Source organism: Colius striatus, chromosome 6, assembly GCF_028858725.1.
Source record: "Colius striatus isolate bColStr4 chromosome 6, bColStr4.1.hap1, whole genome shotgun sequence".
NCBI lineage: Eukaryota > Metazoa > Chordata > Aves > Coliiformes > Coliidae > Colius > Colius striatus.
Window position 1 is genome coordinate 5,718,130 of NC_084764.1, and position 102,763 is coordinate 5,820,892.

Genomic DNA, 102,763 nt, shown 5'->3' on the forward strand with positions numbered 1-102,763 from the left:
GCAAGGTGAGGAGCAGTTTATGTGTGCAAGAGCTTGCAAAATGGAGTGTGTGGAGATTTGGCCAAAGGCTGTGTGGTGGCTGAAGTGTGTGTTACCATCAGATTATAAAAAGCACGTTCCTCCCTTCTTGCACCTCTCAAATGAAGCACAGCTGAGGCTCTACGCAAACAGGTCCGGGAGCTCCTCTTTCAGGAGAGTCCAAATTAACATGGATGATTCACAACCAAAAGCCAGGCAGAGTGGTTAAGAAAAGCTAAATTTATATTAAATTATCATCAACCCCTAAAATACTGAACACAGTGGTTAAATAACTCCAGAAAGTCCAATGTCTCCAGTGAGTAACGTTAAAACCATTACACAGGAACACAGGGAAATCACTGACGCTAGCTCGGGACACAGAGGAGAGAGGTTTGCTTTTTCCATTGTAACTCAGTGCTCAAGAGATCATCCTCCAGTGGCCTTTCCACATTCTTAACATCCTAAGTGCAACGAGGGTCTTCTCTTCCCCAGGATGGGCCACCACGATGCACCCTGTTTGGCAGCATCTCACCGGGGCCGTCTCCAGGAAAAAGAAACTCATTTCTGCCCACCTCAGTGCTAGAGGAGAGGCTGTGGGACGTTGTGTTGCTCCTTTTCACCACGACCATTTGAGGAGGAGAGCAGTTGTGAAGGGTTGTTAGGCTGGAGCGTGCAGGGTCCCTCCTAAGGAGCTGCAGAGACTGGTCTCAGGATGGAGATCACAAGCACTGTGAGTTGTTGCAAAGACATGACTGGGTTTTCCTTTCCCTTCTGTACTTGGGATTCAGACTGATTATTTTGACAGGCTGACTGAACCTCAAGTGACAGCTCTGAGAGGATGGTTCCCTTTACCTCGTCCCACCTTTGGATTTCGGTGCACACTCACATAAGCTCTTGGGGAAAACAAAACCCCAAAATTACTGAAAACCCAAAGAAACTCGACTCTCAGAAGTCAGAGCTTTCCTCCCCCATCCACCCACCCCCTCCCAGCTCTGACACCTCTGCCCCTACACGTGGTTTCTGTTCAAAGCAGTTGTTTAGCCTATGCTTGAGCCCTCTGGTGTTATCCCTGCATGAGGCAGCTTAGACACGCAAGGCCCACGTCAGTGATACTCACTTCCTCAGTTCCCAGCCCAGTCCACGCCTCAATCCAAAAGTGCCTCTGGCCCAACAAAAAAAGCTTCCCAGGCAGGAGTCAAACAAATAAATAATTAAATACAAATCTACCCTTTTTTAAAAAGAACAAAAGAAGAAGAAGCAGCCAAGCCATCCCTCTGGGAGCAGGGCAGAGTCCCACGTGAACACCGGGAAACTTCCCAGCCTCACAGCTCCAGTTTGTTTTTCACAGGAACATAAACCAGTCAGCCTGATGGTGCACTTAAAGAGTTTTCAAGCCACCTAGCCAAGCCAGAGCTGCCACCTTCCCCTTTCTGCAAAGAACCATAGAATGGTTGGGGTTGGAAGGGAGCTTTAGAGATCATCCAGTCCAACCCCCCTGCAGAAGCAGGTCCCACCTAGATCAGGTTGCACAGGAACGTGTCCAAGTGGGTCTTGAAGACCTCCAAGGAAGGAGCCTCCACACCCTCCCCGGGCAGCCTGTGTCAGGGCTACCTCCTGTTCCAAAGCTACCTCTGCTGTAAGAACTACAGCCAACCTGCTGGCAACTGTCATGTTTTTCAGGTGTGGCCAGACTGTTAGTGTATGAGCACTGGTACAGCTTGATTTTGTTATTGTTGTTGTTGGTGGTTTGGTTTTTGTTACCAGATGGAAAAAACTCTCACACAGGAGATGCACCATCCCCACAACCTCTAAGCCATACCCCCAGTGTATGCTTTGCTCTCTTTACACCATGGCTGGGAATGTACTTCACCTTTTTCTTGGAGATAAAGAGGTCACAGAGTTTGCCATGAGAAATTCCTTCACTGGAACATTTTGCTTCCAAGTATCTGGCTTAGGGATATTTTACCCTGGTACCGTGTGACTTGAGGGGTTCCCATAAATATCAGTTTTTAAAGAAGCATCAAGAGGTGTTTTCTCTGTATTTTTTTTCCCCTCTGAACAAACAAAAGTCAACAGAATTTGAAAAGGTGGCCACAGTCCTTGGGAGCATGAGAGGCCCAGCTCCAGGTGCTGCTGAGGTGTAAAGGCAAGGGTAGGATTACATCCCCCTGAGGGTAAAGGCCTTGGAGGCCAGAGAACAACTGAAGCTCGTGCAGCTGATGGGAAAGGACTTTGCAAGGAGAGCTGTTTAGTGGTAACAGAAGAGCTTAAAGTGCAATTCTATCTGATATACAACTACTTAAAATGTCCCTCACAGCTCTCTGATTATTGTCTCCTATTCTAGGTCAAATGGGCTCAGTCTAGTAACAAAGCAGTTCCTGACTGTCAGCACTGAGCGTTCCCCTGGGAAAGAACCAACCTAGGAAATATCCCTTTTCCCTCATTATGGTAATCAAAGGTCCTAAAGGCCAAGAGAATTGGGACCTTCCAGAACTGGGACTGGAGGGGACTTAGCAAATTTCCTTTTTTTACATATCATTTATGCAAGGACAAGGTAGAATTTAGGCCTTGCTGAGATCCATTTCCTCCCATTAGCTCTGTAGAGCTAAGAACAATACCAATCCTTTCCTCAGGTTCAGCACTCTTGACTCCAGTACCCACGGGGAGCACTTCTGAAAGGGCCAACTGCTGACTCGTGTTTTTCCAGAGTAGAAACATGTTTTAACAGGAAAGGGAGAACAAGAGCAGTGTCTACTGCCAGCAACAGACACAGTGCTCCACTCTGAGCATTCCTTAAGGTTTTTACCAGCAGATGGGAAGGTAATCAGTGATACTGTCATCAGACAAGTCATGGCAACCGTGGTGTACCCTCTTTATGCCTTTAAAAGGTGACCTGATGCTGTGTCAGTGTCCCCTTGAGCCCCGAAGTATATCCCACTGATTCCAAGACCTCTCTCAAGTCAGAGACCTCTCAACACAAAGCCTCAAAGAGTGCTGCTAGGGCTGGAATGACACAGGGAACTTCTGTGACCAGGAGCTAGCAATGAGGCAGCTCTGCTCTCTTCATGGGCATTGACTGTGAGCTGGATGGCACGGGGCTTGCAGGTTGCCAGAGAACACAGAACCTGAGCCAGATTCAGGCCAGAGGAGTCACGACAAAAGTTAACGTGGCAGCTTCCAGGAAAAGGGAACATATAAATAAACCACAGACAGTGAAAACGAGCCAAAAGGGTCTCTGGGTTCCAACCCACCCATCCTCCCTCTCCAACCACAACAGCACAGCTGCCCAAGCTCCTTGCTGAAAGGCAGTCACAGTCTCTGGGCCCCTTGCATGAGGGGCTGGTCTCCGTGCCCCTCCTTGCCTAGCAGGCAGTGTACTGTCCTTGTGCAGAGCAGAGGCCAGGGAGGGTAGAAGCATTCCCAAAGTCACGTGTACTTTAGACCTCGCTCTCCGTGGAGGGCTTGCGCTGGTGCTTCCAGCCTGTGTCTGGGAGCGAGCCACGCCGCTCAGGAGTGGCTGCTGCTGTGTTAACGCTGCTGCATTCTGACTGTTCTTCCTGTAGCAGCTGCTCAGTTTCAGTGTCATCCAGTGAACCAGAACTAGCCTGGATGGAGACCGTGTCTGTCTTCATGCAGACGTGGTCCCGCAGGATTCCTCGGGAGCTCCGGATCTGCTTCAGGTCATCCCACTCGGAATCGTCACTGGACAAAAGGCATATTCCCTCCACAATCTTGATCTTCTCCTTGGTGTAGCTGTGGTCAGGACCAGTCTAGGGAGCAGACGAGTGAGTTAGAAAAAAACACCTCAACCCAACACATCTATGGAAAAATACAGCAAAGAGCAAAGCAGAGCTGGAGTGTAGGCAGAGAAGCAGACAAACGGCTGGACCTCCAGGTAAACTGCCACTGCCTTTGACTGTCACAATGGCAGAACCCCTTCTAAGTCTCCCTGCAGTTCTTCACCACCCCAAGATGAATCCTCCCTGCAAGATCTTTCATTCCAAGCTCCAGGAGCCTTCAAATCACGTAAAGGAGAATGAGGATGAGCTGGCCTTACTAATTGAACTATATATATTCCTTGACAGCAGGGAGTAAGAACAACATTGAGCCTAAAAAGGAAAAGACCAAAACCAAAATGGGAAGCAGGAACAGCCAGAAGACTGTTGGTAAAAGTAGGCAGGGGATTGATTCCAAGTCTGCAATGTCTTTGTATCTGAGTAACTCTAGATTTGCCTCTCAGGAAAGCACAGCTGGAATACCACTGTGGAGTCTGAATCTCTCAGTGATACAGGGAGAGGAGATTACAGGGAAACAAGGGATATGATCAGAAGCTAAAGGGACCACACTGAGATTTAAGTAGTGAAATCTGTCTGACTTGGCTCACTGACAAATAAGCAGCATTAAGAACATCTCATCTGTCCCTGAGAAGAAAGTGGAGGGGGCAGGGAAATAAACACTTGGGTATGTCTATGAGCAGCAGAATGAAAAGTGGAAAGGATTTAGATTCCCAGATAAATAAACCTGTCTTCAGTAGATAAGGCTAAAATGGCAGGAAAGTTTGGGAAGTCTATTGAAAAACAAACCCAGGGAAAACTCTCCTCTGTTACGTGGAGCAATTCCTCTGCTGGAGGAACTGAGTGATCTAACAGATTCCTCTGTAATTCCTCTGTGCTACTCCCACAGAAATGATCTTTTAAAAAATACATACTGAGTACAAGAAGCCAAAGCCCAGACCAAAGGATCTGCCACAGAAAATTATCTACACTTTCTTGACAGACAGCAGGGCTGGTTTAAGGACACAAAAGCAGGGGAAAAAACAAGAAAGAGCAATTAGTATGGGACAGTGCTTGAGCCACACAACAGAGCTTGAGTGAGGGAGGCAGGTTCAAACACACAGAGTAGTGATACCTGACATGAGGATGTGGATGGAAATCAGAAGAGGGAAGATGAGAAGCTATCTGAGTGATAAGAAAGCTTCTGAGGAGAAAACAGAGGAGAAACTTAGTGCTGCAAGAGATTATATTAAACCCTCTCCATCCTGTGGCACACAGACTGGACCTCTGCAAGGCCTTTTAAGTCTCCACTGCATAAGGGCTCCAGTTCTCTCCCTACCCCTCCCCTTCCAGGCAGTGCAATAGCCAGGAGCCACGTTCTTGTTACCAAATCCCTCCTGGCTGCCTGGTTCCCCTGGTGATTGTTCAAAGCAACCTTGGTGCAGCAGTCAGTAGCCACAATCGTGTCCAAGGAAGACAATTCCATTTGGCTCCTGTTACTTTGAGGGCCAGCACCCAATGTAAATGAAAGACACTGTGCAGTGAGGAAGAAGCAGAGAGCTAAAGACAGGTCTGACTGACTACAGCTCATTGGGAAAGAAGTGCTACTGGCTGATTTCCATTAGAGTCTGAGCAATTCCCTGCAGCTCTCCTAGAAGTAAATGCTGATCAGTTGCAACATTCTCACATGCTAAGGCCTGTAACACTCAACAGCAGCTTGAGCTGGCTTCCCATGTCCTTAGTAGCAGCTCTTACCTCTTTTTTATAGCACAACTGGTTGTACATAGTTGGTTTGGGAGCAGCTTCAATCTTCACCTCCTGGGTAGATGTCCGGTATGAGGGATTACTGTAGGTCAGGGTCCCCAAGCCAGGGTCTGTGAACTTGGATTTATTATGCCTACAAGGAGAGAGCTGTCAGAAAAGACACAGGGCTCTACTGTTCCCTAGTGCTCAGTTTTGTGGAAAGCTCCATCAGTCTTCATTGTCCATCAAAAAGAGAAATCTGGCATCACCCGGCTCTTCACCTACCAGTGCTGATGTAGGTGGGACCTGCTTCAGCAGGGGGGTTGGACTGGATGATCTCTAAAGGTCCCTTCCAACCCCTACCATTCTATGACTCTGTGATTCACTAGCCACCAGTACAGCAAGGCACTGCCATGTAACCAGAAAAGCTATCCTGGCAGTAATTGGTGAAGCCATCTGGCAGAAAGCACGAGAGTTCACACATGTACTGAGAGATGATGTCTCACACCCCTGTCCATAACTTGTGAGCTTTCTGCAGGAAATTCAGGCTTCAAATGACAGAGTTCCATGCCCAACACTGCAAGGGCACAGGATGCAAACCTTGCAAAGAAAATCATCAAACATTGCCTCCAATGGAGAACAAAGGGATTAAATGACAACAAAGAAAGATGAAGCGCTTTCAGGAGCTTTCTTCCCCTACAACCCCAGATCTTACTGCTGGCCAGGATAAGAGGGAAAAAGATCACTCACCTATATATAATTAAAGCAGCAATAAGCAGCAAAATAAACAAGATGCTGAGAAGGCCTCCAATGATGTAGCTGACATGCAGTCCTTCTCCTGAAAGTGAAGAGCAAGGGGAGTTTATGCATTGTCCTTAACTCCCCCTGGGCAACACTGACCTCGGTGTAACCCCTAACACAGAGGCTTTACACCCTACAGACCTGAGTAAACCAAACCATCAGCACAGCAGGTTTTAGCAGAGGGGTTTGTTTGGCTTCATATGAAACCAAAGGTAGGATAACCCTTCCTCCCACCCAGGCCTCAGCGAACCAAGCAGCATCAAGATCTTTATAATGGGATTGGGTATGGATGGGTGTCGTGGTTTCAGCTGAAACTTCCCATCCCACCTCACACCTCCCATAGGATGAGTGGAAAGGAGGAGGGAAGAAGTAAAATCAAGACTTGGCAATTCAGGTAAGAACAGTAGTAACAGTAAGAATGAAATAGAATAATAGTTATTAAGAAAAATAACCCAAACAAAGACCAGGTGATGTGGAACACAATTGCTCAGCACCTGCCCACCTGTGCCCAAGCCGTGATGGGCTCCTCTCAGCCAACTCCCCCCAGCTGATACACTGGGAATGACATTCTGTGGTAGGGAATAGCCCTTTGGCTAGTTCAGGTCAGCTGTCCTGGCCATGCTTCCTCCCAGCTGCTTGTGCACACACTGACCTCCCCTCCCCTCTCCCCTCAGAGTCCACTGGTGGTGAGCAGAGGGAAAAGCAGAAAGGGCCTTGTTGTTGTGCCAGCACTATAACCAAAACATCCCTCTGATATCAACATTCTCTTCAGTGCAAACACAAAACATAGTCCCATAGCAGCTACTAAGAGGAAAATTAACTCTGCCCCAGCCAAAACCTGGCCAACGAGTTAAGAGCCCCTTGCTCACTGGCTCCTCCTGCAGTGGGAAACAATTACCCTACCCAACCATCCTCAACTAAACACAAGGGGATGGTGAAAAAGGGTGCTGCTAGGAAGAGCCCAAAGGATGAGGGATGGGAAGAAAGAAAACAGAACTAGTCTTCAGACCAAAGTGTTATTTGGAGAAGTCCCCATATGGGCTAACAAATGTGTATGACTGATGTTCACCCTTAGACACCCTTGGCTCTGCTCAGAAGGCCTTTTGAGTCATTCATGCCTGAGTTTCAGACATTTAAGTTTCAAACATGATGGATGTCCTTGGCACACCTGGAGGAACAACTGTGGTGGAGAGGGTTAAAAGGAACTCACCCATGGTTGCCAACACTGCCTCGTTGGCATGGGTACACAAGCCTCGAAGAGCATCTTTGTCAGAGCAGCTGAGTGGAGAGAAGGACAGTTAGTTACTGAAAGTACTGTCAACACTATCAAAGGTATTAAGGGATAGGATGGGACAGGCTAACACTGATACCCCTTCCATTTCAACAAGAGCTTTCCTTTCTCTTCTGCAGCACCCTTCTGTATCCCAAGGAGAGAGGATATATATATATATCTGTGTGTGTCTCAATTATAGGCCTGCAATATTTGCATCTGTATATATATATTTGTATGTATCTGCACCACCCCACATTCACCTCTCAGGTACATAGGTGCATACATATATTTAGCTCCCAGAACATCAGCATCAGTGTTGGAGCAAAGAATCACAACATCCCCAAGGCAGCACAAAGACCTTTCTGTCCAGTACAGCATGCTCAACAAAGTGGAAGCTTTGCCTTGTAAACAACCCAGCCATATACTTTATTGCCAGGCAGTAAGGACAGCAGGCTGTAGTGAATTAGAAGAGAAAAGTCTCTTAACTACCTGCATTGTAACTTCAATGTCAGAGCTGCAAAGGTGTTTTCTGCCCAAAACAGGCTCTCTCTTTGTGGCACCACTTTCTCAGATGTCTGGGTCAGGTATAAGATGTCTCAGTGAACTGAAGTAACAGACTCCCCTGTTCTCCTCTCAGAAATCAGTTCTCAAAATTAGGAGTTCAAAAATCAATCAAATGAATGACACAGTCTCAGGAGAATTTTAACACCAGACACACATTTCAATAGAAGAGACAGGAAGATCTCTGCACCTCCTTCTTGCCAGTTCAATAGTGCTCTGCACTCTTTGTCAAGGGGTTTTCCACATCATGAATGTAAAGTCTGGTGCTAGGAAAGGTACATTTGGAGACTGACAACCAGCTTGCCTGTTGCACCTTACACAAGCTGTGACTTTCACATCTCCAATTGCAAAAGAACAAGAGCACTTACTTTCCTTCCACTGCTTCCAGAGATGTGAGAGGTTTGGTTGTTGAGGTATCTGCTCTGCCAGGTGGTGTCTGACTTCTCCCCCTCATGCTGGTGGGTTCAGGACCAGGGGGCACCACACCAGGAACTAGAACAACAGAGAAAAATTATCAGGACCCCAACTCTGAGGAATGGATGAATAAATCTGGTAAGCTAGATGTCATGGGTTTGTGTGGAGCTGTTTCTGGTAAGGGGGAAGGGGCTGTCATTGTGGCTCCTGGAAGAAGTTGCTCAAAACTTTCCCTGGCTCTGAGTCAGACCCATCTCTGGGGCTGAGCCAGCTAGGTGCCTCTGGCATCATTTTATAAGCAGCAGCAGCTGGAGTGGAGGGTGTTCTTTCTTTCTGGGAGGTACTGAAAGGAGTTGAAAGAGAGAGAAGCAACCAGGGGGATGCCATAGCCAGTGAGGGAAGAGAGGAGGAGGTGTGCTGGGGCAAAGAGCCCCTTGCATCCCGTGGTGAGATTGTCTCCTGTGGAGAGGAGTGGTGAAGCAGAGGTTTGTTGGCAGTTCACAGAGGACCCCACACCAGGGTGACTGTGCCCAGAGGGGCTGTGAATTTGTGGGAGGGTGATGTTGCAGCAGAAGGTGCCCAGAATGCTGCTGCCACAGGGGAGTCCCACACTGGAGGAGATTAAAGCAGAAGCTGCAGCCCTTGGGAAGGACTCACAGCAGAGAGGTTTGTCAGGGACTGTATCCCATGGGAAGGACCCTGTGTTGGAGCAGGGGAAGAATGTGAGGAGTCCTCCTCCTCTAAGAAGCAGCAAAGGCCATCTGTGAGGGACTGACCACATCCCCCATTCCCTGTCCCTCTGTGCTGCTGAGAGGGGACGAGGCAGAGGTATCAGGAGCAGGGAGCTGAGCCCAGGAAGAAAGGAGGGATGGGGGAAGGAGATGCCTGTTTCACTGTCCTCTAGCTTAGGAATTTTCTCATCCTCTCAAGTTATTCTTGGAGATAGTCAAGTCAGGCTGGTCTGTAATGGCCTTCACCCCTAGGAAACAGCATGACCTTCAGCTTGCATCTTTTCACTGGGGAGAGTGCCCTGCTACAATCCCAAGGAGGATGGGGGTGTGGGAGGGTGAGCAAGAGGCTGTGTGGTGCTTCACTGCTGCCTGGGCCTGAACCACAACACTAGAGAGTCTGAAATGGCCTATATGAGCAGCCTTCTCATGTCAAACCCAGCCTGGTAGGAGAAAGGAAAGAGAGGGCTCTATTGCTCACAGCTGCCTTACTTCCAGTATACAACACTGCCTAACTGGAGAGCTTCAGATGCTCTGGTTGCCACTGTATCAGTAGTGACAGTGGCTGACTTATGGAAGCTACCACCCAGGTGACATGCAGTAAACTCACTGGTAGAGCAAGGCCGCCCGTCTGGTTCGTCCGGACACGCACAGACAAAGTCAGAAGCCCTGGCAAAGCAGAGGTGAGTGCAGCCTCCATTGTTCACTCCACAAGCATTAGTACCTGGAAGGAACAAGCAATTTTCTAAGTAAGTTGGAGCACAGAACCACCACCTTTTTTCCTGCTCAGAGATACCTCCTGGAAATGCAGTAAGTTGCTGTGCTCTGGCACACACCCTTCATCTGACTGCTAAGTGGTGACAGTAGCCAGACACTGACAGGATCAGGGACAGTCTCAAAAGGCAGGCACTGGAAAGCATTAGGCAAGAGCCCAGTCAAAACAGCTGCACAGGTTAAAACCCAAAAAGCTCACGTTTTCTGTTTCAGCACAATGTCAGGTAACAACACAGAAAGTGCCATTTGCTCATCAAAGCTGTGACACAACACCATTAAGCTGTAACTGACTGGAATGTCACAGGCACAGTTTGAGTACAAGAAAGGATGCCAACCTCACATGGCATCTACAGCAGCACAGTGGCTCCAGAGCTCTTTTTGTCTAGAGTTAGCCTTTTTCTTGAATCAGTTTACCTGTCTGCCTCTGAGGAGAAACCACAATGATATCCATCAGTCCCTCAACGTTGGCTAGGACTGTCTCTTTGTTCCGCCCAGAGTACTTGTCCACTCTCTGGATAGATTTGGTTTGCCAGTCAGTCCAGTATATCCACCTATCCTGCTGCTCAGGGAGAAAAGTCACAGCCATTAGCATGTTTAGACACAGCATACCCATAAAATACACATCCCAGTGGCAGAAGGCCCTTAACAAAAGCCTTTTTGACCCCTTCACCTCTTATAAAGAAGATTACTGTCCACATCCCAGAGGAGTTACAGAGAAATTACAAGAATTACTCATTGCAGTTAGAGAGACATGGTGGGACAGTTCCCATGACTGCAGAACAGCCATCAACAGCTATGTGATTTAGGAAAGACAGGCCAATGAGGTGAGGAGGTGGAATTGGTCTCTATGTGAGAGAACAATTAGAGTGCATTGAGCTCTGCCTTGGGGGAACGAGGGGTGGGTTGAATGCTTGTGGGTGAGATTTAAGGTGCAGGGTAGTGTGGGTGATACTGTTGTGGGAGTTTACTACAGGCCAGCTGATCAGGAAGAAGCAGCAGATGAAGCCTTCTATATATCACTGAGAGCTCCCTCACAATCATAATCCCTGGTCCTCATGGGGTACTTCAGCCTCCCTGAGATTTGCTGGCAAAGCCACTCAGCCAAGTGCACACAGTCCAGGAGGTTCCTACAGAATGCTGATGACAACTTCCTGACACAAGGGCTGAAGTGCAGAGTCCTGCACCTGGGAAGGAGCAACCCCCTGCAGCAGGACAGGCTGGGGGTGACCTGCTGGAGAGCAGCTCCAGGAGAGGGACCTGGGAGTGCTGGGTGATAACAAACCATGAGCCAGCAACGTGCCCTCGTGGGCAAGAAGCCAATGGCAGCCTGGGGGCATCAAGGAGAGTGTGGGCAGCAGGTGGAGGGAGGTTCTGGTCCCCCTCTCCTCTGCCCTGCTGAGGCCTCATCTGGAGTCCTGTGTCCAGTTCTGGGCTCCCCAGCTCAAGACAGTCAGGGAACTGCTGGAAAAAGCCCAGCACAGGGCTACCAAGATGATGAGGGGAATGGAGCATCTCTCCTATGAGGAAAGGCTGCAGGACCTGGGGCTGATCAGCCTGGAGAAGAGGAGACTGAGGGGGGACCTCATTAACACTTACAAATATTTAAAGGATGGGTGTCAAGAGAATAGGGTGACACTTTTTTCCCGTAATGTCCAGTGAGAGGACTGAGGGTAATGGACATAAACTGGAACACAAAATGTTCCACTTAGGGAAAAGCTTGTTTGGTGCTGAGGTGAGGGAGCCCTGGCCCAGGCTGCCTAGGGAGGGTGTGGAGGCTCCTTCTCTGGAGGTTCCCAAACCCACCTGGACACGTTCCTGTGTGACCTGATGGAGGGGAACCTGCTTTAGCCTGGCTGAGCTCTAGAGCTCCCTTCCAACCCCCACCACTCTGTGACTCTGTGAAGCTTCCTTTGTTAGCTTCACAGAAGAGTTCAGCACTATACCCTCAGCTATCATTGTTTCCCCACACTGTAACACTTCCCTGTCTCCAAGCCTCACTATCCAAACACATCAACCCACCAGGGGAAACAATAGCAGCAGGACAATCTTCTTACCTGAGTCAGAGCAAAGGGATGTGACACGTGGCTGACCAGCACTTGCCTTAGTTTCCCATTGAGATCACAACTCTCTATGCGATCAAGATGTGCATCCACCCAGTAAATCCTGGAGGAACAGGGCAAGAGCTGAGCTTCCATCTTTACTTTCTAGTCATTCACTAGCCAAGATGGAACAGACTGAAAAAACCACGCCAAACCCACGACACTACTCCAAGAAACTAAGGTAAGAAGGCTAAAAAGGATCCATTACATCTCTTAATGCTATGCAAGTGTAAGAAACTCTTTCACTGACCTCCTGGTGTCATAATCCAAAGTCAATCCATTGGGCCATCCCAGGTCGGTGTTAATGAGGATTTTACGCTCGGAGCCATCCAAGTTTGCCCGTTCAATTTTAGCAATGTGACCCCAGTCTGTCCAGAAGAGGTACCTGAAGAGGTGGAAGGCAAGTTTAAGAAGAAAAGAACATTTCATTTAGTCTAATGAAAGTTTTAGTTATCAATTAAACTGCCAGATTCTTCAAGTTCAAGACAAGACCATGTTGTCTGTAGCTTGCTTTTCCCTGCTGTTTGCCCCAACTTTGAGTTCACTGTCTGCCTGGTTATATCTCTCACTCAGAGTCAGCCTGCAGATTCTAGTAGACACTGGCACCTGCAGATTCACATGGCACACAACCTCCTCTTCCAACCTGCTTCTGCCCCACCGATACCCAGTACCTACCCCTTCTTGGGAAAGACAGCAATGGCTCGGGGCTCATCCAGGCTGTTATTGATCAGTACTTTCCTAGAGCTTCCATCCAGCCTAGCCACTTCTATGGTATTACGTCCTGTGTCTGTCCAGTAGAGGTTCCTGGCAACCCAGTCCACTGCCAGGCCATCAGTAGTCTTCAGACCCTGACCAATAACAGTTTCCATGTTGCTGCCGTTCAGATCAGACCGCCTGGATGGAAACCAATGACAAACAGCAGTGAGGAATAGGTACCTCCCAGAAAGCCTTCCAGCCTTCCATGTGTGATCCCCATCAACCACAGGGTCACTTCACACTGCTGTCTCCCCAGTGCCTTCTTCCCCATTGTCTCCATCAGGTTAAATACACCTACAGCACTTGGTTCAATGCACATGATGCCATGTATCAACCAGCACAAAGAGCTGGGTTATCTGGGCACTGGCCAAGCAGACGACTGGCACTCACCTGATGACATCCAGAAATACATCTGTGTAGTAAATCTTGCCATCCACACTGTCATAGTCTAGAGAAATGACATTGTTCAGCTCAGGGACAGGTATGTGCACATCTGTGTGGTCACTGGTGTCCAGCGAGATGCGACGGATGGAAGCACGGCTAGAGAAGAGTAAGTAGGTCTCTGGAGAAGAGTCACATGTCTGCTCATCTCTCTTCAGCTGGATGCCAGTAGGGCAGGCACAGGAGAAGCCAGTGGGGTGAGGCAAGCAAAGATGGGAGCAGCCACCATTACGAACTCCACATTTATTGAAGCCTTTAGAAATAGGGAAAGCATAGTTTAAGGATCGGTGTGGTCCCATAGATCAAAGCTTTTCTAAAGGGTACATGTGGGCCCAACTTGCTAGCAGATGAGCTCATCCTTACCATCCCAGCCTTACTGGGCATCTACAGCCCTTCACACAGAGACTGCCTCCCTCCCCTCCAAGACTCATGGTGGGTATGGGCATGGTTGGGCAAGAACAAGAAGGCACAGAAGAAGGGAGAGCATTAGGAGCAAAACCTTGACCTGCATTTCTTGCTAATCATAGTTTTCCCATGGAAAAAAAAAGACCATCCAAATGCTGAAAGATTCACACAACTGCAGTTTAGCTTGAGTAGCAAAACTCAAATGGTGAGGCCGACAGCAAGATCCGACCCCGTGGGGAAGCAGCGTGACAATGCACCAGAGGCCAGGCTGACAAAGAAGCTTCTGTCTCAACTTAGCTACACACAGTGGCAAGTAAACAAAGGCATCAGAGAAGCCTGCTGAAAGTGCCTGACATATTAGGGTCATATCATTTTTTAATTGAAAAGAAAAACCCCAAATCAAACCAGCACACATTTACTAGAAGGGGATAAGCCCAGAAAAGAGATGCAGGGAGCAGGAAGGAGACAACAGGGATAAGATGTTTACACTGTTGGTTAGCTTTAAGTTATATTGTGAAGTTACACTGTGAAAAGTGATGTTCTGCTGTTAGTAGCCACAGGAGAAGCAGCACAGAGGGTTAGTAGCCACAGGAGAAGCAGCACAGAGGTTTTGTGTAGAAGTATGTATCGGGGGAACTCCACCAAAACAAAGGCACAGCACAAAGCAACAACTCCCACCGAAGAGCAAAGAGGCAAGATAAGGCTGTATGGGATCCCCAAAGAGTAATGTAAGGAATCTGAACAGCTAGAGAGCATGATATATTAAGAGCAACTAAAGAAGCAGATTATTTGTAGAGCAAAGTGGCAGACAGGGAAGATGAAGCCTTTAATGGTTGAGAAAAATGTGTCTAGACTTTGAAATATGGTTTCAGCAAGGAGCTTAACAGGAATTAGTGCTTTCTGGAGTTAAAGGAAAAGTGTCCAATGCCAGTAAACTCTGCTGAGGCCTAACAGTGCAGGACTCATTCAGTCCTCCTAAGAAAAGGGCTCTGCTGTGTTACAAAATGAGGTTGTCATTGCAATTCAGTTAAGGGAATGGGATGAAGGGAGTGTAGGATGAGGAGGGTCAAAAGGCATGGAGTTAGAAACAGACACCAGACCCGTGGAGCTGAGTAAGCAAGGATAAGTGCAAAAATAGTTCAAAGAGCAGGAGGAAGAAAAGAAAAGATGGTTTTTTAGAAGCTACTCTGCTACTCATGCCTTACACCAAGGACTCTCCTTCACTGACAGCTCTGAAAGACTCCCCAGTGACCACAGACAGACACCCGCTGATTTGGGAGCAGCCTAACAACTCACCCAGGGGCCGTGCCCTATCGATGGCTTGAATGTCCATGAGGCCAGGCAGGTTGGCCCTCACCAAGATGACATTGGCACCAGTGTCCTTGTCAGCCCTGTGAATGCTGCGTGTCTGCCAGTCAGTCCAGTAGATGTACGAGTCCAGCAGAGTGAGGCCGTAGGGATGCTGCACCGGAGACAGCAGCGTGCGGCGGTTGGCACCGTTGAGATCCGCGGCCTCGATCCGCTGCGGGAGGAAGCAAAACATCAGCCTCATACCCCAAACAGGGATCCTCTTGCTAGCAATTGCTGTGTCAAGTGAGAAACAAAGCCTAAGCAAGTGATGGGATTCTGGGGCTCTTGAGCTTGGAGGAGACTGAGGGGTGAGCTCATTAATGTTTACAGATACACAAAGGGTAGGTGTCAGGAGGATGGAGCCAGGCTGTGCTCAGTGATGGCCAATGACAGGACAAGTGGCAATGGGTACAAGCTGGAACAGAAGAGGTTCCAAAGAAACACAAGGGAAAACTTCCCTGTTGAGGTGAGGGAGCACTGGAAGGGGCTGCCCAGATGGACTGTGGAGTCTCCTTCTCTGGAGACATTCAAACCCCCCTGGATGAGTCCTGTGTGATCTGCTCTAGGTGGTGCTGCTCTGGCAGGGGGGTTGCACTGGTTGAACTTTCGAGGTCCTTTCCAGCCCTTAAGATTCTGTGATTCTGAGATTCTGTGATGTTATTCAAGCTCCCCCTCCCCATGACCCATACTCTCAGAGAAGCTTGTGCTCCTGCTGCTCCTGATAGCTTGCTCGAGAGCTTTGGAACAGCCTCTAGCCTATCAAAGACCTAAAGGCAAGCAGTGCTGAAGAACAGAATCAGACCTCAGTGTGAGCATCAGCCCAGAGCAGCTGGGATCCTGCTTTATCCACTGCCAGTCCATTAGGCCAGCCCAGATTGTTGCTGATCAACACTGCACGTCCAGAGCCGTCCATCCCAGAGCGTTCCAGTTTGGCATTCTCCCCCCAGTCTGTCCAGTACATATACCTGGGGAAAAGCCAGCAAGTATTATGGAAATGGAGGTCAGAAGTCCTGTTCTAACTCACAGATAGCCTCCTGCCAACACTAACCCCATCTCATGGTACAAAGCTATTGCCCGGGGGCTGTCCAGGTTCTGCCAGACCAAGACTTTCCTCATGGAGCCATCGAGGTTGCCCACTTCAATCCGGTTTGTTCCTGTATCAGTCCAATATATCTTCCTGCCAATAGCATCCACAGCCAGCCCATCTGTAGTCAACAGACCTAAGAAAACACAAAGGGGTATTGGTCACTGCTCATCCTCCCAGCTTAGTCAGGAACTTCTGGTGTTCTCCTTGGGCACTTCAGTCTTTGCTTGCCTTTCCACTGAAAATGTAACCATTATTCTGCCAAAGTATCAGAGAATCTCTCTTTTCACACTGTGTGGAGGCAAGAGGCTCCCAAGCCAAAGTCTCTCTTACCTGTAGTGATGATGTCCTCAAACTGTGAGCCATCAAGGGCAGCCCGGCTGATTTTCCGCAGTGTGCTGTCTGACCAGTAAATCTTTCCTGAGGGGAAGAAGGAAGAGAAGTTTTTAAAAAGCCCACAGCAAAACCAACCCAAAGCCCAACAACCAAACAGAAAAACCCAGAAAAAACAGATCCAGGTCTCTGACTACCAGCCACATCGTTCAAAACAGATCTGACTGCACAGGAACAACAGCAGCACAAGACTGTTAGGCTGGAGTGATAAAACAGCACAAACAGTTTTGGCACAATCCTCCTCAAAATATGCAGAAGCACTGTCACTCTGACCCTTACAAAAGGCCAGAGAATTCTGTACTTTAGCAGTACAGAGTTCCACATCTGATTTCTCACAATGTTCCAGAGAAGAGCAATCAGATCATCATACTGTACAACAGTGGGTTTAAATCCAGCACAGCATCAGATGTTTAGCACACACATATATAGAGTCTCAGCTCTACTGCTGTGAAAGGCTTCAGCAGGAAGAGAGTTTTCTAAAGCCCAAAATGCCCAGGAACCTCATTCAATATAGCAGGCAGCTTTTTCCACATAGTCAAGGTTCTGTTTTCCTCTAAGGACATTCCTTTCCTGATTGGAGATGAATAGTTGCAGAGCATACTAGAAGAATAACTACTCAAATTCACAGCCTGCAGTGAGATCTGCACCTGAATCTCTACTCAAACATGAGGTCACTTGTTGCCTTTCAGACAGTCAGATACAATAAGAAGCTCAGACCTTCACGAGGGTCCACTCCAATGGCAATGGTGTTCTTCATGGTGACATTGACTGAGACAACAACATCTGCAAAGTAGGGAATATCCAGAGAGACCATCCGGATGTCTGTCCTTCTGGCAAAGATCAGAAAGCTGGTCATTCCTGTAGAGAGTTGAAAATGGACAGGTATCAGCAAGGAACAAGTTCAGTCAACTGTGGGCATTGTTTACTGAACATTCTGGAGGTGATATTCACTGCAGTGGAAAAGTCTCAGGCAGATCTCAGTTTATGGGGAGTCAGGGTACAAAAGCTTTACTGCACATTACTGAATGCTTCTTTACATCCAAGGTGCAAAAGAGTGCACTCATCTAAGAGTTACCTCTGCTAACACGTGTGGGAAATTGGAATTAGGAGTATTTGCTTTTTCTTCTAAAGAGAAAAAGCAGATGTACCATGGCCTGAAGCCAGGTGCCTTCCACAATCCTCAAAAAGAAGGTCCATGGCAGGAGCGTGTTCAGCCATATTAAAGAATACAGCCCCTTGCAGTGAAAAACCAATCCACCTCAAAATTAGGGCAAAAGTATGGCTGAAAAATGTGACATCAGGTTCAGCTGCCCAACATGATTTCAAGAAAAAATTCTTCTGCATCAATCCAGTTACCAGTAAGTCTCTTCACAGTAAGTCCCACTCAAGTACAAACATCAAAGGGTATTTTCAAGGGGTCAAGCAGATGAACATGTAAAAGTGAATTCTGTTCTCCAGTAAGGCAGGAGTAAACTGTAGCTGTGATATAAAACTGCAATGAGGATCCTACAGAGAGCTCTCACCAGGGGAGCAGGTCTTGCCATCAGACTGCAGGTTGATCCCAGTAGGGCAGGTACAGCTGTAGCCTTTTGGAAGAGGTGCCAAAAGGCACAGGTGACTGCAGCCTCCGTTGCCAACTTCACATGCTGTACGTACTACAGGAGAAAGGATGGGAAATCCATGAGCCAGTAGCACAGGCACAAAAAGGGATGCACAGCTACAGGATGCTCTTAAATACTAAGCAGAGAGTTGTTCTCATGCTCTCTCCTTAAGGCATTGAGGACTGAGGGACAGCTTAGCTCCTTGCAGGAGAGCTGTGCCATGCTCTCAGCTCAGCGTGGCTTGGGGTGAGCTCTGTACCTGGCGGCCTGTGCCGGTGGAAAACGTGAATGTCCATAAGATTCTCCAGGTTGTCCTGCAGTGTTTCCCGAGCCTGCCCAGTCCTCCTGTCTGCACTCTGGATGCTTTTGGCCTGCCAGTCTGTCCAGTAGATTCTCTCGCCATAAAGAGTAAGTCCAAAGGGATGAGGCAGATTGCTCCCAATCAGCACCTGGTCAGATTACCCCCAGCGCCCCCAAAAACATTACTAAGAAGTCACTAAGGGGAACAAGCTTCCCTTGCCCCCCTCCAAGATCATAATGTATAGTCACAGCAAAAGGAGAGTGATGAGGGCACGTTAGCCCTCAGAAGGAGGTTCCCTCACATACAGTTTGAAAGGGAGCTCTTCTCTCCCAGTGAAAGCAGCTCACCACGGAGATTTCACTTTCAACTGGAAAGAGAGGCAGGGGCCAGCAGCACTCTGGGACTTACACTTCAGGTTCCCAGACTCCCTCCTCAAAGATTCCTTCCTTACCTTCCTGTTGCTTCCATCCAGACTGGCATACTCGATGGTCTTCATGCCTGCGTCTGCCCAGTACAAGCGCTGCGAGTCGTAGTCAACGGCCAGACCGTTGGGCCACGTCAGGTTGGAGGAAATGATCACCAGGCGGTTTGAGGCATCCATGCCAGCACGCTCAATCTTGGGGCTGGCTCCCCAGTCAGTCCAGTACATGAACCTGAACACAAGCCCAGACATAAGTGATTGCCTGCACTCAAGCAGGGTTACAGAGGAAGCAAGAGAGCCTGGGGCCTTCAGGCCCCAGCAGGAAACAGCATTAGACTAATATTGTACTCATGTCCAGCCTTGGGTTCTCGTAGTGTAACTAAGATCATACTCAAATTTACATACTGTCTACAACCCATGGGTTGGCCTGGTGACAGCATGGAGGAAAAAGTTCAAGATAATGGTTCAAGGCCCAAAAATTAAGCAATTATTTACCAGTCTCCACCATTGTCCCTTTATAGTCTTGCTGCATTGGTCTTTCAGTAAACCACTCAAGGAAAGAATCACACACTTTTATTCAAGCCCCTCAGTGCTTCTAAAGCAATGGCTGGCAAGCCTCTTCCTATCCACCCTATCCCCAGCTGCACCAAGTCTTACAATTCAGAAACAAAACCTGTTATTGAAACCATCTGTTTCTATTACTCTACCCAGCCTTGCTTTCTATGGCACAGTTGATCCCTCAATACTGTGACACAACACTTTGGAGCCAAGAGGTGCTGCAGTTTGCTTGAGATGAGCAGGGATTTACCTGAGGAGATCCTTCTGGCTGAACTTTGGTTTGGAATACTAATTCAACATAGATGTGAAACAAAGAAAGTATCTAGGTGACCTCACTCTCAATATTTTTAATATCACATCTTTATTCCCAAGATAAACAAATGAAAACACCAGCCAGCTCCTGCAAACTCTCCAGCACAACAGGCAATTATCCCTCCTTACCTTGTCCCACTAGCATCCAAAATCAGGTCTGTAATTTCAGTGTTTGGTAGGACACAAAACAATGGCACCAGAAAGACAACTGCGCAAACCCCAAAGAACTTGAACATCTTTAGACATGCAAGAACTGCCATGTCATCCCAGAAGAAAGAATGTCTCACCCTCCAACGGGGTCCACCACAATATCTCTAGGTCTGTCAAGGTTCTCCCAGATTAGAACAGTTCTCATGGTCCCATCAGTGTTGGAGACCTCTATCCGGTCTGTTCCTACAAAAGTCAAGAGAGAATGAAAGACCTCTGGAATCATGACAGGTAAGGCAAAAAACATCATAACAATGCATTCCACTCCTCTGCCCACCTCTGCTCACAGCTGGAAGGTAAGAAAGAAACGTGACTCAGAGTGTCACTTTCCATTAGATCTCTCAAGTCACCTCTATGGCTGTCACTGATCCTGTATGAATGTAAACCAGCTCTTTCCTAAGCCCCCAAGGTAGATATCTCGACCTAAGAGATACTCAGGCATAAGTGAACAGCTAGAAAATAACAGTCTCCCTTTATCTCTCTGAACTATGACTCTCCAAGTAGGGAACATCCTCCAAATGCTACCTGCTGCACCCCAAGATACACTGTACATAAACACAGTCACAAGCTCTGCAGCAAAACAACAGCAGTGATTGACTTCTACCAAAAACCCTTCTACAGAGTTAATACTGGGATTACTGCAAAGAGAATTAAACTAAGGATTCCACCTCAACTCCCACTTTGGTAGAAGCACATGAGAGGAAAGATTTGCTAGACAGAAACAAATTTGGAATGAGCCACATAGACCCATCCAACTGTTTCTCAGTTTGCATGACTAATAAGGTAGCCAGAAGACTAGGTAAAGCAGAGGATCTCAATACCTGCATCAGTCCAGTACAGCTTGTTAGTGACCCAGTCAATTGCCAGTCCAGCTGGACTTTCCAGGCTGGTGTCCACCACAACCTAAAGAAAAACAAAAGGAAAACATTCCTAGTGTGATTATACCTTCAGGAGAAAGCACTTGCCTGATGCACTGTCTATTCACAAGCAACGTTAACTGCCAAAAAGCAGAAGCCCTAGCAGAGCAATGCCACACAAGAGAGAATATTAAAGGTTTAGAAGTTCAGATAAGTCTTACATTTAGAGAAATGTCTGGGTTTTTTTTCCACATCTGTTCAAACTGCAACTCCAAACTTTGAACTCCACTCCCCTCATTTCTGGCAACATTAACCTAAGGGCTCATGCAAAAGGTGTTGCCAAGGAGCACGGCTCCTATCCCAAATGTAGTGCATAACAGAGTGTTTAATACTTCTGTCAGGTTTTAGGGCTTCCACAAAGCAGTCGACCCCAGCTTACAAACCAGTGTGCTTGTGTCCCAGTTCAAGGCCTTCCACTCAAGCAGGAGTGTACACCAAACCCTGAGCATGAAACATTCCGTGATCTCAAAGCTCTTCTAGGCCAACTAATGAACAATGAATCCAGCAGAAACTGCAGCTCCTTAGAAGCAAGTGCATCCCAACGCCTTTGAATGTGATGTCTCCTGCCTAGAGGACCTCCACATGTAGTCAACACCGTACCTCCTGGCTTGATCCATCCCATTTTGCTCGGCTGATTGAGTCGGTGCTAACATCAGTCCAGTAGACATAGTCATCCTTTGAGTCCCAGTCGAGAGCCACAGCGCTGCGAACGTCAGCGAGGGGGATGACATCATCTGACAGGTCATCTGTGTCAAAGCTGATCCGACGGATGTCCATCCTTCGGGCAAAAAGCAGGAACTTGTCAAGACCTGATCAAAGGTCGAAAGGTCTCCTTTTAATTTCTCTAAGTTCAACAACATTGTGATAGAAACAGACAATTCCCTACTATAGCCAACCTTAATCACTTACAGTGTCTCTTACGGGCAGGTCACAGCCCAGGATTTTACTGGTAGCAAAACATCACCAGGGGTGATGGGTGGGCAGGGGGAGAACAGAATAGTAGGGAGCTGTCTCCTGGGGATAACCTATACTGAGGAAACAAAGTCAACCATACTCTTCAAAGAAGAGCATAGACCTCCCTCCAAATCAAACAGCTCTTTTGAGAATGGCTCTTGAGAACCTAGGAGACAGTCGGCCTAATTCTTCCACATGGTTGCAAACCAAGAGAAACTGTGGCAAACAAAAGGACTCTATTTTTTTGTTTAGGATTGACACAGCTCCTGTGGAAGTTTCAGGGGAAACAATCAGCTCTTACAGCCCTGAAATAAGGGCCTGAGCATAGAGCTTCTCTGTATCCCCACCCATCAAGCCTAGTGAGGAACTCAGAACGTGGGAACGCATCAAAAACTGTGAAGCATCCTCTGGCCAAGGGCCTTAACACTCCTAACTCAGTGTATCCAGCTGCATGTCCTTGGAAGGAACCGCTCCTGCTTCCTCCCAGCGCCACCCCTGTGCCACCCGCCGGCCGCGTGAGCAGGCAGGCTGCGCTCCCACCCCACTTACTCTGGGCACACGCGTGGCTGCTGGTCTTGCGGAAGCCCGTGGGGCAGGCGCAGGTGTAATCCTTGCTGCTGGGCAGGCACAGGTGAGTACAGCCCCCGTTGTTGGCCCCGCAACGGTTTCTCCCTGCTCAAGTAGCCAAAGACAAAAACCACCACGGGGTAAAGCAACGAGTAAAGAAAAGGCAAAAGACAGCGGCTGAGGTGTCAAGACACACGTGTGTGACATGACTTGTCTTACCCACATGTTAACTGAGGCTAGGGAAACAAACTAAAGCACTAAGTCCATCTGTAGGGATCAAAGCACTTAACTCAATCCACTTCCTAAGCAGAGTATGGCAATTAAAGAGGAATCAGGGAGGTGTCAGTCTCTCTTAGTGCTCACTTAGGGTTTTTTATCCCCTCCCAAAACAAATCTTGCATAAACAAGCCCCAAATATTTCTTACTGAAAAGCCTCCATTCCCATGTATCAGCAGGGGGAGCTGTGGGAACAGCTAACACCACGTTACAGAGGCTGAGGGACCTCAACTGAACTGCCAGGAGGTAGGGAATGTGTGATGCTCTCTGGGTTAAGGCTTGCCTCCTCCCTGCTTTACAGGGTGCTGAAAATGGGTCTGAAATGCGTCTCTACCCTCTCTGAGTGACCTCAACCGAACTTCCAGGTGGTAGGGAATGTGTGGTGCCCTCTGGGTTCAGGCTTGCCTCCTCCCTGCTTTACAGGGTGCTGAAAATGGGTCTGAAATGGGTCTCTATCCTCTCTGAAGGACCTCAACCGAACTGCCAGGAGGTAGGGAATGTGTGATGCCCTCTGGGTTCAGGCTTGCCTCCTCCCTGCTTTACAGGGTGCTGAAAATGGGTCTGAAATGGGTCTCTATCCTCTCTGAAGGACCTCAACCGAACTGCCAGGAGGTAGGGAATGTGTGATGCCCTCTGGGTTCAGGCTTGCCTCCTCCCTGCTTTACAGGGTGCTGAAAATGGGTCTGAAATGGGTCTCTATCCTCTCTGAAGGACCTCAACCGAACTGCCAGGAGGTAGAGAATGTGTGATGCTCTCTGGGTTCAGGCTTGCCTCCTCCCAGCTTTACAGGGTGCTGAAAATGGGTCTGAAATGGGTCTCTATCCTCTCTGAAGGACCTCAACCGAACTGCCAGGAGGTAGAGAATGTGTGATGCTCTCTGGGTTCAGGCTTGCCTCCTCCCAGCTTCACAGGGTGGTGAAAATGGGTCTCTACCCTCTCTGCAGTTACCTGCTGGCTGGCGCTGAGGATGCAGCGTGTGGATGTCCATAGGGAAGTGCAGTTTGTTGCGGATGATCTCCTGGTTCTTGCCTGTAAACTTGTTGGCGCTGTTGATGCTCTTGGTGTGCCAGTCTGTCCAGTACAAACTGTCCTCAAACACGGTGATAGCAAACGGGTGTGGGAGGCCTGTAATGGACATCCAGTACAGGGATACACTCAGCCCAATCAGGCTAGAAGGGAGACAAGGGAAAGCTCTTCCCACTGCCCCTTGGGCCTTGCCACAGTCAACCTGCTCAAATCCACCTTACATCATGTAATGGACAATTTTTCTCTCTGGTTAAAGACTGGGTAGCAAACCCCATCCCCTTGGCAGGGGCTGAATTCATCCCACAGCGAAACAAAAGGAGACAGGCACAGAAGGAAGAGCCAGTGGCTCTAAAACTGTCTACTGCAGAGAGCCTTCCCCCGTTTGGTAGCCCCGTTCCTCACCTTGGCTAATAACAGCCTTCCTGTTCCTCCCATCGAGGTCAGCCCTCTCGATGACATGGTGCTTGGCATCCACCCAGTACATGCGGTGCCCGGCGTAGTCGATGGTCAGCCCGTTGGGCCAGAAGAGGTGTGTGTCCGCAATGATGCGCCGGTTGGAGCCGTCCATGTTGGAGTATTCAATGCGGGGAGTGTTGCCCCAGTCGGTCCAGTAGATAGTGCTGGGGGAGGCAGGGAGAGACAGGCTAGGAAACTCACGTCCCACATACTGCACCCAGCATCATTCCTTGTCAGGGCAAAACACTATCAGTCCTGTGACGTCGAGCGTGAGGCTGGACCACAGCCATGAGGGAGTGACTGTCAACAAGGAAACACCCATCACTTTCAGGCTGCCTGACACCTGAAGGGCCTAGGATTAAGGCCCTCAGCATTACCAAGTTCACCAAACCTGCAGTACCACGTGAAGGTTTGAGCCCAGAGGCAGCCTTTGCAGCCATGGACAGGGTATTTTCGATGTTCATTTCTACGTTCACCTGGAAGCACCTGTATGGAGGGCTCACTGAGGCCCTGTGTTTTCACTCACCCCTCCATAGGATGCAGGGCAATTGCTCGGGGCTTCTCCAGGTTCTGCCACAAGAGCACTTTCCTGTGAGTGCCATCCAGGTTTGCTACTTCAATTCGAGACGTCCCAGAGTCTGTCCAGTATAATTTGTCATGGATCCAGTCAATAGCGAGTCCACCTATCTCCAGGGGAGAATTAAGCACAGAATGAAACCAGGAGCAGGATCTGCTCAGAAAAAGAAGTTCCCTTTCCCCCTCAGCCTCAGTAGAAGGCCAGTTCAGTCTTTATGTCTCTTCCCCCATCACCCAAGGTTAACTCCAGAGGGACACAGATCTCACAACTGTTCTATCCAATCCATCCCCTGAGTCAGGGGGTTGCACTCCATCTTGAATGCTGGGTACTGACTTTCCCCCACTCACCCTCCCTTTTCCTCACACCATGGACATATTCCCCAGGCTTGTGCCTTTTGTGTGGTGACGCACCTGGGCTCTCCAGCCCCGTGGAAACAACCTCTTCCACATTGCTACCATTCAGATTGGCCCTCATGATGCGATCGAGAGTGACATCAGACCAAAACACCAGCTCCTTGCTGTGGTGGAAGTCCAGGGCAATGGCGTTTTCCAGGTTGTTCAGGAGCAGGGTATACTCTGAGCGGTGAGGCAACACTTGGCGGATATCAATTCGATTGGCAAAGAGCAGCACTGGCTCTGGTCCTGAGAAGATTTGGGAAGGCAGCATTAGACTCATCTGATAGGGTCCTGCCCACCATTCCCTCTGCACTGAGGCCCAGAACACAGCTTTGCAGTATTGGCAGCAAGAAATCAACTCCCAACTGTGAAATGCTTCAGAGAGCTCTTTTTTTTCCTATGCTACACTTTGTGTCCTAACCCAAAAGATGAGCAGTTTGAACCTTGTGGCAAACGTTCACTCAGCAAGAAGTGATCATACCAGGGAGCACTGGCTGATTCCCCAGAGGCTGTGCTGCCATTCAGCTGGATCTCAACTGGCTTGAGAGTTGGGCAGAGAGGAACCTCATGAGGTTCAACAAGGGCAAGGGTAGAGTCCTGCACCTGGGGAGGAACAACCCCCTGCAGCAGGACAGGCTGGGGGTGACCTGCTGGAGAGCAGCTCTGCAGAGAGAGACCTGGGAGTGCTGGTTGATAATAAACTAAACATGAGCCAGCAATGTGCTCTCATGGCCAAGAAAGCCAAAGGCATCCTGGGATGCATCAAGGAGAGTGTGGGCAGCAGGTCAAGGGAGGTTCTTCTCCCACTCTACTCTGCCCTGCTGAGGCCTCATCTGGAGTCCTGTGTCCAGTTCTGGGCTCCCCAGCTCAAGAGGGACAGGGAAGTGCTGGAGAGAGGCCAGCACAGGGCCGCCAAGATGATCAGGAGACTGGAACATCTTTCATATGAGGAAAGGCTGCAGGAACTGGGGCTGTTTAGTCTGGAGAAGAGGAGACTGAGGGGGGATCTCATTAACATTTATAAATATCTAAAGGGTCGGCTGAGGAATAAAGTTAAACAAGTGTTCAGATGCAGATGTCCACACAGCAGCCACTCACAGCACTCAGGACTGGTGACCAGCATTGAGGGTCAAACCACAAGAAGATATGATACAGCCTCACTGACTGGAAAGCTCAACACACTTCCTGAACAGACACAGAAGGCTTTTTTTTGGTCCCAAGATCTGAGTCACCAGGAATGACAAGGGACTAGGAAAAGAAGGCAAGAGCTGTTCTGCTGGGCTAAAGTATCTCACCATTGTCAAAGCCATGTAGCATTCACTAACAACCCGAGCATATCAGACACAAACCCAGGTACTTCCTCACACGTTGGCTTGGTGAACAGCATAATGCTGCCAACAGACAAAATTGTGAGAACTAGACCAAGACATACACCAGAATAAGGCCAAACTCCTCTTTACCTAGAGCTTTGCAGCTACGCTTGTCGGGTCGCAGCTCGTAGCCTTGCTCACACCAGCACTGGAAGCCTCCTTCACTGTTGGTACAGCCTTGGCTGCAGTACCCTTCCTCAGCACATTCATTCACATCTGCATGTTACAGCCAAAGGGAGAAAGGTACCATGAGATCATCAATGAGCCAGGTAATCTCACTGATAACTTGCTTCTGCTTTCATGCTCTGATCTGCATCCCATCATGGGCATTAACTCCAAGCACATCAAAGCAGCAGGGAGGAGGCTACTGCTCCAAAAACCCACCTTGGCACGACCGGCCATCTTCCAGGAGCCTGTAACCTGTGTGGCAGGTGCACTGCACCATCCCTCGGACCATCTGGCACTTCTGAGCACAGCCACCATTGTTGACATTGCAGTTCTCCTCCCCTGTTCGTGGACCTGCAAAAGGAACACATGAAGATAATGGAGCTGAAACTACACGGCACCTGCCTGTGTCCTCAGCTGTTAGACAGCAGTAGCCCTCCAGAACAGGCTCAGCAAGAAGGGGAGGACACAGGCTGTGCTGCAAGCTGCCTCTTCACAGTCAGAACTCTCTCCTGCAGGCCACGACTAAAAGCAATAATGAAGCTCAGGATAACGTGCTTTTAGGATTTACTATCTCTGCAGACAAACTTAGATACATGTGAAAGCATCATCTTAGAATCATAGAATGGAAGAGACCTTTAAGCTCATGGAGTGCAGCCTTTGTCCCAGCCCTATCAGCCACGAGACCACTTCCCCAAGTTCAACATCCACACATCTCTGAAACCCCTCCAGGGACAGTGACTCCAGCAGCTCCCTGGGCAGCTGTTCCAATGCCTGACAACCCTGGCAGCGAAGAAATTCCTCCTCACATCCAGCCTCAACCTCCCCTGGTGCAACCTGAGGCTGTTTCCTCTTGTCCTATTGCTTGTCACTAGGGAGAACAGACTGATCCTTCTCCTTGCTATAACTTCCTTTCAGGCAGTTGTAGAGAGTGAGAAGGTCTCCTCCAAGCCTTCTGTTATCTGGACTGAACAGCCCCAGATCCCTCAGCTCTTCCTCATCTGAGACATGCTCCAAATCCTTTCCTAGCTTGGTAACCCATCTCTGGATCCTCTCCAGCACCTCAATGTCCTTCTTGTAGAGAGGGGTCCAAAACTGGACACAGTATTTGAGGTGTGGCCTCACCAAAGCCAAGTCCAGGGGAATCATCACCTCCCTGCTCCTGTTCATAACACTGTTCCTAATATAGGCCAGGATACAATAGGCCTTGTTGGGCACCTGGGCACATGGCTGGCTCATGTTCAGCTCCTGTCAACCAACACTCCCAAGATCCATCTTCTTCCCATTATCCCTTATCTGCAGCACGTAACTGGCAAAACCACCAAGGTCTTTTTCCTCAGTCTTCATTTCTCTCCCATTATCACAGCCCTGACTTGCTTTTTTCCTTACACACATCCTCCAGCCACACCAGCTAGAGTCCCACGCCTCGCAGTGCCTCCATTCACGTTTGACGCTGATCCCGTGGGACTTACGGCAGTTTTGCTGCGGGCTCTCATCGCTGCCATCTCCACAATCATTTGCCCCATTGCACAGCTTCCTCTGGCCAATGCAACGCCCGTTCCCACACAGGAACTGGTCTGGGGCACACTGAGGGGTCCCTGCAACAGAAGAAGGGGAAGGTAAGCACAGCACAGCTTACTAAGTACAACATTTAAGGTGAAAAAAAGGCTATAAAACGTTTTCTTTGTTACAAACTCTACATATTAGCACAAATCCATGACTTCCTCTTTCCTTGAACTCAGCTCAGCTTGCACCCCTTATGCTGATATCCTTATGCTGACTTGGAAGCCTGTGAACTCCCCTCCAGGCTGAGTCCAATGTTACTTTACCAGGAAGGTCAGCTATTACATTTCTCTCAGTACACAACTGGTCCTGGCTTAGCTCCTTTTGCATCCAGATTCCACAACCCTACTCAGCATGTGCAAGAGAGGAGTCAGTTCCTCATTTTAATCATCTGATATGTCACCCCAGCATAGCTATGGCTCTTAAACCTGCCTAGGAATTAGTGTCTTGTCCAGCTCTAACTGCCCTGTGATAGACCTGGAATGAGATTTACATGCATCCTTGGTATCTGAGCTCAGGCAACAGGATTTCACACAAGCTACACGCTTCAACTTCTGCTCTTGGCAGGGAGACACTACAGAATTCTTGTAAGTAAAGTAATACTGTTTGTAGGGACTTTGCCAATATGATTGTTTCTTCAGCAATAACTGCACTGTCCCCTTATCTTGTACCTCTCAAGCTGAATTGGGTTAGTGGTTGCAAATCATAACCCTCTGATAATCCTAGAAAAGGAACAGTACAACACAGTTATCATGAAAACAACAATTAGATTGGCAAACTGCCTGCAAGCAGCATGCAAAAGGGTAGCTGGGAGATTAATGAAAAGTACAAAGAAGAACTAACAGACACAACAACTGGGAACATAAAACCAAAGCACATGCAGATTCACTTTTCAGAGCAGAGGAATGCTTTATATGAAGGATCCTGGAACTTGGACTGCATTTGTCACAGTCAAAAAAGACCCTGACATCAGCTGATCTCCTACTATTCCAGAAATCTCTCCATGGCCAATAAAACCAGAATTCTGCTTGAAATCCAAGAGATGACAGGATTTCTAACTCTTGCTACAGATACTGGGACAGCACACTGTTTCACTTTGATGTGCCAGTACACATTCTGCTTAGAAGCCCTGAGTTAATTTTACCTGCTGACTACCTCTATGGATCTAATGCAGAACTGCACAACTAACCTCACAGTAACCCCAGCTGTAGTCAAACACTTTGGGTTCGGTTTGAGATGGAAGGGCTGAATTTCAGTGGCTTGGGAAGTCTGACTTGGTCTCTGGGTGACAACTGTTCAATAACCACTAAATACCTTTGTTATCAGGATGAGGAAACGGGGTTACCATCTTGTCTTTTAACTACAGTTGCTTTTCCCAGGGTAACCACCATCTCCTGCACACTGGTGCTCATGACAGCTGACCCATCTAGAGCAGCTGCCCTCAAATGGCTACCAAGTGTGCCTCTCCAGGTCCTCCAAGCTCAGCTGTCCTTGTAGAACTCCCACTCTCCCCTCCTCAGCAGGCCCAAACAAGGGGTACAGTTTCACAAATCGCTTTTGTCTGTTTAAAACACACTGATCCAGAAGGGTCGGTATGCACAGCTGGGCTCCTCTCACTGGGATGAATTCATCAACCAGTACATGCTATTCCTCCACAAGGCCTACAGACATCCTGAGGGATTTAAGGAAAATAGAAGATTCTAGGTATTCCTTGAATCCTATCATAACACTGGGGTCTGTTGAAACCTTCCTCTTCTCCATGAACACTATTGTAGGAAAGAATGGCTATTATGTGAATGGGTTACTAAAAACAAGGGGACTCCTTAGCAAATATATAAGGGGACAGTGGACACCACCTCTGAAACAAAGCTTTTATCCTTGACTTCCACAAAATACCCTTTTTGAGTCCACTGCCTGCTAGAATTGCTTGGCAGTTTCACAAGGCAACATGAAAGCTATCCAGAACTATCTAGAAGGCAGGAGTTAGACACAGTCCATTTGATAAAGGGAGCAACTATGCACACTATTAATTGTTTCTAAGTCTGAATGGAATAGTCTCAGAGCTCCATGGTAATTCACAATGTAGGGACAGGATAGGAAGATACAGGGATCTGATATCTGACCAGAAAACATAGCACTTAAGTTTGTTTAAGCACACAGACTTGCACCTGTTTGCACGCAATATAGCTTGTAGATCCCATTTTCGGGGAAGGGTGGAAACCCCAGGCCGAATTTAGTGGAGCAATCCAAAAGAGACTTCAATCCTCATCACCTCCAGGATAGAAAACATAAGCTATAAGCAGCAAGGCAGGAGGTCAAACCTGTGTTCTCACAGTTCTCCTCATCACTGTTGTCAGAGCAGTCGTCCTCCCCATCACAACGCCAGGACAGACGGACGCAGCGCCCCGATTTACAGCGGAACTGGTCAGCTGTGCACATAGATGTAGCTGAGGGACCAGAAGCAGAATATTAGACAAGCAAAAAGGATCAGAAGAGAACCAACTGCAAAGCTAGCAGTCCCAAACACCCCTTTGCATCTGCAGAAACTGAACACTTCCCCCAGTTCCCAGCACTCACTGCAGTTCCTCTCATCGGACTGGTCGTCGCAGTCGAAGTCTCCATCGCACCGCCAGCCAGCGTTAATGCACAAGCCACTGTTGCACATGAACTCTCCAGAGCGACAAGGCTGGTGAGATGCTGCAGAGATGAGAAAGAATATAAAGAGCAAACTCAAACCACTGTAACAGAGGGTTGTTAAGCATTGGAACGGGCTGCCCAGGGATGTGGTGCAGTCACCATCCCTAGAAATATGCTGAAGATGCATAGCTGAGGGGCTGAGAGACATGAGTTAATTTAGTGATGGGCCTGGCAGGGACAGATTAGTGGTTGGACTTGATGATCTTAAAGGTCTTTTCCAACTGGAATGATTCTGTGATCCCCCAAGCCCTTCAGCACCACCCTTACACTCCCACTATGGTGGAACTTGGTCCTGAATAGACTTCTGGACACTGCTTTAACTGTGGTATGCAGAAGTGTGCTGACTATACAGTTCTCATCACTACTCTTGCTTTCCCAAGTTAGAAAAAAAGATAACAAGACAGTCAGCTCATGTATGGATAATTAAGTTGCTGCCTACACTGCAGCCCCACTCCAGCCAATGCAAAACCCATTTAAATTTGCAACTCAGATGCTTGGACCAATATATCACCCTGCACTAACTTACAGCAGTCAGATTCATCAGACCAGTCCCCACAGTCGTCGTCACCATCACAGTGGTAGATGTCCAAGATGCAGCGTCCATATGCACACTGGAACTCCTCCAAGCTGCAGGTGGCAGCTGGAACATCTGATGCTAACAAAGGGATCAAAAGAAAAATGTTTGAGGTGACAAGGGACAATCCAGTTTAGATGCAGCCTTCCTGCTAATGGACTAGCAAGTATTCAGTGGAAAGGTGCTGGAAATTTCTAGCCATGGCTGCATATCTCTGCGTGACTTAATATCACTATGTCTTAGTGTCTTCCAAGAAGTGTTTAAATTATTACACCTGAAAAGAGTAGATATAAAACCAGATGGAAAAAATAAAGACACCTTTTAGGGTAGTTCTATACTGGTTGAGGCATGTCAGAATGCAAGGTTGGAATATGGAGTGAGTCCTTGGAAATTTTAACCAAAATAAGCACTTGAAAACCAAAAGAAACAAGCAAGCACAGCAAGGTGACCAGGTCTGTACCAGACCTTTGAGGATTTCCCCCCTCCCTTTCCTCTCAAGCTGTTGATAAAACAAATCATGCCTTATGAGTAAGGAGCACTGCCAGACAGATGACCCTGGGCAAGGCACAACAAACCTACAATCAAGGATTTGCCCACTGTTCTGCTCAACAGTACACTATGGGAGAAGGGATTTTGAGTCTCACACAAAACAATCTGACACCTCTTGTCATACTCTCCAGAGAATGAATTGGATGTTAAGAGTTTTTCAACTGAGGAGCTCTGAAAATAAATCCATTAAACAAAAGGGTAAAGAAAGATTGACAACTCTAGGAAGTGAACTACACCTGCCTCTCCAATTCAAAGAGGTGGGCACAGCCTGCAGGCTTGCAGGAAGAACTTCAGTGAGTATCCAGTGGCTGGATGCTAAAATATGTGTTAAAATGTGCCTCACCAAAGGAGTCTGAAAGGAGTGTTTGGGTCTCCTTGAGGAGAAAATCAAGTCAGTGAGTTAAACTCTCATGTACTGTTATTCAACTGTAGCATCCTCCCTCCTCTAAAAAAAGAAACACATACAAAAAAAACCCAGACACACATAAAAAAGAATAGTGCAGCCCAACCTTGTCCTAGATGAATGACGAACAGGACTGAAGGAAAAGATGATAACCACGTGGAGAAAGATAAGAGAAAGTCTGGTAACCAAACTGAGCTTCTTAATGTGTTACTTACAATGCCTCATGGAGACAGCTGCCAGCCAGGACTGGAGAAGCATTCCAGCTCAGAGAAGCAGGGGTACCAATTCTGGATGCCCCTTTGACTCTCACAGGAATCAAGGTTAAAACATCTCCCCTCCCTTCCCAAAGGCCTATTCATGGTCTGTGGGGAAGTGACAGGCAAGGGAAGGCAAAAAGGAGAGGGGGTAACGGAGAGGGAGAGAGGTTGGCTTCCTTTTAGAGCCCTTTCCTGGCTTAGAAACGTTTGCAGCCTCTGGCTCACTGCCAACTCTCATTATCTGGAGAGATAAAAGACAACTCCCCCATGCATCCACTCCCCCTTGCCCTTCAGGAGCTGGCGGCCCTGATCTGCCTCCCAGAGCCTTTTGAAGTTTCCTGCTATCTAGAACAAATTCTGTAAAATGCCTTTGAGAGCAGGGTGGGGGAAGGGGACCACTTGCAACATCCACAGACACCAACAGTGCTCACAGACAGAGGAGAGAGGCAGTGGGGGTTAGAAAGAAACATCACAGACTCCTGTCCCACTTGCTACATGCCTGTGAAGATGGAAAACAACTGCTGTGGGCCCTCATGGCCTCCCTTCCCCATTAGTCACTGTATCCAGCCCCTGCAGTGTGCCAGCTGGGGACTTACAGGCCCTGAGGATGCTGCCAGTGGGCTGAGCCGCCCACATCCACCTCCCCAAATTTCAGGCAGCAATCAGACAAGAGGAAAAAGAAAGGAATCATTTCCTCCTCCCCTTCCCCTCTGCCTCCTAGGGTTGTACATAGAGTTGTATGCAGCAAAGCATAAGCCTCCTGCTCTGACTCGAGGTCACACAGCTGTTGGGAAGGAAGAGAGAAGTGCAGCCAGGCACAGATGAAGTATGCCTGTGAGGTAACACAAGAGATACACCATTCTCTTGTGCCCTCTGGGGTAGGCAACAGAAGGCAGTGTAGCTGCCAGTATGGGCAGCACTAACTTGGTTTTGATCTCTGCTGCAGAAAACATGCCAAACCCCAAGACAGGAGCAGGTCCAAAGGGCTATTTCCTGTGGTTACAAAGCAAGGAGAGCACTTACGGCAGTTCTCTTCATCCGAGCCATCCTTGCAGTCCGTGTCACCATCACAGAACCAGTGCTCAGCTATGCAGCTGCCATCACTGCAACGAAACTCCTTCTCTGAGCACTTTCTCATATCTGCAGAGACAGCAATGCAGACAAAGCCTTGGCTTTTCTCAGAGTACCTGAGAAACAGCCGCAGCCTGCTCCTAAAGCTTCCAGGGCACTCACAAACCAGACTGCTCATTAAACCATATATACCCATGTCATGCAGTGCCTGAGCAAAACCATCATTGTTCACTGAACTGAGTGCTGGATTCAAAAGAAATCCACAGGACTGCACAGTGGCTTTTCAAGGAATAGCAGCCTCAAGTGATTTTTGCCTGGCAGGTACGCCACACAGCCTGAGATCCCATGCAGACAGCCCTAGGAAGGGAATATCCCTCAAGCCCAGCCTAGACAAGCCATGCTCAGGGGATCCTAGACCTGCACAGGTTGGAGTGTGTAACTCCTTGGTATTTGTAGGGCCCCATTACTCACCACACTGCTCATCGCTGTTGTCACCACAGTCATTGTCACCATCACAGTGCCACAGGCTGCGGATGCAGTATCCATTCTGACATGAGAACTCATCTTCTTCACACTCCCTTGGAGCTGCAGGGACACAATGGACAAGGTGAAGGTAGGGCAAGAAGATTTGCCTTGCAGGACAATAAAGCTGTGACACGTTACAAATTGAGCAACTTTATCCTCAAAGGAATGTTGGAGAGCTGATTTCCCTTCCCCTAACAATACCAGGTGGGCCACTGTGAGATTTCTTGAGTGTCTCTCTTCCACTCCCAGTTTCAAGTACAGCAGGCTCTATAACCTGAGAACATGGGTTGGAGAAAGGACCTGGAACAGACAGATGGAGCCACCCACTCTGCTGATATTTTGGTACAGCCTCAAGCCAGGCTCACAAAATGCTTGCCCAGAAAAAAGGCAATCCAGGTCTTCTTTTAAAAGGAATTAATAGGCCCAATGGTTATCTAACAAATAATTGCTGGCAGAATTGTATCTCCACCTTATTTTCACAACAATGCCAAAGTTATCTTCAAAGGAAAGGAAACGTTCATTGAAAAGGGAGAGAGAAAAGTTAAAACTCCCTCTTCTGAAAGCCTCAGTATTTGCAGCCTCATTCCACCCTCCTTGCCTGTACTCTAAGGAAGCTTGTGGGCAGACCAGTGAGGAAAGGGACTGCAAAATTAGTACTGGAGAACCTCAGTCTAACAGAAATCCTCCTATGGTCACATGCTAGTCTGGATACACCCCTTGCCCAGGAGTCTCTTATTCACAGATCTTTGCCTTCCTCCTTTTCATTCGTCTCCAAAGCACCCTTGTCCACTGTTGTCTTAGAGGAACATTCCAACTTCTCCTGAGAAATGTAAGACCAAACAGACCTAGACCTACATATCTTTTCTTTCATGAAAATCTTTGAACAGGCTGCATCTTGCTTCCTAGCCCCTTTGTCTAAAGGGCAGGCAAAGATCGAGGCATACTGATCAAAAAGTGAATTCATTTCCATGTAAGTGTTGGGACACAAAACACCTTACAGCCTAGAGCTTTATTTTTGCATTTCTTGAGATGTGGTTCCTTCATCAGAATCTCTGTGGAGCACCACACACACAACTTTTGTAGAATTCAAGGGCTGTAGAGCAATCCTTATTAAGTGTCTGCGACTTTCTCAACTAGATAGCAAAACAGTTCTGCCTCTAATTGTAGGCTGATGCCAGCCCTAGCAACCAGCAGAGCTTCAGAGAGGCTGAAGCTCCAGGGCCACATAACACACTGCTTCTCTGGCACATGCTGCCAAGCACAGACCTGATGATTTGTTGTGGAGAAGAACCTTTGTAACCTTGAACTCTTTTTGCTAGCCAATCACGAGTGATAAAGGTGAAAGGAAGGGGCCAAACTCTGAAGAGTCAGGCAAACATCCCTCCATCTTACTAAGGCAGAAGCACAAGGGCAGTGCTCAGAGCAGCAGGCTGCCATGGCAGCTCGTTTGGAGATGGCACCTCACATGGTAGCAGAGGTTCAGGATAACCACTCTCTGCGTGGGCAGCACCCTGACAGCACCTCTCTCTCCTCAGTGAGCTCTGTTTGAAGGATGCTGGGGACAGCTCGGCACAGCAGCAAAGTCAGACAGCGGAACCTGAGGCCACAGGAAGTCAGCCAGACAGGCAGTTCAGGAGGATTTGGCAGGGGTTAGGTGTTTCCACGAACAGGGGAGGACATGAAGAGCTCAGCTCAGGGAAGTGCTTCACGGGACATTAACTAGCAAGGCTGCAGGGTATAAACGGTTCTCCAGCTGGATGGAGAGGCATCCCCTCCCCCAGGACATGCAGCTGAACAGCAAGCCAGGTGCCAAGGCATCAGGGCCTACAGACATCAGGTACACAGCTCTGTCAGAGGCAGGATGTACCTTATCACAAGCCAAAGGTCTGATTCAGTGGATAAACTCTTTAACATTCCTGCAATGAAAAGGGTCAGCTTTCCCAGGCCGTGGCAGGTGGGCACTGCACCCACCCTCTCCCCTCAGAGAGGTGACTTACGGCAGTCCTGCTCGTCAGAATCATCCTCACAGTCGTTGTCTCCATCGCAGACCCACGACCGGCGGATACACTTCCCGTTGTCACAGTGGAAGTCCAAGGGCGAGCAAGTGGGCAGCACTGCAACAGCAAAGACACACCTCATGGAGCTGCAGCTAGCTTCCTTCCTGAAAGCCAAGCTCCTTCCCTCCTGAGGGAGGAGGGCTGTGCCTCTTTGAACCAAAAGACATAACACCAAGTCATGAGGAAGAGCAGTTCCTCAGAGAGGGACCAGGGTTGGTGTGTGGCTTGGCAGTCTCTCCTCCCCAGAGAAACTGTGACCTTTCCACAATAAAGTAGCTGCCACAATTCCCCCACTGAGTTCCATCTTTCATCCCTGAGCCTGCCATAGTCCTGTAACTGCACTTGTTTTATAACAAGCAAAATGACATTCTCAACATCTTTCCTGCACACCTCCCAGAGCAGTCATCCTGTTTCTATTACACAGCAAGCTCTTTAGAGAGAGAACTACGATAAGCAATGTGTTTGGGAACAAGATTCTGTAGGGTACATGCTACAGTGTCTGTTCCAGCACACACAGAGGGACTCTGTCAGCAGTTTTGTCTTACAAACCTGCAAGGAAAAGCTTAGAGGCAGGAATCCACTGCTGGGGATAATTCACTGTACCTCAGGTGTGGGCAACAGAATCTAAACCAAGTCTCCAGAAGGAACACAGGAAGAGGGCAGGCAGGGGATGATACTTGCCTACACAGGAGTCTGCTGGCAATGGAGTGGAACCACAAATTCACCGTCTTTGAAGAGGCCTGGAGCCACAAAGCTGGAATTCAAGGCCCTGTCCTTCCCCCCCCCACCACGGATGAGAGGAACACTCAGCCCCAGGAGATTCATGCTTTTAAGTGCTGCCAGCTGTGGTAAGGAAGGGGCTGCACAAGGCTGTTCCTGACAGGTGTGCTCTCCAAAAAACAACATTCACTCAGCGATGGGAAGGGGCAGGGGCTAGTGCCTGAAACCCTTTCATCCCAGCCCAGCTTGCCGACAGCATCTCCCATCTGTCACCAGGCGGGCCAGCCCTCTCCTGCTATGCTGCTGCCCCTGCCAATGCTCTCCTGGAGGTGGGAGCGCGAGGGGAGGGAGGCGGGTAAAAGAAGGTGGTGAAGACAGCAGCCACACACACAAGGAGGAGGATTTAATAAGGAGAATAAACAGTCACATTTTCAGCTTTTACAGCTTCCTGCCCTCTTCACTTCCCCTTGGCTCATGACTGCTGCCAATGTCCTGTGAAAGCAGCAGGGATTATGCTACACAGAATCATTCACTGCTCTCTATAGCAAGTTCTCCAACATTTCTCACCAAGGGCCTGTCCTAAATGCCTCCCACCCTAGGAATAACTAGTGCTGTTAAATTCAGACTTGCTCTAACATATCTTTTCCTAACCACAAATTCAGATCATGTTCTCAGCCCTTCCTGCACTATGGCATCTCTGTATCTGAGAGGACATCCCTGCAGACATCGCTGCTCTCTGTATCTGAGAGGACATCCCTGCAGACATAGCTGCTCTCTGCATCTGAGAGGACATACTTGCAGACATTGCTGCTCTCTGTATCTGAGAGGACATCCCTGCAGACATAGCTGCTCTCTGTATCTGAGAGGACATCCTTGCAGACATTGTTGCTCTCTGTATCTGAGAGGACATCCCTGCAGACATAGCTGCTCTCTGTATCTGAGAGGACATACTTGCAGACATAGCTGCTCTCAACACTGAACCTTGCACTAGGCAACAAAATATACAAACTGGCACTGGTCCTTTGGAGAAGGTTACTCCCATCATGATTAGGATGCAGATATATATGTCCAGGTCAAATCCAGCTGCCTCCAGGCTCGAGAGAGGCATGAAGGAGAGGGAAGCATACAAGTCTATGTTTTCATCCCACAGCTTTGACAGCATCCTGGTCTTCCAATGGCTGACTCGTTCCCTTACATTGCACTTTCTCTGAACACCTCTGTGCTGTTGCATTAATATGGCAGGCAGAGGGAAAAACACTCCAGTTCCCAAACTCTGCTTCCAAACAAAACCAAGACAGACTTTTGCATTCAGAGGCTCAGTCCCACAGATCAGCTCTCTCTCCCCCAAGCACAACTTTCATAGGTTGCACGCTGAACAAACCTTCCCTGGCCTCAGCTGCAGTTTCAGTGCTAAGACCATCCCCCAAGCATATGCTTTTCTGTCTGCTCTCCCCAGTCCCAGCGTGACTAATCACCAAAGGACTGCACAGGAGCCACCTGGAAGGGAATTTGCATGCTGCCTCTCCAGGGGAGAATTCTTCAGGCTCCCAGAGGGTTAGGCCATTAGCACTGGTTCAGATACCATTATCCCACTGCCACGAGGTAACGACACAAAATGAAATTCCACCCCTATAGGGAGCAGTTCAGCCAATTTCATACTCCCCCTAAATATAAAAACTGAACTTCAAGCACAGGGGAGGAGGAGAAGGGGGAAGAGCGCAAAACACAAATGATCAAATACAAAGGAGGACCTAATTTCCACCCCTAGCAAATGTGTGCCAGCCCAGACAACACCAGGGGAGACAGAAATCCCCCTCTACAGAAGCTCTCATTTAAAGAAGGAAAAAACCCCATAAGCCTACTTAAGACAAAAAAAACCCCTAATGAATGAAGGATGATGTCTCACAGAGCAGAGGAACTGCCAATGGGACCAGGGCAGGGATACATGTAACTGAATCTAATAATGGTCAGAAACAGATGCTTCAAAGGAAGATGCAAGAGATTCTGGAAGCAGCTTTCACATGGGGGCAGTCTCTTCCAAACCCTCTCTTCCCAGCTCTGCCCTCCCAATCCACCATCTCCCCATTAAAAAGCAAACTGCCTACACAGAAACATCCCTGTGTTTCCTTGTATTCCTTCTAAACACAAGCAGCCTCAGTTGCATTGAAGAGCCCTTTGCCTCTAGGGTTGTTATTGTTCAGCCCTTTGGTTGGTCATTTATTACTCAATATTTTTATGAGTTTTATTCCTACATAGTTTTTAAAGCTGAGGGCATACCACTAGCCCAGAGTTAACGTTTAGTACTACTGTAAATAAACCCAAAACGTTTGGAAACTTGAAGTTAGGAGGAAATTCAAAAGTTAAGAGGTCACACTTAGGACATTCAAACAACCTCCACTATATTTTGTCCTGACATCAAGGAGCAGCTATACAATTTCAAAGTGTATTGCTTGAACTCATTTAATAAACCACACTTCCATGGTCAAAAGAGTACATGGCAACAGAAATAAAGCAGCAGGAACTCTTTTCACTGCCAGAGATGCAGCAAGACCTCTCTGGACAAGCTGGATTAGCATTTAGAAGGCTGGAAACAGAACCCCTATATTCTCTTCTCAGCTTGATATTGGTGCTTGCACACCATGGGACAGTTCTGTTCAGCCTCCCCAACCTGTACAACGAAGGGTATTTATTTACTTCCTAAGAAAGCTGCAAGTCCACTGCTTCCACTGATGAGAATGTAATCACATAGTGTGCTAATATGCTTTCACCACTGCTCAGAGCAGGATAAAAGCAATGCAACAGTAAAGAGTTAAACCTCATCCTCCCTTCCCTGCTCAATTCTAGTTTGATCTCTCCATGTCTGTGCAAAGAAATAGTATTTTCATAAAAGAGATAAGAAAAGGCAAGTTCTAGGATGGAGATGAAGACAGACAAATGCCCAGACAGACAGGGACTAACTGGGCTCCCCAGGCAGAGCAGAGAGGCAGGATGGAGACCAAGCCCAAGGAAGGGGAGCCAGAGGGAAGAGCCAAGCTGGGCAGCGACAGCCCAAGAGAGCACATCTTTCAACAGACAGTGAGCAACACAAAAAGGCCTTTGAACTTCCAACCATTTCCCTGAGCTCATCCCTCTGCATGGTCACACTGGACATCATCCAAGGATTCAGCAAAGCTAGGTCTATCATAAGCCTGCCATTCCTCCCCCTCTCCCAACTCCTATTACACAGGGCAGTCTTTTATGGCTGAGCAGAAGGAGAAGGGGGAGGGTGGGGGAAAAGGGAAGTTTATAAGGTGAAACGCAGACTGGATCACGTCCCACTGTCCTTTGAACATTTTATCCCTGTTGCCTGTGGTGAGCAGGTTGCTTTGTACCCAAGGACAGCAAGCAATTGGTATTGAGAGCTCTGGAGCACACCTCTGTGAGCAGTGCTGCTTGTTTAACAAGACAAACTCTAGGTGAGGCGAAGAATGAGAAGTTAGTTACAAAAATAAACACAAAGAACTCTCATGCTAACTACATGAGAGACAACAGCAGCCTGACACCCACCCCCAGCAATGTCCACACTCATGCACACAGACAGAGCTGTTTGCTGAGATCTGTAGCACTGACGGGCAATAAGGCCAGAAACAAGGATGAAGGACATCAGCCCACTCTCAGGAAGAAATAGAAGACATTGCATTTTACTAAGTACAATTTGGAAAAATCTAGTTCTAGAATAACGTAAAGTGTTTCCAACTCTGTTGATGAATTGTATTTTGTGGATGTAGCTGGTCTAAAGAGAGAAATAAAAAGACAGAAATGTTAAAGTGTATCAGCACCCAATCTTACACAGCCCTTTGATCACAAGTGCTCTGCCCTAGGGGGCATTGCATCAATTCTGATGGCTTTTAAAGGAAACACACACATACTCCAAGCCCAATAAAATGACAGAAGCGTGGTTGCAGAGATGAAGCTGATGTCTTTCAAGAAAAACTTGAACTCTTGTTGTCAAAGAGTTCTCAATTAGTAAAATGTAACATTTAGAAGCAAAGCTTCACCTGAGCTCTTGCATCTGAGCTCAAGACTGGTTATTATGTGAAAGGCAGGGGGAAGATGATTCTTTCAAAGTTTCCATCAACTTTAATCAAAGACCTGTGGAACTTTTATCCTCACATCAACTCAAAACTTTTGTCATGGGACTGGTAAGCAGGCTATACTGATAGCCCTGTTGCTGGCAAGGAAGAGACCCTCTTCCTGGGCTTGAATGAGTTGTGGCTCAACAGCAACTGCCTACATTTCCCAAAGACACGGGAACAACAGACAACTTGCAGTAAGATTTAAGGTGAAATCAGTGAATTCTTCTTCAGTCTCTTTAAATGAAAACACATTGTACAACAGCACATGGAGCTAAGCGAGCAAGCCTGCATCCCATGGAGCTACACATTAACAAGCTGATTAGGTATAACACAGATCCAAAACTCAGAGTAAGAAGGCTCTACCACGGGACAGTTATGAGGTGCTTTGTCATATCTTGGGAGAAAGAGAACTATTTATCAATCCTCAGGCCAAGTTTACTCAGTTGTCCTTTCATCCTTGCCACAGGAAGTAAGACTCATTCACACCACGCTGGAGTTCAAAGAGCACACAGGAGGGCGGAATGAAAACCATTCCCCTGCTTGCATGTGGCCTTCCTTAGGGCCAGTCCAAAGTAGTCTCTGTTGGCACAAGGAAGGCAGGCAGCTGAGCTGCTCTTTGCATATGTAGCAAGGGCTTCCAAGCCAGACACTGTCAGCAAGCCAGAGAAAGTCTATGAAGCTGGCATGACAGCTGGGAGGTAACTTATTATTACTACAGCACTCTGGCTTGTAAACATGATCCAGGGCAGGAAGCAAACATGTCACAGAATAATTGGCTCCCATCACAGCAGGGCTTCAGATTTGCAAGAAATACAGTTCCTGTCCCAGTCAGGTAAGCAGAGGCAGGGCCATCAAAAAAAACAAAGACATGGGGAGACACCTGTGAGAAACAGCCATTTCTAGGGACAGCAATAAAGTGGGAAATGTCTGGGGTGTGCAAAAAAGCTGAGGCAAAACTTGGCTCAACTGACTCAAAGTGGGAATTTGTGTTATAGTTTGTAACAAAACATTAAGAAAACAAATCCAAACCCACACTACACTAGGGATTTCTCTCAGTTCCCTGTGTCTGCACTTGTTTTGCATAGATGCAACTCCTCTCACTGCCAAGTACCTTGCCTTTTTTCTTTTTCTCTCTTTTTTTCCCCCACACAGTCCATTTCAAGCTATCTGTCATTCTTTAACTGAAATGACAGAATACCAGCTCAAGGCTAGAAAATGGCATTAATAGAGAATTTAGTCAACTACTCAAGGACATGCAGTGCTGTGTAGACACGGATGCAAGACTCAACTTTGACTTGCTACAAGTAATTTTCACCTTTCACCCCACACTGTGTTTCACAATTTTGCTTTCTTAGGAGTCCAGTAGTCCCAATGTCTTCCCATTCTCCTCTCCCTTTCCCAAGGAAGCAGACAGAACTCTCTCAGGAACTCTTTCTTCTTGATTTATCATCTTATGGTATACATACGAGCTGATACACTGAAGGAGAAGCAGACTTGAATGGTTGCAGCTTTATTTCTATGGAAACTTAGGACATCCACAGGAGAAAGGAGAAAATTCTATCACTCTAAAACTAACTTGCAGTAGCCTAGTGGAAATGTAGGATTCCTTGCAATCGCTTCTCTTTGCTCTTCTACACATCTCTTTGATGATATTCTAATTCTTGTCTTCAAAACTCAGAGCTGTACTTCCATACATCACTGGGAAAGAATCTCATCAGCTTCAGCATCTCAGAAGAGTCCATATAAATGGTTGCACAGACTTAGGTTCATGAGTCAGAACAAACCACTGGGCTGAACTCAGCATGAAGACTAGACTCATGGTTTTTGAGGAATCTTACTAGCTCTTTAACTAGGCCTTTAATATATCTGGGGTTAGTGTGTTGAATTCATCAGGACAAATCCAAATTCACAGCTCAGTATTTGTATTTTTAAAAAACTCACCAATTTCGCACCTAATCAAGTTCAAAACAAGAGAAATTGTCCAAAACTTCACTCCACCAGAATATTGTATGTGCAGTCGCAGACAGATGGCCAGGGAAGGAAAGAATGTCTGTGAACTGACTCATGCACTACATGCAAGCATCAATGCTGATTTGTGAGAAGCTTAAACTGATTGAAAGTTCAAGTTGCTGTTCCAAGGGGCTCACACGTCACCCCTGCTGCCTTCCTTATGCTTGGTGCAGTGAGCATATGGATCAAATGGAAAGTTAACCTTACCAATGGGTACAACTTCACAAGGCTCCTGTACGCCAAGCAAAAGAGGGATTTAGCAAGCAATCAATCCCAGCAAAAGTTTCAATGGTATTAATAACTAAACACAATAGGAAATAGCACAACTACCACTAGAGCTGCTCTAGTTCTTACAAGCTAATAATAATATCATGTACCTGAACTCATAATAAGCAGCTACTCGGGAGCAAGACTCAGCAGGCTTAATGGATTAAGCGTTCCTAGGGCAGCTCCACTGCAAGCTCATGTGTGTGCTGAAGCCATGCACTTAACGTTGCCAACAGAGTCCTTCATGTTTAGTTTTGCTTTCTTCTTTCTACTAAGTTGCACTCACAGTACTTCTGTCTGACAGCTGAAAAAGTTCTCCTCTTTGTATGTATTCTACTGCAATGTGATATTTAAAAAGATTTAAAATAGTTCATATTCTAGTCCTTCCCCTTGAGTCACTTCTGCTCTGTATAAATGCAGCTCTTTACCCTCCCCTCTTGTCAATTCTCCTGTCTTTCTCTGCACATGCTAGCTTACTTCTCTCACTAAATAGCAGACCTACAGCACAAGTCATATTCTGAATGAGATGTTTAATCATTCCCATCTCACACATGCCATTTCCTAGACAGCTCCCTTTGCTTTAGTCTTATTCCTCCCTTTGCCTTGTTAGAAACTGTAGAATATAGAAGTCAAATCCAGTTCCTACATTCTCTGCCTTGCTTGGTTGTCTGCCTCCCCTTTATACACTTCCCAGCCTCTAGTGCCTGAGAGTATCAGCAGACTGATCACAGTTCACTGTTTGCACAGCTTCCATTCGAATTTACATGGGCCAGATTTCCTTAATACATTAGGGATACACCATAACCACAGCTTCACTGTGCAAGACTAAAAGGTTCCTCTTGCCCAGGCCACAGAGAGAGACAAGAAGCAGCAGCAGATGTCAGAACACAGCATGCAGGTAAACATTCTTCCTCAAAAGACAAAATCTGCCTCTACTTGTGATACAAAGACCTCCCAAACGAGAGATGGCATCTTCATCCTTAACAGCCCTCAGTGGGTTTTATACCCATAAACTTGTCAGATTGCTTTCTGAGAACGTTTGAAATTTCTGAATCAATGTTCTATGGAGGAGATCCACAGATTACAGATATGTTGTATGAATGAGCAACTTTTGTCAGCTTTGAACCATCTCTTGCTAATTCCTACGGAAGATCTTATCCCTCCTGCCCCCTAATCCTACCACAATTGCTTAGCTTAAAAATCTTTGGTGCTGGATTTTGTTGAAGTAAAAAGTAGATCTTATCAACAAGTATCTCTTGTCTAAATCCTTACTGACTCTTTCATGGCATTTCAATAGATTTGTGAATCATGGTTTCCCCTTACAAACATCACCACCACCCTCTCCCAAAGACCAAACCAATGCTTCCCCCCCCCAACCAGAACAACACACACCTTCCCCAAAAAAACCCAACCGAAAACCAACAACGAAAAAATCCTCTGGCTCAATCAGAAGCCAGCAAAACCAGTTTAGTTCCCAAGCTCCTTGTTCCTGCTCAACTTCTTTTTCAGCCTGTGCAGTTGAACACTGCCTCCTTGCTCCTGCTCTTTTGAGATTTTAATACTATTTCTTCAGTTCCCAGATCCCCATCTCCTTTCTTGAGGATGGCAAATTCTCCAATTTGCACCTTTCTTCACTGAATGCAAATATGTAGGTTTTCCTTCAACCTTCTTTCCAGTTAAAGTCACTTCCTTGCTCAATAACCCGTTCACTAATCACACTGAAACCAAACACTGATCATCTCAGCATGCAGGTAACCTATATTTCAAAACCCCATTTTCCACCTGAGGTCTTCCATGTTGCTCACTATTTGCAAAATTATACAAAACAAGAAGTGAGAAGGAAACAAAAGTTTCACAACGTTGGGTTGAGATTTCCCACACTTAAGAAAGAACAGATTCTCCAAAACAATATTTCAAAGATGAGGAAAGCTCCTTTCCTTTTAGTAGTCAAAAGTGGAAAGCAAGGAAGGCAAGAGAAATATTCAGCAGAGGAAGATAAGCTCCTCAATCATGTTTACTGACAGGAGCCTTAATTCTTCAGCTCCAGGGAGACTTTCAGGAAAGGAGTTCCATAAAATTGGGCTTTTTTTTTCCCCTCACACTTCAATTCTACATGGCCTGTGGAAAAGAGATGAGGTAAGAAACCAACTTACTCGTGGCTCCAGGGAAAAGGTTTTTCTGTATTCATGTGTGTCACAGCTAAACTCACTAGGAATGACACTTTTCATCAGTTCTCACCTAGCTGGGCTCAGCTACACAGATGCTGACACTATACAGATACACAGTAGCTGCAAGGCAGCTTCTCTCAGCAGATCCCGAGACCAATGAATGTTGATCACAGGGCTTACCTTTCCTTCCCTCCATAGGGCAGACAGGACAGAAATTACAATGTTACTTACGGCAAACACCCTCAATACACTTCTTCATACCACTTATTTATTTGCCATTAATATTTATAGCAAAGCCATATAACTTAGTTCACAGACAGTGCTTTTGCAAGGCCGAAAAAAACACAGAGGTACTTCTCTCTGTCCCTCCTCTCCCTCTAAAACCTTCATTATCCAACAGCCATCTAAAACCAGCTGCAAAAGGCAGAGTTGGGCCTTCACTATGCTTTGTATCAGTGGGCACAGAGTCTATCTGTTAGACTCTGAGTACTGAAGTCAGTCGAAAACATGCCACTCACATCTTAAACAGTCATCATACAAAAACTGGGATGTGCCACAACGAGAGAGAAGCATTCGTGGAGGGAAAGTTGAGACATTCAGTTTTCATAAACAGAAAGCAAAAATGGTATTCTTACTGCAGCCATCTTCATCACTGTGGTCCCCACAGTCGTTGTCTCCATCGCACTGCCACTGAGCAGGGATGCACGTGCATTCACCGAAAGCACTGACAGCGCACGTGAAATGGTTCCGTCCACAGGAGCATTCTGTGCTACCTGTAATGCCTGTAAGAGAACAAACACAAAAGGTATCTTGAAGAAATCAGTCTACTTTAGGGTAAATGTATTAAAGTGATATGACAATGCTTTGCCACGCACATGCCATCATGTATGAGCACATAATCTACTGCACAGGGAAAAAGCATCACCTCCCCCTCTCACTGTTGAAATAGGAGATGGAGTATTATGCAGTTTTCCTGGAATGAGGCTATTTGAAGGCAACAGCAAATAGAAACCTGCCAAAAAAAGAGACTTGGGAATCAGATCACTGAAAAAATGTCCCAGCACTAGGTCACAGTTACATTTAAGAAAGCCCAGGTATCAGAACACTCTTGGCATTCTACAAACTCAATCTTCTCCTAGAGCACGGTGCTGCCGCTGGGGCACTTCTACCAGAACAGAAGGGATAGCAAAGGTGCTACTTCAGAATGTTATCTGGGCTCTTCTCCAGACCTTGAACTTTTAGATGCAAACATTTTACATGTCACTGCTTTATTCATTTCAGACTCCAATGAAAGAAAAAGACCAAACATCCTCTTTATTTATTTGTAGAGATTAAACTGTGACATTATCCTGTGAATAACTGACACTCATAAAAGCAAGAGAAGATGATTTTCAACTCTACAAACTGACCAAAAGGAAATGCAGTCCAATGTCAATATATAATCTGATAAGAACACTTTTTTTCCCCAGCCTTAAAGTTAGCTTAAGGAGTTCCCAATCATTTCTCCTCTCTCCCAGCTACAGAACAATACTCTGCACAACTCTGACTCTCACCCCTGTGCAAATGCAACTATTTATGTTATCCCACACAGTCTCTTAATAAATCTCTGATTTGAGAGAGAACAGGCTACAGCCCACCTCTGAAAAGGGAAAGGTCATGCCTGAATTTCTGTCTGGCGTTATCTAAACAGTTGGTATAATCAATATCACTGTTAAACAAATGATTCTTCTATCAATCAACAATCCTCTCAGGTTAGTCTGTGACTGGATTCTTATTGCATGGTTCCTTCTTTCTGCAATTCAAACAAACCTAAAGCTCTCAGCATAAACAATAGATCATAAATTAAGTAGTACAGAGGGATACTTGCCCCAATTGGTAGTTATGTACATCCCGAACTATTTTGATCTCATCTGTCTTTTTGATCTCATCTGTTACACCTAGTCTATCTGGGATGAACCATGAGCAGACTAACCAGAAAATCCTAAGCAGATAAAATCCCTCATAATTTCCATTCCATTTGAGAAAAGCAGTTTCTGCAAGATGTTATGTGACTGTTCTGCAAGCTCTCTCAACAGCAGAATTCTCCCCATTGAGGATATCAACTTGTGCGAGTTAAGATTTGAGCTTAGAAGGGACACACTTCTCCCTTGAAAAACAGTTCTGTGGTTTCTTCTGCAACAAAACTGGCTGAGGAGGTTTTTGGCAGCCTCTGCTGCCTGCTGCCATTACTACACTGCAAGTTGCAAGACCTTGCTACAAACTATTTATCAAGCACATGCAGGAGCTGCTGAATTAAAACAACCAAACTGGTTGCCCTATCTCAGGCTGCTGTGGGTGCAATGAGCTTTTTATCTTATCCCTTGAAAGGTTTAGAGAAAAGTACATCTCAAGACATTACTGTAGATGCTACAGAATGCAGCCAGTATGTGGGTTAACAAGGGATACAGGCAGGAAGAAGACACAGTGAATAAGGAACGGAAAGAAGGAAAGGCAAATGAAAGGGAGCAGAGTGGTCAGCCTCAAAGGCTGACTCAAAGAGACAGCAAGTGGGTGACGTAGAGTCAGAAGGCAAAAGCAAAGCAGCAGGCATCCCTAAGGAAAAGCAATGCATCATCTGTGCAACCAATGTGACTATTATAAATAAACACAAGGAAATTCAAAAGAACCATAAATCTCCCAAAAAAATCAAACAGATTCCTTCAAACTGGCAGCACAGGAAATTCAGGACAAACCAGCTTCTGCTGTTGCCTACCACTGTTTAGGAAGGCAGAACTAGCTGTACATTGCACACAAGGTGTTGCTGCTTAAATCCCATTTTCCAAAGCAGTTCTTCTACCATTTTCCCTCAACAGTACCCCAAAGCACTTATCTTCTTTCAGTTCCAATATCCCTATCTGTTGAGTGTACACCGAGATAATCATCATCCTCATTACCCCTAGAAACACGTAAATATGAGAGTACTAGTGATTGACTGTATCTTGCTCAGGCTCCACCTTGTCTTTAAAGTAGTTTCACCAAGAGGAAAGGATCAAACATCAAGGCAACCCATTCTTAAACTAGATGAATATATTAAATAACTTGTTTCTGGGTAAGCACAGATGAGAGAGTCAGTGAAAAAAAAGCAAAGTGATTTTAGATCCTCAAAAGCAGCATGGAGATACAGCTCTGCAACAGCAAGTTAGTGCCACTGTCCCAATCTGCAAACTGCAACTCAATCTGATGTGTTGTCAAACACACAGTTACCCTCAAAAGTTGGTACAAATACCAAGTTATATATACATACACACAGAGACATGTATTAAACCTGTTCTTCCCACCTCATTAAAGTTGCTGTGTTCAGCCATGTCTGGCTTGTGTTCTTACCATGGCATAGAAAGTGCTGGAAGCTGAGGGATGACCCAGATACCAATTCACTCTCACATGTGCTACCCTACATCTGTAGTACTGTTACACAATCATACTTTGCTTAACTAGTCTAAACTATTACCTTTGTGAGTCTAATCCTTTGTGGCTTGTGAACTTTAGGGTATCTAACCTTCCAATCATTATAACAATGCATTTTCTATACACCATGATTTAGCCTAATCTTACACTTGGACACATAAAGCACATTACTGTCCAGAGTGCATACTAATTCCAATCTATAAACAGTAATAGAACCACCAGTCCTGGAACCAATGAACCAATCTGGAGTCCTCAGAACAGGAGGGACTGTGTCCAGAGGAGGCCATAAAAATGATCAGAGGGCTGGAGCTCTTCTCCTGTGAGAAAAGGCTGCAAGAGTTGGGGTTGTTCAGCCTGGAGAAGAAAAGGCTCCAGGAAGACCTTAGAGCAGACTTTTTATACTTGAAGGAGGGTTTATCAAAGATGAGGACAAACTTTTTAGCAAGGCTTGTTGTCATAGGCCAAGGGGTAATGGTTTTAAACTAGAAAAGAGTAGATTTCGACTAGATACAAGGAGGAAATTTTTAACAATAAGGGTGGTGAAACACTGGTACAGGTTGCTGACAGGATTTAAGTGTCTCATCTCTGGAAATATTCAAGGTCAGGTTGGACTGGGCTCTAAGCAACCTGATCTAGTTGAAGATGTTCCTGCTCATGGCAGGGGTTTGGACTAGATGACCTTTAAAGGTCCCTTCCAACTTAAACTATTCTATGATTCTACGAATAGTCTTTATCCTATAAAAATAATAGATTGAATGAAACCCGGGATCTCCTGCAGACAGCAGGAATTTCCTCAACTACTTCAACGTGGGTAGTATTTCACTCTTGGAGTCCCATGATTATTTCCTAGTTCTCAGAGTTCCAGTGACATTACCTTGTAACTAACTATCTGTAGCAGCAGAGGGCCAGGAAGGATAAAGATGAGAAGCGTGTTTTCCCCAATTCCTTCAAAGAAGTAGTGCATTTGGTGCAAGAAGTTTCAATGGAAGACTTTCTCTTTAATGCTGAGCTCTCATTAAACACAGGGAGCGTGAGACAGAAGAGCAAGCAAGCATGGATTAGGGTGGAACATGAACCTCCAGTGTCACGTTTCAAACCCAGTTAGTCAGCAGCCCAAGAACAGGATGGAAGTCAGCACTTGCCATTCAGGCAACCGGACGAACAATCAAAGCAGATGTATCTACTTACACTTCAGCACATTCTTGTGGAGCAGCAACAACGAGGGGTACCTCTGGGCTCAGCCATAACTAACGTTTCTCATACAACTTTGCATCACACTGCAGGCTAGTCCATCTTACCAACCTTCCATATTCTAACATCCTTCACTTATGTAAGAGGCAAAAACATGACGTGTTTTAACAATGCAGCACATACAAAACAATACACAAGAGCCAAACAGAGGCACTGGAAGGTGCTGACATCCCTGGACTCCCTCAATATCTCAAGTGACCACCACTGACATTTCCAACTTTCAGTTGCCCATGCCTACAAGCAACCAAAAAGTTATCTTCACTTTCTCTAACTTGGTTCTCTCTAGATGCAATAGCAGCAGGATCCACTAACCAAACAGTTTTCATAGCAAAGTATTATACAAACAGCCTCCAGATTTTAAAAACAGGAGGTCAGTCTAAACACAAGCCTCACACTTAACATCTGCCATCACCTTCAATTTAGCATGGTGTGCTCAGTTTCTTCAGATTCCTTCTGAATACTCTCCCCATTTTCATGTTTATCTGAAAAAATGAACCATCTCCTGAGGGAGGGTGGAGTTCCTCCCTCACCCTAAAAAAGACAGTTAGTGTCTTTGTAATTTTAAGTTGGCAAAACAGTTATGTCATCTCTGGCTGAAAAGCAAGTCAATTGTTATTTCTGAAGATCTTAGGGGGAGGGGGGGAAGGGGGAGGGTTGCTTAAAGAAATTGTTCCTCTGCCCATCCACCCCAAGTCTTTTATTAGGTCAAGTGATACAGCTCATAAAGAAAAATCTAACATACAAAGCTTTATTTTGCTGGTGAGGTCACTTGCAACCTTCAGAGCTATTACATAACAGGCCTGGATTTGACACAGATTCACAGAAACACTGACACTGCAAAGGAAGCTTAGGAAGGCAGAATCATTACTAAACTGAAGTCTGTAGCCCTTATTTTGTCAGGGACAGCAGATTTCTAGGAGAGAGTGAAAACACTGCTTCTTTAAGTCCTGATGGCACACTCTTTTCCAAAAGGAGCTGAGCAGTAGGATGTCAGAGATGGCATACTGCAGCTCAGGACCTTCTGTGGCCTTTGTACCAGGAATCTGTGAAAGTGAAAATGCTCCCACTATCTAATGTTTTTTAACACATTTGTAGAGAGACTGGCAGAACCATCATCTTGAATTGTGGCCTTTCAAAGGACTTTAAGCCTTTCAAAAGATGTCTCTTTCTTTTGACACTAGACATGACACCTAGAGCACGCTGACACAAGACTGACACGGTGCTTGGCTTTGATGGCTGCAGCCACTGGCAGACATGCTGGGCTATAGAGCAAAACCTGCATTTTCTTATTCCTCTGACAGGTGCAAATGTTTGAGGGATCCCTGTAGTTAAAGACAGGAGGACATTTTCAATTTAATGGCAAATAAATACACAAAAAGCATCATGGTACAGTCACGTTTCAGCCAAAAGATCTGGGAACTGGAGCCAAGATATTTTACCAGGTTCTTACAGGGTAGTTTTGGTGTTACCAGTAAAGAGCTTCACAGAAATCTGCTGGAGAGAAGGCTAGGGGGAACAGTCTCTCAGATACGACTCTCTTCTATCTGGCCTTGCCTGATAGAATGCCTCAGTTTCTTGGAAATAGTAGTTGTCCACCTGATACTTCTCTCCTGCCTTTGGATGAGAGCTTAGGGCTGAGACTTTGATCTGTTTAACATGTTTTTGTGGTTGAAAAGTTCCTGTTTTCATACTGGGACTTGGAAGACTTGTCCACCATGAGCTATTTCCATAGGAAACAACAAACTATAAAAGTCCTATTTAGGGGAAAAAAAGGGCATAAAATTGATAGGCACTGTCTTTTTTTCTGATTTCAAGAGCTAAGTAGAAAGCAAGGGCGGGGTGGGGGGGGAAGGCCATATTGGTTCAGGCTTCAAACACAATCTGTTTGAAGTCTTGAGGGAGCAGTGTGCCATAAAACACCTTTGATAAACATTTTGTTGCTGTGGTTATGTGTTGTTCAGTTTCCATAGATCAGCTTCAGTGTGGAACTCAATCTTTTACTCTGGTTCTGCATAGAAAGTTTATTCCTCTGTGATGTGACACTTAGGCATTCACACTAAAGCAGCTTTATTTGGCTGCCATAACGTGTCATAACATAGACCAAGGACTAGCTTGTCTTTTATTACTGCTCCTCGATTTCTCCAGGCACTGCTGCATCTCAGATCTTTCTTTTTGTTCGAGTATCTGTTTCAAATTATTTTCCACCAGATGCACTAGCTTCAAAAAAGTATTTTTAAGAAGATTGAGTCTTAATTTCCTGCCCATAACTCTAATCTTCTACTATATTATTTGTTTTTCCTCTGTGGTGTGTGTAGAGGAATATTTCCTATTTTGGTATCATTTTCAAGCCCCTTTAACATAATACTTTTTCTCTCTTCCAGATCATTAATGAAATTATTTAATGGGTCTGGATCTAATGCTGCTCCCTATGATACCTACTAGCCATCTCCATCCCCTGCAGCTTGGCTTGCTGCCATTTCTCATTATCTATTGTTTATGGTCCTTCAGCTGAGTTTTGGATCTGTGTGTGCTGGTAGCTCAGCCAATCTGAATTACCTTCAGACACAGCAGTATCCCTGCTTCTAGAGGGGGAGATGTAATTTTGTCAAATGCTGTAGAAGATACAGACAGAGTTACTACGAATACCTACAGACCTTGGTTATAGTCACATCATTTATTGCAAGGTGTTAAGTTTATGACTCCAAGGTTTTGGAAGAAGGAGCTGTAACAATTGCTTCTTGATCCTTGAGTCTTTATGTTCAACTCAATGATTCTTTAGTATTTCTTTTTCAATAGCTGTTCCTAGAAATGCCTTCCTATCACTGTGTGCAGGATGAGCTTTTCAGTGGTGTTGATAATCTTCTGTGGGATCAGATTTTGGTCTCACTCAAACATGTTTTTAAAGGCCTTGTATGTCTTGACCCATGCAGTGTTTCTCAAAATGAAGGCTTCTGTCCCAGTCTCACTCTACCTCATGCATACACCCAATGCACCAAGCACTAACTCAGTTTGCACTTTCATTCCATCCCTTGTTTTCTTCAGATCCTAAGTAGCTGATACCCTGTGGAATTTCTCTTCTTGTGAATCCTGTTCCTTGTGGCTGTACCAAGTGTTAACATTTTTGAGATCTAAACTGCATAATCGTGCAGTTCAACATAAGAATTGCAGAGTGGTTGTGCTTGACTCTGTGTGTGTGTCCCCAGAATTTTGTTCAGCCCTGTGTTTAACTGCAAAACAGCTGGTTCAGGACTGAACTATCCTTGTTTTTGCAAACTGGGTAGGGAACTTCTAAGCCTGGGAAATTTTCATCCTCACTTGGAGACTGACAAAGTAGGCACAATACTCATCTACCAAAAAGCTGTAATGTCTTCAGCCTCTCTTCTCTGCTGGCATGGACTTGTTGGCTTTGGAGTTTTTTGTTGGTTTGGGTTGTGTTTTTGTGGTGTTGTTTTTTACCTTCCCACTACCACAGTCTTCTTAAAACAAAACTCAAACAGTTGTTCAAAACTTTGAAAACTTTTGGGTTGGTTTTCCTAGTGAAGCTTATTTTACTCTAGGCAGGCATGAAATACTTGGAGCTCAATTGGGTACCCAGTCAGAACTGCTTCAGATTTTTCTATGCTGGAAGGAATAAAAAACAGAGGTAATTGTTGGCTTTTATCAGTGAATGATGCCCCTTCTGACATCAGACTGTTGTGCTGTAATGTTGCCTTGGCTGTGTCTGCCAGCAGAGCTCTGGGCTTAAACAATGGTCAGCAAATCCTCTTCTAAAGCTGGATTAACTGTACTTTCCTTCAGTGGAAAATGCTATTTGGGTGAGAAGAATCCAAAATCTTCATTTTCCATCAAGATAGGCAAGCAAAGAAAGCTGAGCTGCTTTGCTATAGAATCATTCAGGGAACTGCTGGATGATGTATCAGCTGAACTATGTTGAAGGCCATCTGAAGTGTCCAAGGTCAAGGTGTGTATGTGATTGGAATGCAAAAATGAGCTCTGTCTGGAAGCGGGGAAAGCACATGGTATCTGACACAGGCCATCTAACAACAGGTGTGCACAGCTTTAAAGAGGCTATTAAAGGCTGTACCACAGAATTCATAAATTTTAACCTTGAGTAAACAATCAGATACTTATGGGCTCTGAAAGTACAGAAATAAGAAATGTTGAAGCCAGGGCAAAATATTATGATGCTCAGTCCAAGTTTATTAAAAAGTGCATCTAGTGATATCCTCCCTCTCTTCCTCTGAGGAAAAAAATATCACAGTCTTATACTGGCCCCTGTTAGGACAGATTTCTCTCATATTCCCTTTAATTCCATTATTCATATTCCAGTTTTTCTACATAGTCCTGGATTTTCTTCCTCTTTGTCACCATAACTGTCAAATATTTGTACTGCATTTTCACACCCATCCAATAGCTACTTACACCTCCTGTCCTCTGTCAGGGATTGTTTTTATATGATAGGATTAAGATTATAACAGTTCATACTGTCACAGGATAAAATGGTTTAGGCTGGAAAAAAATGGTTTAGGTTGGAAAAAACCTTTAAGATCATCAAAGAACATGATAATCTTGACATTAGAAAGATTTTTTTTTTACAGTAAGAACACCACTCATTCTCTGGAACTACATCCCCAGGAGCATAGTAGAATCCACATGGCTGGAGGGTTTCAAGATACAACTGGAGAGGGTGCTAAGTAATCTCATCTAGGCCACCTTTCTCACAAAACGTTGGACCAGGTGATCTTTCAAGGTCCATTTCAGCCTGGGCTGGGTGCTCTTCCAGCTCCATGTTGAAGTAACAGCCTGCAGAAGGTTGAATTGCTACAAAATCATGGTAAGGGATGCCATCTGTCATTCTTTTTACTGAAAACAGAAACAACATCTCTCCTTTTGGTTCTTTTCCAGAAGAGACTCAGCCTCCTAAATCCTTTTAAACCACGTGTTTACATTTTCTCTGTCTACTACTCTATTTTTCCTACATATAAACTTGGATTCCCGTGTGACTTGACCTAGGTGGACCTGCTACAGCAGGAGAGCTGGACTAGATGATCTCTAAAGGCCCCTTGCAACTCCTTCCATTCTATGATTCTATGATTCCAAGGAGCAAGAGCATTATGCTTCCTACCTTGTGAAATTTTCCCCCTGTTACCATTAAAAGCATCCCTTCAGCCTTGGCATTTCATTATCTGTAGATTTGCTCTCTTAAGCAGAGAGCATTTCATCTATACTGTATTATGAAGTGCAAAGTGATAACCTGAAGGATGCCATGAAGAAACATGCTTTGCTGATTTTAGCCTCAAGTGGCATTTCCTGATGTTGCTGAAAGCTCCTGTGCAGCTGCATGTCAGTAGAGAGCTACAATGAAGAATCCAAGGGACAGATATGAAGTTCTCACAGCACAAAATTACTTGTCATGCAGAACCAACACCACTCAAGTACATGTAACAAAAATGAAATGTCACTCAGAAATGGAGAGAATGACAAAAGGTTGCTGCTGTTTAACATGCAGAAATATCATCATCTGCTCTAGACTGGTGTGGAAACGTTTAGCTGGACCACCGGGGCCTGGCAGACAGAACTACGTGACTCAAACCCTTTCAGAATACACACACACACACTAGACAAACACTTTAAAATATTACCTTAAGCCTACATCATGCTTTGCAAGAATTAGTCACCTCAGCAACGTGAGACACATAACTTTCCATTTCTTTCACTGTATATTTTTAAAACCACACACTAACAACCTCTATCCTTTTCTGTCCCAGAAGGGTCGTGAACAATTTACTGCTCATTTATCATGAATCATACAGTACAGAAGACACTCACATTTAGAAACTAATGGCACAACAGCAGAAATGTTACAAGGAGACCTTCACAATACAGGACAATTGCTAAGTGCCAGCTAGAGAAGGATCTTGCTGTTCTGAAGAGATAATCCATAAGAAAAAGGTACTTCTGACGTGTGCCACCTACTTTCATCGCCAAGGAGTTTCACTAGCATGACAGCTCTTGAGAACAAAGCCCACAGAGCAGTTAGAAATCCTCCTACTATATTAAGTTCATGGAGATAAGCTCCAGACATTGATGTGGACTGGTGAAATATGGGAGTTTGTTTTCCCAGTTACAGGACAGAAAACATTGGTATTCTAAGTTCCATAAGCTTTCCTTTAACTTTTCCATTACTTCATAGATATAGACAGAAATAAAGGGAAAGAGGCACAGAGGCATAAGAGCACTACTGGCATTTGTTGGAGAACACAAGGAATGGTCCAAAAAGGAAAACCCTAAGCAGCTTTGATTCATATGTGTCTTGGGGTATATTTCTGTGATAGCTGTTGATGTATAAATTTGGGGCAGCTAAGAAATCTATAGCCATGTTTTTAAAGTGCAGCTACTCCCCTAGAGGTAAAGCATCATTTTAATCAAATGCTGCTACTTACAGCCTTCAGAAGGAAGGAAGAATTTGTGCAAAGCAGGTTCTCACCAAGTACTAGGAACCATTTCCTGCTCTTGCTGCTACAGACAGTGTTCTGTGAAAGCTTTGCTTTAGTCACTGCTGTCCCTCCAGCATACCATAGATTTACCCATTATAGCTTCAAAGTAGCTAACTTGGGGTTTGGTGGCAGTAGATCACAAAAGCATAGAGCTGCCATCCACCTGCAAAAGTCAGCAAAAGCAGCAAGGTTAAGTATGTGAAGCAATTATTCTAGAGTGAGCCTTCCACTACCTCAGCTCAGGAGCACCCAAGGTCTGCTTCAGCCACAGCAAAGATATGCTCAAGGAAATGATCTGGAAGAATGAGAACTGAAATTCTAAAGCTTTGCAATCCTCTCCTTTCACTGAATGGGGATGAATGAAAGCAGCCTACAACAGCTAATGAAGAACACCTTGGCATCTGTCACTCATAACAGCAGTATGGGAAACCAAAGGTTTAATTTGCATCCATGCATTCCTCCCTCTTCTGCCTCGCTGCCCTGAGTTTAATCAACTCCAGTATTAACTTCTAAAGCAAACTAACTTTCGGTACCTTTCCAACATTCATTCTTTTTCTGCTCCCATCCCTGCCATGTCCTCTTCCAAGCTGTGAGCATTTCTGAGCTTTCACTCAATCTCTTGCTTAAGAGCTGAGAACGACATAGTTGTCATCTCCCTGTCCATGGACTAACTCAACCTGACTTGAGTTAAAAAACAAGCAAAACCCACTCAGTTTTCAGTTTTATATAGGATAGCTACACATCTTCCTGTCTGCATATGCTCTTGAATAGCAATGGCCTCCAACTCCAGCAGAAGCTACAGAAGAACCAGTTGGAGGTCACAGCATTAAGGAAAAACTGAAATTAATGTAGATTCATTTAAATCTATTGTCTATGAAGTGCACTTATTTCATTGCAGCTTCACAGGTAGCTAAGCTGTCTCAGAGTGAGGGGAAAGGAAAACGGAGCAGTCAAGAGAGAACAGCTAAAGAGAAGGAAGCACTACCACCATCTTTGCTTGAAAAGTAGCTCTCAGAAGTTTTAGGGAAACAAGAAAAACTAAAAGCTGTAAATTTTTTATCTGGTTTTCAAGGATTAAAGCCTCGTAAATGTACTCAGGAAAATGAAGAACACAAAGGACCCTATCCAGCCACCTCCTTACCAGAGATTCTGTAAGAAATTGACTGCTTTCTCCTTAGAAGCTTCTTGAGCTTTTGGTTTCCTTTCCCACACCACTCATTATCTTTGTTAATCACTGCATCAGTGCTTGTTCCGTGGTCTGTCAATTTACAAAGCTTGTGGCTCACACCACATTTTGACCCAGCCTTCACAGCCTCACCTTGCATTGGCTCTCTGAAATACACTAAGTTTGTCCCACAGGAAACAAGCATTGAGTCTCTTTTATCTTTCAGATGCTCCAGGCACTGACAGGACTACCTGTCAGGACATTCTGCCTCTCAGAACATATATCCAGTTTTCCTCCAAAACTAGAACCCAGAACATTATTTTGCTTGGTTAACCTATTCAAGACAAAAGCCAAGTTCCTCTGTCTTAAGAACAAATCAACACGGATATTCACGCACCTCTTTTCCAGAGATAAAAATGCAAGTGTTGTAAAGTCCTCTTTTCCAGAGAACCTAATGTTCTAGCTGGACCACAGTTGTCCAGGCACATAGTGCAAGCAGATGAGTTTGCCTCAAAAAAAACCCCCAATTTGGCTTTTATGGGCTGCAGCCAGATTCTTCCCATCATTATGGCACGATACAGAAAAGGTCAGGTTCCTAGACAAGACAGTTCTCTTACAGGGTCATTTTAAGGAGTTTATTTTAGTCTTCTATAAAGAGGCCATCACGTTAGTGGTGGAGCATCTGAGCTTTGTAGCTTTCCAGCTCTCTGCCACACGAGAGACTGGGAAGCCAACCACAACAGCTCTGCTTAGCAGAGGAGTTCTCCAGGGAAGGCGTAGGATGCACAGCGTGGTTTTGTGGCACGAAGGAGGCAGAAGCTCGTTTTTCTAATCCCACAGGCAGGAGGACTTCAAAAGCACAAACCACAAGACAAACTAAGCTATCTTGGGACAAAGAGAGTTGTCCTGTATGTTGTTTTCTAAAAAATAACCCCACACATGATATTATGTTACCCTCAGAGGACGAGCAGCAAAGGGGCAATTATTAACTGGCCAGGCTGAGCTGGAAGAACAGGGTTGGGCCTAGCAAAGAGAGAACCACACAACCACAGGGACATCACAGTCACTGTGCTGCCTACCAGAGAACTGGATTAGCTTTAAAAAGTAAGAAAGACACCTTTACCAGTAACATGTTCTTCACATATACACACACATACACGTGCACTCAAAACACAAGCTTAACGCAAACATGTTTTATGGGCTCAGATGGGACAAGTTCTTTCCAACAGAACTGCCAACAGGAAAAACAGGAAGGCAGAGTCGAGGTTACTGCAGGGCAGCTATGCTGTACATCAGCCCCTACTCAGCCCACCCATATTTGTTTGCTTTCAAGGCAGATCACCAAGCACCAACCTACACCTCCCACAGCACCTGGACTTCAGACTCCCCTGCAACACTTACGAGAGTGGTTACAAAACTCTTCCTCTGCTTCAACTGAAAGCCCCAGGTGCTGCCTCTATGAAGCTGCAAACTCCACAACTCGCTCATAGTCGCAGGTCAGAAAAATGAACCACAACAGTGAAGAGCACCAGAGGATCCCTTACAGTCAGTTTCATACTCTTCACATTGGGTTCCACTTTCACCTTGAAATAATAGTAACAGCACTGACGCCAGGGTAGCAAGATGCACAAAAACTAAAACGGCCTCATTATGGAACCACATCTTTGTAGGAATGTGTGTGGCCTCCACTGCTACAGCATCAGAGTGGCTTTTTCTACTAATGAACAACTTCAACACCTCCTAAAAGCTAGGAAGTCTTATCTTCAACTCAGAAGCAGAAAATGCACACAGCACAGCACACATTTGTGAGTATCTGAGTACCTAAGGCATTTAAAATTGGTGGAAAATTAAGACATTTAACTATCATTACACATCTGGCCACAGAGATTTAGACCTGCCTCTCAGTATTACAAAGTACTCGTACCTCCCACTGCAGGCACTCTTCATGCTTGGAAACCTGAGCCCTAAGTGACTTCCCAAAGAGCTTGTGGCCAAACTGAGGAATTAATGCAGATCCTACCTGGTCCCAGTCCACTTCGTAACCAGGGCACAATTTGCCCTGCCCTACCGAGGTCCTTACCCCAGAGAGCTCGTTAAAACAAACTTGCAGGAAATCAAAGTCACTACTGCACAAACGTGGAAGGATTTACACATGCTGCTTGGGAAGTCAAACTAACACCTCCTGCTTCACTTCACCAGTCTGCTCTCCTATGCTCCCTGACCCAAATTAAGTCAGATCCAAGTCTTGCTTCCCAAAAAAAAGGTCAGAGCCCAGCTCCTGAGACCCTCCTGGGGAGTTCCCAAGTTCCTGTATTAGGCTTACAATTATTAAAAGGCCAACATTAAAGGAAGTCCAGCCCCGAGGCCACTGTTGATCTAATAAACACTGGAATTAGATTTCTTCGCAGTGAAGACGCTGCCCGGCTGATGGCACAAAGCCAACATTTAAATGCTACTGTTGCTCAGAGCCCTAAATTAGTTTTGGATCTGGGGAGTTTGCCTTGAGCTACAGCCAAAAGAAACATAGGAACCGGAGGGAAATTTGTTAAACGTTAACAGAGCTGCAGGAAAGGACTACAGCAGGGCTAGTAGGTGGCAGGGAGGAAGAAGGGGAAGCCAGAAACAAATGTAAGAAAGATACACAAGAAGCAAGACATGGGAAGTGAGCAACAAGTAAGATTTTTGTGCAGAATTGGCTTCCCTGTGCAACTCCTAATTTAGTTGCATGAATAGGAGAGTATTTAGGTCCCACTTGCTCACAGGTTTATTTTGCAGTGATTCTCATCTACCTTCTCTCTGCATTCACAATGCAGAATAACAATCTGAGGAAAGTCTTTCAGACCTGACTCCTTGGCTATGTCAATGTTGAGTTAGCATGAAACTCAACTCCCATCCTAGATCAGCTGAGACCAGATGGATATTTCCAGCATTCCCAGCTGGGATCTCAACAGGTCTCACGTTCATAGAGCAGGCTCTCTTTCCATGAGAAGGGATTACAGTTTGTTCGTGCTGTTCTCCACTTTACTGATTCAGACAAATACTCAATCCAATACAAATGCCTATGTAGGGAGAGTTTAAAGATACTCCCATTTTGACTTTTTTTCCTCTCCTCTTCCTCATAGGAAGGAGTCAAGCATGAAGAATTTCCCATTTGATAGCTGATTCTTGTGAAGCCAAGCCAGTGAGGGCACAACCTGCATGGGGAGCTTCTCATATAAGTGACCACCGATGTAGGACAGGAAAGAGGAAGATCAGCAGCTTCCATCTAAGAAAGCTTCTGTGACAAGGCAACCAGCTTGGTGGTTGAGGGAAAGGCTGTAGGTACTGTTTAACTGGACTTTAGTAAAGCCTTTGACAATTTTGTGGTGCTTTAGCCCTGTCTGGGGTGCCAGGTGTCCATCAAGTCTTTCTAAGGCTCCCCCTCCTAAAACTGGACAAGGGAGTGAGAAACACGAGAGGTTCATGAGCCGAGATAAGGACAGGGAGATCACTCAGCAGTTACTGTCATGGGCAAAACAGACTCAAATTGGGGAGAAAAGGTTTGATTTATTAATGAACAATCAAAACAAAGCAGAGAAAATGAGAAATAAAAACTGAATCTTAAAACATATCCCCCACTCCTCTTTCTTCCCAAGACTCTCCTTCCTCCCTCACCCAGCAGCACAGGGAGATGGGGAGAGGGAGTTAACAGTCAGTTCATCAGATGGACTTTGCCACTGCTTCTTCTCAGGGGGAGGCCTGCTCACACTTCCCATAGCCACAGGGTGGGGTCGTTCCCACAGGTGACAGTCCCCACTGAACGGCTCCAATGTGCGTCCTTCCCCTGTGCTGCAGTTCCTAATGAACTGCTCCAGCATGGGGCCTCCCATGAGGGCAGCTCCTCACACCCTGCCCCAATGTGGGGCATCCACAGGGAGAACAGTCTTTCAGGAAGAGGCTGCTGTGGTATGGGTCCCTCACAAGATCACAAGTCCTGACAGCAATCCTGTTGTGGGGTGGGCTCCTCTCTCCACAGACTCGCACATCCTGCCAGGAACTTGCTCCAGCATGGGCCTCCCACTGTCACAACCTCCTTTGGGCATCTATGCCCAAGAACACTGAGGCAAAGAAGGCATCAGGTGCCTTTGCCTATTCCTCATACTTGGTCACTAAGTTTCAGAAATAGTGTGACCAGCAGGGCCAGGGCAGGGATTGTCCCCCTGTACTCAGTGAGGGTGCACCTCAGGTGCTGTGTTCAGTTCTGGGCCCTTCACTCCAGGAAAGACACTGAGGTGCTGGAGCATGTCCAGAGATTGGCAACGAAGCTGGTGAAGGGTCTGGAGCACAAGTCTGATGAGGAGCAGCTGAGAGAACTGGGTGTGTCTTGTCCTGGTTTTATCCAGCTTGTGAACAAAGAGACACAAGGGTGCTTGTTCATTCCTCCCCTTCTAGCAGAATGGGGAGTGGAACTGGAGAAAAGCAAAAAACCCACGTGGGTTTAAATAAGAACAGTTTAATAGAACAACAAAAAGAAACAAGTTAAGGAGAAACAGAATAATGACTGGGGGGATATACAAAGGGGATGGTGTGTGATGCCGTTGTTCACCACCCAGGACTCAGCACAACTGCTCTGGACTGATAACTGAACTGAACTGCAGTTCCCAAGTGCCTGTCCCAGCCAGCTCCCACCTGTATGGACTGGGCATGACAGGATGGCATCAAATATCTGTTGGCTGGCTTGGGTCAGCTGCCCATGTTATACCCCTTCCTAGTTCCTCATGGAAGTTAACTCTATCCTAGCCCAAACCAGGACAAGTCTAGAGAAAAGAGGAGGAGGCTGAGGGGAGACATGATCACTCTCTGCAACTGCCTGACAGGAGGCTGTAGTGAGGTCGGTCTCTTCTCCCAAGTAACAAGTGATAGGACAAGAGGAAGTGGCCTCCAGTTGCCCCAGGAGAGGTTCAGATTGGTATCAGGAACAATTTTGCCATTGAAAGGGTTGTCCTGCTCTGGAACAGGCTGCTCAGGGAAGTGGTAGAGTCCCCATTCCTGAAAAGCTGTGGAGCTGAGGGACATGGGTTAGTGGTGGCCACGACAGTGCTGACTCAACGATCTTAAAGGTCTCTTCCAACCTAAACAATTCTGATTCTATGAATAGGAAGGAACGAGGAGCTTTATATACCAAAAGGCACTTCCTCTGCCATCTTCCCAGGGCCCACAAAGGACCTTTGTTTGCTCCAGCTGTATCTCCACTCTTTCCACCTCTCTACAGAAAAATTTCCAAGCCAGTGGGCACACATGTGCACAGAGTGCTGTAGAAAAGGACAGAATGACTGGAGAGCATACTCATTAGAGATATTACATGCCATCTTTTACTGTGTCACACTTGAGGCTGAACATTGCTGGGGGGCAAGAGTGTTTGGACCCTCCCCTCCATCTCTTCATACTGCAACAGAGACTTCTTTCAAAGCTTGAAGAGTCTATTTGAATAAATCATCTGTGCTTCTCAACAGAAGCAAGCTACAAACATGGTATTAAACAAGTAAGAGAATGAGCAGAGGGCACTCAACCATGTCCAGACACTAAATCAGCTGAGTAAAAAAGAACAGATGTAACAAGATGGATTTTAAAAGAAAAAAACAAAACACACACATTTGAAATTAAACTAATATGTAATAAAAATGAGTTTTCACTCTTTGGAAAAGATCTCTAAGTACCCTGAAATTCCATCCCATCCCCACTGAGATAATGTAAGTTCAAGTTGTCCATCCACTTTCAATCTTCACATCAGTTTCAGAGTTCAGCTCAACTACAGCTTTGTTCTCACACAGGTTACAGCATTATTTTAAATACTTCTCTAGTTTTCTGTAACATCCACCACAGGAGTTTTCACGTTTCTACCAAGTTGGTTTGCAACAATCTGCAAGGAGTGTGTTGAACGTTAAAGGTCTCTTTGAATTTTTCCTGTTGTCCCATTCAGGGCTGAGACACAGATATGGTCAAGGGCTGCTAAATTCAACAAAACTTGTAAAATATTGCCAGCAAATTTTGAGCAAATCCCCATACAACCTCTCCACAAACAAAATATCCCTAGACCTTATTTTCATTCTTCAGGCACATGTCTTTCATGAGATACAGTCTGCTTACAGGTCTCCTGCTGTGCACGCATCTCCCTCCCAAAACAACAGAAGTCCTCTCTCACACAAACATGTAAACACGGACTGAGCAATGCCGACTCTGGTGAGCATCCCCCTCTCCTGTAAGCCATGTAAAGGGTTAAGGCCCAGATATCACACGCTGGTAGCCTGACAGCTTTATGTCTATAACGTCTATGTGTGTTTCAGACTCTCCCTTTAATCGGGTTCCATTGCAATTAATCAGTGGGTTTCTTTATAAGAAAAAATAAATAATAATAAAAAACGGCAAGCACTCTATTCAGCCCAATTCAATCTGTCCAGCCAAATCTCATGACCAGCTGGAATGCCCCTTTCCTAGCCTGCCCAGCAGGATGCCCAAGAATGGCGTGTGAACGTTTCTCTCTGCTCCTGCTCCAGCGTTAAAATGAACAATAGTCCCTGCCAGTGTCATTCTTCAGCAATTCATCTCTTCCTGTCGCCAGACTCTTTCGTTCCTTCTTGCCCCTTCCACCTTTTTTGTACGAAAAACAACAGCAGATCGGCAGCAATATAATAAAATAAAATTGTATTTACTCGGGAGATTTGGGGAATGGGCAAGAAGGGGGCTGGGGAGAGGAACAGCCCCCACCCTCCTCCTGCAATGAAGACACAGGAGGGGAGCGTTCTCAGGCCCCAGCTGACCTGCTCTGCTCCACGCCTGGTTTCCCTGCTGCAAGGAGCATCGAATTTGCTAGGGAGGTTGTAGGGCCCTTTTCTTAGGGAGGATGTTGGAACTGTAATTACAGAGAGGCAGTTTCCGGGGGGAAATTAACATGGATCTCAATTCATGTTCCCTGTGTTTTTCATGTGCGGATCCGTGGCCTTTACTCGACTTTCTCATTCACCAAGGAACGGGTAAAAAGAAGCTGAAAGAGGCTGCAAGTGCAGTGTTATGAGAGAGTTGGATTTCCTCTTCCTGAAAGAGCTGAAAGTGGAAGGAAATGCCAAGGGACAACTCCAGTGAAAAAATATTATGGTATACACACACACACACACGTACACTCCCCAACAGAGCGGGAAATAAGTCAGTGTAAAAACTTAGATGCCATGGAATGGTGCAAGAGGAACTGGTTAACCACAGAGGCAGCGGTAATTGGCACACTGAAAGACACCATGAGTCCCCAACACCAACTCTCTCTCCATTCATGGGAAACAAGGGACCAGGTCTAGTGTTACACAACCTGGAAGGTTCTGTAAATTGACTTTTACAGGTGTGAATTTTAAAGGGCTGCTTCTTGGTATGCAGAACTGAGCAACAGTCTGGCAAAGATACTATCTTATACAGCATGCTTCAGTGGAAAACAAACCCAGCTGCTACTGATTACACAGGACATTTAAAATCTATTATAAGCAAGTTAAACAAAGCTTTAATGAAATCTCAGAATTGAACTCACCTGCACAGCTTTTAACAGGCCTCTTTTGCACTTTATGACACCACACAATCCCCACCTTACTTGCAGCACAAAGCTCTGAACTGAATGTAAACTTATTTTACGGCATTCACCATCCTAACAGTCAAGGATTTCATAAATACAGGTTCATTTGTCTTCACATCCCATTGCTGTTCCATCAGCTCCATTTTATGGCTCTCCTACAGCCAGAGTCCCAAGCGAAAAACCTCTTCTTGGGTGCCCAATCTGAAAAGCCAAGAAGTGGTTTGCAGAAGTGTTGGATGCTTGTAAAACACAACAGAAGGAAAGGAGAACAATACAGGTGCTATAGAAGTAAAACCCTGTGCCAAACAGCTTAGCCACAGACCTCTCAAACTGGCAAGCTCCTTTTTATACAAAAAAGGACAGGTAACAAAAGAACCTGAAAGACATTGTTACTTTGCGGGTGAGCCCCTACAGAGAAGTGAGAGTTGGGAGCAAGAGGTACAGGCCAGAGGTAGGAAGTGTGAGCACAAGGCAGTGTCCCATCTCACACGTACTGCCTAGAACCTGCCTTCCACCTGCCCACTCATCCCTTTTCTTAAACTTCCCTACTTCCATAATGCAATTCTCTTCTGCTACTCTTACCTCCTAAACTTTGCTCTTCCTCCTCCCCTCCTGCCTTTTCTTTTCCCCCAAAAAAAGGGCCCAGAAATTCAAACACAATCCAGATTGGGTGTAGACACAGTCACTTTCTCTCTGTTCCCACTGAGCACATATACCCAAGTTTAAAGAGGTGCAAGATGACTGCAAAAGTACAGCCAAGCGATCCAGACAGAAAAAAGCTAGCAAACAGTTAACCCTTCAGAATTACCTGGAAGAATCTGGACAGGCAGACAGGTTGCATTATTCCATATTTGGCATCACACAGCTGCACTGTTTTTGTGCACCTGCTTTACAGCCTTGTGGGATGACAGACTTGGCTCCACAGGGGATTCCATGTTAACTTCTTGCATTGCAACACGATCCTCAATAGTCCATCGTATCACACAGAAATAGCCTCCTGTAGTAGCCCTCTCCTCCTCCTCCTCCTCCTCACTGCCTGCAGGCCAGCAAAGCAGCACTCAGCTCAAAGGGCAGCCTCACAGATGGAATTATCTAGAGTACAGTTCCTCTGCAGCCCTTCGCTTGGGGAGATAATTGGAGCTGAGCTCCTCTTCAACTCAAGCCTGCCTCTGGACAATCAACGTCCGTTGCAGAGAGGCTCAAAGAGGCTTCTGCTGACAAGCTTTTTAGCTCCTACCCAGCACATACAAGTACAGAGAATCACAGAATGGTAGGGGTTGGAAGGGACCTTTAGAGATCATCCAGTCCAACCCCCCTGCAGAAGCAGGGTCACCTAGATCAGGTCGCATAGGAACATGTCCAGGTGGGTCTTGAAGATCTCCAAGGAAGGAGACTCCACAACCCCTCTGGGCAGCCTGGGCCACTGCTCTGTCATCCTCACAGTGAAATAGCTTTTTTCTTATATTTAAGTGGAACTTTTTTGTGCTTAAGAAACTTTCTCATGCTTTTCTGTACCATGGCAAAATTTAAATCAGGCAACAGGAGAGGTTGCTGCTGAGAAACTCTTCTCTCTACCCTTATTCTCCAAATGTACTGAATCCTTGGCTGAGGATACTAAACTGGGGGAAGTGGCTGACACACAGTGGCTGTGCTGCCGTTCAATGAGACCTGGACAGGCTGGAGAGTTGGGCAGGGAGAAATTTAACAAAGTTCAACATGGGCAAGTGTAGAGTCCTGCATCTGGGAAAGAATAACCCCTTGTACCAGTACAGGTTGGGGAATGAATTCTTAGAGAGTGGTGTAGGGGAAAGGGACCTCAGGATCCTGGTGGGCAGCAGGATGAGCATGAGCCAGGAATGTGCCCTCATGGCCAAGAAAGCCAATGGCATCCTGGGGTGTATTAGAAGGGCCGTGAGCAGTGGGTAGAGAGATATTTTCCTCCCCCTCTACTCTGCCCTCATGAGACTGCATCCGGAATCTTGTGTCCAGTTCTGGGCCCCTCAGTGCAAGAGGGACAGGGAGCTGCTGGAGAGAGTTCAGCACAGGGACATAAAGATGATGGAGTGGAGCATCTCCCATATGATGAAATACTGAGGGAGCTGGGCTTCTTTAGCTTAGAAGAGACTTATGGGTGACCTCATTAATGTTTACAAATACATAAAGGTTGGTTGCCACGAAGGTAGAGCCAGGCTCTTCTCAGTGATGGCCAATGACAGGACAAGGGGCAATGGGTACAAGCTGGAACATAAGAAGTTCCAGAGAAATACAAGGGAAAACTTCTTCCCTGTTCAGGGGAGGGAGCACTGGAACAGGCTGCCCAGATGGGCTGTGGAGGCTCCTTCTCTGGGGACATTGCAAATCCACTTGGACGAGTTCCTGTGTGACCTACTCTAGGTGGTCCTGCTCATGCAGGGGGGTTGGACTGGATGATCTTTTGATGTCCCTTCCAATCCTTAAGATTCTGTGAAGTTTCACAGACCGTTTTAGCAGAAACTCCTGTCCCGCCCTCAAGTTTCAGCCTTAGGCTTCGATTTTAGTTCTCAGGAGAAACTGCCCCCAAAAGCCTGTCAGGTTTTCCAGTTGTATTAGTTGGTCTATCGAAAGTTGTTCTCTCTCCCTACAAATCTTGCCTCACTTGTACTTAGTTGCATGCTCTAATGATGGAAGGCTTCTGCAAATATTATATCATGCATAATACAGACATAAAGGGTAGTTATCAGATACCAGTGAAGGTAAGGATGCTTGAAAAAATCTCCATAAAGACAGTAACATACAACTCAGGTCTGTATTTGGCATATTAATAATTTCTCCCTACAAAAGAGGACTCTTTCTACCCTCATCTCCAAATGACAGGCAAGGATGTCCTTTTTTAAAAAAGCATTAGCTATATCCATGCTAGGAACTTCACTGTGAGCTTTAACATAGCACAGCAGTTTTGCCTTCCCTCACCCTGCACCTTCTCCAACACACCAACAGAGTAAGCTTTTCCTTACTGAATTCTGTCAATCACTTGGATTCAGTTTGGAAATTTTGCTGGGATTTAACCAGCTGGAAATGGAAGATAAGACAGGCATTGGGTAGAGAGTTCAGGAAGTCCAGTCTCTCTATTTGTAGCCCCTAGTTAAGCTCAGCATCAAGCATTTATTGCCTTAGAGTAACAGTACTCTCCACTCTGGGAGAATATTGACCCAGGTAAATACCTCCTGCCTAAAGCTATTATCTGACATGGTACATCTGGAACAAGGATTAGCTTCTGCCACCATTCTTACTATAGCAAAAACAACAGGTCTAAGAAGACATCTGAATCTTTAATACACAGCAAATAATGCATGCAACATGGCTTAGTAAAAATTTAGCCCAAAACTGCGGGCATGCCAAGCTTGCTGCCAGCCCCACAGGGACGGAAAGGAATGTTTGAAGGAGGTGGCCTGGTTACCTTGTCCCTCACAATGTTATGGATAAGTAGGCTTGTATGATCTCTTGACACACTCATGCAGTTTCATGCTGTTTAGATATCTCTACTGCAGCTTGATAAATGGGGCACAGAACTAGCACATAGATATGAGCTTACCTTGCTATCCCAAAACTATAGTAACAAGCTCAAGGAACTCCCAAGGCCAAAACTTATCAGACAGTCAAGTTACAATAGTTTGCTCTAAAGAGTTACCACTTTGCTGATTTCTTCCACATCTGGAGTTGGGATTCAGATCAAATAAACTAGAAACTGAGAGATAACTGACAGATACTGGAGGGAACATGAAATCAGGCATAAAACCAGAAGAGTTAAGCAGAAATAAGCTAGCACAAGAGAAGACCGTGCTCTTAGCCTACACCAACGCTTTCGATAAAACCACCCAGAAGGGGCTTGTCAGCTAACATTTCCTACAAAAAGAGAAACGAAAAGAGGAGACTGGCTGAGTCCAAACCATTATGTGCTGTCTGCCTAAATCTCACTCCTCTCTCAGATCCAACAGTGATGCACCCCAAACCCTCCACAGCTTTAGCGTGGATGCTGAACGCTGACAAAGCCTCCCTTTAGAAGCTTGGACCACAGAACCCAGAGATAAATCCCTCCACCCATCTCTACTTTTGTCTCCCTCTCATATACAAATTTTCTTTCCACGTCTCACCTCTCAAACCCATCTCACCCTCCTCCCCTCAAAAGCAATTAAGGAAAAGCTGTAGAAATATTTGTCCAAAGCTGGAGCCTGTTGCCGGGCCCAGCTGTATTGTTGGTAGGAATACACACAGCAAACTTGCACTGTGAGGAGCCCTGCGGGACTCCGAGCGCTTCGGGGAGGCTTTGTGAGCCCAGCTCTGTATGCACCAGCCAGACTATTGTGAAAAGGAAACAGAAAAACCGTTACAGACCCCAAAGTTCCCCCACTCCTGTCTCCCTCCTCCCCCTTCCACCAGCCACCACCTTCCTCCAGACAAATCGAGAGGGGAGGGGGCCGCTGCTGAAGAGAATAAAAAGGTTTCCCCAGTTAGATTTAAGGCAACAAGTCAGAGCTGCAAGGAGTCCTTTATGCGCCATGGAAGCCTCCCACTGCTCCAGAGCTGGGCCGAGCGGGGATCCTGGGGCCCAGCTTTCTGAAGGCTGCCATTGATTTGTCACTGGTGATAAGTGAGGCCGGGGCCGTTCCCACCATCGCCTGCAGAGGGGATGACTCTCCCACAAGGCCCGGCGGGGGAGATGGGCAGCAAACGAGGAAACGCAGAACCCCACAGTTGAAAAATCCCAAACAGCTCTTTTTCCTCTAACAAGCAGCAACAAAAAGGAGCGACTGTGCCGAGACTGAGGCAGGGGAGGAGAGGCAACGGTGCAGAAGGGCAATACGGTTGCTTGCTGTCCAGCAAGCCTTCCCCGGGCGGGAAAGAGCAGCGGGGAGTTCTTCAGGCCTCGCCTCCAAAGGGCCTCCTAGTGCCAACTCAGTCAAACAATCTTCCTTCAAAAACCCCCCAGTCGCTCCTTTGCCAATAGCGGGAGGTCTTATTTACATAGAGACACTCTTCTCTCTCAAGAACATGCTGCTGGAAACTCGTTCTTCTGCTTTCTGGGAGGGGAAATCTTTTCTCACAGTACTAAATAAATGAGAGAGGCTAATGAAGCACCATGTCTAAAAGGTGAATTCCCAAAGCAACAGGAGATCTTAAAGGAGCACCAGAGCTCCCCCAGGGAACATACAAATAGAGCAGCAGCAGCTGCCTGGGCAAGACCAGATGCAGATGGGTGAACTGAAAGGAAGACAAAAGGTGGGGGGGAAAAGGCAGGAAAAAAAAGAGAAATAAAAGAATCAGTAAGAGAAGTAAAGAGTCTTGGCCTTTCTGATGTAACTAATTAGGAAAGATCATAAGAATTGGTTCAACTTGTCTTATAAAAATATCTTTCTTGTGCTCCAAGATGCTGACAAGGTTTGGGAGCACATAGGACACCTTTCCTTCCTTTCCCTGACCTCAGCAAAACCCCTCAGCAAGCTCCTACTCCAGCCAGTCCAAGGCACACAGACCTTATAACACAGCTCGAAGACCAAGAGATTTGAGTCTTCAGAGGGGAAAGTGCATCATGCCTGCAGCCTCCTTCCAGTTCAATCAGACTAGACGCAGCAATCTGCAGAATCTTATCTGGCAAGATATTACCTCAGGACAGTTGTGCACAGCCCCTGAAGCACCAGCTTATAATCTTGCACGCTAAAATAAATGGAAGTTGCCAGGCTGTGAACTGTGACATTCAGCAATATTTTACCTCAAATTCAGCCATTCAGAAGCACAGGGTAGATCACTGGGAGAAGTCATGATTTCACATATCCTAAGTAAAATTTCTTGCCACACAAGAAAGCACAGCTTCCACAGACTGTGGATGAGCACAATATTATAACCTAACAGAAAAACTCCAGTCTAAAAATGTCATGAGTTTAAACAAAAACCAAACAACCAAAACCCCACTCCAAATCTCGTGTTCATATTTGAACCAGCCAGGAGTCAGTTCAGAACATAAGCTTCACGTGCTTCTTGCTACTCATCGCTTTGCTGCCAAGCAGCTACATCCTAAACCAGCTAAAGCTTTTAAGCAGTCTTAAACCACAACCCAGTTAAGTCCATTCAGGACTTCTAACAAGAGAGGACTAAGTATCTCCCGAGCTTGATGAACTTAGACCACTTAGACCACTGCCACTACTTGGGAACCTTGAAATAGGCTTACAGAAAGACTACAACTTGCACACCTGATTCATCTCAGTAGCTACATAAGAAACAGAACTAACAAAGCTAGTTCCAGATGGATTCATCTCTAATAGTCAATTTTGGTGCATCTGTTGCCAAAGGGATGGAGGGAGGGGATACTCTCATGCCTAACAAAATGTAAACTCACAAGGATCTTCACTCACAGTGAAGTTGCTTCTGTGGTGCCTTCCCTTTACTGTGCTGCCTACCGTCACGAAACTTTTACTCTCTAGGATCAATTTTTTGGAAGAGTAATTGACACTTTAAAATATCATTTTAAACTCTTCTGCCTACAGAGGAAAAGTTTACCCTATAAGCAGGTATTATGCCTTTGCTAGAACCATGATCTCAGGGCCAGAAACCATGAAAAGTGAGCTTGGTATCTTCTGTTCATTCTTACAGATATATTTACTGTAATGACTTGAGAGCCATTTCCTCCTGTTGTTCCACAGTAATTTGAGGGAGTAAGGTGTAACAGATAAATCAAGTTGAATCAAGCTTTTGAGGCAATTTGTGGGCATTGCAAGGAGTGCTGTTATTCAGCCAAGTATAGAGTACTTCCTCTGATGAAAGAATGACCCAAGCCCATGACTGCTATAAATGCCACCCAGAATGACTGGATAGCAGTAAAGATGTGGCAGAACACAGGGCTACTCATCTAGTTACTTCTATTTGTAGCAGAATTTTATCTCCAGTAATTACAATCTACCTTGAGAAGTTCCTGGGAGGTTGTTTTTTTCAGCTAGGCACAAGACTTTTTTTCCACTCCTCAGTGGAAGAGTTATGTAGCAATCCATTTTAATGGTAGTGAAGTAAAATGACTTTTCTCAGTGAGGGAGGAAAAAACAAAGGTATTTCTGTGGTGGAGAAAAAAAACCTTAATGTGCAGTTTGTCTCTTGACTACATTTGCTGAATGTTTCTGGTACCTTATACCGCCATTCCCAGACACAGTAAGAACATAACATTTACTCCTGTGTTCCTGCAGATCATTTCCTAAGAACATCTGGTACATTTAGACCTTCAGCCAACAAGCCTTGATGAGTCAAGATCATATCTACTGAAGTCACTGAACACTGTACAGCTACACACCGTTAGTTATGAGAGCACACATCTCAACCTCAGAAACTGAGCTGTTAGCTTTCCCATTTCTTGCTCCTTTACTCTGAGGTTGAATGGGGTCCATTAATCCCAGATTCCAAGAAGTGTGCTTAGAGGTTTATTCTCCTCTCTCCATTTTTCATTGTACACTATCAAACAGTGTGGAATTACAAACAGTAACAGCATTCTGGAAATCATTCCCATGTTCCTCCTTACAACTGCACAAACACTGGGCAAACTGAGAAAATACATACAAGATGGTTTATGTATCAAGTCCTCAGAAAGGCATGACTGTCTTCCCTGGGGATGAGATAATCTTCTGTCCTTCATGCTATAACCTTAGGTTCTTGATTTCTTTGCCAGACATCCACCCAAAACAAACCCTCTTCTGTGCATGACAAGCAAAGGACAGGATGCAGCCTTTGAGTGCAGCTCGCAGGTCCTCCAGAAACACAGATACTTGCTCAAAATGCAAAAGGAATTGCGAGACTGTGGTTTCATAGTCATCAGCAGTGCTAGCCTAAAGAGCTCCCACCTCTCCTACTTGCAGTCCTATGACTTCCATAAGCTGGCACAGCTTTGTGCAGCCTGGTAAAAAAAAACATCAGGGAAACTGGGCAATAGCAGCGAAAAGATGCAACTTTGAAAGGTCTTCCAAATTCTCCTTAGCCAGCCCAGTTTGATTCTTCCCTTTACTTCACTGCTTGCAGACTCATGGCTTCAGAGGCAAATGGACAGCAGAAGCTGGGGTCATTTCCTGTTTAAGGCTTTACAGACACAGTTATTACAGTGGCTCAAGAGTTATTTTCTTCTTACAGTCTGTTTACCAAGCGTTTGTACATTTAAAAGTAGGATATGCACGCTACTGTGCTGAAAATCCTTATGAAAAGGAAAAAACACAGTGAATTAGACCAGTAAATGTTTAAAAGAACAGCAAATGTTTAAAAATGTAACATTCTAATCCATGAAAAAGCCACTGGCTTCAGTATGCAGAAAAAACAAACAGCTCTTAAGCAACCAGTCACCATGGTTCAATTTTTTATCCTTACAAGAAAAAAATCTGTAGACTCAAAAAGTCAAGTTGTTAACTATCCCTAGAGCAAAAAAAAAACCCACAAAAACCTCTCACCTTAGCATACCCGACCCAACAATCATAAGGGACCTTTATGTCACAGCTTGCAAAGGGGATGCTCCCAAGTTAATTTCTGTACAGACCATTTCCAAAGGTTCTGGGGAAAAAAGCACTTAAGCAATTGAGTAAATGCAGCCACTGAAGCCAATTAAATATTTACAGAATTCTCCCCTGTGATTTAGTTTGCTGCTACAAAGTAGGAAAAATGAATATTCAATCATTATTAAAGTTGATCATAGATCATCCCAAGTCAGAAATCCAGGAGTTAACAAGTCCACGTAATGCTTCTGTTCTTAAATTACTTGACATTTGTGGTTATATGTTTAAATAGTCATTTGTGATCCATCCTGAGAGCAGCTACAGTCAGGACAGGGGAAAGAGTCATAGAGGCAGAAGAGATCTTTGTGAGCTGTGTTCAGATATGATACCCCTCATTAGACTAATGCTAACCACACTGGCAGCTAACAGGAACTATCCCAGACAAAACCATCAACTTGACTCTCTTCGAAGGGCATTAAGTCTGTGAAAAAATTTCACTCTCCCAGTATCAGCCCCTAGACACAACAAATTGTGATTATGTTGCACATAGCATTTTGAGGTGGAGGGGGAAGATTAGAGGAAGGCAGCTTTCACACAAAGATATTTAGGGGATGGATAGAACAGGACAAGGAGTATCAACATAAAGATTAAAAGGTAAAGCATTTAAGTGGAACCTCTATTTATTATGTTAACTGGTATTTCATTGTGAGGTTTTCTCAGTTTCTACATGTAATAAATTGACAGATTTATCAATTAATGGACTCTTCAGTGTAGGGACTGTCCTTATTGTACGCACACACGGCATGTAACACTGCTCTGGTTTCCATCAGAGTGAATCTTTACATGATCCAATTGACAATTCATGTGTGAGATTCAGCCCATGTACATCTTCCCCCTCAGTCTGACACATATTCATTCAGGGAAAACAAGAACGGCTGTTTAGGCAGCTTATGTTTCCAAACAGTCAGCTCTGTCTTCCTTTGACTAACCAGCCACTTAGCATCAGCACTGCCACTTCTGCATAAACTCTGGAGGAGAGTGGGATCCTGCCTCCTTTTGTGTGCACGCTCAGGCCGGGCTTGTCAACCTGAACACACCACTGCATCAGTGCAGAGGGGTGGGGAGAGCAAGCAAAAGTTGGATCCAGATTCTGAAAATAAAGGCCAAAGCCTAACTCTTTGTTCGATGTCAGTCATTTAAAAGGAAAGATTAAGAAAGAAGACTCAAGGCACCAGCAAGGAAATAAAAGCTTTTTATACTTAGATTGACAATTTCTCTGGCAACAACTCAGAACATCAGTCTGTGTTAGCCCAAGTAAAACCAGACTGCAAGCCTTTGCTTCCAGTCTCAATGAGTAGAAGTTTCCACCACAGAAGACATCACCAGTTGATGTACTGCACCAGTTGCAACATCTATAGATGGATCTTTCACCACACTTTGACACTAATACAGCACTGTCACACAAGTACAACACAATAAAGATTCATACAACCTGAATCTTGGGTTTGAATTCTTACATCCTCTTGCTTCCTGGGAAACTCCTTCCAAATTACTGTTAAGGCACAGTAGCAGCAAGATAGTGCAAAAAAACTCCAATCCAGTTAGTCTTGCCTCCCTTCATCCTTCCATCTGGTATACACTGATCAGCTCACTGAAGAGCAGTTCTCTTCAGCTTGCCAATCCCTCACAACCCGTGGTGTCACCGCTTTCACCATTTTGCAGGTCAGTTCTGTGACAGAACAAGCTGAACCAATTCATCCAGGAGACACACACACACACACAGAGCTATCAAAGGGGCAAGACTGCCCTTTTAGGGCAATCCACAGCTACACCAGATCTGGAAGAACCAGATCAGTTTCTTCTCCCCCTTCTCCTTACACTGTTACCCGTTGGGGGAAAAATAAAGTAGTTTTGAGCCTTCATTCTGTTCTGAGAACACAAAAAACCTGATCACAAGAACGTGTTTGATTGGACATCACTCAGGAGTTAACCCCAGCCACCTCCAGTCCCCTAGAATTATCTGAAGTTGACTGAAAGCAAGGGAGTTTAATTTCTGCCAAATTAATTGCAACAGGGAGTGGTGACATTAAACTGGTGTCATGGACAGGATTCTGAGAGAACAGAAAGTGCACAATTAAGGTGTGACCTCCTGAGAGAGAAAAGGCTATTTTAAGGTGTGACCCTCTCAGGACAATACTTCTCCTTTGTGTTAGAAAACATGACTTTCCAGAAGGCAGTCGATGCTCATGATGAGGTCCCTTGGCTGGTCAAAAGGATTGGTAAATTGTATGATTTGTTGATCATTGGTCTGTGATGCTACTTTGGACTTGAAGATCAAAGCTGGTATGCTTTCAGATATGTCCCCTCTTGTAGGCTCTGCGTGCCAGGATCCAGGCCAACGGTCAAGCCAGGTCATTTAACATTCATCTGAATCTGTCAGGAGAAATCCATTCCAGAGCTGCAGCGTCCTGTGTCTGTGGCGTTGCAGACAGCAAACACCAGATTGTGTACCCATCCTCTGTCTGATGGTGATACTGAAATTAAAAACCCAGTGCCCTCAGGCAGAGAAAAAGCAACAGGAAGGTAAGACAGCTCTGTGCCAGGTCTCTCTACGGAAGAGATGAAAGTTCTTTATCAAGTGAGAGAGGAGAACAAATGGAGAGGAGTCTTCATCCAATATTCTCTACTCCATTAAAATGGGACTTCAAAATGCACCTTTTTTAAAGCACAAGACTTCAATGAACTACATGCTGGCTACACATCTCTTTCAGGACAGAGCAGGTCTTAATGAAAGTCTGGATGTTGCAGACTCTCATGGTCTCTTTTGTAAGACAAAGCTTGTTTCACTGGAGCTATGCCGATGATGTCATGACAAGGCTAGAGCAGCACAGAAAAGATCATCAGACACTCAGGTGAAAAGCCAGCCAAAGCTCTCTGACCTGGTGAAAACTACTTGTAAGGAGAGGTTGCCAAAACAACTTGACAGAAAACTGGAGATGGAGGGTAACTGATTCTTCTAAAACCAGACTCAGAACCTCAGTTTAACTTGCTACATGTTCTTCAACAGCACAGAGTGAAAGTGACCTGGAGGAAGTGCTCACATTTTACACACACAAAAACAAGTCAAGTGTTTTCTTAGGAACAAGCTCCACAGGCACAAAACCCAGCAATACCAGTAACCAGTCAGAGAAACAGCCTCAAGGTGAGCATCCTGAAGTGGTGAAAATAATAAAGGTGATCAGCCCAAAAGTTTGGTTACAGATCTGCCTGTATGAACATCAATAGACTATAAACCCAAAGAAGTTAAATCAACCTTAGGTTTGTGCCATCATAGTCGTAGTGGGTAGCACATGGGCTCAACCAGGAAGCACAAAAACGTAGAAGATGTTACAGCCCCAGTATGGTAGCAGCAGAACCACAGCAGCTGGCAGAAAAGCAAGCATCCTGTCAGTATTCCCCACCAAGTCTCAACAGTCTCCTTACACAACAGTTAACAAACCTAGAACTTGGCAAGTGGAGCTATAAGCAGGGGGAATGCAGCTGCCCCACAGAGCCACCAGTCACCACTCAAGAGAAGAATGTCACTGTGGACTTACCAGAACATAAGCATAACTGCTTAGATGGGAGAGGGACCACAGGAGAAGGATGAACCCGTATATACATATGTCTGGGTGAATGATGAAGGATATATGAATGCATTCCCAGATTTTGGTCTCTTACACCTAACCCCAGCCAAGGCAACACTCTAGGCCATGACTGTATTTGTGACCAGAAAGCTGGAGCTTACAACTGTAAATACCGCAATAGAATTCATTGGCCTTGTTGGACAACCACATGGGAAGAACTTTGTTCAGATATATCCTGTTGTGAAAATACCATAAAGGAATCACTATATTGTTGTGTTGAAAGTAACCCATTTGGTTTAGAAGCTACCCCTTATTTTGACCCTTTAACCCATGCAGGACACTGAAGGGGACCATTTGCTAATGGATCAGTGGCCCTTAAGGGAGGCTACTGGATATATGGAAACCATGTGTATAAAGCTCTGCCAGCAAATTGGTCAGGAGTATGTTATGTTGGGATGATTTGTCCTTTGATTTTCTTACTCCCAGAAACAGGCAGAGACTTTTTAGGTGTTCAAATATATGATGATTTAAAAAGGGAAAAACAAGCCGCAGGTATTGATACTTCCCTTACAGATGGGAGCAGTCAATCCTAGGGTAAAGACATACTGGGCCCCCCCAAACATATCATACAATGTCATGGACCCACAACTTGGAACCCCAATGAATGGATTAGTGGTTCTGGAGAACCTATTTACAATCTGAATAGCATCATTCACCTACAAGCTGTATTGTAAGATAATCACTAATCAAACAGCTGAGGCCCTTAAGCTATTGGCAGAGCAGGCAACCCAAATGCAAACTGCAATTTAGCAGCATTGTATGGTTCTCCACTACCTACTAGCTGAAGAAGGCAGAATCTGTAAGAAATTAAATGATTCTAATGTTTAATGTCTAATGATTCTAATTGTTGTTTAAATTCTGTGACAATGGCCAAGTTGTATTATAATAGGTTTGTGGTTAATTGTTATACTGTTGTTGTGTTATTTAGGCAAGCATTTGCTTAAATATTGCATTTTTGTAGTGAAAATAGCAACTGGAATGCTGGAGCCATGTCACTCTGGCAGCTGGGGGGATTCTGCCTGTTAGATTAACTGCTGCCTCAGAACACACATCCCACTGTCCCAGAACATACCACCTTTGCACATGCACCCGGGCCCAGGGTCGGCAGATGACAGTGAACAAGGGATGTGGAATGAGGGGCTCACACCCTTCAGAACTTTCCAGGAGCCTCCAGAGATAGCACTGGGCATGTGCCAGTGAACAACGTGGCTATCAAAGCAGGACCAGTGGAGAGGATGGGAACTCTTCCCCCATCAGACTGGATGGAACACCAAAACTCCTGAACAAGTGGGCTGCCAGGACGCTGTGGCCTCGTGACGGTGACTATTGTAACTTTTCCTCTCTCACTCTCTTCTTTCTTTCCTTCCCCCCTTCTCCTTACATTGTTGTCCACTGTGGGCAAAATAAAGTAGTTAGCACTTGATTCCATTTTGAGATTAATTCTATTCCCAAGAACACACAAAAGCTGATCATGATAACCTGTTTGATTGGACATCACTCAGGAGTTAAACCCAGCTTGCCTCAGCCACGCAGAATTATCTGAGGTCAATTGGAAAGCAAGAGGGTTTAACTTCTGCCAAATTAATTGTAATAGGGAATTATGACAACACCAACTCCTCTCATTCTGATATTCCAATTTAACATTTATTTTCCAAGGCTTTCTATTTTCCTAAAGCTGTATTTTGAAGAAATGTTTCCTATAAAGCAAGATTATACTAAACCCTTCCTTGAATCAGTAATGTGCCTGTGTAAATCACGTGCAGTTACATTCCTAATGTCACCTGAAACAAGCCACTGACTCGTGTTCCAGGCAAGCCACATCTCCACTGTCCAGCCTGTTGTTTAATCATTCTAAATAGTATGTTTAACTTAGAAAGTTTAAATTGGAGGAGAGGACTAAGTTGCCCTTTCGAGACGTGGATCTGCAGGAAGGCTAGTGGGTGATAATTAGGGACAGTTGGAACATTGTTTCCTGCAAGCAAAGGCAGCAGTTCAGACTTCCAAGGATAAATCAAATCTCTTAACCAGATGGAAGACATTTCATTTTCAAACATCGGCATACGACAATGGACCACAGAAAGGAAGGAGACAATTCACAACAACAACACAAAATTACTAGAGATTTGAGAGACGAGCTCTCAGAAAAATCTGCACTTTCAAAGAACCTCATGTTGCATCAGAACTTGCACCACATCCCACCACAGCCAATTCAAAGACACTTTTATTGACAAAACAAGCTCCCCAAGTGTTACCCACATGTAAGAGGCAGCACACTTGAGCTTCTCTCAGAAGCCCATTCAACACATGAAGCCTCCAGAGATTTCAACAGAGAAGGACACATGGCACAGAGTCCAACGGCAGACATTAAAACATTCCAAGCAATAATGCTGTATTTGCAGTAAGGTACATGGGGTTTTTCCCTACTCTAATCTTTAATATTTTACTCACAGGAATAGATTATTTCCTTCTCAGTCTCTCCTTTTACTTCTCCTTTCCAGACATTTACTGTTTGATTTACGGTGTTCTCCCTGTATCCAACTCAAAGTTGCCAGTTCAGGATTTGGTAGGAGTCTGACTTGGTTTTGCACATTTCATTTGGTAGCATCTGCCAGGTTAATAACTTTGTACAATAATTTGTGGCAGCCTAGTTGGCTGGTAGATTTGTATGACTTCTTTTTGTTACAGAAACTTGTGTTCTGGTTTAGATTCAGACTATTTCCTGAAACAGATGAATTTTGGATAAAGTTACATGCTTCATTAGCCTCAAAAGGAGTGCCAAATCCCAGAAACAAGGTTTTTGTAGGAATGGATGGCATTTCCATTTGGTTTCAGTCTATGGTTTTCTAGCACTTTTAGGTAGAGACAGCTTTTACCTCTTTGGCTGAGATAGTACCAAAGTTGCATTTTTAATGCAAAGACTTGTAATAGAAATCCTTCCAGTTCTACTTTGCAGCCATCACTACGTGGAATTCACAGATTTCCTTCTATCATGTCTTTGCACATCTGAAAATAAGACAAGTTAACTTCCCCCTGGTTACAATGTTAAGAGCATACAGAGCTCAGGAGCTCATGCTTTTGGGAGTTATGTGTTTAATTTGCCATCAAATAGTCTAGCAGGAAAATCTTAGCGTTGTATTCAGTTCTCAAGGTTTGAGTAGTTGAAATGTGTCTCACTTGCTAGGGCCACTGCACAGCCAGAACAGTCAAATCAGCATGCAAAGGCTCCTGAGGCTGGTGAGTACAGGGCTATAGAGGTATCTTGCTGTACACCCACCTCAGCCCAGCCCCATCCTGCACGAGTAATTCCCTCCTTATGGCATTGCTGTCATTTCCCGCCTGTGAGACACTCCCCTCCTGCTTGTCTCTAAAGGGTACACAGCCATACAGCACATACCTTAAAGCCTTTGGTATGCAGCCTGCAAGGTCAAAAAAGTTGGCTCCCAAGGCATATCTGGTCTTCTGTGGCATAACTCTGATGGCAACTCTTTCCTCACAACTCTTTCATAGGCAGCTATAGCATTGCCACCACATTTCAGATCTTAACATAAAGGACACAGAGCATGTTATTAGGACATCACTCAAGGAAAAGCCCAAAACAAAACCCAGATATCACTCCACACCTTTCCCAGATGAACCTGCAGGACCAATGCACTGCAATATACTAGCTAGCAAACAGAGGTGTTTTGGCAGCTGTCCCAGTCACTTAAGCAGAAGCCTGAGCTCAGAGGCTGTTTCGCCTGAGCGGGTAAGTCAAGATGTACATGCCAAAGATGTCATCTCTGCCTCACTCCCTTTCCTTGCTCCAAGGCTTCTGTCTGAGAACCATTTATTTTTATCCTGCATGTGATGGATTGTACATAGGTTTAATTTGCTGTGTATCTCCCATTAGGTCTATATTGTACTAGAATTAGATTTGGACTCCTTTACCCCACTAAGCTAAACAAGGGTTTTTCCCAAGCACTCAGAGCAGGCAAGTGCCTGCCACCCCCCTCTTTCCTACCAGTCTGCTCTAAAGCATCTGCAGCACAAAAATTGCTCATGGGTCATTTCTCAGAAAGTAATCATCCAAGCTTCTCTTCTTCCTCCAGCATATATATTACCATCATCACGAGTTTGCTTCTCCAGCACAACCAACCAACAAGTTAGTACAAAGCATCACAGGAATTATCCCACTTTTTAGACATTCCTTTCCAGGTTAAATGTCTACTCCCAGACTTCTGAAGACTTATGGGTGAAGAGCTAATCATAAAAGGCAAAAAAGTAAGCATGAAACAAACAAACAAAATTCTAGGGACAATTGACTGAAAAAAAACCCAAACCTGAAGAATAAGATTATCTTGTTCTAGTCTGGAAGCTGCAATAAGACCAACAGAAGATCACACCCCTTCATCTTCCAGTTCACAGGTGGCAGGTCACAAAATAAGACAAACCTCAGAGAAACAATAGCTCTTGTGAGTGGATGAGTTGCTCCAAACCAAAGAAGTTTGTACTGGAAGGTTGCAGAAGGCAGGGATCAACAAGGTTGTTCCCTGCTTGAGTATTGGTTACACAGAAGTTACTCAATGCAACTGCCAAAGATGTAAAGATGACAAATTTGTCCTTCCAGGGAAGTTGTGACACAGGTAAGGGATTCACCTGCTCCACAGATAAAAGAACTCTGGGAAACAAACAAACAAACCAACCAACCCTAAAAGCCCAAAGGGCATAAAGGCCTTCTGTTGTTTAAAGTAATGCTGGCTGCAGGTCTGAATTCTTCCTTACACTCAAAAAGGCAGTGAATAAAGGCCTACAGAAAGTGTTGATTCATCAGCAGGGGCAGTTCGAACTGGAACCACAGAGGAGGTTACCACTTTGTGGTGAAGACATTGTAACAGCTCAGGAATCAGCTGTTCATGAGTCAACACCCTCTTGCAGCTGCCCTTCACTGGTTAAGGAGAGAAGTCAGATCCAGGGGCAGCATTCCTTAAGGCCTCGCAAAGATTGGAAAGAGCTGAAACCTCACCAACCAGCCTAGTTCACTTCTTCCCTGCCTGCAAGTCAATGCCCAAGAAAAATCCCTCCACTACTTTGACTCTGCATGGATACATCTCTTCAACCCGCTCTTTCCTTCTATTAAACTCAGGTCTATTTGCAGGGCAATCACCTACTCCCACATCGTGCTTTCTAAGATTTAGACACTCAAAAATGCAGATAGTTCACTAGTGTTCCTATTTGCCAATGACTACCCTCTCCTGCTTCCTGGCTATTAAAGCCTCCAAAAAGGCAGCCTCCCATCTATCTCCCTTTGCCATGCTGCAAACTCTTCACTTTTCTCTCACAGCCAGGCCCATTATGTTTTTCTTCACGCTAATAGGGCTGATCAAGGCCCTTTTAAAAAAGCAACACAAATGAGGGGCATACCTTCCAGCTGTAAGAAACTCAACTCAGGCTTTTCAAGAGTAACAGGCTTCAAAAATCACAGTGAGAACACAACCTCTGAGGCATCAAAAACCTCATTTCCTAAATTTGTCAAGCCTGAAGAAGTTGCAGACTTTGAATCACAAAGAAGGGACAGCAGTAAAGCTGGCTTCCTCTTAACAAATGAACTTTTAATTCAGAGAATTATCCCACCTCCTGGCTCATCTTCAGGAGCTCAGAACAGAAGCAGGAAATTACAATCCTGAGACTTCTCTTTTTTTTTCCCCCCTGCCCTCAGAGTTGCAAAGAAAGAATTTGATTATTCAGCAGTTATGGAAATTCAGAACTAAAATTGGGTGGGAGCACACAGAAAAATAAATGAAGGTGTGTCTTTATTTTATTCTAATCCTAGATCCCACGAGACACAGTTCTGCTGCAGTGAATGGCTGCACCTTAGGCAAGAACCTCTCCCAGACACCACCAGCTGTCACCAAGTCAAATGAACTGACAGATCTGGAGACGCAGGCTAAAGGAGCAGAGTGTGGATTTCCTTCTAACCTTCTTTATAGTCACACAATGCTGCTTCTGGGACCTTCAGAGTAGGTGGCTGAGAACATCACAATTACGTTTTAACAGTTCTCACTAGTGACTCACTCCTTCACACAGCAATTCTTAATGGAGAAGAAAAAGAGAAGTAGCCTCCTTTTCCAGGAAAGGTGTTATTTTCTACCACCAGCCTTATTGCTTCTGTACCCTGACTCCTTTCCAAACCCAGAGTAATCTATTCTCACGTCTTTTTCCAGGCAACCATCTCCAACCTCCTACCTTGTCTCCTGCACTCTGCCCTCCCATTTCATAAACTTTTCCAGACAGGACTGTCCTCTAAAACATCTTCCTGGACATCCCACTCAAAAATCCTTCTGGCTGTATGTGTCTGATAGGTCCCATATTCCACTGCTGCAGATGGCTCCATCACCACCTTGATCTCACGCCAATATGAGTCCCTCTTTCCACCTCTGCCTCCATTGCCACCCTCCCAGTATTTCCTCAAACCACCCCACCAGGTCAGAGACTCTCATGTTGAGGGTCTCTAACAAGTTTTCACATCCTCCTTTAAAGCATTCCTAAAATACATATTTCTTTCCATGCCTCAGCGGTTAAACTCTCTCAAAGCTCATCTTCACTTTTAAAACTTCCAACTTTTACACCACCTAATTAACAACTCTTGCTGCCATCAGATCCCATATAATTACTCCACTTGGATCTCCTCGTGCAGCTCTTCTGTTCCTTTGCCAGCTCAAGTCCTTGGCTCTTATTTCCAAAATGCTTCTGTTAACATCTGCACTCCTGTGTCCCATTCCCTTCTTCTCATGGTTTACACTACTTTGCTTCCTCGTCCTTATTTCCAGTTACCAGTTTTCAGCAGCCTTTGATGCCAGCTCCTACCCAAAACCCCTTTCTCTGTCCTTGTTCTAAGAAGTGATTGTAATTAAAAACTTGGAGAAGCTTTTTCCCATTAAATCAAAGCTAAAAGAAATTCAATTAGCAAGCTATGCTTTTTTAATATTGGACCTTATCTATCTCACTAGAATTATCACATCCCTGATCCTCATCAGATGTCAGATATCCAATTTAGACTATAAACGCTCTGAGGCAAATGTAGCCTCTTCCTCCATGTTACACAGAGCCAAAGCACTTAACATTGATCCTTAAGGTAAGAAAAACACCTCAGAAATTCAAAGAGCTCGGTTTTGCCAAGAGTAGTGTCACTCCATACACTGAGACTTGGGAACGACCAGAGAATTTAAAAGTACTCACTCCAAAACTCCAAAAGGCAAGAATAGGGTTCCCTCCCAAAAGAAATCATGTCTGACAGGTCCAAGAAGAAAGGACTTTGGTACAGACTGCACTGAAACAGTTTCTCCATAGTATCTCTAGCCCCTTCCTGCCTCAAGTCTCCAAAGCCATCACTTATCCCCTTGAAAACAGCAGGAGAGTCACTTCTTTTTTCCTTCTCTCTCCAGAAAGAGCACAGCAGAAATAAACCTCGAATGATAAATTATGCACCACATTTGTGTGGCTGCCTCTTGGCCAGACGGGAAATTTTTCTCCCAAAGCCTTTTGTTTCCAGCTTTGATCCCACTGTTGGATCTGCTCTGTTCAGCACTCCCTCAGCATGGAGGTGAAGGGAGAGCTGACACAGGCCAAGTTCGGGCTTACTGCAAGCCACAGTCAGATCTTCCATTAGCCTTCCCCCCCCTCCCCCTTCCCAACTGGAACTCTCCTTGAGTTTGAAAAGATCCTATTAAACATTTTCCAGAGGGCCTTACAGAGGATACATTATTTTGATGGATGCTGGGACTAAAGGAGGAGGATTTCTAAGTACAGTGAAATAATGGAGTTTGTTCTAATGGGTTTAAGAGATGCCCGGGGGCACCAAGTAAGTTCCTTCTCTGCAAATCAAAAACACAGAAGACCAGAAAATGGAGCCGAACAACTAAACGCCAGGAAGCGGGGAAATCGGGCTCTATTTAGCTGCTGCTCTTGGTTACAGCCAACTTCAGGCTGCTTGGAAAAACAGCACACACACACACCACTGGCACAAACTTAACAGGAGAAAACAAAGAGACAACAGGGGTCAAACTGGGGGTGGCAAGTAGGAGAAGGATGCAAGGCTGGGTCCCCACCCCCTACCAGAGAGTCGGATCAATTATCCTTGAATACTAACAAGATTTCTGATTAAAGAACTGCTGCTATGCAATAGAAACAGAAAGCTCCAGCAGCTGGGAGGGGCTGTCAGGCAGTAACAAAGAGACACAGAAGACTATGCCCTGCTAGGGCATATGGAGGAAGTCATCATGCTGGTAGCCAGGAGAGGGGTCTCCCCTGTCTTGAGTAACATCTCACTGCTGGTAAACGTAACTCCAGGAGTAAAACTTCACCTTGACACTACAGAATATGGTGTCTGTTTTCAGGCAAACATCTTCTCTACTGGAAACTTTGCTGGACAACATTTCTTTAAACAACCTCATCACTGGGAGGTGGAATTTATTCTCATCCTAACCCATACAGAGGAAAAACCTGGTGCTTCTGAGCGTTGCAACAACAAAAAGTTGCTATTAACATACAACAGCTTGAGAAACAAGAGCCTGCACTGTCTTGGGCCATACCCTTTTTGACAAAACTGCAAGTTGCAGCACAAACATTGAATATGCATATGCAATACCATCCTTTAACCTTAATGGTTTGTGACTCCCTGGCTGGCAGCTAAATGCAGAAAAACCTAATGACCTAAGAAGAACCTCATGAAAAAACAAAAGCTTCTGTTATTACTTTTCACAACCCAAAGTTGTGCTGACACTAAGCATTTTGCTATAGGCATGTAATCTCATACCACCAGAATCAGGCTCCTGACACTTCAATCCCTTTGTTTTCCTTGTTCTTGTATTTAAACAACAAACATAATTCCATGATATGAAGAGTTTCAATCATCCACAGTTTAGCAAGGCAAAAGTCTACAAACATCAGCTCCCTTTGATGTTAATGAAGGCTTTCTGAAAACTTATTTTCCTGTCCATGCAGAGTGAGTCTCTCTTCATCTAGGCTCACAGCAGCCAAAGAGTTCTGCTCCTCACAGAAACACTGACTGCAGCTCAAGAGTCTCTCCAACTAGATACACAGACTGGAATACTTCAGCATTTAACAGGCAGTTCTACATAACAGCAGCAAAAAATGCCTGAAAAACCTGAACACAAACCCACACACAACAGGATAGCATGCCAAATACTCTCAAGGTAACAGTCCCAGAGAGACCAGATATACAGCAGGAACAAACCACAAGCCTGTGGAATCACAAGCCCTGTATCCATATAGTTACTATCTTCAGTACAGGGCAATGAAACCTACAGGGAAGACTATACAGAAAAAAAGAGATTCAAAAAGCGCCACAGCACTGAGTCTTGATGCAGTAGAGACAAAAAAGTCCCACAAAAGACTAATGCCTAACGTAACATTTGTGGCAAAGAACCACAGGCACTACAGATGCAAGAGCCTAACCATCAAGCATGTAAGATTCACGGATGACAATTTGAACTGGTGTTCTCTGCTGTGATCTGTGTGACACACAGCCAGTCACTAAATACAGTATGCCAATCAATGGAGGGGGTTTGCTGTATGTCCAAGCTCCAGCTCTGGATGTTGCATCAGGTAACACCAGCCATCTTAAAAAACGGTCAGTTTAAGTGTGCATGCATGTGAGGATGTATCACCTTGTTACGTACAACCCTTTGAAATAACATCACAAATAGTGTCCATTTCTCTTACAAGTTCCTTTTTACAAGGGTTTACTTACCAATTCACCCTTTCCAACTGAGAGCCAGTAACATTTCTGCAGTTTTATTAATCTTTCGATTATCGGCAGGAGAAACAGAAACAGTCGCAAGTCACAAGCTGCAGAAGAATTCAACGAAGGTGCAGGACATGCACTTACTTTTTAAACCTATTTTTAAAGCCTTGACTGGTTTTCAAGATAAAATCTCTTTATCAGTTTTTATAAGTCTTATGAAGCATATATTCTATTGTGTTCAACGGTAAGTTGCATTCTAGGGCAAACGCAGTTGGCCTTGGGCAAGACAATTTCTACTTCACTCCCCACATTTACAAAACAAGGATAATATTTGCCTATTTCACAAGAGCACAGGAAGATTCAAGAGGACTATCAGGCTACAGATCACTCTCATAAAACTCATGTTTGAATTATTTTGTTAATGTTAATTTCACCAGTCTGGAGAACTACAGGTTCTTAGGGGTAAAACCAAAATACAAATCACTTTGATTTCTTTTCCTTAGCTAACATACAGCAAGTACCGGTTCTGGTTTGAACAACTGGATAATATTTATATCCAACCACTTTTTCTTCTTCTGTAGCTTCAAAGAACACAATGTAGGTAAACAGCCCCAAGTTCTCTGAAATCCTGTTTTGTAGCCCACATGGACAGAATACCTTTCTTCAGGGCTCACGAGATACTGGAAATGCAAGCACTTTATGTAACTAAGCATCTATTAATCTGGTTGCTGCATACGCTTACACTCCCAGGACACGAGAAGGGATTCTCTACTGCAGAAAACATTGCTAAAGCACACAGCTGAAAGTCTTTGAAAAGAGAATATAAAAGAAAATTGCTTATCTATGCTAAATAAATGGACTATAATGTTAACTTCGTACTAGAAGATTTATGCTTTTCCACTAAAGCCACCATGGTTTTATAGAGAAGGAATGGTTTAAGAAAAGCACCCAAATACAAACAGTGGGGATGTTAATCAGTGCCATCACCGCTCTGACAGAAAGAGTCAAGATAATTCAGGGTGACCATGAGATCAGTGAATATCCTCCTGACTAACAACAAATCCGGGCAGTCTCAGCACAGCCAAGAAGCAGAAAACGTCGGCTCCAAGGTGACAACAGGAAAACAGGCATTTTGCACTTGGCTGAGCATTGTAGAAGCAACAGCAATGCCAAGCACACATAGTGGAGATCATGATCTCTTCTGCAAACTACAGAATCACACGATCATTACAGTTGAAGAAGACCTTTAACATCAAGTCCAACCACTAACCTAACCCTGCCAAGCCCATTGCTAAACTAAACCACATCCTTCAGCACCCCATCTATGTGCCTTTTAAATATCTCTAGGGATGGGGACTCCACTTTTATAGAAGTATCAGGTTCAGGTTTGTGACTCTAAAATGTAGCCAAGATGTTCAGAGAGTGAAGCTCCAATATTAGATGTGCTTTTTTCTGGTAGAGCTCCAGGAGTCAGAATGGCAAGCACGTCACCTAGACAGGTTCTGTGACATTCTGTATTTATACTAACACAGACCATTATAACATCAGGCTTTCTTCATCACCACACAGCAGCACTGCATGCCACTAGCTTTAAATTCTCTCTACATTCCCATTTTTACCTGCAATGCACTTTTCCAAGAGCTCAAGATGCTTGCAGATCTCTTTTTTTTGGCATAGATTTATCCAGTTTAACTGCCACCATCCACTAAATGAAGATCAAAGGTCCAAAGGTCGTTGCTGCAGACTTCTTTGCTATACCTATTCCAGTACTGAAGCACAGTGGTAGACGACCAAGTGCTTCTAGCATTATGCCTGTTTGCTATTGCAAGTTCTGTGGATGTTTTGTGAGAGTTAAAGTGTACACCATTCCTGCAGGTACTTCAAAGGAACAATGATGAAAAATTTCTAGCTGAGGGGAGGAATGCCAACTCATTGCAACCTTTGTCATCTTCTCTGCCACTTCCTCATGTTCTTCTTTGCTTCAACTAGGAATTAAAATGTCTTGGGAATTGTGTTCCTATTGCAGTGTCTATCTTCCCATGAAAGAAAAAGGATACTCACTTCTGGAAGTAGTTGGCACATCCAATCATAAACTCACATTAGTTTGACAAAAGGACATAGGAAAGGGCACTGATAGGAGACCTACTTGAAAGAGAGACAAACTGCCATAACAAGCATCCTGGAGACATCAAGGGCCAAATGAGCGTTTTACAATCAGACATCCCCCACATGGCTGTTAGCAACCAGACACATTAACTAGGAGCACCTGGCTAACAACCAAAATATAAAACACATCCAGATCTGCACCTAGACCAAGATCTATGCTTTAGATCCTTCAGCAAGATCTGAAACCGCAGCTAAGTAGCTCTGTGGCACTTGGGAACTTCAGGGTACTTCTGGTTACTAAAAAGCAGGGTTTCTGACTCGCAGAACTGCAACCCTCTAACTCAGCCTTTCCAAGCTGGTTTAATACCTGCATGCAATTAGGTTTCTTGTTAGAAGAGAAATAATATTACTTGAAATCCAAACTCCATGTGATTGTGCCCCTGAGGCAACACTTGTAGAATGATGCAGGTCAGCAGCACTACTGCAAATGCTTCCTGTAATTTCAGAGTAGCACAGGAGAAAACGGATGGGTGAAATTATACAGCAGCTGCCAAAGCAGTGAAGGCAGAGAAATGAGGGACATATCTTCTCTCCACACCCCTCCCCCAAAAGCCTTCCAACTTTTTATAAACAATTCCACCAAGCGTTTAGATGTTTTCTCCTCCACCGGGCACACTTGTAAAATAAAGCACTACCGCACAAGACGAAGCAACAGCAACTGTTTTTCAGTTGATAGAGCAACCACAAAGATAAGTTTTCACCAGGGAGACTTCATGGAACCGCTTCCCTGCCCGCTCACACCGCAGCCACCCCCTCGCCTGGCCACTATTTTTGGTACCGCTGCTCCTGCCCTGGCCCCGCTCTGCCAGGGCGCTGCGGGAGGACTCCAGTCGCCGCCGAGGCGAAGCAGGTAGCCCGGGGCGCCGCCGCCGAGCCGGGCTGTACCTTTAAGGGGCCCGTCGTGGCGGGTGCGAGGCTGCATTCCTGCTCCGAAGCGGCGGCTGTCCCGACACGCCGGGCACGGCAGCCTCCGAGGCAACCTGCGCGCCCGCCCCGACCCGGCCTGCCGCTCGCACCGCGGGAACAAAGCCCGCGCCCGCCGCCGCCAAACTTCCGCGGGGGGCAGCGGCCGCGTGGGCGGCGGGGACGCTCCGCTGCCGCCCGACCAGGGCAGCGCCGCGCCGGGACCCGCGCCCCGGCCTGCCGGGGGACCCCCGCCGAGCTCCCAGGGCACCCTGGCGGGCGAGAGCCCCGCGTCCGGGCGCGGGACGGGGGGCACGGACAAAGCGCGGCGGCGCGGCGGGGCAGGGCTTCCCCGCCCGGCGGGCGCGGGCAGGTGAGCGGCGCGACAGGGCAGGGCTCGCCGCCCGGGCAAAGGCCGCCCCCCGGCCGCCGAGCCCGGGCCGGCCGGCCGAGCCCCCCGCGGGACAGCGGGCGCCGTGGCAGCCGCTTACCTCTGGCGCGGAGCAGCGCTCCCAGCAGCAGCAGCAGGAGCTGCGGAGGCGCGGGTGAGAGGCAGCCCCCGCCACGCCGCCTCATGGTGGCAGCGCCCGAGCCGCCCGCAGCGACGTCCCGCGCTCCTTCCTCGCGCGCAGCACCCCGGCCCGGCCGCCGCTCGCTCCCTCCGCAGCCGCGGCAGTTCCCGGGGCTGGGGGCTCGCTCCCCGCTCCGCCCGGCGCAGGCCCGGCCCCGGAGGAGGAGCCCCGCTGGGGCAGCCCCCGCCCCGCTCCCCCCCGGCGCCGAAGCACTTCGCAAACTTTCGGCACGGCAGAGGCGGTCCTGGGGCCGCAGCTCAGCAGCACGACACCCCCCCGCTACCCCCCGCCCCCTACCAGCCCTCGGGGCCGCAGCCCGGCACCGCGGCAAGACCCCCGGGCCCGCGCCCTCAGCCCCCCTCCGCCTTTGCCGCGGGTACGGCTCCCTCAGTGCGGGCGGGGAAGCCCTTCCCAAAGCGGGGCTCTCGCCGTCGGTGTTGGCTCTGAGTGACGGGAGCATCGCTCCGGGCTCTCGGCCGCAGCGCTGCTCGGTATCCTCCGGTGGCTGAGCGGTTCTCCTGTGCGTTGCCACCGCTTCCCGGCTTGTGCTAGCTGTTTGCACCCAAGATCGATAGCAGAGCCCTTCTCTCTGCCCCATCCTCGTTTGACAAACATCCTTGCTATCCTAAGAGAAACGGCTGGGGTTTTTTTCCCGCCGTTCATGACAAGTGTGCTGACAATCGGTCTTTTCCTTAGAGCCCGAGTGTCCAGAGACAGAGGATGATGTACATATCTCAGGTACCCTCAACAAAAATAAAGCTAGGCTCATTGTTTGTAGGAGTCGAAATTAACACTTGGACAACTGTCTTATGTGCCTTCTAGTCTCTGTGCTGCATTTAAAAGCAGACAAGCTTTCACGGGACACCATCCTTACAGACAGTTTTATGATCCTCTGTGGCATGACTTGACATTTTAATACATAGGGTTGTCAATGCAAGAAACTCTGGTTAAATAATTAATCTCAGTTGATTTCAAAGTATATGCTTGAATTGAAAGCAGATTCAGATTGTCCAAGCCCTGGACCACAGGGGAAGACGGGAATTTTGTCAAATTGACACCAAAGGGCCAGGGATAGGAATGGTCTTATTTAAAGCCTTTGCATAGATGAATCCTGAGGAAGTTGCAATTAATCCTCTCTCTTAAAGAATCACAAAAGCAAGCAAACAGCACAGCATGTGACTGAGACAATTCTGACACTCCTATTAATTAAGTGTAAAACAGTGAAGACATGGGATATTATTAAAAACGTCAACATAGAATTAAAGCAGGGACCGAGTCTTGACAAATTGAGCTCAATGTAAAGAGAAACTAATAATCCAACACAGAGCTTCACTGAGGAGAACTCCCAAGAGCAGGAAAACCGTAAGAGGCAGTCAGCAGCAAACCATGAAGAAATTTGCAACATATGGCACTCCTTTTTCTTTTAAACGCTGACTTTTTTGCTTTATATGCAGAACCACTGCTTCAAGATAGGAGCAGAGCCACTTTACATAACATAAGTAGATGTCTATGTATCTGACAGGCAACATGTACAAGGCTGCAGAAGATTAACAACAAAAACAGGTAGCCACGAGGGACTGACGGAGGTAGTGAGATGGAAAAAAAAACCTCTCTGTGCTGACTTGGAAGCAGTGGCAGAATGGGGCATGGAAAGAATATACACTTGTTGTAAAGGAATAAACTCCATGAAACCAGAATTTAAGATGACTGAAATGGGGAACAGAGCACTGAAGTTAAGGGAGAGAAAACGTTAATGTTACTGAGAGGTGGCTGGTGGAGGGGCTAGTAAGTAAACTTAATTGCATCTCCCTAAAATACAGGGCAACATAACCAATATTCATTTAAGTTTATATTCTCTACCCTGGTGAGATCCTCAGGCAGTATAAATCAGAAGAGCCCTCCTGACTTCAAGTTCACAAGAAGCCTGTAAGAAGTTGCCAAAGTACTGAACATCATAAAGCCAAGACATAGGGCCCAGAGCTTCCTGGTAATTAGATACTTGGGTGACAGAACAGTGTTCCAACATTTGAGAGGAGTATATTTCTGTGTTTGAAACAAAAGCCTCCTGAAAAATATCACCCTGAACACAAATACATTCACTCCTTAGCCCTTCAGTCCCTCTCCCACAGGGAAACAAATGTTTTTGCCCACTAATGTTTGTTAAAGTGCCTTTACTGGTCGTCTTCATCTTGTGCAAGTATTCTGGTAAATCACTTTCCAAGCTTAACTTTCCTAAAGGATAGCCCTGTCTTAAGGATCATTTTGAAATCCTTTGGTGAAATGTTAGAGCAGCACATAGTATTGTCTTTCACAACAATCTCCTAAACAGGCTGCACTCAAGCAGATGGATATTTACATTCTAAACCTCTCTTTTACCTACCTGTTGATAAAAAGCCACCACTGAATATAGTTCTGGTTCCATGTGAGAGCTTTGAGGAATAATTGTAAAGCAGATTTATGGAGTGTAAAATGGATCTTTTGGGTGAAAAGAAGAAATAGAAGGGTTGCTAAATAATGGTGGTAAAATTTAACCACATGCTTAGGACTTGCCTCAGTCAGACGAAGAATCTTTAAGGAGGATGATGTAAATATCAGAAGGCACTTCAACCCATGCACGAGGGAGGTACTTGCTTTTAACCACAACTATGAAGGAGAAACGTTATTAAGTAACTACTTTATAGATCACTGATAAGTGATATATAACACAAGTATTGTAACACAGATGAGAAAGAAGTAATTAAAATATAATTAACAATTAATTTGTGTGACAACATGCTTAATTATAAGAAAAAACCCCAACAGTCATTCTAAAGGATCGTTATCCTGGTAACCATTTTGGGACATAATTCTCCTCCCCTCCAATGCACACATTAGAAATATAAACCAGTCCAAAGACAGAAAATAACTACTATGAAATAACACTAAAAGTTCACATCATTTGCAGAGTGATTTTAAATAGCAACTGTGTGTCAGGAAAAAGAGAAACAAGGACATGGTGTCATTGGAAAAATAAGAAGGAAAGGAACCAGAACCAAGTAAGATTACTAGGGAAAATACATTTGATCTATTTTGAAACTGCAGAGGCTTTAAGAAGAGAGATGGAGAGAGGGAGGAAGGGAGGAAGGGAGGAAGGGAGGAAGGGAGGAATTGATTTTGCATTTGTACTAAATCATGTTCCCTTTTTTAAAGTAATATCTCACTGGGTAAATAGGTGGCTATGGACATGATGTATATTGTATGGCTTTTGGCACTGTAGCATAAGACACTGTCAGTGAATTTCAAATTCAACTAGTGGAAGGTATGCAGGCATCTGAGAGAGGGAAAACACAGTGGCCATTAGTGGTTATTCATCAAAATGCAAAGGCATCTCAGCAAGACACCTTTCAGGGTCTATCCTATGCTCTATTTTGTTTAGAATGTTCACTGACAACTTAAATGATGCAATATTGATGCTTGTAAAATCTGTGCTAAAAAAACTGATAACCTCAAAACAATGGCAGGGGCTGCAAACACTAGGCAGCATGAGATCAGATACCCAAATGCTACTGACAAAGTGGACAGGTTGTCCAAAAAATCCACAAGGAAAAAAGAACAGTAATGAGAAATATTATTCTTAGAAAAGAGCCATCAATAAACAATGTAAATTCCCCACAGAAATACAGCAAAAGCAAATCTTAGGGTTGTGCAGATAATGAACAACATAAATCACAGTGCAATGCCACTGCCAAAAAATATGGTTTATTCTGGAATGTGTTAACAGGTATGTCAAGAAAATTTGTCTGATTTCTTAACTTTGCATAGTAGTGAAGCCCCAGGTGGCATATGGTGCCTGGTCCTGGCTGAACACCTTAGAAATCTGAAAACAGCTGAAGAGAAAAGAACTTCAAAACCAAAAAGTTTAAAAAACAAACCCTTTGAGAACAAAACTCAAGGAATTAGATTTGCCTAGTCAAGAAAATAACAGCTTCAGGCAAGATGCAGCTTTCCCATACATACAAGCTCATTAGAGAGATGTTGATCAGCTATCCTCCACAGCTCCAGTAGAAAGACATGAAAGAGTCAACTTGAGTTGTGACAAGAAATGCTTAAAAGATTTTGCTGATCAGCATTCCAGCTGAGGATTTTTCAACACTTGGAGCAGACTGTCTAGCGGGACTGTGGAATCTCTTGCACTGGTATTTTTTAAGACCAAAGTTTGATAAGCATGCTGGTGCTTAGCCTTGACAGATTTAGTTGTGATGCAGTGCAGGCTGCAATAGGTGATCTTTTGGGACTCTCCCAAACTTAAGTTTCATAATGAATACAATGCACAAAATTCCAAGTGGAAAGATAATTTCAAACTCTGTGCTCTGGCTGATCAACTTCTGTATTACCAGTGAGCTCCACTCACTACATTGAAAAGTCAGGAAAACAGCAAGTTGTTTGCAACAGAGTTCTAAGTTCAAGATAAAATCATGGGTTCTGTACTATCAGACTACGGGATTTTCCAATGGCCCTTTTAATTCCTGTCATTATTCCACTGATACCTTACCCACATCAGTTCCCTCTTCAGTGTCACCAGTGAAATAAAGAGGTGAGAGGTTGGAATGTCAAGTAAATTAAGTCAAGATTTTACCCTGTAATTTTCCAAAGAGCTGAGGGACCTACAGCTTTGGCAGCTGGTGACCTAGTTTGTTATTATTGTCTCTTTGTTAAATATATTGAATGAAATCTTAGCATTGATTTATATTTTATGTTATCCCTTTTTCCCTTGTTGCCTTCCCTGAAGTTTTCTAAACAGTGGCACTACTACTGTATACTCAGATATGCTCAAAGGTCTCATAAACTTCAAATCCTGTCACCATTGTCCTTTGCAGCATTTCTCAATGCCCTCTTATGCTTGAGGAAACAGTAATCCATGTTTTGTGTTCTGCAGCATTACCACAACTGTTTTCTTTTATAACAAAACAAGATTCAGGTTAAGAAGTCAGAGCTTATGTGTTACTTCATTTTCTTCACCTTTCATTTACCTGCTGCCTTCTCAGCATTCCCATTGCACACTTATTTTGGGAAAGTTTTTGATCATCTTGTGGACTACCATTAATTCTGCAGAACAGCAAAACTAAAGACAACATTACATGGGTACATTCAGAACCAACATACGAAGAAACTTGGGAAATGGTCCTCTGTAATTTAATGACCCATGTGTAGATTCATCTGAACCCCTTTTTGTGTGTGTGCCTGGAAGGTGGGACTGAAGCCAACCTGCTAGGCTGTTCAACCTTCTACTCTGGAAAGATGAAGAAGAAAAGTAAATTCTCTAACTAGAGGGGAAAAACTAAACCCAAATCTTTCTTCATGTTTTCTTTGAGATGGTAGCTCTTTCTGGGTGTCCTGCAAGCTGGTTTTGCTCCTTCTTTTGCCGGTTCCTTTACACCCTCTATGTAAAAACAATGCAAATACACCCTCTCCTATTCTTGATGAGGCTCCTCCCTGCAGTGAAATGGCAATTACTCAGGCCTTGCACAATGTCTGCATTGCAAAGGTAGCCTGTGGCCTACCCTTAGGAACAGCACAGCTTAATACCTTGACTCTGGCACAGAAAAAAAGAAGCAGAAAGAAGAGCATAAAAGGAAAATGTGTTTTTTTAAAGCTAACAGTAGAAGAGTTCAGTCTGAAGACAGAAGCCTAACCACTTTTGTTCTCCAAACACATTCAAACGGATAAGTAGCAAGCTGTGGCTCCTAAAGTAATTTTTGACTCCACAGAGAAGCATTTTCCAAAGAACTGAAGACCTGTGTCTTTCTTTTGATTTTGAGCCGTTATTGCACTTTGTCATCAATAGACTCTGTGTTCAGATTAAAAGTTTGTGGTAGAAATTAATCACAAAATCAGAAAGAAAGGTGATCTTACTCTGCACACCAAGATGTATCTCTGGTGGGCTGCTTCCTTTCCTCAAAACACTAGAATACATTAATTGGGCCTGTAAGAGAAACAAGTAGTCAGGGGAATAGATGTGAAAGACATAAACATATCTTTCCCTCAGCTCACAAACCTTTCCTGTTTGCGGAAGCCTTGCCACTGTGGAGATGAGTGACATGTAAAAATGTAGACAGACAGATAAAGAGTGTTTTCTTTCTTGAAGATGATTCAGTTCTAATACTTTACTGTCATGATGGGTTAGGCAAGTATTGCCAGCATGCACAAGATATAACTCTTGAGTCTTTCTGATAAGAGATATGGCATGTCAACCATCTGCGTTCTTATCAGGTGGCTGAATCAGAGACGCCTCTTAACACCTCTCCCTCTCTCATATTATCTCTTGATAAATGTGAATGAGGGAACAAATTAATTGCTTCTTACCAGCACTGGGACCTGAATAAAGGCACAGGTGGGAGCAAAATCCAGAGTTGCACACACCCTCTGCGTGAGTCTGAGATCAGCCACCCACACATATGCACACTCATCCAACCTCCCTCCTAGCCACATACAGTTGTGCCCATGTCACTGCAATTTTAGGATGCTTAAATATATTAACAAAATATTAGCATTTGGAGAGTTGAAGGTAATCTAGGTTTGTGCATTGCATTTCCATTTATGCTTCATTCTAGGCCAGCAGAGTTGATGGAAACTTTATCAGCGAGTATCCATGACACTGAATATGCTCAGAAAGTATCAGAAATGGCCTCTTGTCACACACTTTTGAGAGAAACTGATCCACATATAAAATGTTTAAGGAACAACTTCTTTCACTAACACCATGTAAAGTTAAATACAAAGAGCTGTAACCTTAAAGACATTTTCTTACTGCTGTAACCATAAAGACATTTTCTTACTAACATGTTATCAGTTTCAAATACAGAATGCTCCATCTATTTTGCTGTATTTGAGAAACTGGCAAATCAAAATCAAGATTAAATACATTCCTCAGATAAAACTTAATTAATGCCTTCAGTTGCTGCTGTATTCTGGAAAGTGTCCCATGTTCCCTCTATTCTGTTCAGAATTGCCATGACCTTCATTTGCTGTTTCAGTCTCCAATGGCTTATTTTCTCTCACAGTAAGTCATCTGCATACTGCCCTTTCCATCTCCCATTCACTTCCCCTCAGCTGCTCTTCCTAAGTACTTCAACTATTACATTATCTACTGGTCTCCATCTTCTCTTCTAGTGACTCCACAAAGATCATAGAATCAGAGGATAGTTTGAGTTGGAAGGGATCTTAAAGATCATCTTGTTCCAATGCCCCCACCATAAGAAGGGACATCTACTACTACACCAGTTTTTTCCAAGGCCCATCCAATCTGGCCTTCCACATTTCCAGGGATGGGTCATCTACAATCTCTTTGGACAACCTGTTCTAGTGTCTCACCATCCTCACAGTGAAGAACTTTTCCCTAATATCTAATCTAAATCTCCTCTCTCTCAGTTTAAAGCCATCACCCCTGGACATACCTTTATAAAATGTCCCTCTTCAGCTTTCTTGTTAATCTTCAAAACACTCTGAGTATTATCTAGTGGAAAAGAAAGAATATTCATCACTATGTCCTCTTCTGTTACAGAGTGAATGACTGAGATACCAATGCATGCTTTCACTAAAACAAAAATACTCTCTTCAGTTCTTGCATAGCTGCAGGGTTCCACAGTGCTCTCAAAACAGCCCTAATAAATACTCAGGCTCTCTTTTGTGTACCTAACAAGCAGACTTTAGGATTGTTTTGCAAGAATTCCACCATTTCAATGAATCTGTGATCTCTTCTCTTTTTTTTTGCCCTTGCTTCATCATTTGCTTTTCCATGTAGATAAGACAAAACACTTTCAGAGCATGTTTTATGTTCAGTCTCTACTGCACACAGAAAGATATATACCTTTCCCATAAGAGCTGGCCAGTATAAGCATCAGAGTTATGGCTTTACTTCAGCCCAGGAAGCAGTATCTCACTCCCACATAGATTTGCCTGCTCTCTTGCACACCCACAGAGTCATTTACTTATTACAATTTTCTCACACAGACACCTGGTTTAACAGATAACACAACCTGGCAGCTTAAGTTTGCAAGGAACGTTCGATGAGTAGGAATGAAGAATGAAAATTGCAGGCCTCCTTGGGTTACCCCCCAGGATGAGCTAAGCCTTGGCTGTCAGACACGTTTCCCATGCCAGAATTTCATAGTGATATTTATTTTTACCAGGCATCTTAGACTTTTTTTGTTTGGCATGAAAGATCCTGCAAAGTCTGCCAGAAATGGCTGTTTTTCTTCTCTGCATCATTAGGGGGGAGGCATTCCAGCAGAGAAGGGTCACTTGCTTGGTACTTAAGTACTTTTAAACATGTCCTTTCCTTCCTGGGGAGATAATGGGAACAAAAACTGAAGGTGAGACTTTGCTGTTAGAAAAAAAGCAAACTTAGCTTGCTAATACTAAGCTCAAAACTGACCAGGTTTTGGACAACACATTTAATACATGCCAGAAATCTGGCACACAATTCACAGCTACCCATGATTTTAAAATTAACATGTGGCCCCCATAAGCCACAAAATCTGTCATAATGATATCCCCTTTTCTCATAAGCAGATCACCCAGAATTTAGAAATATGACTGAGCAGTAGAATGTTTCAATATTATTTTTCCTAGCAACTTATATTTAAAATACAAGGATCTAGGAGCTTGCTTAGACTGAAATCGTCAGGTGAACATGAAGTTCATCAGTACAGAAACCTCAAAATTTGACCTAATCTCTACTTATTTGCTTCCTATCAGTTCAAGGGGAAAAAATAAAGTCTCAGCAGTTCAGATTAAAATGCAGCTAAACAAGTAAATAAAAAAGAAATGATGATGGCATAACGTTCACAGCACAGTTTCCTGCACACTTATGACATCTTACCAGTTAAGTGTAGTCTTAAGACTTCCAGGCACAATTACAGGTGTCAAATTTTAGCCCTTTAATGGTACAAATGCTGCCTAGAGAGCTGCTGCTATCATCATGTCTTGTCACTAGCTGGAAAACACACAGTTGTTTCCAGACTTTATCTTGTGGCAGATGTTAAGAGTGAGAAACTTTGTAAATCTTATTTCTCTAAAGTTTATTGATCTTGAAGAAGTCTTACCTGTTTGGCTAGGTTTTACTTGAAGAGGTAAACTAGTATTAATATTGCATTACTGGAGAAAAACAATTGGTTTATTTACTTGCATATTACAGAATCACAGAATGGTAGGCTAGATAATCTCTAAAGGTCCCTTCCAACCCCTACCATTCTATGATTCTACGAAGTGTGTGGGAAGCCTCAAAAAATACAAAGCACCACCAAACCCCAAAAAGCCAAGTTGTGCACAAGACAGGCTCTTAGCTATACCTTTTGAAAATATGACAACATTTTGGACATTCAAAGGATGAGCAAGAAAAGCTAGAGACAGTTTCCTAGTGTTTCTGTGAAACTGCCTTACATTAATTTCATAGGAGTCAGATGGAACAAGACTGAAGATTACTCGCAGCCTAATTCTTTGTATGTTGTAGTTGTAGTGCTTAAAGCAATAGCACTTTCAACTGTCATCTCAAGAAAAAGAAATAGAACAGTTAAGATCCTCCCCATATATCTAGGCTTTATTGTAACTACTTTAGCAATAATTCTAAAATTTCTAAGCAAATAACATATATTATTCCAAGAAAAAGTAACAGAAGCCAGACAAAATGACTCAGGCACTTCCCCTGGAATTTGTTGCTGGATATCTAGTCCTGTTTATTATTCTATATAATACTCTGTCTGAAAGTGGAGCTGTTTCTCAGGAGAACTTTGGCTAATAAACAGAAAATATTTCAGCTCAACGTTGGTAGTATGATCTGGAAAGGTGAACATAAAACCAACAAAGAGTAAGCTAAGCAATTAACACAGTGGAGGCAAAGTATGAGGGAATGGAGAAAAACAGAAATCTGATTTAGGCTAAATTGCTGACAAACACTTACAAAACTGACACAGAAAGGAGATTTTCAGTCGATGCATCATAATACAACAAAGACATTTTCTTTCATGACATAATTATACCACTATTTTCAAACTTGTGGTCATATGGACTCTTACACAAGTAAATTAGCCCAATTTACCTAAATGTATGATTTCTGAATGACTACTTAAACCACACTCTGAACTGAATTAAGCTAAGTCCAATCAAGGTCACTTCAATCTGAAAGACTGTGTGCAGAAAATGTACCAATGTAGTTCAACTGATCCTTCTTGAAAGACCCGATTTGGATACTCAAATGTCCCTGACAGAGAAAACTCAGCCATTTTACTTAAGAGATGTAAGCACCACGATTCCCGGGACAGATGGTGACCCCAAAAGCGTAAGTGTGAGAGAACAGGTGAGTGCTGCGGCTGATCTGTTATATCACCTAATCCTGGCTCTGGCAAGCCCAGAGAGAAATAATAGCAAACAGGGAAATCTATAAATGGCTCCAGAAATGGCATCTTGTTTTTATATAGTTTTCTTTGAGTCGTTAACAGTCAGGCGCCACTACTACTGAAACTTAACATTATTAAAACCACAAATGGGCTCAGTGTCCAAAAGGATTCCCTTAGCTGGTTGAAAGGAAATAACAAAGTCCAACCCATAGAGACCAAACAGTAAGGAAAAAAAAAAAACAGAGAGATGTTAGAATGTGGTATTTAAAACAGGACTTTAAAGGCCTCTCGGAAACGGGTGCTTGACATATTGATCAGGGGTAAATTGTGTTTTGCAGAAATGGTTTAATACAACAAGAACAGAAATGCTGCACAACCTGTGGAAGGCTCCTACCAGCTCAGCTGACCATCAATGTGGGAGAAGAAGGCTTTCAGACTTGGCTTTTGAGCACCAGTGAAACCTCCTGGCTGATGATAAAGGATTGCTTGTGAAAATAGAGAATTTGATACTAGTTTTCAAAGTGCAGAAATTGTGTTCTTAAACCTAATGATCACAGGGGGTCTATCAAATTTCATTTCTCCTCTCCAACATGGGCCTAGAACCAGACACCTCACTGGAAAGTGTCAGAAACCCTCAAGTGAGCAGTTATGCAATAGACTTCATGTTAGGAAAAATGTTTTCCAAAAGCTCATTAATCAGATAACTGGCTTCCCTATGAAGTGGGATAGTTCATATTACTACAGATGTGGTGCTCTTCTCTTTCCCTACGTTTTTATTTGTAACAACATAATCCTGTTTTCTCATTCTATTTGAAAATATCTCCTTCCTTTCTAAATTCTTCCTTCTTAAATTCTAGCAGAAGGTCTCCCTGGCCACAGTAGGGGGATTGGAATGACATGATCTTTAAGGTCACTTCCAACCCAAACCATTCTATGATTCTGCTGAATTACTGGCCCCAAAAAATATCAACTGTCAATGTGTTCTACAATGTAATTGTATCTATCATAAATAATTTCCTATGTTTACATTTCTAGCCTATAACCAAATGTACAAACTAAAAAACTGAACAAATATGAGTATTGAAGCTTAACTGTAGCACAAATCATTTTAGGTGACATCAATTTGTATCTTATGCCTATCCTCTTTAAGACAATCTTGCATTTTTCCAACCATTCCTCACACTGGAGT

The 102,763-nt window shown here is 45.1% G+C and overlaps 1 protein-coding gene across 2 annotated transcripts; it reads right to left on the bottom strand.

The window, feature by feature from the left end:
• Positions 1 to 240: 240 nt before the first annotated feature.
• Positions 241 to 91,287, bottom strand: LRP4 (LDL receptor related protein 4). Of its 2 annotated transcripts, none has more exons than XM_061997770.1 (38): positions 91,121 to 91,287; positions 46,328 to 46,474; positions 36,353 to 36,469; positions 34,302 to 34,415; positions 33,783 to 33,899; positions 31,503 to 31,631; positions 30,857 to 30,976; positions 30,601 to 30,726; positions 28,189 to 28,314; positions 26,936 to 27,070; positions 26,642 to 26,767; positions 25,197 to 25,427; positions 24,736 to 24,892; positions 24,156 to 24,373; positions 23,676 to 23,852; positions 22,434 to 22,556; positions 21,531 to 21,739; positions 20,835 to 20,916; positions 20,094 to 20,199; positions 18,967 to 19,168; positions 18,474 to 18,663; positions 18,137 to 18,268; positions 17,331 to 17,471; positions 16,554 to 16,640; positions 16,185 to 16,356; positions 15,939 to 16,101; positions 15,083 to 15,308; positions 13,331 to 13,634; positions 12,860 to 13,078; positions 12,435 to 12,569; positions 12,140 to 12,248; positions 10,500 to 10,644; positions 9,922 to 10,035; positions 8,538 to 8,661; positions 7,546 to 7,613; positions 6,285 to 6,372; positions 5,547 to 5,688; positions 241 to 3,788 (listed from the first exon to the last, which is right to left on the bottom strand). In XM_061997770.1, exons 1-38 carry the CDS (start codon positions 91,203 to 91,205, stop codon positions 3,456 to 3,458), a joined length of 5,739 nt encoding a protein of 1,912 aa, XP_061853754.1. In that variant the 5' UTR covers positions 91,206 to 91,287; the 3' UTR covers positions 241 to 3,455. The 2 variants fall into 2 exon arrangements, with proteins under 2 accessions (XP_061853754.1, XP_061853753.1); XM_061997769.1 differs by having other exon boundaries at positions 22,434 to 22,559.
• Positions 91,288 to 102,763: the final 11,476 nt, after the last annotated feature.

Coding starts and splice junctions, on each gene's coding strand:
- LRP4 (XM_061997769.1), bottom strand. CDS start 91,205: ATGAGGCGGCGTGGCGGGGGCTGCCTCTCACCCGCGCCTCCGCAGCTC. Junction 24,374..24,735: donor GCCCTGCATCCTATGGAGGG/GTGAGTGAAAAC, acceptor TGCCTCCCCCAG/CACTATCTACTGGACCGACT. Junction 21,740..22,433: donor CAGCCACGCGTGTGCCCAGA/GTAAGTGGGGTG, acceptor ACCTTTGATCAG/GTCTTGACAAGTTCCTGCTT.